General features: G+C 44.4%; 2 protein-coding genes and 1 long non-coding RNA gene across 3 annotated transcripts; 1 reads left to right on the forward strand and 2 right to left on the reverse strand.

The window, feature by feature from the left end:
• Positions 1 to 247: 247 nt before the first annotated feature.
• Positions 248 to 65,429, reverse strand: BPIFB2 (BPI fold containing family B member 2). The gene is made up of 16 exons (XM_063960401.1): positions 65,323 to 65,429; positions 55,780 to 55,906; positions 50,151 to 50,301; positions 48,046 to 48,150; positions 35,685 to 35,834; positions 33,171 to 33,231; positions 27,778 to 27,838; positions 26,028 to 26,119; positions 25,576 to 25,761; positions 24,445 to 24,498; positions 23,183 to 23,353; positions 15,894 to 15,961; positions 15,767 to 15,818; positions 12,659 to 12,722; positions 10,291 to 10,367; positions 248 to 415 (listed from the first exon to the last, which is right to left on the reverse strand). Exons 2-16 carry the CDS (start codon positions 55,883 to 55,885, stop codon positions 374 to 376), a joined length of 1,440 nt encoding a protein of 479 aa, XP_063816471.1. The 5' UTR covers positions 55,886 to 55,906; positions 65,323 to 65,429; the 3' UTR covers positions 248 to 373.
• Positions 65,430 to 111,230: 45,801 nt separating this feature from the next.
• Positions 111,231 to 112,609, forward strand: LOC135055855 (uncharacterized). Its single transcript, XR_010243827.1, has 4 exons — positions 111,231 to 111,383; positions 111,660 to 111,786; positions 112,063 to 112,189; positions 112,466 to 112,609. It is a non-coding gene; the product is annotated as an uncharacterized LOC135055855 (long non-coding RNA).
• On the reverse strand, positions 112,589 to 118,365 carry LOC135055854 (uncharacterized). The gene is made up of 7 exons (XM_063960402.1): positions 118,057 to 118,365; positions 115,747 to 115,925; positions 115,059 to 115,578; positions 114,478 to 114,984; positions 114,264 to 114,389; positions 113,107 to 114,188; positions 112,589 to 112,702 (listed from the first exon to the last, which is right to left on the reverse strand). The coding sequence occupies exons 2-6, from the start codon at positions 115,921 to 115,923 to the stop codon at positions 113,503 to 113,505; spliced, it is 2,016 nt and encodes a 671-aa protein (XP_063816472.1). The 5' UTR covers positions 115,924 to 115,925; positions 118,057 to 118,365; the 3' UTR covers positions 112,589 to 112,702; positions 113,107 to 113,502.
• Between the last annotated feature and the right edge of the window lie 25,814 nt (positions 118,366 to 144,179).

The following is a 144,179-nucleotide window of genomic DNA, read 5'->3' on the forward strand; positions in this document are numbered from 1 at the left end:
CTAAGTAGTTTGTAATCGCAATATTGCGAATACATCGGTCGCAATTTTAAGAAGCTAAGATACACTCCCAGTAGGCGTAGGCTTAGCGTGAGCAACTCTGCTAAATTCGCCTTGCGAGCGATCAACTCGGAATGAGGGCCATGGTTTTGCCCAACTGCTAAAAAAATTCCTACTGCGATCAACTTGGAATTACCCCCACTGTACGCTCCTTGTATGTTATGCTGAGTAGGCAAATAATAACGAATGCTGTATTGCACGGTTTTATTGTTTGTAAAGCATGAATTATATTCCATCTATTTAAAAAAAAATTCCACTTGATGTAAGATATTCATAGGTATTGTGCTGCTTGTCCATAATTGAATGTTGACGCTGCTTACTTGACATATTGAAGATCGCATGACATTACTGCATAATCCTGTGGACAGAAAAAATGATACAGGCATTTAACGAAGTATATACAGTACCAGTCATGGTTGTGAGCATAATGAGGTGTTGCCCCCTGGAGGACACACACTTGAATGTCTTCCTGCAGTGTCATAGTGATTCCCAGCAGGTCATGACATTACTTTTCAGTGGCTTCTTTACAGGAAGCCATCAGTAATGCAGGGCATTATTCACAGTCAGTATTTTAAACATGATCGCAGTTTGTGGTTTTCAAAGTCTTCAACCTATTCATAATAAGTCGCATCGCCAAACTCAAGCTGTGAATCCCTCCCCTTGCCTGTGGCTCCCTCCTCTTGTTTTCCTGGCTGACATGCACCTGAATTTCAATAGCAGGTACTGTATGGCTTCACAGACAAACATACAGCGCACAATAGAACTATACTGAAGGCAAAGATTGGACTGTGCAGCTAAAGTATCCAAGTGGCTTGGAGTTGGATAATCTGAATTGCTGCACGAATCAAAAACAACTATTGAATATATTATTATTTGTGAAATTATAATGATAAATAAAGACTTTTATACAGTGCTCCTGCTGTTTTGTTTGTAGTACATTTGAATAAATGCATATTGCAACAATTTAGACACATTCCTCAGTAGTAGCTTTGCAGTATCACTATCAACTTTTACACCTACACCAGGGTATGAGCCGACACAGCTTAGACCACTTTAGAATGCTGAGTTGGAGACTCTTCGGTGGCCATGTTTGTTGCAATTTGTGATTACACACCCACATCATGCCCCTTACTGCATGCCAGGGGCACATCTAGGGAGGAGGAGGCTCGTGTGCAGGCTCTGTCTAAGCCCCCTCCTCTCTAGCCAGCAGCACCATATCTCTGGACATTAGGTTTACTAGGCAACTCTAGCGCTGTCCCAGAGTCTAGTGCACATGCGCAGCGGCCATTTTCCCAGTGATTTCCTTGCTGCGCATGCGCAAACTGCCGGGAAAATGGCATTTTTCATAATTTTGCTGGTGATTTCTTCAGCATTACTGATCTCCCAGCGCTGCCTCCGACCCCGCTGCCGGCTCCACCTCCCACTGATATGGCAACCCGTCCAGCTTATTGCCGGGTCGGGGAAGCCAGCAGCAGCGTCCAATGCCAGATCCCACCCGGAAAGGACCCGTTTCCAATTCCCGGGTGGGATCCTGCATTGGCAATGTGAAAGGGGTATTATACATATGCCTGTGCTGCATGCCCAGTACGGACACACACTTTCTGTGAGTTAACGTCTATTCCAGCCCTGGTCTCATCCCTTATATCCTTTTTACATTCCAAAAATAACCTGGGTTATTGAAGGATTGTTGCCAAGTCGACCCGGGTCGAGGTGCAGTGTGAAAGCGCCAAAGTGAATATCCCGGGTCAAGCAACCCTGCATTTCAACCCAGGTTAAAAGAAGGGTTAAACACAGGTTGGACCCGGCTCATTGTACAGTGTGAAAGCCTCTGACCCGGGATATTCAACCCGGGTCTCAGAAAAAGGTGCTGATTGGCTGTTTATGTATCTGGTCAGAGCAGTTCCCAGCGCCTCCTTTTATTTCCTTTGAAACCTCATCAATATGACCCAGAACAGTTCATTTTAAATCACATCACAGGGTTTAACATGGGTGACCCGAGTTCAGTGTGAAAAGCACCAACCCCGGGAATAACCTGAGTCGAAACTACAATGTGAAAAGGTCTGAACCTGGTTGGACCTGGGTTCAAAAGCCGGGTCCGACCTGGGTTTGCGATCTGGAAGCAATATTAGTTGCAGCCAGTCTCAAGTCAGACAAGAAAAAGATTCCAGAGCGTTGTCCATGCAAACAGCAAATAATTGCATTTGTGACTGACTGAATAAAGGCTTGCATTGATAATATAGAGCAGTTGTCATGTCTTTTGTACTTATAGGTACTTTCCATGTCTCATAGCATAATTGTGAGAAACATCATGTAACTAATTACAATAAACATGCAGTAAGTATTTAATACAACAATCTAATTGGGTCTGATGCAAAACCTGTGCATGCAAAAACTATTCAATACCCAGGATATTATACCCAGCTAGATATAACTAGAAACTGTGACCAGTATATTGGTGAGGGAGGCAGTCACTTTAACACCTGTCGGGATCCCTGCGGTCTGGATACCGATGCTGGAATCCTGACACAAGCTGAAATACCGGCGGTTGGAGTCCCGACCGCCAGCTGGTTACCCCTCTTGGGTGGTGGTCCACTCCACCACCCGAAGGGGAATAGAACCCAAACGCAGCAAGCCCACAAGGGGACACGCTGTGCTCGCCACCAGGATCCCGGCTGTCGGGCTCCCGTCGTCGGTCTCCTGACTGTCGGGATCTCATACTGATCCCATTGGTGATGCTACATTTCAGTCAAGCTGCAATTATTAGTTCCTAAAAATGTAATGCCGAATAAAAAGGAGTCTCAGAGCCGGCCATAAGCATAGGCAAACTAGGCAATTGCCTAGGGCATTTGATATGCCTAGGGGCATCAGCAGCTTCTGCTGATTAAATTTATATGCGGCATGCCTATATTCTGTGTGTAGCATTTCATATGCAGATACAGCCACAGTCTCACACGGTATATAGGCATGCTGCATATAATTATAATCAGCAGGAGCTGCTTGTGCATCCTAGCCATATAACAATGCAAATAAGATGCATTTTCATAAAAAAAGGTGCCCAACGTTAGCATTGAGGCAAGATTTATGAGGACACATCTGTATCCAAGCAGAGACAGAGGTCACAGTGTTAGTGGCAGTGTGAGTGCTGTGTGCATGTGAGTGGGTTGGTTGTGCAGTAGTGTTCAGAATATGTGTAAGGAGCATTATGTGTGTCATGTAAAAATGCATTAATAATGTGCAACATATGTGTAAGGGGCACTATGTGTGTCATTATGTGTATAAGGGCATTAATAATGTGCGGCATATGTGTAACAGGGTACTACTGTATGTGTGTCATTATGTGTATAGGGGCACTAATAATGTGCAGCAAATGTGTAGGGAGCACTATGTGTGTCATTATGTGTATAAGGGCATTAATAATGTGCGGCATGTGTAAGGGACATTATTTGTAAAAGGGCATTAATAAAGATTGTCATAATGTGTATGGCGCATTATGTTTATAAGGACATTAATGTGTCTCATATGTGTAAGGGGCATTACTGCGTGGAATTATGTGTATAAATGCATTACTAATTTGTGGCATTATGTGTATAAGGTGCTCTACTATGTGGCGTTGCGTATGGAAAGGGCACAACTGTGTCGTCTAATGTGAATAAAGAGCAATAAGGTGTGGTGTAATGTGATTAAGGAGCAATTCAGTGTGATGTAATGTGAATAAGGGGCTCTACTGTGAGGAGTAATGTTTAAGGTAAAGTGATACTACTGTGGGATGTAATATGAATTATGGACACTATCGCATGATCAAATGTGAATAAAGTTGCAGTACTGTATGGCGTAATTGGAATTGGGGTTACAATTGTGTGGCCATACCCCTTGCCAGCAAAAACACACCCCTTTTTGGTCTGTGCGCCAAATGTGCGATCTGTTCCTAATTAAAATATAGGGGGTACAAACACCAAAATAAGGACTGCTGTGGGTGAGGGGTGATGGTGCTGGGAAAGAGGCGGAACCAGCGGTGGTGCTAGGGGGCACCAGCCAAAATCTTGCCTAGGGCATCATATTGGCTAGGGCCGGCTCTGAGGAGTCTCCTGTCTTTAAAATGATATTGGGTTAATGCTTCTGTACCTGTAAGGAAATATACATTAAACAGCCTGAAAATAGTCATTAAACCAATAATCCAACTGTATTACTGCTCCAAAAATAAAGGTGTCACGGTCCGGCGGATCGGGTTCCGGGACCAGCGGTACTTACCTGTCCGGATGCTCTGGCGCGGTCCCTCCGGTGGGGGTGCGGGCTGCTGGCGAGGGGCACAACTTGCAGGCATGTCTGGGAGGAGAGGGCTCAGAGGCAGCAGCAAACATTTGTGCAGCTTCCAGCTGCAGAGGTCCGGGATGGGCGTCGCCGCCTTGGAAGGGTCAGCTAATCTAAAACACTCAGTCACCTGCAAGGTTTGCAAAACCAATGGGAAACAGTCTGCAGGTATAAATCTAGGGATTTCTGGGTAAGCAAATTGCCAGTGCAACGTCTCTCACACAGCCTTGTGTGTGCTAGTTCCCTGTGCTCCACAGCATTGCTTCTAAAGCATCCTGTTCCCTGAGTTCTCACCTGGATTGCTGGATCTACACCCGGTTATTTCTCCTCGTATGCTGACCTCTCCGAGTCACCATCCCTCTCAGCGAGTCTCAGTTACCACAGTCTACAGTCTTCCTATCCGGGTTTCCGCCAGACGTTCGTCCACAGACGTACAGGTCCTGCCGACGCATCCGCTTCAAACAAGTAAACAGCTAGGGCACCTGTGGAACCTCCTTTAAAGCTCTATGAAAAGACTTTCATTCAACCTGCTCGGCTAATCCTGCCTAAAGTCACCGATACCAAACCGCACGCCACAATTCCGGATTCACAAAACCCAGTCGCCGTGACAGTTTGCACTGGCCCTATGGATCCGGAGGGTCCTCATGGTTCCGGTACGGATCTTCTGCAGGGCATAGCAGCTCGTCTGGAGAGTCTAGAGGAATCCCAGCGCCAATTAGCTCAATTTATTCAAGGGATGGCTACCCGCCAGGATTCCATGCAAGCCGACATTGCTCATGTCGCCACTGGTCGACGCCCGGAGACTCAGCAAGTGCCAACCGCCCCAGTTCCTATGGTAGCTTCCCCTTCATCCCCGCGACTACCGACGCCCACCAAATTCGACGGGAACCCGAAGATGTGCCGCGGGTTCTTAAACCAGTGTGAGATTAATTTCTCTTTACAGCCCTTTAACTTTCCATCACAGAAGGCAAAGGTAGCATATATCGTCTCCCTCCTGGCCGGTCCAGCCCTGGATTGGGTGTCACCCCTGTGGGAGAGAGCTGATTCTCTACTTGACAAATATGATGAATTCATCGCTACCTTCCGAAAAATTTTCGATGAGCCCGGAAGAACCACGTCGGCATCAATCGAGATAATGCGCCTCCGGCAGGGAGACCGGTCTGTGGGACAGTATGTAGTACAATTCCAGACCTATGCTTCAGAATTACGGTGGAATGAGGAGGCACTAGTATCGGCCTTCTGGAAAGGTCTGTCTGACAAAATCAAGGACGAGTTGGCTACCCGGGACCTTCCGCCCAAATTAGACGACTTGATTTCCCTTTGTGCCAAGATTGACCTTTGTTTTAGAGAGCGCCAGTTAGAGAAGAATCGTGGGGAGCGCCCAAGGTTCCGTCCTCCTCCGCCTTCTTCCTCGAGTGTGTCAGCTGAAGCGTCCCAGGATGAGTCTATGCAGATCAATAGGTCTCGTCTCTCGCCAGAGGAGCGTCAGAGAAGACGCAGGGAGAACTTGTGCCTATACTGCGGAGGTTCAGGACATTTGGTAGCCTCTTGCACCCAGCGTCCGGAAAACTAGCGCTCCTAACCAGAAGAGGAGACATTAGGTTAGGAGTGGTGACATCGTCTCCATCTCGTTCTGAGCCTGTCCTAGAGGTTTCTTTGGGCCTGCCACAGGGTTCTAAAGGGTTTTTCTCTCTCCTAGATTCGGGAGCTGCTGAAAACTTTATCACGGCAGATGTGGTACAGCGACTACGGATTCCTACAGTTGAGCTTTCCCGACCAGTTGCCCTTTCCGCTGTAGATGGAAGTCGAATCTGCAGTGGAGTAGTTACCCACTAGACTCTTCCCCTTCAGCTATGTGTAGGAGCTCTCCATAAGGAGTTACTTAATTTCTTAGTCATTCCAATAGCTACTCATGAAATTGTTTTGGGACTTCCTTGGCTCCAGAAGCACAACCCAAGAATCAATTGGGTGAATATGCAAATTTTGGCATGGGGAGAGTCGTGTGCTCAAACTTGTCTTACCAGTGTTAAACATGTGAATAAGAGCCAACTGGAGATCCTACCACAAATTCCGTCTCAGTATTCCTCCTTTTCTGATGTCTTCAGCAAACAGGCAGCAGAAGTCTTACCACCCCACAGACCCTGGGACTGCCCTATTGACCTGATTCCGGGAAAGATTCCTCCTAGAGGGCGAATATATCCTCTATCGGCCCCTGAGACCGACTCCATGTCGCAATACATCAAGGAAAATCTAGCTAGAGGATTTATTCGGCATTCTACCTCTCCAGCCAGTGCGGGGTTCTTTTTCGTCCAAAAAAAGGATGGTGGTCTTCGTCCCTGCATCGACTACCGGTGTCTGAACGACATAACAATAAAAAATCGTTACCCGTTGCCCTTGATCTCAGAGCTATTTGACCGGGTTAAGGGTGCCTCTGTCTTCACCAAGTTGGACCTCAGGGGAGCATACAACCTGATCCGGATCAGAGCGGGTGATGAATGGAAAACGGCGTTCAACACTCGTGATGGGCACTTCGAGTATTTAGTCATGCCCTTCGGGCTTAGCAACGCACCAGCAGTTTTCCAAAATTTTGTAAATTAAATTTTCAGAGATTTACTCTATAGTTCTGTAGTAGTCTATTTAGTTGACATACTAATTTTCTCGACCAACCTGAAAGATCACCGTTCTCAAGTCCAAGAGGTGCTGCGGAGGCTTCGCCAACATCATTTGTACTGCAAATTGGAAAAATGTATTTTCGAACAATCCTCCATGCCCTTCCTGGGCTACATAATATCTGGTTCAGGATTAGAGATGGATCCAGCCAAGGTACAAGCGGTTCTAAATTGGTCCAAACCCACCACCCTTAAAACAATCCAACGCTTTTTGGGTTTTGCAAATTTCTACCGGAGATTTATCAAAGGATTCTCCTCTATAGTGGCACCTATCACTGCTCTCACTCGAAAGGAGGCTAATCCCAGAGAATGGTCAACATCTGCAGACGAAGCTTTGCAACGATTAAAACAGGCTTTTACTACAGCTCCAGTGTTGAGGCAACCCGATGTCAATAAAGCCTTTGTTTTAGAAGTAGATGCTTCGGCCGATGCTGTGGGAGCAGTTCTCTCCCAACGTCTGAATGACAACAAACTTCATCCTTGCGGGTTCTTTTCCAAGAAGTTCTTACCAGCAGAAAGGAACTATACGATAGGAGAGCAAGAACTACTGGCTGTTAAGTTAGCATTGGAAGAGTATCTCTTGGAGGGGGCTAAGTTTCCTATCACTATTTTCACTGATCATAAGAATTTAATCTTTCTCAGGAATATTCAGTGTTTGAATCCTCGTCTAGCCCGATGGGCAATGTTCTTCTCAAGATTTAATTTCTCACTAACCTTTCGACCTGGTACTCAAAACCAGAAGGCAGATGCTCTCTCCCGATCCTACTCCTCTGAGGATTCCAATGACTCTCCTTCTCCTCAGCCTGTATTGGAGTCTCGGAACTTGGCCTCCACTAAACTACAGCCTCCATTGGGAAAAGTGTTTGTACCTCCTCACCTTCGGAAGAAATTACTGACCTGGGCCCATACCTCCCGGTTTTCAGGTCATGCTTGAGTCCATAAGACAACCGACCTTATCCAACGCTCGTTTTGGTGGCCTGCACTGAAGTCTGATGTTTCCTCTTTTATCGCCTCCTGCACCAAGTGTGCACAGCATAAGATCCCTCGTCTTCGGCCAGCGGGAGAGCTAATACCCCTAACTATTCCTAAGATGTCATGGACCCACCTTTCTATGGACTTCATCACGGATTTACCCTCTTGTAAAGGATTTACTACTATTTGGGTAATCATAGACTGCTTCTCTAAGATGGCTCATTTCATACCTCTTAAGGGTCTTCCCACCGCACCCGAGTTAGCTCAGCTTTTCATTGCAGAGATCTTCAAGTCCCACGGTCTTCCGACCGAAATTGTTTCTGACTGGGGAGTCCAGTTCGTGGCTAGATTCTGGAGGGCTCTCTGTGCCGCCCTAGTTAAGATTCTCAACGGCATATCATCCTCAAACCAATGGAAGTACAGAGAGAGTCAATCAAGACTTGGAGATGTTCCTCAGAATTCATGTCTCTTCTTGTCAAGACGACTGGCTAGAACTACTACCATGGGCAGAGTTTGCTCACAACAACTCCTACCACTCTTCTACAGGTCATACCCCTTTCTATACCGTATATGGCTTCCATCCTCGAGTTCCTCAATTCCTGGCTTTACCAGCTCAAGATCTTCCTGCGGTTCAGGAATCTCTCAAGAGACTTTCCGGAGTTTGGCGAAAAGTTCACCAAAATCGACAAAAAGCCTCCGCTCGCTATAAGTTCTGGGCTGATAAGAGAAGGGTGGTACCTAAATTGGCCGTTGGAGATCAGGTCTGGCTCTCTACGCGCAATTTAAGGTTACGTGTTTCATCTATGAAGTTCGCTCCTCGCTACATTGGGCCTTTCCCAGTTGAACAAATCATCAATTCCGTAACTTATAGGCTTAAGTTACCCCCGTACCTGAAAGTCTTCCCAGCCTTTCATGTTTCTCTTTTGAAGCCTTTAGTGTTAAACAAGTTTTGTAAGATCCTTCCTCGCTCTCCAAAGGTTGTCACGGATCGTGGTATTGAATTCGAGATCAAGAAGATCCTAGACTCCCGAGTAAGACATGGACGTCTACAATATCTTCTGGATTGGAAGGGCTACGGTCCTGAGGAGCGTTCCTGGGAGGATTCTTTGGATGTTCATGCTCCCGCTTTACTTCACAAGTTCCATGAAGAAAATCCCAGCAAACCTGGTGGCTGTCCAGTGGCCATCCCTAAAAGGGGGGGTAATGTCACAGTCCGGCGGATCGGGTTCCGGGACCAGCGGTACTTACCTGTCCGGATGCTCTGGCGCGGTCCCTCCGGTGGGGGTGTGGGCTGCTGGCGAGGGGCACAACTTGCAGGCATGTCTGGGAGGAGAGGGCTCAGAGGCAGCAGCAAACATTTGTGCAGCTTCCAGCTGCAGAGGTCCGGGATGGGCGTCGCCGCGTTGGAAGGGTCAGCTAATCTAAAACACTCAGTCAAAAAACAGAATTTAGAAAACTGCAATACATCACAAGCGCTAAAAGACTTTAGTGCAACATCACCAGAACGTTCCTTTTGGGTTGGATGAAATCTGTTGCATCTAAGCTGCTTGGCGCCAGTGAGGACTACTCCCTAAACACATTTATTCTGCTAAAACACTCAGTCACCTGCAAGGTTTGCTAAACCAATGGGAAACAGTCTGCAGGTATAAATCTAGGGATTTTTGGGTAAGCAAATTGCCACTGCAACGTCTCTCACACAGCCTTGTGTGTGCTAGTTCCCTGTGCTCCACAGCATTGCTTCTAAAGCATCCTATTCCCTGAGTTCTCACCTGGATTGCTGGATCTACACCCGGTTATTTCTCCTCGTATGCTGACCTCTCCGAGTCACCATCCCTCTCAGCGAGTCTCAGTTACCCCAGTCTACAGTCTTCCTATCCGGGTTTCCGCCAGACGTTCATCCACAGATGTACAGGTCCTGCCGACGCAACCGCTCCAAACAAGTAAACAGCTAGGGCACCTGTGGAACCTCCTTTAAAGCTCTATGAAAAGACTTTCATTCAACCTGCTCGGCTAATCCTGCCTAAAGTCACCGATACCAAACCGCACGCCACAATTCCGGATTCACAAAACCCAGTCCCCGTGACAAAAGGAAGGAGCTGGAAAGGAGTAGTTTTAGAAATGGGATACTGTTCTTGCATTTTCAAAACAGCACAGAATAGAATTTAGAAAATGTTCATTAATTAGTTAATTTGTTCATTAATTAGTACATTTGAAAATATATATGTATTTATACTGTATGTAATTAAGTGCACTTCTCAAAACTACTATAACAATACTTGCTTACCTCCTTTATCTCCACAGCTTCGTGAACAAGTTGTACATTTGGTAATGATGGTAGAGATATTCCCATATTCAGCTCAGCTGAAAAATAACATATATAACATCAGTTTAACATAAAAAAAAGTTACACTTGTGCTTATACCAGTGGTTCTCAAACTTTTTTGAATCACTGCTCCCTAGAGTATCAGAATTTTTTTCTACGGATCCCCTAGGCCAAAAGTTTCTTATTGAGAAATGTAGAAAGAAATATTAAATTAAGTAAATTGTGTTTATATTATTCATCCTTAGGTTCAGATGTGTGGTGAGGGACAAGATTAGCTTGTGTTTATCCACATATATGATTGTCAGCCACCAGTACTGGTTTTGCCTAGTACATTGACCATCAATAATTTTAATTTGTCCTGGACCTCCAATCCAAGGCACCCCTGCAAGTGTTCTCAGCCACCCCAGGGCTCCATGGTACACAGTTTGAGAACCACTGGCACATACATTAAATGCACACGTATTCCTAAACTTTTGTCTTTTACCAGTAATTCAAAAAAAGAAAATTAAAAGAAACAATTACTTGAATATTAATTTCTACATAAACTTGTTATTCTAAGATCTATATTTTAATGAAAATTAATACACATACTGTAACTGCCATCCAATAATAGAGTAATTAAACAAAACTACATGAAAATGCTAAATCAATACTAAAAGAAGGGTCATGACTTTAATACCCCTTTCAGACCAGCAGCAATATTCCGGGTTATCGCACGTGAACACGCAGCAACACAGGACTTTGCTCAGTCTGATTGGGTCCCACCCCCAAAAAAAACCTGGGTTGAGTGACACGACATGTCAACTCGGGAAGCAACCATAGTTATTCCTGGACCAACGCAGGTTGAGGTGAAGTGTAAATTGGTAACCCATGTCCATACGACCTGGGACCCATTTACAGCATAGGAGCTGATCTCCAAATGCCGACACTCAGTGACGTGGTTGACCCAGGAATGAAGCCACCAGTCTGCAAGGGGTCTCAGTCGAGTCGCATCTGTGTTGGACCGGTGTTCAAAATCCTGGGAGCAACCCGGTATTTCAATCTGGAATACTAAGGGTTATTTCCAAAACAAATGTGAAACAAATACACTTGTTTGGATATTGTGGACTCCTTTATTACAGTTCTTGTGTCTCCATGCAGATATCTGAAGGGTTGCGGCCATGATAGGTCAAAAATGCACCTTAATGCTTCTATATTTATGTTGTAATGAAATGAAAAAATCATAAAAACTCATGTTGACTTTTTGACCTGTCAACATTTTAAATGTCGGTATTTTGACCTTGTCGGTATTTTAAATGTCGGTATTTTGACCATGTCGGGATTTTGATCTTGTCGGGATTGTGACCGTCGGTCAATGGTTGTTGTTATTTTGACCGTCAGGATTTTGATTGCAGGTAAATTGACCGCATCCCCCTATTTTTATCAATTAACACATTTCAATATACTGCCATACCCAGGATTCAAACCAATAACCTATTGAATTCTAATTAAACACTGTGCTCATTGAGCTATTTGATCCTACATAAAAACTAAGAACTATATACTACTGGTACTTTGTAAAAAAAATAATCAGCATTGCAATTGAGCAGAGCTATGTAGTGTGCAACCACACATCTAATCTCTTGCAGCCACACACTACATAGATCTACTCAGCAGCTGCAATGCTGATAATTTTTTCACAAAGTACAAGGTAAGCTTTAAATAGTTAGCATTCTCTAGCCTAGAATTATCTACCTTTCTATGCAAGGGCAGATAGCTCAATGAATAGATTGTCTGACTGCAATGCCACAGGCATAGGGTTCGAATCCCAGGTATGTCAGCATCTTGAAATGTAATAAAGGACAGCATGACTGAATAACAAAGAAATCTCAAGTTGAGTTAACGAATGTTGTATAGGTATTAGCGACAGAATGGGTCATGGTGGGAGGCAGCGGTGGTTAGGAGATGCTGGACTACTAAAAGGGAAGAAAGCTGCAAGTGAAACAGATAATTGACAAGTGCCGCCAACAGCGACCCCTACCTTGCAGCGCTATGTGCAGTGCCTTCTCCGCACACATCTACTTACGGCCCTGCTGAAGGCCCTTCCATTAGAAATTTGGCAGCCATGTATGTGCCACCATCTTGACATTTTTAAAGGTACATAATGTTACATGATACCACAAAAGAAGAAACTGCATTTTAGCTACATGTATAACTTATTTTATTTTGCTTAATATGGAGTATAGGTTAAAAACAGTTTTTTAGAAGTTGCAATTCAGTTTAATCTGTTTACAGTATTTGTTTTTGTTTTTTTTGTTAATTGATTGTTATAGATAGACAAAAATCTTACCATTTATCTGAAGCAAGTATGCCTTCTCTAACACTGCTCGCATGTATCCATTCAGTAATGATGGCTATGACAAAAACAGAAATATACATTATACATGAAAGCAATAAGTGCAAAAATCTGTTTCTTTTGTACTGCTTATCTGGTAGATGGTGGGTAATTAGTGAATTGTCATAAAAAAAATAATACAGCCACTACCTATGACATCCTTTCTGTATTGTATGGTAGTTACTAGGCTGATCACTGTATTGTGTGAAAGTTACTAGGCTGATCACTGTATTGTATGGTAGTTACTAGGCTGATCACTGTATTGTGTGGAAGCCATTTGGATGCTTTCTGTATTGTATAGTAGCCACTGGTGTGCTCTGTTTTATATGGCATCCACTGCTTTGCATTGTACTGTATATTGATCACTGAGATGCTCTTTGTAATAAATATAGGTCTCTAAGGGGGTAATTCCAAGTTGATCGCAGCAGGAATTTTGTTAGCAGTTGGGCAAAACCATGTGCACTGCAGGGGAGGCAGATATAACATGTGCAGAAAGAGTTAGATTTGGGTGGGTTATTTTATTTCTGTGCAGGGTAAATACTGGCTGCTTTATTTTTACACTGCAAATTAGATTGCAGATTGAACACACCACACCTAAATCTAACTCTCTCTGCACATGTTAATTGTGACTCCCCTGCAGTGCACATGGTTTTGCCCAACTGCTAACAAAATTCCTGCTGCAATCAACTTGGAATTACCCCCAAAAATGCTCTATTTATTGTATGGTGATCATTATGATGTTGGTGCAAATTGGCATTTTTGTATGGGCCCTACACACTTGTAGATCCGCCACCGAGCTGCCCGACAGCAGATACGGCCGACGGGCGACCCTGCAGCGGGGAAGCAATGAAGGGGGAGTGATGTTTCTTCACTCCCCCCGTCACCCGGCTCCATAGCAGTGCAAGCAAATATGGAAGAGATCGTCCATATTGGCCTGCATGCACAGACAATGGGGCACCAGTAATGAACGAGCGCGGGGCCGCGCATCGTTCATCGCTGGTACCTCCACACTGAAAGATATGAATGGTATCTCGTTCATTAATGAACGAGATCTTTCATATCTTTCAGTAACATCACCCAGTGTGTAGGGCTCTTTAGGTATTTTAAGAATATAATGGAGGGCGCTGTCAAAGGCCGCTGGTGCGGGGGGGGTGGTAGATCCCCAATACGTGGAGATACAAAAAACAAAAAGCACCTGCGCTCTGTTGCTGTATGAGGGGTATATCCCTCAAATAAATAAATAAATTAAAAATTGATAATTAATATAAAGGACGGTAGGTTAAGTTGAATTAATATATACTCAATTTAATCAAAAATATGTCTAAAAACACAAGATGTCTTTCACATAAAAAACACTTCAATAGATGAATTCATAGGTCAAGGAATATTCACAAAACCCCTTAGGAGAAATATGCATCATACCCCAGGCTAGGATTCCCTCCAGAATAAAGTCCACACTGCCGAATAGAAGTATAGGTGAGTGGTAGAGTTCAATCGGTCCCTTTCACTCCTGAGGAAGCTGGCTGTCAACACCAGCGAAACGCGTTGAGACGATATTGCTGGACATTTCACAATTATACCCTTTATGAAATTGGAGAACTCTCTATTTAACTTTACCCGGACGGCACCAATTGGACTCTCTCCTTTGGACATTACCAACTGCGGTGAGATTGGAGATATCCCTACCTGCATGGAAAAGCTTGCACTTTGTGCTTAAAAGGGACCGATTGAACTCTACCACTCACCTATACTTCTATTCGTCAGTGTGGACTTTATTCTGGAGGGAATCCTAGCCTGGGGTATGATGCATATTTCTACTAAGGGGTTTTGTGAATATTCCTTGACCTATGAATTCATCTATTGAAGTGTTTTTTTATGTGAAAGACATCTTGTGTTTTTAGACATATTTTTGATTAAATTGAGTATATATTAATTCAACTTAACCTACCGTCCTTTATGTTAATTATCAATTTTTAATTTATTTATTTATTTGAGGGATATACCCCTCATACAGCAACAGAGCGCAGGTGCTCTTTGTTTTTTGTTTTTCTCTTTAGGTATTTTACCTATTTATCCAGCAACATAGTATGTAATTACAAATGCTGTGTATCACCTGTGGTGGCCTTTGTAGGAGCTCTCCTGCAATAGCTTCCCCATGCAAAACATGAGAAAACTACTTACATTAACTTTATCTAATGTAGGTCAGTGGAGGTATAGATGAGTGCTCATCTTTGCCACTAGCCACGGCAAACACAACTAATTTGCTGCAACTAGAGTGCTTGCGTGCAGGATCGCATGGGTGCGTACTCTCCCTGAACCAGTGACGTGTGGTGAGGTGAGGCAGGTGAAGCAGGTCCTTTCCTGTTATACTAACGTATATACCTTAGTTTTGACTTTATAAAATATATGATAAATACAAAGAATATGTTAGATATACCTTCTGTATTATTCTAATCATTTGTATAGTCAAAACTCTGGAGTAAAAAGTCTATGACAAGTGAGGCAGTGCCCATAACACCCTTTCCCCCCCTCCCCCACCACCGCCTTCACGCCTATCTTTTCCGCACATCTCTGATCAAAACTCACCAAATTTCCAGCGGTTTATACTACTTCACCTGTGTATAATGTCCACATGCACCCATTGGCTCTTATATTGTATGTAAATCTGGCTATCGTACTAGCCAGTGCCTCCTGAGCTATTTGCCTCACCGCACATCCCTGCCCCGAACAGGTTGCAGGTTGCTGCAGCTAGTCACAATCACAAGGCAGTCGCTTGTGCGACCCATTCGTGGGTGCGATCAGGGTGAACACATTTTGTACCTTTGCAGGATGGTGATAGCAAATGTGATAAAGAAAGAAAGTGAATTATTCACATATCCCCAACAAATGTTTTGTGTGGCCACAGTGAGCAGCAATGAAAATTGTGTGCCAATCCTCATCAATTGTGTGTTGCAGTTACAGCTGTTTTGACCCAACATACAGTATGTGAGGCTACTTCCAGAAATTTTCCTAGAGCCACTATAAGTTCTCAGGTTGCCCCTCCTCTGCTGGTGTAGAACTTACATCACAGCTGCATTTTCCAAAAGAAGTAGATGTAATTGCAATGTTGAGGTCTCTGTAACAGACAAAATATGTACATTAATATTTGAGCAGAACATATAAAAAGCAGAGATTATAAACAATAGCATACCCTTGCAGAGCCACTGAAGTCTTCAGCTTTCCTCCTTCTACGTCCAACTTGGCAACTAAGTTAGCACCCTGTACAGGAAATGGAGGCATTTGGTGAAAAATAATCCACGTATTAATTCTCATCAACAAAGGTTTCATTTTCACTAAAAAAGGCTTTAGAACATAACCTTCCTTAATGCTAACTGCAGTAGTTCTTTAGATGAGAATGGTAATTATACCCCTTGTAATACTTGCCAACTTAGGAACTTTTGTGACTAAGGACACAGAATTATGTTTAGTTTGAAGAATAATATGGAAGTCTGATAAATCAGCATGACGCAAATGTTAGTATATGGGGCCTCATTCAGACCCATTCACACGCTGCACGGGTCGCAATGTGCAGGCGCGTCGCTGGCCGGCGACGGCCGGCGATGGGCATCAATGAAACGAATGAAGAAATCGATCGCACCAGCGATCGCAAAAAGATTGACAGGCAGAAGGCGTTCGTGGGCGGCAACTCACCATTTTCTAGGAGTGTCTGGAGAAACGCAGGCGTGCCAGGCCGTTTTCAGGGAGGGTTCCTGATGTCATCAACATCCCAGATCGTCACAGCAGGTGAGTAAGTCCTGAGCTGTGCAGAGACTGCACAAACTTTTGTTTGTGCAGCTCTCTGCACAAGCGTTTGCAGCCCTGCACAGCGAATCCCCCCTCCCAAGCCGTGCAGTCCTCCGTCTCTTATCACTGGAGCCATCCCCACAGTCATACCGCAGCCACATCAGGACACTGATAAGTACCGCCAATACCTGTGTTACCCTGTTTGTTAGAACAGACCAGTTGCATACTATTGCTGCATACTCAAGTCACCTGTGTGTATTATGAATAAACCCAATTGCTATTTACTCATTAGTGTGTGGACTAACGGCACTGCACCAAGTACCGCAATACTCTGCCAACAGGTTATGGGTCCAGACCCGCGTGCTTGAAGATTAACCCCTTACGTGTTTTGAGTAATAGGAGAATAAAAGAACACACAGATAAAGTTCAAAGTGACATTTTATACAAGTGCACAGAAGATGTATAACAGGGAACAGTATGAACTTTGCTAAACTGAAAGGTTCAGAAACCTATGCTACATTGAAGTTTGCCATGGAGATACAGCTTAAGTGGGAAAAGTTGTGGACGGTCACAAAAAACCCAGGAGCAGTCCAAACCCAGATGACATAGACAGAGCCATGGGGACGATAGGTTTAGCTATGGAGCAGTATGTCTATTCAATAGTCAGTGGGAAAGTGTCAGCTAAGGACATGTGGATAGCCCTACAAAATATGAAGACAAAGGTCTGATGAGAAGGATAAGTTTGAGATGCATGCTATATGGAACGAAACTGAGTGCCTGCAAGGACATGAAGGATTATATTGATAAGTTATTGTCAATAGCTCAGCAGTTGCCATCTGTGGGGGCACAGGTGGATGAGGAAGATGTCAATGGCTATGTTGCAGAATCTGATGCCAGAATTAGATTTTTGGGTTGTTGCCTTAGAGTCAAATGACACTAAGCTGACAACAGAGATTGTAAGGGCCAAGCTACCACAGTTCTAAGAACGTATTCCTGTTGAGACCATAGCTGAGGGATCTGCCTTGATCACAAAGGCCACAAAGTCTAAAAAGCACAAGTTCAAATGTTTTGTGTGTCACAAGATAGGACATAAAGCTTCAGATTGCAGGATGAGAAATTCCAGTGGTGTGCAGAAGCAGTGTGACAAGACAAATGAGTCAACACTAAATGTAGCAGACAGGAAGGATTGCTGGTACATGGACTCGGGGGCCACTAGGCATTTGAGTTGCAATAAGCATTGGTTCAATTCTTTAACACTGTGTGTACCCACTACAGTTACAGAGATTGGAAATAAAGTCCTTACTGCATCACAAGCTGGGACAATCAAAGTGCATTTAAGAATTGGAGGAGAAACCGTTGTTACTGATATCCAAGATGTGTTGTACGTGCCAGATTTGGGAAGTAATCTCATTGCTATCAGCATCCTAGAGAAAAAAGGCTGCAGAGTCAAATTTCAGAAGGGCAAGTGTACGGGGCAAAACAAAAGAGGGACTGTTATTGCTTCAGCAACCCGGTGCAACCAACTACATGTCCTGGACACTGAGAAGTGTACTGCAATGATGGCTACTGATGCAAACCAGTCAATAGAGCTGTGGCACAAATGGTTGGGTCACCTAGGATATGACAACGTCCAAAAACTGCTAGATGGAATGGTAACAGGGATCACCGTGAGCAACGCTGAAAGACCCATGTATGAGAGTTGCATATAAGGCAAGCAAACTCGCAACCCCTTTCCAAAATCAGTTAGTAGAACAGAGACACCGCTAGCTCTAGTGCACACCAATGTGTGTGGTCCAGTGGAAGTAGAATCAATCATTGGCTACAGGTATTTCATGACTCTCATTGATGACGCCGCAAGAATGACACATGTGTGTTTCATTAAAGAAAAGAGTGAAGTTGTCATAAAAATTGTGGAGTACAAAAACGGGTCTGAAACTAAAGATTCTGAGATCAGACAACGGTGGAAAGTATTATAACAAAGTCTTAGGCGCATTTCTTAGGAAATATGGCATAAAGCATCAGCTAACAATTGCCTACACACCTGAACAGAATGGAGTGAGTGGGCAGGTAAACCACACAATTGTTGAAAGAACACAGAGTATGCTAAGTGATGCTGGCCTGGAAAAGAAATTTTGGCAGAAGCAGTATCTACTGCAGTATACCTAAAGAATTGTGCACCTACAGTGGCCGTCAAAGGAAAAAACGCCACTGGAGGTGTGGTCCAGAGAAAAGCCAAGTGTCAGTCATCTTCTTGTCTTCGGGAGCAAAGCTTTTGCACATATACCAATGGAGAAAAGGAGAAAGTTAGATCCAAAATTCATAGACTGTATAATGTTCGGGTACTGCGAAGAAAGCAAAGGATACAGACTTTGGGATGCTACTGTCAAACGTCTTCTTAAATCCAGAGATGTGGTATTCCATGAGACATCACCACAGTCTGAAGCAGTGGAGCAATAAAATAATGTATTATTGGATGAACAGGCAGCAGAAAGCGTGCCTGAATCTGAGAGCGTCTAAGTAGACAACAAATCAGGGAACAGAAGTTCCATGAGGAGCAACAAATGTGTTCCAGCCAAGAAATACAGTGAAGAGTATGCAAACATAGCTTACTGTGAACCTCAAAACATACAAGAAGAAAAGTCAAGCAGTGATTGGACAGAGTGGAAGTCAGCAATTGATACAGAACTGTCAGCACTGGATGATAATAGTACATGGACTATGGTTGATAGACCAACTAACCGTAAAACGATCAAGAACAAATGGGTCTTCTGCAAGAAGTTGAATGCAGATGGGTCAATAGCTCATTATAAAGCCTGACTTGTTGCCAAGGGATATACCCAGAAATCCGGAATTGATTACGGAGAGATCTACTCACCTGTCGCAAGGTATAGTACCTTAAGATTAGTGATTGCTACTGCCGCACTACATGATCTACTGTTATACTAGCTAGAATTTGATTCTGCATTCCTAAATGGAGAGTTAATTGAGAAAATTTGCATGGAACCACCTGAACACTATGATGTGAATATATTCCAAACAGGAAAAGTTTGTCTCTTAAAGAAGTCACTATACAACCTCAAGCAAAGAGGTCATTGCTGGTATGTGAAATTGGATGCAGTGCTACTAGAAATAAACTTTGTTAGGTCAAAGACTGATCACTGCCTATACCATAATATTATGGAAGAAAAGATTTTGATATTAGCTGTATAAGTGGATGATTTACTTGTGGCAGGTCCAGAAAATCACATCACTGACGTGAAGCACCAGCTTAAACAAAGATTCAAGTTGAAAGATCTAGGCCCTGCAAATCACTTAATAGGTATGAAAATTGTACAAAGCCTAAAAGAAGGGACTGCCACAACTGACCAACAAACATACATTGAGGCAATAATTTCCAAATATGGAAAGACAGATGCAAAACCAGTAAGCACTACCATTGATAAAAGTGTAAAGATGGTCAGGGCCATGTCACCAAGCAGCCAGGGGGAGATAGACGAAATGCAAGAAATCCCTTATTAAAATGCTGTTGGTAGTTTGATGTACGCAAGTATTGGGACAGGTTCTGACATCACACATGCAGTGAGTCGGCAAGCCAGTTTGCAAACAATCCTGGGAGACAATAATGGATTGCAGTAAAAAGAATTCTAAGGTACCTGAAAGGTACAAGTTCACTAAAGCTGAGGTTTACAAAATCAAAAGACACCAGCTTGAAAGTATTCTGTGATGCCGACAGGGGGTCAGATGATGGGTGTAGTATGAGTGGCTGGTAGCCAAGATCCTGGGGGCCAGCATACTGGCGCCGGGATCCCGACCACCGGCATACTGACAGCTAGGCGTGCGCTAATGAGCTTCTTGCGGGCTCGCTGCAGGCATGATGGTCGCACTACGCATGCCACGCTATTTATTCTCCCTTCATTTATTCTGGACCCCAAGAAGGAGAATATGTGTCAGCAATGCTGGCTGTCGGGATCCCAGCGCCGGTATGCTGGTCACCGGGATCCCGGACGGCGGCATACTGCAGACCACACCAGCTGAGGACGACAGACATTGGTCAGCTGGGCAAATAGGAAACAACCCATAGTTGCTCTTTCTACAATAGAGGCAGAGTACATGGCTCTCACAGAAACTCCAAAAGAAGCACTTTGGATAAAAGAGACTTTATGTGAGTTAGGTCTTCTTTACCACAGTGAGAAGAGTGTGATAACAAGAGAGCAATAGTTCTTTCTTGTAGCATAAAACATCATGGATGGTCTAAGCACATTGCTATAAGACATCACTTCATTCGTAAACTAGTGGAAAACAAGTCCATCAGTGTGGAATATGTTGCAAGTGATTAAAATCTCGCCGACATGTTGACAAAAGGACTGTCATCACACTTGCTACATGCATTCTTGAAGGAATGTGGACTGGAATATGTTTAATTTTGATTTATTCTTACTGTTTTTGCTTCACATTTATGTTTTCGGTTACAGGTATGACTTTATTGAAATGTTGATAAAATGTCATGTTCTTTTATATGTGACTGGAGTCTTGAGTGAAGGGGAGTGTTAGTATATGGTGCGATCCGTACCTGTCTCTTTATACATGGGATTACATGGGCGCATCCTCTAGTGTTCATCCACCTAGTGTCCAGTGTCCCTGGGAGGTGGAGTTAGTATAGAGAGCTCCTCCATCTTAAAGAGTGTGAGAACAATGCTGGATCTGAGCACATGTGAGAGCTGAGAGAGACATGCAGCGTTCCTCCGCATACTGCATGTACCGCAACTCCGAAGCTAATACAGAGCCGGGCGGTGCATCGCTTCTTCTTCACAGCGGGAGTCAGACTGCACTGACGTGCAGTCCTCCGTCCCTCATCACCGGAGCCATCCCTGCAGTCATACCGCAGCCACATCAGGACACTGATAAGTACCGCTTATCTGTGTTGCCCTGTATGTTATAACAGACCAATTGAATACTATTGCTGCATACTCAAGTCACCTGTGTGTATTACGAATTAAACCAATTGCTATTAACTCATTAGTGTGTGGACTAACATCACTGCACCAAGTACCGCAATACTCTGCCAACAGTAAATATAGATAAAAGCGGGTCCTCATGGTCTATCATTCAGTGGGGCAAACTCAGAAGCGGACACTGGTGGTCATTCCGAGTTGTTCGCTCGCAAGCTGCTTTTAGCAGCTTTGCACACGCTAAGCCGCCGCCTACTGGGAGTGAATCTTAGCTTATCAAAATTGCGAACGAAAGATTCGCAAAATAGCGAATAGACACCTCTTAGCAGTTTCTGAGTAGCTCCAGACTTACTCGGCATCTGCGATCAGTTCAGTGCTTGTCGTTCCTGGTTTGACGTCACAAACACACCCAGCGTTTGCCCAGACACTCCTCCGTTTCTCCAGCCACTCCCGCGTTTTTCCCAGAAACTGTAGCGTTTTTTCGCACAGACCCATAAAACGGCCTGTTTCCGCCCAGAAACACCCACTTCCTGTCAATCACATTACGATCACCAGAACGAACAAAAAACCTTGTAAAACCATGAGTAAAATACCTAACTGCATAGCAAATTTACTTGGCGCAGTCGCACTGCGGACATTGCGCATGTGCATTAGCGACTAATCGCTCCGTTGCGAGAAAAAAATAACGAGCGAACAACTCGGAATGAGGGCCTCTATTTGGATTATTTCACAGAAGGACAATGTTTTTGGATCTGCTCTTGCGCAGGAGCCACATGCACATGAGAAGATCTGATGATGCAATGTCGCTCATAATGCTTTTTGAGGGCAGTCACAAGAAGCGTTTTAGAAAACAGGGCATGATGGCTACATTTTCTGGGCCTGCCAATACCAGTGGCTGTGTCTTCAGATGCAGCTTTACTGACCTCGGCAGCGAGATTTGGCTAGACATCCTGAGTGACCTGAGCATTACTCAGATATCTGATAGTCATGCAGTTGATCTGACGCTGCGTCCTCTGATCAACTGGGAGTATGAACAAAAAACTACAATTTCTCTTTTCCCTGGATGATTTGTACATAATTCCTATTGTATTCAGCGCAACCCAGTGACCTTAACAAGTATTACTTATAAGTGTTTCAACAAATAATCCAATGAACTTCTTATAACAGAAATAAAAAATTTTAGACTCTGAAGAAAACACTCTTATTTTGACTTAGCTAGATCTGCTTGTATATAGGCTTAATGAGTCACAGGGCAACACTATTCAAATGTCATTAAATGGACATCAGCGTTCGGGAAGTTATTGCTTTGCCCAGTCTAGTACATCTATATTGTGTGTCTCTGCTGGAGAGCTGTGTAATAACACCCCACCAGCAATTACAAACCATTGGGGAAGTATATCATGTATACAAGCAGGGTTCGGCTGTCATTTTAGTCATTGCATTGAATTCCTTCTATTTTGATTCTCTTGCAGACTCTGGCAGCGTTATCAGATGTCTGGAAATCCAAGAGCAGAACCAGAACTAATGAAAGAGCCTGAGGGAATGGCAGTAATGTGTAATCACTCACACAAATGCAAAGACGCCTTATAGAACAAAAATTATTATTTTTTTTTATTATTTTTCTATTGTTTCTGCTGGTTGTTATGTGTCAGTTACTCATTAATTCAATACAATATGAAAGTGTTAGTGTCTGATGTTACCATAACCATTTAGAGAGTACCATTAGCGGCAATTAGCCAATACTCACCACACTGACTGTCATAAGGGGCTGAATTTGCCTGTTGGGTAAAACCACGAACATCTCTACGTATGGAGATATCTGTACTGATAACCGGTTGGACTGTAAGTCGACAATTGGTGATTGACTGAGCACAATTTTTAAATCCACAGGTAGACACTTTTGATATCTCAAACTGATCTAAAATCAAAGGAAATATAAAATGATTTTACTTGATCTTTATCTACATATGTGACATATTCTGCACCAAAATCACTGCATAACAGATTGTTATCTTATACATTTGCATTTTTCATGAGTAGTAGTATAATGAGAGTACATTTGTTATTGAATACAAACAGTGTGTAAAGAATCCCAAATACCCTAGGAAATAAACTATTTTGATATTGTGTACTGATTGGGCGGGGAGCATTTTTTTCTGAGTGATTGCAGTGAGAGGGTATATTTCAGAAACGTTATGGACATACCAATCTCCTCATACTGCTATCCATGGTGACTTCATTTAAAGAGGTTCTCCAATAATTCAAGACAAGTCTTTAGTTCAACTATTGAGATTTATTTTACCAATATACATATGGACATTTTCATATTTAGTAGCGCACGCTTGGTGTCCTTTAGTATTTGTATTTGCTCGATTTTATGTAAGATGGGACCTACTGAGAGGAGTGGCTTCTATTAGAGCAAGTTAGGAGTATTTTTGTGTATGTACAGATGTATCCACCGTTATCTTGAGTAGTTTTCTGTGCCTAGTCACAACATGATTTATTAGCATAAACCCTTCAGCTATTGTTCTCAACGGCAATACAATACAGAGAACAATACAGCAGGGGATTAAGTCATTACAGCAGGGGATTAAGTCTGACTGGCCAGTCACAGTTAATCCTATTAACCGTCAAGATAAATGTGGATACATATATATATATATTATATATATATATATATATATATATATATATATATTTATGCAACTCCCTAAAACAGTGTGTAGCACTATAATGAGCAGGGCTTTCTCTCTCCCTGTCTTCCCCACTGTCTAGCATGTCTAGTCGACCTTACCAATTAATAATGATAATAAATAAAACCTTGGTATAAATTTTGGGAAACATTTTCTTATGCTATAATGCAGTATGTACAATTTTTCACTTTATTTGTCATTTGGAAGTAGGAAAACTTATGAGTGTATAGGCTATTGAAAATTAAATGTTACATTCATGGTAACCATACAATAATTATATTTTTTATTCTCCACATTAACGCTTAGATAAAAATACCTCAGGGATGTGGGATCCTAGAACAGATGTCCTCAGGTAGCTGCCAATAGAAGCCTACAAGGAAACAATACATGAGATAGATGGCCTGACTGTTTGGGATTGATGTAATAATAGGTACTTGTCTGAAGGTTGATGTGAGCTGTTCATTATCATGTGTACAGTAATGCATTATTTACTTTATCTTATGAATCTTGTGTAAATTCACTCTTCAAGCAAGACTAAAGCTGGGCATACACTATACAATTATCTGACAGATCTGGCTGGTTGGAATGAAAATCTGGTAATGGATGAGAGCAAAATGACAATCGACCATTTGCTCCCAAACACTGGAAAATGGACAAAACCTGTTGTTCATACAAATTGGTTAAATCACGGATTTAATCAACTTGCATGAACAACAGTTTTTTTGCTGTTTTTCAGTGTTTAGGAGCAAATAGTTGATTGCCATTTGCTCTCATCCATTACCAGATTTTCAGTCCAACCAGCCAGATCTGGCAGATAATCTGCCAGATAATTGTATAGTGTATACCCATCTTAAGCAAATGTAGTTATACTGAGTTGTACGTAATGTGGGTGTATTGATCCTTATGACCACAGAGGCAGGACAGAAGTGGGAAGAGATGTTCTCATACAGCGCAATATTCCATGAGGGTGTGTTCATGCATATGCAGACCATGAAGGTTCACAATATTCAAAAATGCACCTGCTGGGAGGCTTATTTTTGGACCTGCTATAGGGAGAGTTAAGTACATAATGATGATGATGAAGATAATGATGATGATGATGATGATGATGATGAAAATATCTGATAGAGTATGCTGCCCATGCAGAGGCATAAGAATCTTGGGAGTATCTTATGTGCAGAATGCGCTATTTACACAAGCATTTCTTTTCAGTAACTTACTCCCAACTCTGCATCAACCCTACTAGTGCTGTACTATTTAGCAGTGTTTTATAAATAATAATGATGTACCGTAGTCGACAAATTAGTTGCAGATCAAGTTCACTTCAGTTTAGCTTGTCTCTATGTGTACACAAATTAAACAGATATCTGCAGCTGAAAGTCCTTTGTTTCTAGTTCTACTGTATGAGACTCTCTATAAATCTCTATATCCTTGGATTTGTACTTACAGAAGTTGATGGGATTTCCAGGTCAAATGCTCCTGAACTTTGAAAAGCTGTAAAAAGGGATATGAAGAAGTCCTCTGAAAAGCCCATGTTGACCATTGAGTCCTTATTGCCTGCATCTGGTGGGAGTGTGAATTCCTTGGCACCAGTTGGTACCTCAATAACCTTCTCATGCACCATGTATTCCGCCTACACAAAGAAAACCACAAAGTTATTTACACCCATGCCATTTCCGTGTTGACTAAAATCGATAAACAAGATCATTGTCCTTATCGTCTGGGGCTTTCTAATTTAAAGCAGGATAATGGTGATGGGAAGGTGGTGGTAGTGGTGGTGGGGAAGGGGGGGGGGGGGGGCTTGGGAGACCTTGGAATCTTAATACTAATATGTATAGATACAAACTAAAAAAATATATTTTTTGCTCTCTCCAGGAAATATGTAGCACAGCAACTTACATTCATATTCATGTCCATGTAGTCACCATTCACCACTGGAGAGCTGGGCAAAGTGTATTGTAAGCCAAGGTCACCACCAATGGGATTAATGCCTATAAAAGTAGAATAACCTTTTTGTGGTTATGTGTTTATTTTAATTTAGACAGAATACATTTTCCTTTAAACCATTAATCATGATTGTCAGCAGTCCTGATTGCTATGGTATAGTTCTGTTTTGTGGAAGCAGAAAAGGGTGAGGCTTACCATTAAAGAACCATAACCTAGACTGAAACAGCTAAGGGTGTGGGCAGATCTGTTTGTGGTTTATGTAGAGCAAAATGTGGCTGTTTCTGTGGAGACATAGAAGAGAGCAAGGATACCGTAGTATGTCACACCCTGCTCTGGTGCACATGACATTGTAATGTCATAGAACAGGCAGCATCGGGGAAGCAGGAAGATTGGCGCAGAGTGTATTCATAGGTAGAAGGGGGCATCTCCAGGTACCTCTCAAGTTGCAAATGCCAACCATTAGGGCAGTGACCTGCCAAACCACTGGCCTTGACCCCACGATACATACTCCTCACTACAGCCCTACAATTGTCAATAATGAATGTTAACAGGTATGCATTATAGTATGTTCTATGTTTACAAAAAATCTTTTTCAAGTAGTTAAAACAAAATACATTAAAAACAGTTTTGTTGTGATGATGAACTACAAAGACACGGAAACTAATTTTGATTCATTTTTGCTACAGCTAAATGATCATATCAGTTGTAAGGGAAATAATGTAATTTGGGACAATTTTGGCAAGAAACAGAAAGTACAAATAGTCAGTGGCGGAACTACCACTGGTGCAGCAGGTGCATTGCATCTGTGCCCCTGAGGACTAAGGGGCCCACTGCTGCCCAGACCAGCAATGCATTATCCCCTGGCCCCGCTGCAGGCCATTCTGAGCAATGTCGGATTCATGGCCCAGTGCAATGAGCAGGGTGGGCCCCACTGCCTGGGGGATCTGCATCTTACCTTAGGGAGGCAGGTCTGAGCTTGTGTCTGCTGGACTGATAGAGGAGTCCTGCCACCTATAAGGACTGAGGATCACAGCCACTTACTACCTCTAATTAACAAACAGCTGTACAATTTTTCTAATTCACTGCTGTCTGTGAATTAAAGGCAGCTCACAACCAGTGTAACTGGCACTGTCAGAATCTACCTGACCAAGTGCAAAGCTAGGGGAAACCACAAGGGGTGGGAGCCCTTGTCAGGGACAGAGCAGAGGCTGCTGTGTTCCTGCCACCACCAGGGTACATGCCCCCTGTTCTCCGCACCAAGCAGTACATTGTGCTTGTACCCCTGTCACCCACTGTCTCTCCCTGTCACCCTCTGCCTCCCCCTGCATACCGCTGTAACCCACTGCTTGCCCTTGACTTCTGTTTTCACCCTCTGCCAACCCATGCTTTCCATTGTTCTGCCTCCCCCTGCCTTACTCTGTCACCCTCTGTGTCTCCCTGTCACCCACTGCTGTGTGGCATATTGTGAATTTATGTTGGGTGGAGGGGGGGGATTGTATTTTTGCCCCTGGGCCCACCACTCATAAGGTCCACCACTGCAGATATTGTAAATGGAGTGGTGACCGATGATATCTAAACAATTAAAACTGATTGACTACCATTATATGAAGTTTTCTTCTCTCTTTTTGTTATTTGAAATCTTGACAGATCCATTTTAAAAATAACTTATTTTGTAATTGTGTTTCCATGCTCCATAACTTACCAACCAGCAGGCCGAGGTTTGCATTGAAGCCCAGGAAAACATTTGAAACTGACACGCAGAGCTGGGTAGAAAAGAGAGAAGTAATGTACGTGTTATTACATGCAGAAAAAAATGGTAGGAGCAAGTGCGCATAATGGCCATAGCTATTATAATTGTTAAAAACTGTAGTAAAGAATAAATAAAAATCAACATGTGTATTGGTTAACTATATAAACCAGAGATGCTAGGCATAATGATTATGAAAGCACTAAGACAGGGGCGTTTTAACAGAGGAGAAGGCCCATGTGCAATCTCCTCCTTCTGGGATCCCTCCTCTGCAGCCAGCGCCCGGTAACCACAATAGAGTCTGAGGGCGGGATGTACTAAAGGGAAAATGCGGTAAAACCCCGTTTTGGGGGGTTTTACCACATTTTTATATGTACTAACCCCCAGTCGCCGGGTTTTCATCACTAAGGGTATCTCCATCTTTTGATGGTGATACCCTATAGAAGCCTATGGGCTTCTTACCCGCTCAAGACAACCTCCCCACCCCAGTATACCTCCGTCCTGTAAGCCCCCCTCCTCCTTCTCCCCTGCAGCCAGAGTCGGCCCTAGGCATAGGCAAACTAGGCAATTGCCTAGGGCATTTGGCATGCCATGGGGCACAAGCAGGTTCTTCTGATTAAAATTATATGCGGCATGCCTATATTCTGTGTGTGACTGCGGCAGTATGTACATACAAAATGCTACGTTACAGTGTATTCCTGGAAATCTCTGTAACGTAGCACTTCGTATGTAGATACAGCCGCAGTCACAACAGAATATAGACATGCTGCATATCATTTTAATAAAAAAAAAGTGCCCGACGTTAGCAGAGCTGCAAGCTAACTCACGCCAGGCATCTCCTGCTGCATGGCATATTGAGGAAAGATGTATAAGGACACATCTGTATCCAAGCAGAGTGTTAGCCGCTGTGTGAGTGCTATGTGTGTGTGGGTGGGTTGGTTGTGCAGTAATGTGCAGCATACAGTATGTGTCATGTGTATAAATGCATTAATAATGTGCAGCATATATGAAAGGGACATTATGTGTGTCATTATGTGTATAAATGCATTAATAATGTGCGGCATATTTGTAAGGGACATTATGTGCATAAGGGCATTAATAAAGGTTGGCATAATGTGTAAGGCATATTATGTTTATAAGGACATTAATAAAGTTTGGCATAATGTGTAAGGCATATTATGTTTATAAGGACATTAATAATGTTTGTCATATGTGTAAGGGGCATTACTGTGTGGTATTATGTGTATAAATGCATTACTAATGTGTGGCATTATGTGTATAAGGTGCTGTACAGTGTGGCATAATGTATAGAAAGGGCACTACTGTGTGGGCTAATGTGAATAAAGAGCAATATGGTGTGGTGTAATGTGAATAAGGGGCACTACAGTAGGAAGTAACGTATAAAAGGTAAAGTGGTACTACTGTATGATGTAACGTGAATAAGGGACACTGTCACATAATTTAATGTGAATAGAGTTGCACTACTGTGTGGTATAATTGGAATTGGGGGTACTATTGTGTGGCCATGCCCCTTCCCAGCAAGAATACAACCCTTTTTGGGCTGTGCACCAAATATGCGCACTCTTCCTATTTAAAAGATAGGGGATAGGAACACCAAAATGAGGACTGCTATGGGTGAGGGGTGATGGTGCTGGAAAAGGGGTGCAGGGTCAGAGCTGAAACTAGTGGCAGTGCTAGGGGGCACCACCCAAAATCTTGCCTAGGGAATCATATTGGTTATGGCCGGCTCTGCCCGCAGCACAGCCATTTGTCCTTCCGGCTGCAGGGGGAAGGAGGAGGAGCCCAGGGACTCCCTGCTGACATCACCTCCCTGGTTTGGGAGGTGACAGACTCCCCCTCCGACCACTGCAGACAATATCGCGGGGGCCTCGAATACCGCATTGCGATGTTAATCGCATATGTTTATGTTAGTACATATGCGATTAGCATCGCTGCGGAAGGCGGCGAGGGGAGGCAATGTATTTAATACATCCCGTCCTGAGTACTAGAGGGGCACAGACTCTATTGCGCATGTGCAAATCTCTAGGTAATTGATGCGGCAGCCATTTTCCTAGAGATTTCCTTACTGCGCATGCTCAAAACTACTGGAAACTGTCCGCAGCGCCATTTACCCGGAGATTTGTAATAGATGCTGCCACCAGTATTGAAAAAATGGGTGCAGGGTGTGGGCCCCCTTACCCCCGAGGGTGTGTATGCCGCACATACTGGCAATTAATTTAAAATTCTTACAACATGTTTGGATTTAATGTACAGTACTAATGTTATTATCTGAAAGTATTTATTTCTGTCACATTTGGCCTGTACAGATTAGAGGCAGATTCAGAGATACCCAAAAGTCAATCTTGCGGGCAGATCCTGTGATTATTAGCTCTATGCATGCTCCAGAACCGAGGGTGTGTATATATTATAATTATAGTCATTTTATTTATATAGTGCTTTTCTCCAGCAGGACTCAAAGACGTTTTAGAGATATTAAAAACAATACATTGTACTGTAGAAATGGGTTGGGGTCGGGTGACCGGCGTTTGGGATCCCGTCGGTCACCATACCAATTCCAGGATCCCAATGTTTAGATTGCCGGCGAGGAGGGGGGATGAGCGCATCGTAGCCCCTTGCAGGCTCAACAGGCTTGGTGGCTTGCTGCGCCTGACACAGGTTCTATTCCCACTCTATGGGTGTTGTGGTCACCCACAAGTGGGAATAGACCCTGTTAGATGGCATGCCGACTGTCTGGCTTTTAATCTGCCGGGATCCTGGCATCGGTATAGTGACCGGCGGGATCCCAAACCATAGAAAGGCATTAGACATTCAGCAAGTAGAAAACCACACAGAACTAATTGCAGGATCATGGCCGCAACTAGGGGGAGGCTAGGAGGGCATGCGACCTGGGCGCTGGATTTGAGGGGGTGCCGTCACAGTCAGTTTAATCCCCCTAACACCCCCCTCCCTATGGGCATCGATCCCTTGCTGTGATGAAACTGAAAATAAACCTTGCCGCAGGAGCTGTAGTTTACTTTCAATTTCTTCTATGCAGTCGCGTGTTGTGCCCGCCCCGGCAGAGCCAGATAAAGAGGGGGCACAGGGAACAAGTTGACTCCCCAGCCTCCCCCCTCCTGCCTTTAATCATCGCAGCAGTGCTGAGCTGGAAAAGAAGAGTTAGCTAGAAGGGGACAGGGCTACACGGCACTGTACACAGTGCCAGTCCAGCCAGCAGCATGAGAGAGCTCACTATACAGCAGCAGAAGACCCTAAATAGTGAGTGTGACACAGGGATGGGGCACTGTATGTGTGTGTGAACACTATATACATGTGTGACTGTATGAATGTGTGCATGTGTATGACTGTACATGAATAGGTGTGTGACTACTTATATGTGTGCTTGTGTGTCACTGTATGTATACATGTGTGACTCTATATACTGTATGTATGTATGTATGTATGTATGTATACAGGTGTGTGACTATAGGGGTGATTCCGAGTTGTTCGCTCGTTATTTTTGTTCGCTACGGAGCGATTAGTCGCAAACTGCGCATGCGCATTGTACGCAGGGAGCCTGCGCCAAGTAAATTAGCACAAAAGTTTGGTATTTTACTCAACGGCGTAATTAAGTTTTTTCATCGCTCTGCTGATCGTAGTGTGATTGACAGGAAGTGGGTGTTTCTGGGCGGAAACTGGCCGTTTTATGGGAGTGTGCGGAAAAACACAAGCGTGCTAGTTGAAAACGCAGGAGTGTCTGCAGAAACGGGGGAGTGGCTGGGCGAACGCTGGGTGTGTTTGTGACGTCAAACCAGGAACGAAAAGGACTGAGCTCGTCGCACTTGTAGAGTAAGTTTGTAGCTACTCAGAAACTGCGGGGTAATCGTTACGAGAAAATTAGCGAACCCTTCATTAGCAAATCTGCTATGCTAAGATACACTCCCAGTAGGCATAGGCTTAGCGTGTGCAATGCTCCTAAAAGCAGCTAACGAGCGAACAACTCGGAATCACCCCCTATATGTGAGTGAATGTATGCGTGCGTGTATGTGTTTAGGTGTGGGACAGTATGTATGTGTATAGGTTTGTGATTTTACGTATATGTATCAATGTATGGGTTATTTCCTCTTTTTTTCTTCATCCATAGCCAAAATAAATGTCTAGATATCCTCCCCCCATAAGAAGCTGTACCAGTCCTTTGCCCTTATGGAGGTTATATATATATATATATATATATATATATATATTTTTTTTTTTTTTTAATAATATAAATATATATACAGTCACAGGCTGGGGGGATTGCTGCCTTGCCCCGGGTGCCGAAGATCCTAGTTTCCGCCCCGGCAGGGTGTATGGGCTGCACTCGGGTGTCACCCGCCAAGAGGTGACACCAAAATGCCGGCTCCTGCTCAGTGACAGGACCAGGGTGCTGCACTGTAACATTACATGCCCAGGGGCAGCCCATAGCTTCCGAAACCCCGGAGTGACAAAAACGGGGGTTCAGGTCACACAGCCAATGCCCCCTCTCTCCCCTCATATGAAGTCACAACCCTATTCACGGACAGCCCGCACTGGGTATCATCAAGGGAAGTGAGCAATAACATATATAAGATGAAATGCATACCTGTAATGCTGTTGTCAAATTCAGAGAACAGTATTAACTAGTAATTTTATTTTAAACTGTCACCTAGTGTGTATAATTTTGTACTGATATGTTTCTATAACAAGTAAAATAAAAAAAATATACTGTATATATTAAAATGTTATTAGTGGCATTGTGTGTTATTACATATATGCAAGCTTAATACCGTCAGATGCTGCATGTTCGGGCCAGCTGCGGCATGACATCACTGTACAATATATCGTTAGCAAAATCGAACAGTGTGTTTACACACTGACGGCGGGGAACACTAGGCGATATCGCTGTCAGACCAAATTGCCTAGTGTGTACGGGACTTAGAGCAACAGGCTGGTTTATGTTTTGTCTAGTTTAGTAGTATGTCATTAGGATGTCATAATTTAGTGATCACTGGAAATGGAAATATATATATATGTTGTCATTGCAAAATCTTTTACTTTATCTGTCAGTAAATTCACTGGTGATTGTCAATCAAGTTGGTGTTCAACTGCAATGTGGATTGGGGAATGTTTATTTTATATCATTTGAAAGTCGTATTAATTTATGAAAGTGTTTGTTGATTTCTAAATCATATTATGTTAAAGCTTTTTATTATTGATATTATATATTATAAATTATTTATAATACATAACGTTCTTTTAACATTATTACATGTCTATAGCACGTTTGGCAAATAGATTTAAATGATAAGCATCGCGTTTCAGCTTACACTCACCCTGTCACTGAGGACGGCATGTATGTGTCCTTTAATTGCTTCAACAACTGTAGAAAGTAAACTGGTGAGCAGTAAATAAAAATGTATTATTAAAAGTTTATTTAATAACAGTTACTGTACTTATATCATATGGCACATACGTATAATGCAGTGAATACAGAGAGCATTTCATTCACATCTGTCCCTGCCCCAGAGGAACTTGCCATAACCTGTGCACCCGGAGGAAACCAATGCAAACACAGGGAGAACATATAAACTCCACACATATAGAGACCTGGTCAGGAATTTAACTTATAACCTCAAGGCTGTGAGGCAGTAATGCTAACCACTACACAAACTGTGCTTCCCACAAGACAGTATTACAGAATAAAGGGGTCTATTTACTAAGCCTTGGATGGAGATAAAGTAGCTGGAGATAAAGTACCAGCCAATCGGCTCCTACTGTAACTGTCATATTTCAAACACAGGCTGTGACATGGCAGTTAGGAGCCGATTGGTTGGTACTTTATCTCCATCGACTTCATCTCCATCCAAGGCTTAGTAAATAGACCCCTTAATCTGTTTAACATACATTTTTTTTATATAGTAATTATTTAATTTTAGACATAATTAAGTCAGCATAGTAATCTTTCAGCGTGTACACTAATACCTGAAATGACTTGTTAATCCCTTTTACTTTAGAATGTAATTGTTCTCCTTATAATAATGACACTATGATAGGACTGTTTAAAGTGTTTAATATATTAAAGGAGGATTAGCCTATCCATTGTCATATATCCCGTCCATTGTTAAGTGTCTGCTACTGCTATCATTTCATATTCATACATAATCTTATTTGACAAAATGTACTCATGGCAAATTTGGTACAAAAATAGCTTCAAGGATTTCCATTTTTGATTCTTAACATTGTCCTCAGGTGACAACAAAAGAGTTTATTTTGTAGAGCTCTTCCCAGGATTACAGGTGGATTAATCACTCATTAAACTAATGTGAGATATTAACCTGTGTACCTGGGAGGAGATCCAGACAACACCCACAGATGGAGACCTGAATTACCGGAATTAGAATTTAGAACCATTGATTTTATAAACCATAAATGTATTACTAAATATGGTGTGTACTATGCTAAGCTGTATCAGTGAAGTATAAGATGTGTAGTATATGTGTAGCATCAGTGGCGGAACTAGCGAGCGGTGGGCCCAGGTGCAACAAAATGCTTTGGGCCCACCCTTATCCCGTCCAAGTCCACCCCCTCACCCCTGGAGAGGATCTGGTGAGGGGGACCTGCTCAGGGCCAGGGAAATGGATTCCTAGCAACAGTGCCGTAACTAGACATTTTAGCTCTGTGTGCAAGAAACGGCATCAGAGCCCCCCTCTATGTAAAACAGGGGCAGTGCGCGCCGTAGACGCGAGCTAAAAATATAGGGGAGCGGTTTCATGGGGAAGGGGTGTGGCCACAAAATAATACTAATTCATATAACGGTGCACAGTAGTCTCCATTATTTAAATTACGCCGCACTGTAGCACCACTACACCAGGTAGAGCCCCTTTTACACATTACGGCAGATAGATTCCCCTTTTTACACATTACGGCAGACAGAGTCCTCCTTATACACATTACGGCAGACAGCGTCCCCTTTTTATACATTACGGCAGACAGTGTCCCCTTTTTACACATTACGGCAGACAGAGTCCCCTTTTTACACATTATGGCAGACAGTGTCCCCTTTTTACACATAACGGCAGACAGAGTCCCCTTTTTACACATTACGGCAGACAGAGTCCCCTTTTTACACATTACGGCAGACAGTCATCCTTTTTACACATTACAGCAGACAGTCCCCCTTTTTACACATTAAGGCAGACAGACAAAATAGATGGATAGATAGACAGATAGACAGACAGACAGAAAGAATAGATTATACTTACTGTCTCCGCTGGCAGTCAGGCTCCTCGTTGCAGCAGCTCCTGGCAGATCCTGGGAAGGGGAGAAGGAGGAGGAGGGAGGGGGGCTCGGGAGCCGCAGCAGCGCAATGTAATTGGTGGCGGCGCTACTGCAGCTGTCCCTCTCCTTCCACATAGGCTGGCCGCCACTGCTGTGATGAGGGAAGCGCATCCCAGCATTCACAGCGGCTGACAGCCTATGTGGAAGGAGAGGGACAGCTGCAGCAGTGCCTCCACCAATAACACTGCACTGCTGTGGCTCCCGAGTCCCCCTCCCTCCTACTTCTCCCCGTGGCTGCATCCCTGCTGCTCCTCTCTTCTGGCCCGCAGCACACAGCGGCAGGCGGCATGTAATGAATCAATTTGACTCATTACATGCCGCGCTGGCTTTGAGCCTCTTGACAGTAGCGGACCCCAGTGCAAGGCAGCGCTTGCACTGGTGGTAGTTCCGCCACTGTGTAGCATATGAACACTAACAATTCTTACCCCTTCACCCAAGGCTACAACCTTATCTCATATATGATCAAGTCCAATAAGTGAGAGCATAAATGAATAACATTTGTCTTGTACCCAAATCCTCCTGCAGACACTTTTATCTCTCCCAGTATAGACTTGCAGGCGGAAACACCGAGTATCGGAAAACCATTGGCTGTCCTGGAGACCGTGACATCTGCAATAACGCCAGCTCCGACTTTGATATCAATGTTTCCTACAATGACTCTGGAAAAAGGAGAAAATATTAGCACTCAGAATCAGTACAGCAGAATGATATAAGAGAATACAGAAAATAGCTGGAGACAATTGAGGGAGAGAGCTGTTCCCAAGCCACAAATCAAATATTATTATTCATGATTATTAACTTTTAATTACCAAGTGATAACATTATGTGGGGTATCCAATTATCCGTGATAGCGCAATCCACGATTGCAGCTAATGTTATCACACCTATCTTCCAAAAAATCGGGTTATTATCGCAGCCTGCGCGCTCTTGTTTATCACACCTCTCCTACTCCAAATGGCGATAACAGGAATCGCGCGATAATTCTAGCCATCAACAGCTGAGATAAGTATAGGAGAAATTGTGGAAATCTGGTTGTATCCCCCCAAAAAGCCAAACTCACATAGGAAAACATTAAAGAAGTCTATTAGTGGCCATAATATAACTAATCTTTAAATTCGGTCAATTGGCTGTTATATGCATTTTTTTTTTTAAATGTGGAAAAATTACCTGAAAGCATTTTTTTTACTAGCAAAATAAGTGCTCTCGTTAAATTTGGGGTACATAAAAATGGGTATAAGTATATATTTGGGTCATTTTAGGGAACTTTTTAAAAAAAAGTTTCAACAGACCGATTACGTCTACCTGCAAGTCTAAAAACACTTGTCCCACTCATAAAGCACCTCAATATACCTGTCCCATACCTTGTACCCCAATTTCCATCACTTTGCATTTTTTGTCCTCAAAAATGACATGTCATTATTGGCTAATTAAAATTAATAAAAAAACTTCTAAGTACCTAATTATTCATTCAGGGGGGTGTCCCAGGGGTTCAGAACCAAATCCCGACATTTTTATCTAAAAATAGGGATTTTTTTGCTTAGAGATAGTGAAGAGAAACCCACAATAAACCTTATGCACTGGCAAATTTCCCACTAGGCACATGAGGCACTTGTCTAGGGGCGGCACTTGTTCGGGGGCAGCACTTGGATGCTTGTGTGGTAACGTCACCACAAAATGTACAAGTATCTGCTAATTATTTCCACTGTACTGTACCATATGCCATCTTGAATGGAGTATAAATGGGTAAGACATGCACATACTGCCCCTGTAAGCTGTCCTATTTAGTAAATATGTATACAAATAAAAAAAAAGCCATACTGGCTATTTTTATTATTTTATTAACTTGGCTATCATCAAATGAGGACTTCAACCAATCAATAAAAATAGGTAGGCGGGGGGCGGCTGTTACTGTTGTGTCTAGGGGCACCCTCACCCATAACTTATTGTCGCTAATAGGATACTGAATTATGGCTTTCGCAATAATTTATAGCGTAACCACAATATCATGGCTAGTTGGATACCCCCCTTTGTATAGGCAAATGTTTTTTTCTGAAATGCCTACAGTGCATACCTCCCAACATGACCCTCTTCAGAAGTAACAGAATGTTCTGCTCCTGGACTTCCCGTTTAAGTTATGATTGCCAGCACCTGTGCTGAAACACCTTTCTTATACATTACCTGTTCAAAACAGATGCCAGCAATTATACATTAAGAGAAAAGTCCAGGCGCAGAGCATTTTGTTCCTCCTGGAGAGGGTAATGTTGGGAGGCATGCAGTTGAACCCAGTTTAATATATTGTTTATTGTCAATCTATTTTTCAATCTTTCAATATCCCTTTGAGAGAGAAAGAGTTGCCATAGTATCCCTTTAATCAGGGACACATACAGTACTTTAGAATGTAAGCTCTCACGAGCAGGGCCCTCTTCCCTCATGTGCTTACCCTTTTCTTACTTTAATAATCTTCAGCTGCACCAAATCCAGCAGTCTTCTGCCACCTGATACTTATTCCAGTGTCATCTGCTGATGTAGCTATGTTTATTTACCCTGTACTTGTCCTATATTGTAGCCAACTGTAAGTTGCTGTTTTCCTAGTTGATTATTTGTTTATGTACTCTGTAATTGGGCGCTGCGGAACCCTTGTGGCACCATATAAATAAAGGATAATAATAATAATAATAATACTATATGAATTAAACAGGTTCTGTGGCTGGCTGAGTTGAAACCTGCATTTCACCTTGTGTTAATCAGCCTCAGAACCTGTGTAAATAATAGGCATCCCTGATCAAAAGGATAGTATAACAACCCTATATACAGATGTAGCCATGCTCATCGTTGCCGCAATGTGTACGCATGTACATATGCATCGCGGCAAAGACTAGTTGTGCCTGGCAGCACATATTCGTACCCATGACCTGTCGTGCGCACGCATCGCAGCAACCTAGTCGCACCCACGACTAGGTGCGGCCACAATGAGTGTGGCTACATCTGTATATTTAAAATATAAAAATACACTTATTGCACTCATGATGAAGTCCAGGAAACATTATATGGACAGAATGTATTGAGGCAATTCTCCTGTTTGCGATCCATCATTTCTTCTGGCTATGTTGTTACAGTTGTTCAGATAAGCTCTGTTTGCACTAAACGGTTGTGCACTATTTTAAATGTACGCTTATCTTTTTTTTTTGGCATAATAAATGTATTTTTTTTTTCAATGTATTATACAATATTATTTTTTTCTACTTCTATATGCTTTGGAGCTCCTAAGATGTTTGAAGTCTGAGATTTGCTACACCTGCTGAAAGATCACAGGTAACAAATGCGTTAACAAAGGCTTTGGGTTAATCCACAGGTTTACAAACTTGGTCCTCAGGACCCCAAACAGTTCACTTTTTTCAGGTCTTCTCACAGAATTGCAAGTTAAATAATTAGCTCCTCCTGTATCAGTGAGTAATGAATACACCTGTGCACCTGATAGGTGGTCTGGAAAACGTGAACTGTGTGGGGTCCTGAGGATGGAGTTTGAGAGCCACTGGGTTGCTCACATGGTACGGTATGTTTGCATTTGGTATCACTTTAACTTCAGAACTATCTACAATGGTAGAAGTTCTCAAACGCAGTCCTTATGGCACACCAATGGTTCAGGTTTTAGGTATATCCATAGCTCAGCACAGATGGTTAAATCGAATTGACTGAAGTACTAATTAAGTCATCTGCCACAAAGCATGGATATACTTAAAAATCTGGACTGTTTAGGTGCCTTGAGGACCAAGTTTGAGAATGTCTGTCCTATGTGAAACATAGGATTCTGCTAAGAGGCCACCTGAAGTTCGGGGGTGCTTTTTCTTTGACATTGGAGGCACACATATGCTTAATACAGTGCAACAGCTGTTATTGTTTTAAGATAGATATATTCTATATAAACTATATCTACATATGCATCATATCCATACACTAAATTGTCTCAGTTGTCTACAAACATATACAAATAAGGAGATTAAAGGGGACAAAATCTAAATCAAAATGGTTGGTGTTGGCAATCGCAACTAACTACTAGAGATGAGCGGGTTCGATTTCTCTGAATCCGAACCCGCACGAACTTCATGTTTTTTTCACGGGTCCGAGCAGACTCGGATCCTCCCGCCTTGCTCGGTTAACCCGAGCGCGCCCGAACGTCATCATGACGCTGTCGGATTCTCGCGAGACTCGGATTCTATATAAGGAGCCGCGCGTCGCCGCCATTTTCACACGTGCATTGAGATTGATAGGGAGAGGACGTGGCTGGCGTCCTCTCCATTTAGATTAGGGTTGAGAGAGAGAGAGAGAGATTGACCTGAGGCTGTGATACTGTAGAAGAGAGTGCAGAGTTTAGTGACTGACGACCACAGTGACCACCAGACAGTGCAGTTGTTTGTTTTATTTAATATATCCGTTCTCTTCCTGAAAAAAACGATACACACAGTGACTCAGTCACATACCATATCTGTGTGCACTGCTCAGCCCAGTGTGCTGCATCAATGTATATATATATCTGACTGTGCTCAGCTCACACAGCTTATAATTGTGGGGGAGACTGGGGAGCACTGCAGTGCCAGTTATAGGTTATAGCAGGAGCCAGGAGTACATAATATTATATTAAAATTAAACAGTGCACACTTTTGCTGCAGGAGTGCCACTGCCAGTGTGACTAGTGACCAGTGACCTGACCACCAGTATATATAATATTAGTAGTATACTATCTCTTTATCAACCAGTCTATATTAGCAGCAGACACAGTACAGTGCGGTAGTTCACGGCTGTGGCTACCTCTGTGTCGGCACTCGGCAGCCCGTCCATAATTGTATATACCACCTAACCGTGGTTTTTTTTTCTTTCTTTATAGTCATACTAGTTACGAGTATACTATCTCTTTATCAACCAGTCTATATTAGCAGCAGACACAGTACAGTGCGGTAGTTCACGGCTGTGGCTACCTCTGTGTCGGCACTCGGCAGCCCGTCCATAATTGTATATACCACCTAACCGTGGTTTTTTTTTCTTTCTTTATACATACATACTAGTTACGAGTATACTATCTCTTTATCAACCAGTCTATATTAGCAGCAGACACAGTACAGTGCGGTAGTTCACGGCTGTGGCTACCTCTGTGTCGGCACTCGGCAGCCCGTCCATAATTGTATATACCACCTAACCGTGGTTTTTTTTCTTTCTTTATACATACATACTAGTTACGAGTATACTATCTCTTTATCAACCAGTCTATATATTAGCAGCAGACACAGTACAGTGCGGTAGTTCACGGCTGTGGCTACCTCTGTGTCGGCACTCGGCAGCCCGTCCATAATTGTATATACCACCTAACCGTGGTTTTTTTTTCTTTCTTTATACATACATACTAGTTACGAGTATACTATCTCTTTATCAACCAGTCTATATATTAGCAGCAGACACAGTACAGTGCGGTAGTTCACGGCTGTGGCTACCTCTGTGTCGGCACTCGGCAGCCCGTCCATAATTGTATATACCACCTAACCGTGGTTTTTTTTTCTTTCTTTATACATACATACTAGTTACGAGTATACTATCTCTTTATCAACCAGTCTATATTAGCAGCAGACACAGTACAGTGCGGTAGTTCACGGCTGTGGCTACCTCTGTGTCGGCACTCGGCAGCCCGTCCATAATTGTATATACCACCTAACCGTGGTTTTTTTTTCTTTCTTTATACATACATACTAGTTACGAGTATACTATCTCTTTATCAAGCAGTCTATATTAGCAGCAGACACAGTACAGTGCGGTAGTTCACGGCTGTGGCTACCTCTGTGTCGGCACTCGGCAGCCCGTCCATAATTGTATATACCACCTAACCGTGGTTTTTTTTTCTTTCTTTATACATACATACTAGTTACGAGTATACTATCTCTTTATCAACCAGTCTATATTAGCAGCAGACACAGTACAGTGCGGTAGTTCACGGCTGTGGCTACCTCTGTGTCGGCACTCGGCAGCCCGTCCATAATTGTATATACCACCTAACCGTGGTTTTTTTTTCTTTCTTTATACATACATACTAGTTACGAGTATACTATCTCTTTATCAACCAGTCTATATTAGCAGCAGACACAGTACAGTGCGGTAGTTCACGGCTGTGGCTACCTCTGTGTCGGCACTCGGCAGCCCGTCCATAATTGTATATACCACCTAACCGTGGTTTTTTTTTCTTTCTTTATACATACATACTAGTTACGAGTATACTATCTCTTTATCAACCAGTCTATATATTAGCAGCAGACACAGTACAGTGCGGTAGTTCACGGCTGTGGCTACCTCTGTGTCGGCACTCGGCAGCCCGTCCATAATTGTATATACCACCTAACCGTGGTTTTTTTTTCTTTCTTTATAGTCATACTAGTTACGAGTATACTATCTCTTTATCAACCAGTCTATATTAGCAGCAGACACAGTACAGTGCGGTAGTTCACGGCTGTGGCTACCTCTGTGTCGGCACTCGGCAGCCCGTCCATAATTGTGTATACCACCTAACCGTGGTTTTTTTTTCTTTCTTTATAGTCATACTAGTTACGAGTATACTATCTCTTTATCAACCAGTCTATATTAGCAGCAGACACAGTACAGTGCGGTAGTTCACGGCTGTGGCTACCTCTGTGTCGGCACTCGGCAGCCCGTCCATAATTGTATATACCACCTAACCGTGGTTTTTTTTTCTTTCTTTATACATACATACTAGTTACGAGTATACTATCTCTTTATCAACCAGTCTATATTAGCAGCAGACACAGTACAGTGCGGTAGTTCACGGCTGTGGCTACCTCTGTGTCGGCACTCGGCAGCCCGTCCATAATTGTATATACCACCTAACCGTGGTTTTTTTTTCTTTCTTTATACATACATACTAGTTACGAGTATACTATCTCTTTATCAACCAGTCTATATTAGCAGCAGACACAGTACAGTGCGGTAGTTCACGGCTGTGGCTACCTCTGTGTCGGCACTCGGTAGCCCGTCCATAATTGTATATACCACCTAACCGTGGTTTTTTTTTCTTTCTTTATACATACATACTAGTTACGAGTATACTATCTCTTTATCAAGCAGTCTATATTAGCAGCAGACACAGTACAGTGCGGTAGTTCACGGCTGTGGCTACCTCTGTGTCGGCACTCGGCAGCCCGTCCATAATTGTATATACCACCTAACCGTGGTTTTTTTTTCTTTCTTTATACATACATACTAGTTACGAGTATACTATCTCTTTATCAACCAGTCTATATTAGCAGCAGACACAGTACAGTGCGGTAGTTCACGGCTGTGGCTACCTCTGTGTCGGCACTCGGCAGCCCGTCCATAATTGTATATACCACCTAACCGTGGTTTTTTTTTTCTTTCTTTATACATACATACTAGTTACGAGTATACTATCTCTTTATCAACCAGTCTATATTAGCAGCAGACACAGTACAGTGCGGTAGTTCACGGCTGTGTCTACCTCTGTGTCGGCACTCGGCAGCCCGTCCATAATTGTATATACCACCTAACCGTGGTTTTTTTTTCTTTCTTTATACATACATACTAGTTACGAGTATACTATCTCTTTATCAACCAGTCTATATATTAGCAGCAGACACAGTACAGTGCGGTAGTTCACGGCTGTGGCTACCTCTGTGTCGGCACTCGGCAGCCCGTCCATAATTGTATACTAGTATCCAATCCATCCATCTCCATTGTTTACCTGAGGTGCCTTTTAGTTGTGCCTATTAAAATATGGAGAACAAAAATGTTGAGGTTCCAAAATTAGGGAAAGATCAAGATCCACTTCCACCTCGTGCTGAAGCTGCTGCCACTAGTCATGGCCGAGACGATGAAATGCCAGCAACGTCGTCTGCCAAGGCCGATGCCCAATGTCATAGTACAGAGCATGTCAAATCCAAAACACCAAATATCAGTAAAAAAAGGACTCCAAAACCTAAAATAAAATTGTCGGAGGAGAAGCGTAAACTTGCCAATATGCCATTTACCACACGGAGTGGCAAGGAACGGCTGAGGCCCTGGCCTATGTTCATGGCTAGTGGTTCAGCTTCACATGAGGATGGAAGCACTCAGCCTCTCGCTAGAAAAATGAAAAGACTAAAGCTGGCAAAAGCAGTAGCACCGCAAAGAACTGTGCGTTCTTCGAAATCCCAAATCCACAAGGAGAGTCCGACTCCAATTGTGTCGGTTGCGATGCCTGACCTTCCCAACACTGGACGTGAAGAGCATGCGCCTTCCACCATTTGCACGCCCCCTGCAAGTGATGGAAGGAGCACCCGCAGTCCAGTTCCTGATAGTCAGATTGAAGATGTCAGTGTTGAAGTACACCAGGATGAGGAGGATATGGGTGTTGCTGGCGCTGGGGAGGAAATTGACCAGGAGGATTCTGATGGTGAGGTGGTTTGTTTAAGTCAGGCACCCGGGGAGACACCTGTTGTCCGTGGTAGGAATATGGCCGTTGACATGCCTGGTGAAAATACCAAAAAAATCAGCTCTTCGGTGTGGAAGTATTTCACCAGAAATGCGGACAACAGGTGTCAAGCCGTGTGTTCCCTTTGTCAAGCTGTAATAAGTAGGGGTAAGGACGTTAACCACCTCGGAACATCCTCCCTTATACGTCACCTGCAGCGCATTCATAATAAGTCAGTGACAAGTTCAAAAACTTGGGCCGACAGCGGAAGCAGTCCACTGACCAGTAAATCCCTTCCTCTTGTAACCAAGCTCACGCAAACCACCCCACCAACTCCCTCAGTGTCAATTTCCTCCTTCCCCAGGAATGCCAATAGTCCTGCAGGCCATGTCACTGGCAATTCTGACGATTCCTCTCCTGCCTGGGATTCCTCCGATGCATCCTTGCGTGTAACGCCTACTGCTGCTGGCGCTGCTGTTGTTGCTGCTGGGAGTCGATGGTCATCCCAGAGGGGAAGTCGTAAGACCACTTTTACTACTTCCACCAAGCAATTGACTGTCCAACAGTCCTTTGCGAGGAAGATGAAATATCACAGCAGTCATCCTACTGCAAAGCGGATAACTGAGGCCTTGACATCCTGGGTGGTGAGAAACGTGGTTCCGGTATCCATCATTACTGCAGAGCCAACTAGAGACTTGTTGGAGGTACTGTGTCCCCGGTACCAAATACCATCTAGGTTCCATTTCTCTAGGCAGGCGATACCGAAAATGTACACAGACCTCAGAAAAAGAGTCACCAGTGTCCTAAAAAATGCAGCTGTACCCAATGTCCACTTAACCACGGACATGTGGACAAGTGGAGCAGGGCAGGGTCAGGACTATATGACTGTGACAGCCCACTGGGTAGATGTATGGACTCCCGCCGCAAGAACAGCAGCGGCGGCACCAGTAGCAGCATCTCGCAAACGCCAACTCTTTCCTAGGCAGGCTACGCTTTGTATCACCGGTTTCCAGAATACGCACACAGCTGAAAACCTCTTACGGCAACTGAGGAAGATCATCGCGGAATGGCTTACCCCAATTGGACTCTCCTGTGGATTTGTGGCATCGGACAACGCCAGCAATATTGTGTGTGCATTAAATCTGGGCCAATTCCAGCACGTCCCATGTTTTGCACATACCTTGAATTTGGTGGTGCAGAATTTTTTTAAAAACGACAGGGGCGTGCAAGAGATGCTGTCGGTGGCCAGAAGAATTGCGGGACACTTTCGGCGTACAGGCACCACGTACAGAAAACTGGAGCACCACCAAAAACTACTGAACCTGCCCTGCCATCATCTGAAGCAAGAAGTGGTAACGAGGTGGAATTCAACCCTGTATATGCTTCAGAGGTTGGAGGAGCAGCAAAAGGCCATTCAAGCCTATACAATTGAGCACGATATAGGAGGTGGGATGCACCTGTCTCAAGCGCAGTGGAGAATGATTTCAACGTTGTGCAAGGTTCTGATGCCCTTTGAACTTGCCACACGTGAAGTCAGTTCAGACACTGCCAGCCTGAGTCAGGTCATTCCCCTCATCAGGCTTTTGCAGAAGAAGCTGGAGACATTGAAGGAGGAGCTAACACGGAGCGATTCCGCTAGGCATGTGGGACTTGTGGATGGAGCCCTTAATTCGCTTAGCAAGGATTCACGGGTGGTCAATCTGTTGAAATCAGAGCACTACATTTTGGCCACCGTGCTCGATCCTAGATTTAAAGCCTACCTTGGATCTCTCTTTCCGGCAGACACAAGTCTACTGGGGTTCAAACACCTGCTGGTGAGTAAATTGTCAAGTCAAGCGGAACGCGACCTGTCAACAACATCTCCTCCTTCACATTCTCCCGCAACTGGGGGTGCGAGGAAAAGGCTCAGAATTCCGAGCCCACCCGCTGGCGGTGATGCAGGGCAGTCTGGAGCGACTGCTGATGCTGACATCTGGTCCGGACTGAAGGACCTGACAACGATTACGGACATGTCGTCTACTGTCACTGCATATGATTCTCTCCCCATTGAAAGAATGGTGGAGGATTATATGAGTGACCGCATCCAAGTAGGCACGTCACACAGTCCGTACTTATACTGGCAGGAAAAAGAGGCAATTTGGAGGCCCTTGCACAAACTGGCTTTATTCTACCTAAGTTGCCCTCCCACAAGTGTGTACTCCGAAAGAGTGTTTAGTGCCGCCGCTCACCTTGTCAGCAATCGGCGTACGAGGTTACATCCAGAAAATGTGGAGAAGATGATGTTCATTAAAATGAATTATAATCAATTCCTCCGTGGAGACATTGACCAGCAGCAATTGCCTCCACAAAGTACACAGGGAGCTGAGATGGTGGATTCCAGTGGGGACGAATTGATAATCTGTGAGGAGGGGGATGTACACGGTGATATATCGGAGGATGATGATGAGGTGGACATCTTGCCTCTGTAGAGCCAGTTTGTGCAAGGAGAGATTAATTGCTTCTTTTTTGGTGGGGGTCCAAACCAACCCGTCATATCAGTCACAGTCGTGTGGCAGACCCTGTCACTGAAATGATGGGTTGGTTAAAGTGTGCATGTCCTGTTTATACAACATAAGGGTGGGTGGGAGGGCCCAAGGACAATTCCATCTTGCACCTCTTTTTTCTTTTCTTTTTCTTTGCGTCATGTGCTGTTTGGGGAGGGTTTTTTGGAAGGGACATCCTGCGTGACACTGCAGTGCCACTCCTAGATGGGCCCGGTGTTTGTGTCGGCCACTAGGGTCGCTTATCTTACTCACACAGCTACCTCATTGCGCCTCTTTTTTTCTTTGCGTCATGTGCTGTTTGGGGAGGGTTTTTTGGAAGGGACATCCTGCGTGACACTGCAGTGCCACTCCTAGATGGGCCCGGTGTTTGTGTCGGCCACTAGGGTCGCTTATCTTACTCACACAGCGACCTCGGTGCAAATTTTAGGACTAAAAATAATATTGTGAGGTGTGAGGTATTCAGAATAGACTGAAAATGAGTGGAAATTATGGTTTTTGAGGTTAATAATACTTTGGGATCAAAATGACCGCCAAATTCTATGATTTAAGCTGTTTTTTAGGTTTTTTGGAAAAAAACACCCGAATCCAAAACACACCCGAATCCGACAAAAAAAATTCGGTGAGGTTTTGCCAAAACGCGGTCGAACCCAAAACACGGCCGCGGAACCGAACCCAAAATCAAAACACAAAACCCGAAAAATTTCCGGCGCTCATCTCTACTAACTACATTCAGTCACCATTATACATTTGTTAATACAAATCCAGTGTTAACCATTTTCTGTGTGCATTTGTTTTCCCATCACTAAATAATGTCACCATGAGTTGATAATCCAGATGTAGCGATGCTCAGCTTTGCTACCGAGTGTCTTATTCGCGGCATAGCTGGCATGGCTAGTGTGCCTGCGACTATGACATGCACGTGCGTATGCATACGCACAGCCATAGGAATGAATTGGTGGCATACCAAGTTGCAGCTCAGTGTACTAAGGTGCACCTGTGGCTCTGCGCAGCACGTGCGCCTCTGCCATGGGTAAAATGAGTGTGGCTACATCTGTAGTCAGTGACTATGCTGAACCAACAGTCTATCATATCACACTATTTTTATTTTAGCCATGCTCACTTATGCAGGGCATACACTATACAACTATCTGCCGGATAATCTGCCAGATCTGGCTGGTTGGAAAGAAAATCTGGTAATGGATGAGAGCAAATGACAATTGACCACTTGCTTTCAAACACTGAAAATGGACAAAAACTGTCGTTCATATAAATTGGTTAAATCTGTGATTTAACCAATTTATCTGATCAACCGATTTTGTCCATTTTCCACTGTTTGGAAGCAAGTGGTCAATTGTCATTTGCTCGCATCCATTACCAGATTTTCCTTCCAACCAGCCAGATCTTGCAGATTATCCGGCAGATAATTGTATAGTGTATGCCCAGTATTAGGGTATTATTCTTATTCTTGGCTGCATGCCGCTGTTTATGTGGCCATGCCTTGCAAGAGTCAGCAGGGCACACGCTGTAGCAAAACACGCATCTCCAGGACAGTCTGATTCTGCTCATTTTGGACTCCTCTCTCAGTACGTGAAATGGGAGGATGACGCACTAAAGAGAACTGTCTGTGTGGGCAGGTTGCCAGATTTGTGTCCTATTATCAGTCATGCGCATACCTAGTGGGCGACTATTTCAGACGAGTCTCTTGCACCTATCATGGAGGCGGTCTAAGTGCCGAAACTACCGATTACAGCAGTGCTAATAGAAGAACAGTAGGCAACTTTATGCGCACACTGTATATAAAGACATGCATATATTTATAGTACATCAAAATGAATAATATACAGTGAGTTTTTTATATTTACTTACATATTCCCACTGATTTGAAGTTTAGTATCTACAGAAACTTGGACACCAACATTCGGTACAAGCTTCACATTCAGTTCAGGGAGTTGGACATCCAGAATTTTGATCCTGTGTTGACAAAATAAACAGCATATTTTTACATTTATGTGCTTCAAAGACACCTCATCTCCTCCTCAGGCTTTGGCTCCTTCAAATGTGAGCAATCATTCATTAAATTAAAAAAGATAGCAACCAATCAGTTTCTGTCATTTAATTGACTGTGCTAGATAAATGATAGCTTGAAGCTGATTGGTTGCTTCATGCAACTTCTTTACTTTATCGCTCTCCAATGTTTGATACGTCTCACCCTGTCAAATAGGGGAGAGAGATAAAGTACCAGCCAATCAGCTCCTTACTGCCATGTTACAGGCTGGATTTGAAAAATGACAGTTAGGAGCTTATTGGCTGGTACTTTATCTCTTTCCAAGGCTTAGTACATTTACATCTGCCCCGCAGAGAGATAAAGTGAAAAAGATGAACAAAGTAACCAATGCTTCTGTCATTTATATAACACAGCCTATGAAGTGACAGAAGCTGATTAGTTGCTGTGTCAACTTCTCCACTTTTTCTCTCTCAAAGGTTTACTACATCACCCCGATGTGGTTCCATTGCATTGCAGTTGTACTCTGACACAGTAAAACTAAAGCTCCTGCCAGTTACAGTATGTCTATCTCTGGCCAACACACTACCTATTGTTTAGAGCCAGAAGGCCTGATGCTGTGTGAGTACTATGCCATTTGGCATTGCATATTTTGCATACATTTGCTTTGCACATGCTCCAAATAGTGAGCTCACACATATGTGTCCATACATGTAATGCGTGATTCAGCGGATTACGCCTGCTTGCACCAGAGCATTTTGTGAAAATGCAAATACACACAGACCGGGAATAAAATCCTGCATTATTTGGGGCAGGTGACAATAGTGCATGATGATGACTGTGGCCCTCAGAGCAGTATCAAACAGCTTGTGACTGGCTATACTGGCATTGAATTAGGCCTTGGCCTGAATTTGTGAAGGCTGCATTCTAAGGATGTCTTTCCAAGGATATAGAGTTATAGGCCCTACACACTGGCCGATTTTTTGAAAGATATGAACGATCTCGTTCATAAATGAACGAGAACTCGTTCATATCTTTCAGTGTGGAGGATCCAGCGATGAACGATGCGCGGCCCCGTGCTCGTTTATCGCTGGCCCCCCGTCGGCTGTGCATGCAGGCCAATATGGACGATCTCGTCCATATTTGCCTGCACTTCAATGCAGCCGCGTGACGGGGGGAGTGAAGAAACTTCACTGCCCCCGTCACTGCCCCCCCGTCGCCGGGTCGCTCGTCGGCCGTATCCGCCGTCGGGCAGCTCAGCGGCGGATCGGCTAGTGTGTAGGGCCCCTTAGAACTGGAATTGAAATCTCATCTCTCCTTTCTTCACAGCTAAAAACTACAGTATATATGAATTCAATATGCCTGTCCATGTCTGATCAGCTTGCAGGCTATGGGGAAGGGGGGATTACGGGCAATTTATGTCTGCATATGCTGTTAAGCCTTTAGGCCTCAATCACTAGAGATGCACATTGATATCTTACATAGCCTTCCCCTCTCCAAAGAAGTTGCCTGTCATGTATATAAATGGTGGGAGTTACATAGAAACATATAAAATGATTGCAGATAAGAACCACTTGGTTCATCTAGGCTATCCTAAACACATTTACACTAGGGTTAATTTTTGTTGGGAGCCAAGTAACCTACCAGTATATTTTTGGATTGTGGAAGGAAACCAGAGTACCCAGAGGAAACCCATGCAAGCACTGGGAGAATATACAAACTCCACACAGTATGGGCTGTGGTGGGAATTGAACCCATGACCTCAGTGCTGTAAGGAAGTACTGTTAACCATTACACCATCTGCACTGCCCAAGTTGATATTGTTAAGTGATATGATTGTTTAATGCCCACAATTTAAGTATAATACAATGACAAATAATGATTATATTAATAATTGACTGAGTATACCCCATGTTGCATTTATTCAATATACAAATATAAGATGAAACTAAAATCTTGAGATACGTACCCTACAAGATTAATTGCATTGCCCACAACAGAACTTCCGAAGCCCAAAATGCCGCTATTTCCAAATATTCCTGCCTCTTTTTTTTGAATAACAGAAGGGATTGGAATGATTCCAAATGCATTTTGGAAAGATCTTCGCTGAGTCTGGCAAGCTGTACACAATGCAAAAAATAAGACTTGTTTGTTAATGTATTACCTGAAATAGTGTTATTATTGGTGTTTCCTATTTACAGTATACTAATGCTTATTTATACTATTTATACCAGGCCCAGCACTACCCGCTCAGCAAGGTCCTGCAAAGTAGTGAGGCGCCGAATCGGAGAGGCGCTCTCCCCGCTCTGCGACCTTACTGATACAGTATGTGCTCTGTTGCTGCCGGCGCCTGTCACTCAGACAGGCAGCAGCGGCGGCAGCAGAATGAAGAGTGGCTCCCCCTCCCTGCCTCTTTACTAACAGCGCCGCACTGCAATGCCTGTTGCTGCCGGCTGCCGCTGCTGCCAGAGCCTGTCACACTTACCGCAGGCAGCAGCGGCGCAAGCAGCATGAAGAGCTGATGCCCGCAGTGCAGACATGTAAATAACATACGCCGCAGCGCCAAGTCCTCCTCTCCTGAGCTCCACCTCTCCAGTGGGCTGCTTTCAATAGAATGGATAGTCGCAGCAGCGCATTCTCAGCAATACAGGCCAACTGTGACAGGCTGCTGCCTCTTCCTGAAGAAAAGAGGAGGCACTGCTTATAATGCAGATAACTGGTAAGTGACAGTCATGGAGGGTTGGGGGCTCTCCATAGCTTATAGTCTGCATGAGGGTTTAAACTAGTGATGTGCACCGGAAATTTTTCGGGTTTTGTGTTTTGGTTTTGGATTTGGTTCCGCGGCCTTGTTTTGGATTCGGTCGCGTTTTGGCAAAACCTCCCTGAAAATTTTTTGGCGGATTCGGGTGTGTTTAGGATTCGGGTGTTTTTTTACAAAAACCCCTCAAAAACAGCTTCAATCATATAATTTGGGGGTCATTTTGATCCCATAGTAGTATTAACCTCAATAACCATAATTTCCTCTCATTTCCAGTCTATTCTGAACACCTCACACCTCACAATATTAATTTTAGTCCTAAAATTTGCACCGAGGTCGCTGGATGGCAAAGCTAAGTGACCCAAGTGGCGGACACAAACACCTGGCCTATCTAGGAGTGGCACTGCAGTGTCAGACAGGATGGCAGATTTAAAAAATAGTCCCCAAACAGCACATGATGCAAAGAAAAAAAGAGGTGCACCAAGGTCGCTGGATGGCTAAGCTAAGCGACCCAATTGTCCGAAACGAAAACCTGGCCCATCTAGGAGTGGCACTGCAGTGTCAAACAGGATGGCAGATTTAAAAAATAATCCCCAAATAGCACACACATGATGCAAAGAAAAAAGAGGTGCACCAAGGTCGCTGGATGGCTAAGCTAAGCGACCCAAGTGGCCGACACAAACACCTGGCCCATCTATAAGTGGCACCGCAGTGTCAGACAGGATGGCAGATTTAAAAAATAGTCCCCAAACAGCACATGATGCAAAGAAAAAAAGAGGTGCACCAAGGTCGCTGGATGGCTAAGCTAAGTGACCCAAGTGGCTGACACAAACACCTGGCCCATCTAGGAGTGGCACTGCAGTGTCAGACAGGATGGCAGATTTAAAAAATAGTCCCCAAACAGCATATGATGCAAAGAAAAAAAGAGGTGCAATGAGGTAGCAGTGTGACTAAGCTAAGCTTGGGTGGCCGACACAAACACCTGGCCCATCTAGGAGTGGCACTGCAGTTTTCTAGCGAGAGGATGAGTGCTTCCATTCTCATGTGAATCTGAACCACTAGCCATGAACATAGGCCAGGGCCTCAGCCGTTCCTAGCCACTCCGTGTCGTAAATGGCATATTGGCAAGTTTAGACTTTTCATCAGACGCTTTTAATTTTGATTTTTTTAGGTCATTTTACTGAACATTTGTAGTATACTTGGCGCCACAGAGGTAGAGCAGTGGACTACTGTACCGTACTGCTATATATATACTGGTGGTCAGCAAAATTCTGCACTGTCCTCCTACTATATACTGCGCACAACTAAAATGCAGCACAGGTATGGATGGATAGTATACTTGACGACATGGAGGTAGAGCAGTGGACTACTGTACCGTACTGTTATATATATACTGGTGGTCAGCAAAATTCTGCACTGTCCTCCTACTATATATTGCGCACAACTAAAATGCAGCACAGGTATGGATGGATAGTATACTCAATGACACAGAGGTAGAGCAATGAACTACTGTACCGTACTTCTATATATATACTGGTGGTTAGCAAAATTCTGCACTGTCTTCCTACTATATACTGCGCACAACTAAAATGCAGCACAGGTATGGATGCATAGTATACTTGACGACACAGAGGTAGAGCAATGGACTACTGTACTGTACTGCTATATATATACTGGTGGTCACAGCAAAATTCTGCACTGTCCTCCTACTATATACTACAATGCAGCACAGATATGGAGTGTTTTTCAGGCAGAGAACGTAGATATTTTCAGCACACTGAGCACAGATATTTGCAGCACACTAAACACAGAAACTGAGAGAACGCAGCCACGTCCTCTCGCTATCATCTCCAAACCACGAGTGAAAATAGCGGCGACGCGCGGCTCCTTATATAGAATACGAATCACGCGAGAATCTGACAGCGGGATGAAGACGATCTTGCGCGCTCGGGTTAACCGAGCAAGGCGGGAAGATCCGAGGATGCCTCGGAACCGTGTAAAATGGGTAAAGTTCGGGGGGGTTCGGATCCCGAGGAACCGAACCCGCTCATCACTAGTTTAAACCACACTTAGATTTAGAGCATTTGTTCTAATAAAGCTATTTTTTAGGCCCCTGTACTCATTGTAACTCCCCCCTCAGTACCCCTACCATCCCTGTAGTACCCCCCAAGGTGCCTCCTCCTTCCCTCTAACTCCCCCCTCAGCATCCCTACCCTCACCCTCACTATATCTCCCCCCTCAGCGTCCATGACCTCACCATCCCTGTAACTCCCCCCTCAGTGCCCCTAACCTTACCGTCCCTGTAGCTCCGCCCTCAAGGTACCCTCACCCTCCCTCTTACTCCCCTCTCAGTGCCCCTACCCTTACCATTCCTGTAGTATCCCCCCCAAGGTACCCTTACCCTCCCTCTAACTCCCACCTCAGCGTCCCTACCCTCACTGTCCCTGTAACTCCCCCCTCAGTGCCCCTACCCTTACCATCCCTGTAGCTCCCCTCTCAGGGTGCCCTCACCCTCCCTCTAACTCCCCCCTTAGCGTCCCTACCCTCACTCTCACTGTACCTACCTGTCAGTACCCCTACCCTTACCGTCCCTGTAGCTCTCCCCTCAGTGTGCCCTCACTCCCCATTAGTGTCCCTACCTTCACTGCAAGTCTGCAACTCCCTGTCAGTACCCCTTCCCTCACCTTCCCTGTAGCTCGACCCTCAGGGTGCCGTCACCCTCCCTTTAACTCCCCTCTCAGCGTCCCTACCCTCACCCTCCCTGTAACTCCCTTCTCAGCACCCCTGCCCTCACCCTCCCTGTAACTCCCCCCTCAGTGCCCCTGCCCTCACCCTCCCTGTAGCTCCCCTCTCAGGGTGCCCTCACCCCTCCTTTAACTCCCCACTCAGTGACCCTGCCTACAACCTCCCTTTAACACCCCTCTGCGCCCCATGCCCTCACTCTCTCTCTAACACCCTGTCAGCGTCCATGCACGCACCCTCCCTGTAACTTCCTGTCAGCGCTCCTGTCCTCACCTTCCCTCTAACTCCCCGTCAGCGTAATCTTTGAGCTGTTGAAGTTGCCCTCTGCCTATTCAATTGCGGCCCGTTTTCACCCATGTTTAAGGCATTTTCGCATATGCCTTTTCACCTTTTTTTGTGTGAAAAGGCATTGGCGAAACATGCCTCAAAATCGTCAAAAACAGCCCGCATTTTCACCGGCACATGTGAGAAGATCCATGTTATTTGCTCCTGCTGAATTTTTCGCCTAGGCGAGAAAACGTCCCTGATATTGAATAGGGTGAATTCCTATTCGCTTTAAAAATAGCGAAAAGTCTTGTTTTTTCGCCTAGGCGAAAAAAAACAGACCTACTTGAATATCCCTCTATGTCGTGTAATGTGAATCAAGTGGACTAAGTGCAGTGTAATGTGAATAAGATTGTGCTACAGTGTGGCGTAATTTGAATTGGAGGTACTATGGTGAGGTGCCTTGTGAGACCACAACCCTCTTTTGTGACGCAAGCTGCCCCTTCCTTGTGAGACCACAACCCTCTTTTGTGACGCACGCTGTCCCTTTCTAAGTTAACAGAGGGAGGGCGCAATTTTATAGTTTGCAGGAGAGCGCCAAACACCCTAGCACCGGCCCTGATTTATACTCTTTCACTTTCCAGGCCTTAGAGATGCCTCCATAGGAAATATGAACCCTTCAAAAATCTGCTCAGGAGTATCATGCATTTGGTAATCCATCCATACAGAATTAATAGTAGCAGGAATAGAAGGGGGCAAGCTTATTTTTCAGTGAAATGCTAAAGGCTATTTGGCTGCATTTGGAATATGTTTGAACGGGATGCAGTAAGGATGCTAGTGGTCGGAATCCCGACAGCAGCCAAACTGGCAACGCCGGAATCCCGACACCCAGCATCCCGATCGTAAGTATGCGCCCCCTGTAGTGTTAGCCTGCGGGGAAGAGGTGTTAGGTTTAGGCACCCCCGGGGATGACTAGAGTTAGGCTGCAGGGAAGGGAGGGTTAGGCTGCCGCTAGGGGGTCAGGTTTAGACACCACCGGGGAGGGTTAGGAATAGGCTGAAGGGTAAGTGGATGATTAGCCTTAGGCTGTGGGAAGGTAGGGATTCTCTCCATCAGGATACAGCAATCGGTCTTCTGACCGCAGGCACCTCGAATACTGGTAAAGTATATAAACCCTGCTGTGAACAGTTCTATTTTGGAATTGGAGACCATGAACCTGAACATTGGTAATAACTTTAATGATGTTGTGAATTTCCTTCCAATAACTTTTAATGGGAGTGCATGGTCACCATGTATGCAGCGTATGATAAGTGAAGTAAATATAGCTGCACCCCTTGCAGTGCAACATGTTTTTTTTTAGATACTAAGTTAATTGCTTTTTTTTTTGGTTCTGCTTCCAACTCTGAATCAGCCAAGGAAGCATTAGCATTATAGCACATCATTTGCCTTCTACATTTACAGAACACAACCTTCTACTGTGAGAAATGGCTTTATACATAGAGCAAGGGCAAAGATTGTTGATCTCTTTCTCTCTGTCTGGAAAACTACCCTTGATATCAGAAAATAGTAATAGTGCAGGCAGTGGAATAAAATGGGCTGTTTTTCTATAAAGTCACCATCTTTTCTTTCAATAGTATATGTATTTAGATATACTAAAAAACAATAATAATAATAATAATTATTATTATTATTATTATTATTATTATTATTATTATTATTATTATTATATTAAAAAAACATATGTCCAAGTATGATTTTAGTTCAAATGTTAAATAAAATCTCTGTGGTGAAAATTAGGGAAGAACCATCCCGTGTGATGAATAGCATTACTTACCATACTCCATCGCTTCTTGCTTGACACGTACAACAGTTTTACATGCAGTACTTATCAGCGGTGGAATCCATACTGCCAACAGCGCAGCCAGAAACAGCAGCTTCATAATGTCTTCAGTGATGTTAATCTTTCAAAGAACAGAAAAATTTGCAAATAAATAAGCAAAGGGTAGTGCCCACTCCGTGTTATAAACTAAGTAACTAAATTAAGTAGGAAATATAATTCAAATCAAGTTTGTTAATTGAGTAATATCTAAAGTTACAGAAAAGAAAAGCTAATTTCATTCAATTCTGAAATTCATAATTTTCAGTGTGTCCTCATACACGTTTGCGCAAGTCGCGGACTGTCTTTTTTTTGCTCAAAATGTGCACCTTGGCCCTCATTCCGAGTTGATCGGTCGCAAGGCGATTTTAGCAGAGTTACACACGCTAAGCCGCCGCCTACTGGGAGTGAATCTTAGCTTCTTAAAATTGCGAATGAAGTATTCGCAATATTGCGATAACAAACTACTTAGCAGTTTCAGAGTAGCTTCAGACTTACTCGGCATCTGCGATCAGTTCAGTGCTTGTCGTTCCAGGTTTGACGTCACAAACACACCCAGCGTTCGCTCAGACACTCCCCCGTTTCTCCGGCCACTCCTGCGTTGTTTCCGGGAACGGTAGCGTTTTCATCCACACGCCCCTAAAACGCCGTGTTTCCGCCCAGTAACACCCATTTCCTGTCAATCACACTACGATCGCCGGAGCGAAGAAAAAGCCGTGAGTAAAAATACTATCTTCATTGTAAAATTACTTGGCGCAGTCGCAGTGCGAATATTGCGCATGCGTACTAAGCGGATTTTCACTGCGATGCGATGATAAATACCGAGCGAACGACTCGGAATGAGGGCCCTTATTCATATACAGATGTAGCCTAGCCCCTTGCTTGCCATGGTGCACTGCACACGCATGTTCGAGGGCATGTGTGTATACAGTGATTTACAGACTTTACATTATGTGATGACAGGTGCAAATAGTCGCAGCCGGACGCAGCTACTCCCACCCATGATACATGTGCCCGTGCATACGCATCACGGGTAAGTTAGCCCTGCTACACCTGTAAATAAAACAACTTGGAGCGATAAATCTGCTTTGCTAGATTACAATGATCAGTTTGATATGCCTCATTTGTATATCAGTGTGCAAATGAGTCTGAAACTCTGAATCCATACCCTACAGTTTTGATGTGTATGGAAAAATGACCCTGCACATGGCCAAAAAGAGGTGGAGCCTCAGAACAGCTGATCATGTCACTATGAGTCAGGGCCAGACTAGCCATCTGGCACTTTTGGCAAATGCCTTCTGGCTCTCTATTTGACCTACCCCCCACACCCAAAATGTGCCTATGCCAAAGAAAGATGGTGGCATGCTGCAAGGCCAGCCCCCCCCCCCCCTAATTGGTGGCACAACCCCATGAGCAAAGCCTGCACCCCCTGTAATGTGTGCATGAGCGATTGTGGCGTGCACACACGATGAAATGCCAGGGTTGAAAAGCAGCCCGAGTCCATGCCTGCTATTGGGGTGGTCTTCAGGTTGCCGGCAGCCAGGCTCCCAGCGACCACCATGCCGGCACCGGAATCCCGACCGTCGGCATACCGACATCTTTCCTCCCTCTTGGGGGTTCATGACCCCCCTGGAGGGAGAATATATAGCGTGGCACGCGTAGCGAGCACTCAAGGGGCTCATTTGCGGTCGTCCAGCTGTCGGTATGCCGGCAGTTGGGATTCCGGCGCCGGTATGCTGGTCGCCAGGACCCCGACCGCCGACAAACCATACTACACCCCTGCTGTTGCGGCATGCTCAGCACTCTCCAAGATGATGGACTGCACACAGGCTGTCTTCAGTGATGTAGGGATACTATACTGTGAATAGCACGGCATCTGTTGTCCTGCTGCTTACCCCAACTTCTTACTCCCCTGTGGGACACTGCGGCACGTGAGTGGGACAGCAGGACAGTCTCAGAAAATTGGGATTGTTCCATTGAATGCGGGAAAGTTGGGAGGTATACTGAATCTGTGTACTAACTGATGCCGTGCAGTGGGCTTGGCTGTTTCTCACACCTAGTTACAATGTGCTACATCTGGGAATCTTTATGTGTTCAAAACTAATACCTGTGCGGTTAAGATCGCAGCCCATTGCCTCTAGTGCTCCTTGTGTGGTGTTTCACTGCCTATACACTGCAGACAAGATGCAACTACAGTACACTATTCCTCTCGGAGCAGCTCAGTCGCTCTGCACATCTCAGGCCATATGACATATAGACGCTAGGTGTATAAGGACACATCTGTACATTGGGGGTAATTCCAAGTTGATCGCTGCAGGAAATTTTTTAGCAGTTGGGCAAAACCATGTGCACTGCGGGGGGGGGGGCAGATAATAAGAATTTACTTACCGATAATTCTATTTCTCGTAGTCCATAGTGGATGCTGGGAACTCCGTAAGGACCATGGGGAATAGCGGCTCCGCAGGAGACTGGGCACAAAAGTAAAAGCTTTATGACTAGCTGGTGTGCACTGGCTCCTCCCCCTATGACCCTCCTCCAAGCCTCAGTTAGGATACTGTGCCCGGACGAGCGTACATAATAAGGAAGGATCTTGAATCCCGGGTAAGACTCATACCAGCCACACCAATCACACCGTACAACTTGTGATCTGAACCCAGTTAACAGTATGATAAACGTAGGAGCCTCTGAAAAGATGGCTCACAACAATAAACAACCCGATTTTTGTAACAATAACTATATACAAGTATTGCAGACAATCCGCACTTGGGATGGGCGCCCAGCATCCACTACGGACTACGAGAAATAGAATTATCGGTAAGTAAATTCTTATTTTCTCTGACGTCCTAGTGGATGCTGGGAACTCCGTAAGGACCATGGGGATTATACCAAAGCTCCCAAACGGGCGGGAGAGTGCGGATGACTCTGCAGCACCGAATGAGAGAACTCCAGGTCCTCCTCAGCCAGGGTATCGAATTTGTAAAATTTTAGCAAACGTGTTTGCCCCTGACCAAGTAGCTGCTCGGCAAAGTTGTAACGCCGAGACCCCTCGGGCAGCCGCCCCAGATGAGCCCACTTTCCTTGTGGAATGGGCTTTTACAGATTTTGGCTGTGGCAGGCCTGCCACAGAATGTGCAAGCTGAATTGTACTACAAATCCAACGAGCAATCGTCTGCTTAGAAGCAGGAGCACCCAGCTTGTTGGGTGCATACAGGATAAACAGCGAGTCAGATTTTCTGACTCCAGCCGTCCTGGAAACATATATTTTCAGGGTTCTGACTACGTCCAGCAACTTGGAGTCCTCCAAGTCCCTAGTAGCCGCAGGTACCACAATAGGCTGGTTCATGTGAAACGCTGAAACCACCTTAGGGAGAAATTGAGGACGAGTCCTCAATTCTGCCCTGTCTGAATGAAAAATTAGGTAAGGGCTTTTATATGATAAAGCTGCCAATTCTGAGACACGCCTGGCTGAAGCCAGGGCTAACAGCATGACCACCTTCCATGTGAGATATCTTAATTTCACAGTGGTGAGTGGTTCAAACCAATGTGATTTTAGGAACCCCAAAACTACATTGAGATCCCAAGGTGCCACTGGAGGCACAAAAGGAGGCTGTATATGCAGTACCCCTTTGACAAACGTCTGAACTTCAGGCACTGAAGCCAGTTCTTTCTGGAAGAAGATCGACAGGGCCGAAATTTGAACCTTAATGGACCCTAATTTTAGGCCCATAGACAGTACTGTTTGCAGGAAATGCAGGAAACGACCCAGTTGAAATTCCTCTGTAGGGGCCTTCTTGGCCTCACACCACGCAACATATTTCCGCCAAATGCGGTGATAATGTTTTGCGGTTACATCCTTCCTGGCCTTGATCAGGGTAGGGATGACTTCATCTGGAATGCCTTTTTCCTTCAGGATCCGGTGTTCAACCGCCATGCCGTCAAACGCAGCCGCGGTAAGTCTTGGAACAGACAAGGTCCCTGCTGGAGCAGGTCCTTTCTTAGAGGTAGAGGCCACGGGTCCTCCGTGAGCATCTCTTGAAGTTCCGGGTACCAAGTCCTTCTTGGCCAATCCGGAGCCACGAGTATAGTTCTTACTCCTCTCCTTCTTATGATTCTCAGTACTTTGGGTATGAGAGGCAGAGGAGGGAACACATACACTGACTGGTACACCCACGGTGTTACCAGAGCGTCCACCGCTATTGCCTGAGGGTCCCTTGGCCTGGCGCAATATCTGTCTAGTTTTTTGTTGAGACGGGACGCCATCATGTCCACCTTTGGTTTTTCCCAACGGTTTACAATCACGTGGAAGACTTCTGGGTGAAGTCCCCACTCCCCCGGGTGGAGGTCGTGTCTGCTGAGGAAGTCTGCTTCCCAGTTGTCCACTCCCGGAATGAACACTGCTGACAGTGCTATCACATGATTTTCCGCCCAGCGAAGAATTCTTGCAGCTTCTGCCTTTGCCCTCCTGCTTCTTGTGCCGCCCTGTCTGTTTACATGGGCGACTGCCGTGATGTTGTCCGATTTGATCAATACCGACTGACCCTGAAGCAGAGGCCTTGCTTGACTTAGGGCATTGTAAATTGCCCTTAGTTCCAGGATATTTATGTGAAGAGACGTTTCCATGCTTGACCACAAGCCCTGGAAATTTCTTCCCTGTGTGACTGCTCCCCAGCCTCTCAGGCTGGCATCCGTGGTCACCAGAATCCAGTCCTGAATGCCGAATGTGCGGCCCTCTAGAAGATGAGCACTCTGCAACCACCACAGGACACCCTTGTCCTTGGAGATAGGGTTATCCGCTGATGCATCTGAAGATGCGATCCGGACCACTTGTCCAGCAGATCCCACTGAAAAGTTCTTGCATGGAATCTTCCGAATGGAATCGCTTCGTAAGAAGCCATTATCTTTCCCAGGACCCTTGTGCATTGATGCACTGACACTTGTCCTGGTTTTAGGAGGTTCCTGACTAGCTCGGATAACTCCCTGGCCTTCTCCTCCGGGAGAAACACCTTTTTCTGGACTGTGTCCAGAATCATCCCTAGGAACAGTAGACGTGTTGTTGGAATCAGCTGCGATTTTGGAATATTTAGAATCCACCCGTGCTGACGTAGCACTACCTGAGATAGTGCTACTCCGACCTCTAACTGTTCCCTGGACCTTGCCCTTATCAGGAGATCGTCCAAGTAAGGGATAATTAAGACGCCTTTTCTTCGAAGAAGAATCATCATTTCGGCCATTACCTTGGTAAAGACCCGTGGTGCCGTGGACAATCCAAACGGCAGCGTCTGAAACTGATAATGACAGTTTTGTACCACAAACCTGAGGTACCCTTGGTGAGAAGGGTAGATTGGGACATGGAGATAAGCATCTTTGATGTCCAGAGACACCATATAGTCCCCTTCTTCCAGGTTCGCTATCACTGCTCTGAGTGACTCCATCTTGAATTTGAACCTTTTTATGTAAGTGTTCAAGGATTTCAGATTTAAAATCGGTCTCACCGAGCCGTCCGGCTTCGGTACCACAAACAGCGTGGAATAATACCCCTTTCCCTGTTGTTGGAGGGGTACCTTGATTATCACCTGCTGGGAATACAGCTTGTGAATAGCTTCCAATACTGCCTCCCTGTCGGAGGGAGACGTTGGTAGAGCAGATTTCAGGAACCGGCGAGGGGGAGACGTCTCGAACTCCAATTTGTACCCCTGTGATACTACCTGCAGGGCCCACTGCGCGTTGAAATTTTTGAGACGGGCCCCCACCGTGCCTGAGTCTGCTTGTAAAGCCCCAGCGTCATGCTGAAGACTTGGCAGAAGCGGGGGAGGGCTTCTGCTCCTGGGAAGAGGCTGCCTGCTGCAGTCTTTTTCCCCTTCCTCTGCCCCGGGGCAGAAATGAGTGGCCTTTTGCCCGCTTGCCCTTATGGGGACGAAAGGACTGAGTCTGAAAAGACGGTGACTTTTTCTGCTGAGAGGTGACCTGGGGTAAAAAGGTGGATTTCCCAGCCGTTGCCGTGGCCACCAGGTCCGATAGACCGACCCCAAATAACTCCTCCCCTTTATACGGCAAAACTTCCATATGCCGTTTGGAATCCGCATCACCTGACCACTGTCGTGTCCATAAACTTCTTCTGGCAGAAATGGACAGCGCACTTACTCTTGATGCCAGGGTGCAAATATCCCTCTGTGCATCTCGCATATATAGTAATGCATCCTTTAAATGCTCTATAGTCAATAATATACTGTCCCTATCCAGGGTATCAATATTTTCAGTCAGGGAATCCGACCAAGCCACTCCAGCGCTGCACATCCAGGCTGAGGCGATTGCTGGTCGTAGTATAACACCAGTATGTGTGTATATACCTTTTAGGATATTTTCCAGCTTTCTATCAGCTGGTTCCTTGAGGGCGGCCGTATCAGGAGACGGTAACGCCACTTGTTTTGATAATCGTGTGAGCGCCTTATCTACCCTAGGGGGTGTTTCCCAACGCGCCCTAACCTCTGGCGGGAAAGGGTATAATGCCAATAATTTATTAGAAATTAGCAGTTTTTTATCGGGGGAAACCCACGCTTTGTCACACACCTCATTTAATTCATCTGATTCAGGAAAAACTACGGGTAGTTTTTTCACACCCCACATAATACCCTTTTTTGTGGTACTTGTAGTATCAGAAATGTTCAAAGCCTCCTTCATTGCCGTGATCATGTAACGCGTGGCCCTACTGGACATTACGTTTGTCTCCTCACCGTCGACACTGGAGTCAGTATCCGTGTCTGGGTCTGTGTCGACCATCTGAGGTAACGGGCACTTTAGAGCCCCTGACGGTGTTTGAGACGCCTGGACAGGCACTAACTGATTTGCCGGCTGTCTCATGTCGTCAACAGTTTTTTGCAAAGTGCTGACACTGTCACGTAATTCCTTCCATACGACCATCCAGTCAGGTGTCGACTCCCTAGGGGGTGACATCACTATTACAGGCAATTGCTCCGCCTCCACATCATTTTCCTCCTCATACATGTCGACACAATCGTACCGACACACAGCACACACACAGGGAATGCTCTGATAGAGGACAGGACCCCACGAGCCCTTTGGGGAGACAGAGGGAGAGTTTGCCAGCACACACCAGAGCGCTATATATATACAGGGATAACCTTATATAAGTGTTTCTCCCTTCTATAGCTGCTGTATTTGTATTATCTGCCAAATAGTGCCCCCCCCCTCTCATGTTTTACCCTGTTTCTGTAGTGCAGGACTGCAGGGGAGAGTCAGGGAGCCGTCCTTCCAGCGGAGCTGTGAGGGAAAATGGCGCTTGTGTGCTGAGGAGATAGGCTCCGCCCCCTTCACGGCGGCCATTTCTCCCGCTTTTTTTAGGAAAACTCGCAGGGGTTAAATGCATCCATATAGCCCAGGAGCTATATGTGATGCATTTCTTTTGCCATATAAGGTTTAAAACGTGTTTTATTGCGTCTCAGGGCGCTCCCCCCCAGCGCCCTGCACCCTCAGTGACCGGAGTGTGAAGTGTGCTGAGAGCAATGGCGCACAGCTGCGGTGCTGTGCGCTACCTTATTGAAGACAGGAACGTTTTCTGCCGCCGATTTTTCCGGACCTCTTCGCTCTTCTGGCTCTGTAAGGGGGCCGGCGGCGCGGCTCCGGGACCCATCCAAGCTGGGCCTGTGATCGTCCCTCTGGAGCTAATGTCCAGTAGCCAAGAAGCCCAATCCACTCTGCACGCAGGTGAGTTCGCTTCTTCTCCCCTTAGTCCCACGATGCAGTGAGCCTGTTGCCAGCAGTACTCACTGAAAATAAAAAAACCTATTTAAACTTTTACTCTAAGCAGCTCAGAAGAGCTACCTAGCATGCACCCTTCTCATTCGGGCACAAAAATCTAACTGAGGCTTGGAGGAGGGTCATAGGGGGAGGAGCCAGTGCACACCAGCTAGTCATAAAGCTTTTACTTTTGTGCCCAGTCTCCTGCGGAGCCGCTATTCCCCATGGTCCTTACGGAGTTCCCAGCATCCACTAGGACGTCAGAGAAATAACATTTGCAGAGAGAGAGTTAGATTTGGGTGGGTTATTTTGTTATTTTGTACCTGTGCAGGGTAAATGCTGGCTGCTTTATTTTTACACTGCAATTTAGATTGCAGATTGAACTCACCACACCCAAATCTATCTCTCTCTGCACATGTTATATCTGCCTCCCCTGCAGTGCACATGGGCCCTCATTCCGAGTCGTTCGCTCTGTATTTTTCATCGCATCGCAGTGAAAATCCGCTTAGTACGCATGCGCAATATTCGCACTGCGACTGCGCCAAGTAATTTTACAATGAAGATAGTATTTTTACTCACGGCTTTTTCATCGCTCCGGCGATCGTAGTGTGATTGACAGGAAAAGGGTGTTACTGGGCGGAAACACGGCGTTTTAGGGGCGTGTGGATGAAAACGCTACCGTTTCCGGAAAAAACGCAGGAGTGGCTGGAGAAACGGGGGAGTGTCTGGGCGAACGCTGGGTGTGTTTGTGACGTCAAACCAGGAACGACAAGCACTGAACTGATCGCAGATGCCGAGTAAGTGTGGAGCTACTCTGAAACTGCTAAGTAGTTTGTTATCGCAATATTGCGAATACATCGTTCGCAATTTTAAAAAGCTAAGATTCACTCCCAGTAGGCGGCGGCTTAGCGTGTGTAACTCTGCTAAAAACGCCTTGCGACCGATCAACTCGGAATGAGGGCCCTGGGTTTTGCCCAACTGCTAACAAAGTTCCTGCTGAGATCAACTCAGAATTACCCCATTGTATCACAGTAATGAGACTGATTCTTAATAGGCAATATTTTAGTTTGATTTTTTTAATTTTTTTATTATAAAACCATTGGTTATTCAGTGTTGGATGTATTATTCTGTTCTGGATTTACTCCTCTGAATTCTGTGACATTAAAACATAAGCATACAGTACATATATGACACATACAAGTAGGCGGTCTACAAGCATGTACTGTATGTGTAATACTGGTGAAGAGAAATGGGGAAAAGAGGGTAGAAGGAGGAAACCAGTACTAATTTCCACTTAGTGGCACCAGATACCAGGGTCTGGCTGGCAACTTTCAGCCTGGTGGGGCAGACTCAAGCAAGTGGCCCAGCTTTTCACAATGCATGGAAAAAATGGCCCTGGAACACTGAAATTGCACTTGCCCAGGGGGCAGATGCCCCCCTGCCCAGCCAGCCCCTGATAGATACCCTTGTACAGGTGAGACTTATCTAAATAGGACATGAAAGATACTCTATATCAGTGTACTAATCAGATGTTACTAGTTATGCAGAAAACCAAACTTCTAAACTGGATCTAATAAACTGTATTCACTTTATTTCAATATTGCAACCATTTCTATAATGTATTAGTATTGTAATGTGATTGTGAAACTAAATTGAGACTCTAAAATCTTCTTATTTTGCTTCCTCTCCTCCATTCAAGACCATCAATAATAATATAATTTCAAGATGGAAATATGTGTGTCTTACCTGGGACTTTCTGTGTGATTGTTCGGTTCCTTACCGGGGCTAGTGGCAAGTGTGAGTTATTGGCAGAATGAGATTTTATATGTTATATTCCTAATGTTGACAAATGTATAAATCACTGGTTAGAAAATATTTAAGGATTATGTGTGGGTGTAACCTTTAAATATTTAGTCAATCTGAGCACATAGAATAGCTAGCCAATATATTTTTCTCATAATGGCTTAAATCTGTGGTGATAATTCTTTCCAAATCCAATGGTGTTTTTTTAGACTACTTGTTAAACACTGTGTTCATGTAACCCCTTCCCAATCTGTGCCTCTTCTTTCTTCTCCCTGTGTGCCTCTTCTTTCTTTTCCATGTGTGCCTCTTCTTTCTTCTCCATGTGTGCCTCTTCTTTCTTCTCCATGTGTGTCTCCTCTTCCTTTAACAGTTGTGTTTATATTCCTTTCTTATCTGTTCCTCTGCCCCCAGAGCACATCTGTGCCTTTTGCCCTCCATTCACGTGACTTATAGAGCCCAACTGGTGTTTCTTGGTTTCTATACCTCCTATGTTTGATGATTTTCCCAACTAATTGTTCAGGTATTGGGGGAACGTTCCCCCCAACTGAACGATAAGTAGGCGGACACTGACCAGCAGTGTCTGCCTACTTTTGGAGGTATTTCCGAGTTGATCGCAGCAGGAACTTTGTTAGCAGTTGGGCAAAACCATGTGCACTGCAGGGGAGGCAGATATAACATGTGCAGAGAGAGTTAGAATTGGGTGTGGTGTGGTGTGTTCAATCTGCAATCTAAATTGCAGTGTAAAAATAAAGCAGCCAGTATTTACCCTGCACAGAAGCAAAATAACCCACCCAAATCTAACTCTCTCTGCACATGTTATATCTGCCTCCCCTGCAGTGCACATGGGCCCTCATTCCGAGTCGTTCGCTCGGTATTTTTCATCGCATCGCAGTGAAATTCCGCTTAGTACGCATGCGCAATATTTGCACTGCGATTGCGCCAAGTAATTTTACAATGAAGATAGTATTTTTACTCACGGCTTTTTCTTCGCTCCGGCGATCGTAGTGTGATTGACAGGAAATGGGTGTTACTGGGCGGAAACACGGCGTTTTATGGGCGTGTGGTTGAAAACGCTACCATTTCCGGAAAAAACGCAGGAGTGGCTGGAGAAACGGGGGAGTGTCTGGGCGAACGCTGGGTGTGTTTATGACGTCAAACCAGGAACGACAAGCACTGAACTGATCGCACAGGCAGAGTAAGGTTGAAGTTACTCAGAAACTGCTAAGTAGTTTGTAATCGCAATATTGCGAATACATCGGTCGCAATTTTAAGAAGCTAAGATACACTCCCAGTAGGCGTAGGCTTAGCGTGTGTAACTCTGCTAAATTCGCCTTGCGACCGATCAACTCGGAATGAGGGCCATGGTTTTGCCCAACTGCTAACAAAGTTCCTGCTGAGATCAACTCTGAATTACCCCCTTAGTCCGCATCCACTTTACCATCATTGACGGGCTGCCCCTGACAGCCTGGGATAAGCGACAGCAGTGGTGCGGGAGCCGCACCAGGGGCAGCTGCTGCAAAAGATATCTGCTGTCAAGTTGACTAAACCGAAACCCGGCAAGGTTACTCTTTGTCAGGGAGAGCAGAATTTCCAAACTTGGGTGAACCCAAATATCTCAGAGGACCCTGGGCTGTTTCTCAAGCAGACAACTGCATTGGAAAGAGGGGACCCTCACCTATCAGATTTTGAAAATCTGACTTGAAATTAGAGATGAGCGCCTGAAATTTTTCGGGTTTTGTGTTTTGGTTTTGGGTTCGGTTCCGCGGCCGTGTTTTGGGTTCGACCGCGTTTTGGCAAAACCTCACCGAATTTTTTTTGTCGGATTCGGGTGTGTTTTGGATTCGGGTGTTTTTTAAAAAAAACACTAAAAAACAGCTTAAATCATAGAATTTGGGGGTCATTTTGATCCCATATTATTATTAACCTCAAAAACCATAATTTCCACTCATTTTCAGTCTATTCTGAATACCTCACACCTCACAATATTATTTTTAGTCCTAAAATTTGCACCAAGGTCGCTGGATGACTAAGCTAAGCGACACTAGTGGCCGACACAAACACCTGGCCCATCTAGGAGTGGCACTGCAGTGTCACGCAGGATGTCCCTTCCAAAAAACCCTCCCCAATCAGCACATGACGCAAAGAAAAAAAGAGGCGCAATGAGGTAGCTGACTGTGTGAGTAAGATAAGCGACCCTAGTGGCCGACACAAACACCGGGCCCATTTAGGAGTGGCACTGCAGTGTCACGCAGGATGTCCCTTCCAAAAAACCCTCCCCAATCAGCACATGACGCAAAGAAAAAAAGAGGCGCAATGAGGTAGCTGACTGTGTGAGTAAGATTAGCGACCCTAGTGGCCGACACAAACACCGGGCCTATTTAGGAGTGGCACTGCAGTGTCACGCAGGATGTCCCTTCCAAAAAACCCTCCCCAATCAGCACATGACGCAAAGAAAAAAAGAGGCGCAATGAGGTAGCTGACTGTGTGAGTAAGATTAGCGACCCTAGTGGCCGACACAAACACCGGGCCCATTTAGGAGTGGCACTGCAGTGTCACGCAGGATGTCCCTTCCAAAAAACCCTCCCCAATCAGCACATGACGCAAAGAAAAAAAGAGGCGCAATGAGGTAGCTGACTGTGTGAGTAAGATTAGCGACCCTAGTGGCCGACACAAACACCGGGCCCATTTAGGAGTGGCACTACAGTGTCACGCAGGATGTCCCTTCCAAAAAACCCTCCCCAATTAGCACATGACGCAAAGAAAAAAAGAGGCGCAATGAGGTAGCTGACTGTGTGAGTAAGATTAGAGACCCTAGTGGCCGACACAAACACCGGGCCCATTTAGGAGTGGCACTGCAGTGTCACGCAGGATGTCCCTTCCAAAAAACCCTCCCCAAACAGCACATGACGCAAAGAAAAATAAAAGAAAAAAGAGGTGCAAGATGGAATTGTCCTTGGGCCCTCCCACCCACCCTTATGTTGTATAAACAAAACAGGACATGCACACTTTAACCAACCCATCATTTCAGTGACAGGGTCTGCCACACGACTGTGACTGATATGACGGGTTGGTTTGGACCCCCCCCAAAAAAGAAGCAATTAATCTCTCCTTGCACAAACTGGCTCTACAGAGGCAAGATGTCCACCTCATCATCACCCTCCGATATATCACCGTGTACATCCCCCTCCTCACAGATTATCAATTCGTCCCCACTGGAATCCACCATCTCAGCTCCCTGTGTACTTTGTGGAGGCAATTGCTGCTGGTCAATGTCTCCGCGGAGGAATTGATTATAATTCATTTTAATGAACATCATCTTCTCCACATTTTCTGGATGTAACCTCGTACGCCGATTGCTGACAAGGTGAGCGGCGGCACTAAACACTCTTTCGGAGTACACACTTGTGGGAGGGCAACTTAGGTAGAATAAAGCCAGTTTGTGCAATGGCCTCCAAATTGCCTCTTTTTCCTGCCAGTATAAGTATGGACTGTGTGACGTGCCTACTTGGATGCGGTCACTCATATAATCCTCCACCATTCTTTCAATGGTGAGAGAATCATATGCAGTGACAGTAGACGACATGTCCGTAATCGTTGTCAGGTCCTTCAGTCCGGACCAGATGTCAGCATCAGCAGTCGCTCCAGACTGCCCTGCATCACCGCCAGCGGGTGGGCTCGGAATTCTGAGCCTTTTCCTCGCACCCCCAGTTGCGGGAGAATGTGAAGGAGGAGATGTTGACAGGTCGCGTTCCGCTTGACTTGACAATTTTCTCAACAGCAGGTCTTTCAACCCCAGCAGACTTGTGTCTGCCGGAAAGAGAGATCCAAGGTAGGCTTTAAATCTAGGATCGAGCACGGTGGCCAAAATGTAGTGCTCTGATTTCAACAGATTGACCACCCGTGAATCCTTGTTAAGCAAATTAAGGGCTCCATCCACAAGTCCCACATGCCTAGCGGAATCGCTCCGTGTTAGCTCCTCCTTCAATGTCTCCAGCTTCTTCTGCAAAAGCCTGATGAGGGGAATGACCTGACTCAGGCTGGCAGTGTCTGAACTGACTTCACGTGTGGCAAGTTCAAAGGGCATCAGAACCTTGAACAACGTTGAAATCATTCTCCACTGCGCTTGAGACAGGTGCATTCCACCTCCTATATCGTGCTCAAATGTATAGGCTTGAATGGCCTTTTGCTGCTCCTCCAACCTCTGAAGCATATAGAGGGTTGAATTCCACCTCGTTACCACTTCTTGCTTCAGATTCTTGATTCAGATTGCTGCAGGGCAGGTTCAGTAGTTTTTGGTGGTGCTCCAGTCTTCTGTACGTGGTGCCTGTACGCCGAAAGTGTCCCGCAATTTTTCTGGCCACCGACAGCATCTCTTGCACGCCCCTGTCGTTTTTTAAATAATTCTGCACCACCAAATTCAAGGTATGTGCAAAACATGGGACGTGCTGGAATTTGCCCATATTTAATGCACACACAATATTGCTGGCGTTGTCCGATGCCACAAATCCACAGGAGAGTCCAATTGGGGTAAGCCATTCCGCGATGATCTTCCTCAGTTGCCGTAAGAGGTTTTCAGCTGTGTGCGTATTCTGGAAACCGGTGATACAAAGCGTAGCCTGCCTAGGAAAGAGTTGGCGTTTGCGAGATGCTGCTACTGGTGCCGCCGCTGCTGTTCTTGCGGCGGGAGTCCATACATCTACCCAGTGGGCTGTCACAGTCATATAGTCCTGACCCTGCCCTGCTCCACTTGTCCACATGTCCGTGGTTAAGTGGACATTGGGTACAGCTGCATTTTTTAGGACACTGGTGACTCTTTTTCTGAGGTCTGTGTAAATTTTCGGTATCGCCTGCCTAGAGAAATGGAACCTAGATGGTATTTGGTACCGGGGACACAGTACCTCCAACAAGTCTCTAGTTGGCTCTGCAGTAATGATGGATACCGGAACCACGGTTCTCACCACCCAGGATGCCAAGGCCTCAGTTATCCGCTTTGCAGTAGGATGACTGCTGTGATATTTCATCTTCCTCGCAAAGGACTGTTGGACAGTCAATTGCTTGGTGGAAGTAGTAAAAGTGGTCTTACGACTTCCCCTCTGGGATGACCATCGACTCCCAGCAGCAACAACAGCAGCGCCAGCAGCAGTAGGCGTTACACGCAAGGATGCATCGGAGGAATCCCAGGCAGGAGAGGACTCGTCAGAATTGCCAGTGACATTGCCTGCAGGACTATTGGCATTCCTGGGGAAGGAGGAAATTGACACTGAGGGAGTTGGTGGGGTGGTTTGCGTGAGCTTGGTTACAAGAGGAAGGGATTTACTGGTCAGTGGACTGCTTCCGCTGTCACCCAAAGTTTTTGAACTTGTCACTGACTTATTATGAATGCGCTGCAGGTGACGTATAAGGGAGGATGTTCCGAGGTGGTTAACGTCCTTACCCCTACTTATTACAGCTTGACAAAGGGAACACACGGCTTGACACCTGTTGTCCGCATTTCTGTTGAAATAGTTCCACACCGAAGAGCTGATTTTTTTGGTATTTTCACCAGGCATGTCAACGGCCATATTCCTCCCACGGACAACAGGTGTCTCCCCGGGTGCCTGACTTAAACAAACCACCTCACCATCAGAATCCTCCTTGTCAATTTCCTCCCCAGCGCCAGCAACACCCATATCCTCCTCATCCTGGTGTACTTCAACACTGACATCTTCAATCTGACTATCAGGAACTGGACTGCGGGTGCTCCTTCCAGCACTTGCAGGGGGCGTGCAAATGGTGGAAGGCGCATGCTCTTCACGTCCAGTGTTGGGAAGGTCAGGCATCGCAACCGACACAATTGGACTCTCCTTGTGGATTTGGGATTTCGAAGAACGCACAGTTCTTTGCGGTGCTACTGCTTTTGCCAGCTTGAGTCTTTTCATTTTTCTAGCGAGAGGCTGAGTGCCTCCATCCTCATGTGAAGCTGAACCACTAGCCATGAACATAGGCCAGGGCCTCAGCCGTTCCTTGTCACTCCGTGTGGTAAATGGCATATTGGCAAGTTTACGCTTCTCCTCCGACAATTTTATTTTAGGTTTTGGAGTCCTTTTTTTACTGATATTTGGTGTTTTGGATTTGACATGCTCTGTACTATGACATTGGGCATCGGCCTTGGCAGACGACGTTGCTGGCATTTCATCATCTCGGCCATGACTAGTGGCAGCAGCTTCAGCACGAGGTGGAAGTGGATCTTGATCTTTCCCTAATTTTGGAACCTCAACATTTTTGTTCTCCATATTTTAATAGGCACAACTAAAAGGCACCTCAGGTAAACAATGGAGATGGATGGATACTAGTATACAATTATGGACGGACTGCCGAGTGCCGACACAGAGGTAGCTACAGCCGTGAACTACCGTACTGTGTCTGCTGCTAATATAGACTGGTTGATAAAGAGATGTCGTAGTATGTATGTATGAAGAAGAAAGAAAAAAAAACCACGGTTAGGTGGTATACAATTATGGACGGACTGCCGAGTGCCGACACAGAGGTAGCCACAGCCGTGAACTACCGTACTGTACTGTGTCTGCTGCTAATATAGACTGGTTGATAAAGAGATGTAGTAGTATGTATGTATAAAGAAGAAAGAAAAAAAAACCACGGGTAGGTGGTATACAATTATGGACGGACTGCCGAGTGCCGACACAGAGGTAGCCACAGCCGTGAACTACCGTACTGTACTGTGTCTGCTGCTAATATAGACTGGTTGATAAAGAGATGTCGTAGTATGTATGTATGAAGAAGAAAGAAAAAAAAACCACGGTTAGGTGGTATACAATTATGGACGGACTGCCGAGTGCCGACACAGAGGTAGCCACAGCCATGAACTACCGTACTGTACTGTTTCTGCTGCTAATATAGACTGGTTGATAAAGAGATGTCGTAGTATGTATGTATAAAGAAGAGAGAAAAAAAAACCACGGTTAGGTGGTATACAATTATGGACGGACTGCCGAGTGCCGACACAGAGGTAGCCACAGCCGTGAACTACCGTACTGTACTGTGTCTGCTGCTAATATAGACTGGTTGATAAAGAGATGTCGTAGTATGTATGTATGAAGAAGAAAGAAAAAAAACCCACGGTTAGGTGGTATACAATTATGGACGGACTGCCGAGTGCCGACACAGAGGTAGCCACAGCCGTGAACTACCGTACTGTACTATGTCTGCTGCTAATATAGACTGGTTGATAAAGAGATGTCGTAGTATGTATGTATAAAGAAGAAAGAAAAAAAAACCACGGTTAGGTGGTATACAATTATGGACGGACTGCCGAGTGCCGACACAGAGGTAGCCACAGCCGTGAACTACCGTACTGTACTGTGTCTGCTGCTAATATAGACTGGTTGATAAAGAGATGTAGTAGTATGTATGTATAAAGAAGAAAGAAAAAAAAACCACGGGTAGGTGGTATACAATTATGGATGGACTGCCGAGTGCCGACACAGAGGTAGGTACAGCCGTGAACTACCGTACTGTGTCTGCTGCGACTGGATGATAAATAATGATTTAAAAAATATATATATATCACTACTGCAGCCGGACAGGTATATATATTATATAATGACGGACCTGCTGGACACTGTCTGTCAGCAGAATGAGTTTTTTATAGAATAAAAAAAAAAACACCACACAAGTGAAGTCACACGACGAGTGTTTAACTTTTTCAGGCAATCACAATATAGTATACTACTAACTATACTGGTGGTCAGTGTGGTCAGGTCACTGGTCAGTCACACTGGCAGTGGCACTCCTGCAGCAAAAGTGTGCACTGTTTAATTTTAATATAATATGTACTCCTGGCTCCTGCTATAACCTATAACTGGCACTGCAGTGCTCCCCAGTCTCCCCCACAATTATAAGCTGTGTGAGCTGAGCACAGTCAGATATGTAATATATACATAGATGATGCAGCACACTGGGCTGAGCAGTGCACACAGATATGGTATGTGACTGTCTTGTACTCCTGGCTCCTGCTATAACCTATAACTGGCACTGCAGTGCTCCCCAGTCTCCCCCACAATTATAAGCTGTGTGAGCTGAGCACAGTCAGATATATAATATATACATAGATGATGCAGGCATGCAGCACACTGGGCTGAGCAGTGCACACAGATATGGTATGTGACTGAGTCACTGTGTGTACCGTTTTTTTCAGGCAGAGAACGGATATATTAAATAAAACAACTGCACTGCTGGTGGTCACTGTGGTCAGTCACTAAACTCTGCACTCTCTTCTACAGTATCAGCCTCAGGTCAATCTCTCTCTCTCTCTCCTAATCTAAATGGAGAGGACGCCAGCCACGTCCTCTCCCTATCAATCTCAATGCACGTGTGAAAATGGCGGCGACGCGCGGCTCCTTATATAGAATCCGAGTCTCGCGAGAATCCGACAGCGTCATGATGACGTTCGGGCGCGCTCGGGTTAACCGAGCAAGGCGGGAAGATCCGAGTCGCTCGGACCCGTGAAAAAAAACATGAAGTTCGTGCGGGTTCGGATTCAGAGAAACCGAACCCGCTCATCTCTACTTGAAATGCCAGAACAGTCTGAATCTGCCACTCACCATCACTTGTTAATGAGACCCTTGTTTATTATAAACATTCAGAAGTAAGCGGACACTGTCTGCCTATTTCTGTGACATCACAGGTTGGAGAGAAGTTGGAGGGTCTGCTAAAAAAAGTTGGTTAGATGTGTGGGGCAGCGTTTTAGTTGGACAGACAAGTTGGACGGTTGGTCAGCTGGATGGTTGGAGGAAAGTTTGTCTGCTGTAGGCTAGCATTAGTTGTGATGTCAGACACATACAGGGATAAGTATATTGATAATGCAGTGGGCATTCCTGGGCGGTGACAGGGAGGTGGCTTAGAGCACGCACCGAGATGTCCATCTTCTGGGCGAGTTATGGAAATGTCACGGTTGTGACAGTGAAAGTGGTTGTGTAGAAAGACCAGTTCACATATGAGACCGTGCTTGTACGGAGACACTGCTCCTGCCATAGGGTTGCATCTGCAGATATATGAATCAAAATGACAGCGTGTATGGATGCTGGCAGTGGGTGACTCAGTCCTTGCACATTCATACGCACTGATGTACACCAGGGAAGACTTTTGTATAAAGACAGGCGACCGCCAATAGATGCAGCCGTGGCCACTTCTGCACCATAGTGTCTAGCATAGGTGTGTCTAACATACTGAGGGGGAGCTCTATCAACAGGGGAATTCAAATCAATCAAATAGAACATTTTTCCACAATAGGGCATCCACAAAACAGTGCCAAATTAGTCCACACAAGTCCAAAAGATGTAAAAAAAAATATTCTTACTCTTTTAATAAATTCTCCACTTGGTGGATCGGTTTTTGTTCTTTTATCAACACTCCTTAGGCTTTAATGCAATCCCTGTTCTTTATGTACAGGATCACACTTTTCAAAAAATTCCCAATAAAACGTATTGTGCTTCTTAATCTCAAAAACAAGGAAAAAATTAAATATTGCCAGATAAAGGATTAGGATTTATTAATAAATCATAATCAGATAACAGACAGACATAGATAAAAGAATATATAACTCCATATAGTGGGCATAGTCTTGGGGGCCGATCACACTTTGTGCTATACGATTACCTTCCCAGATGGTATAGGGCTGAAGCTCTCAAGTCCTGGACACTTGTGCTCCCCATGCTTCTGAAGAAGGACAAATTGGCTGAAATGCATTAAGCACAGGGTCGGGCTGGCTCCATGTTCTCAGCATGCACAGTACAATGCATACAGCAGCTCAGCAGAGACGTCCACTTTGCTTGAGATGTACCCAGGGTTGGACTGGCCCACAGGGGTACAAAGTAAACCACCGGTGGGCCCTACTGCCTGGGGCCCCACCCCCTCCTCTAGGGATCAGGTTCCAGACTGTGCTGTTACTAATCTAGTACATTATCTTGCATGCACTACAGTATTTACTGCATATATTTATCTAGGGGACCATCACAACCAAAATGGTTAGGTAAACCAATGTGGTGGCTGGGCACACCCCTTCTAGAGACTGGCCACCCCCTTAAACATGGGCCCCTACCACTGATTTCCCCCAGTGGGCCCTACATGCCCCAGTCCAACACTGGATGTACCTCACATCCACATCCTGTAGTGGCTGCACTGCCTGTACTTCCACCTGCCTTCCAGATTAAGGCCCCCCTTTGTCAAGCCTAGGAGAGTGATTAATAGCACAGTGATAAAGTACCAACCAATCAGTTCCTCACTTCAATGTCACAAGCTGTGTTTGAAAAATTACAGTTAAGAGCTGGTTGGCTGGTACTTTATCACTGTGCTATTTATCACTCTCCAAGGCTTGATAAATATGAGCCTTTATGTTTTGCTACACAATTACTATAGCTACTGCTGCTTTGCCACCTATACATGACTTATTACCAATGCAATGTGATTTTTGCACAGCAATATGCAGTACAAAAGTTTATTGTTCTCTTGACTTCGTACAAACTGAAACAGAGATGTATCAAGCCTTGGAGAGAAATAAATTGGAGAAGTTGCCCAAAGCAACAAACCAGTCATTTGGAAGACTGTGGTAGATAACTGACAGTAAGAAGCTGAATGGTTACTTTGGGCAACAACTCTACTCTTTAGCTCTTGCCAAGGCTTGATAGTAGAGATGTGCGCCTGGCCATTTTTAAGGTTTTGTTTTTTATTTTGTTTTTCATGATTTTGTTTTGGATTGGTTTTGCAAAAACCGCCCTTGTGTGTTTTGATTTTGGTTTTGGTTCTATTTTTTTTTTTTTAAATAAAAAAAAAACAGCTAAAATCACAGAATGTGGGTGTGTTTTTTGTTCCTACAGTATTATTAACCTCAATAACATTCATTTCCACTCATTTCCATTCTATTTTGGACACCGCACAGCTCACAATATTGTTTTTATCCAGTTGAGGCAAAAAGGTTGCACCGAGGTAGCTGGATGACTAAGCTAAGCAACAGAAGTGGGTGGCACAAACACCTGGCACGTCTAGGAGTGCAGTGGCAGACAGGATGGCAGTATTAAAGACTTTTCCCCAAAAATGCTCCAAAGAGCACATAACGCAATGTGACGCAAAGAAACAAGGTGCTAGATGGAACTGTCTTTGGGCCCTCCCTTATGTTGTATATATTAAACAGGACATGCACAGTTTAACAAACCAATAATTTTAATTGTCGCGACCGTCACTTATGGCTAAAATAAATTGGTTTGTTTGGGCCCCCACAAAACTTATTTTTAGAAGGACTTCCTCTGTTAAGTAATTACTTTGAGGATGTTGATGATGAGATGTTAATTACATTATAATCTTATACAATAACTATCATGTCTTTGGTGGCTGCCTTACACAAACAACATCATCATTAACACCCTCACTGTCAAATAGTACACACATATCCCTCTCATCCTGTCCCACTTTCACACATGAATCCTCAATTTGTATTATGTCCTCCTCATCAGATTCATCCTCCTCCTCATCATATTCATCACCATCTTTACTTGTACTGCTCCACATATGTGCAGATGGTTCAGAAATGGTGGAAGAAGGTAAAAGAGGCTTCTTTATGAGGACAGTGTGAGAAATGTCAGCTGACGTGGACACCCCTAAACGTTCCTCAAGAATGTCTGATGGTTTTTATTCTGAATGCGCAGTTTGTCTTACTGCCTCTGCGGCTAACTTTCCTTTTGATTTCTATTCTTTACCACTCTAAAATGAAATGATTTTACATACCCTGACTGACTTAAGCCCTCTATGCCCCTGGGCATCTGCCTTAGCAGATGATGTTGACGGACTTGCATTGTCAATGTCATGACTTGTGGCAGCAGCTTCAGTACTAGTAGTAGCCTCTATTTCTATCAACACAAGGTGGGGTTGACCTTCACCGACAGCGTTGCACAAATGAGTCAGAAATGTATATAATAATTACACACTGTGGCTGACTTCACCGACAGCGTTGCACAAATGAGTCAGAATTGTATTTAATAATTATACACTGCGGTTGACTTCACCGACAGCGTACACAAATGAGTCAGAAATGTATATAATAATTGCACACTGCTGTTGACTTCACCAACAGCATCCCACAAATGAGTCAGAAATGTATATAATAATTACACACTGCAGTTGACTTCACCGACAGCGTCGCACAATACGTGTATCAGTAGGAAATAATATACTGCGGTCTCACCAGTAGTGTCACAGTACGTATGAAAATTACATAAAAATTGTATAGTACACTAGGGTACAACATAAACAAATATTTATATATATATTCTAATTTTAGGCTTTTTGTTTTTAGCTTTTATTATTTTAATTTTACACTGGGGCAGAGACTGAGAGAGCACCCCTTTTTCAGATACAGCAGACAGAGAAAGCACCTCTTTTTCAGATACAGCAGAGAGCACCCTTTTTCAGCTACAGCAGACAAGGCACCCCATTTTCAGATACAACAGACAGCGAGAGAGCACCACTTTTTCAGATGCAGCTAAAAGAAAGAGCACCCATTTTTTCAGATACAGCTGACAGAGAGAGAGCACCCATTCTTCAGATATAGCTGACAGAAAGAGCACCCATTTTTCAAATACAGCACATAGGGCACCCACAGCACACCACGCCACACCACCCAGTACTGAGATGAACACGTTGGTCCAGTACACTCTCCAATGCCGTAGTGAAGATGGCATGGATGCACGTTGATTTATATAGAATCCAAAACCTGTGAGAATCCGACATCGGGATGATGACGTTTTGCCCTGATGAAGTAATCTAGGCAGACGGGTAAACCTGAGCCGGTGTCGGATCCCAGCTCAGAGCGCAAAGTTCGGGGGTGTTCAGTTCCCAGAGAACCAAACCCGCTTATCTCTACTTGATACATCTCCCCTTGAAAGAGATACTGTATGTTATTTAATTTCTATTGTTTGATATTGCTTCAATCTGCAAGTACAACTGCTGATGCACCACTGACACCACATGTTAAATACTGCATTTGCAGTCAGGGATCATTATAGCACACATTGGGGGGAATTCAATTATTTTAAAAGTCGGGTGGGTGTCTGTTTTTTCCTATCTATTATATAGGAAAAAACAGACACCCACCCATCTATTATATAGGAAAAAATAGACACCCAACTGACTTTCAAACAATTGAATATCCCCCACTGACTCCCTTACGTTCCTTTCAGTAACAGCTAGAAAATGGCCCATGCAGCGAAGTCACTGCTCCAGACTCCAGGCACCAGCACAAGTAGGTATGAGATCATTGCTACCAATACAGCCCCATACCACATTTTTTATCCCGGTGACCTGAACACAAATCTGAGTTTGTAGTGCATTAACTGTAGTGTTACATAAGTGCACTGAAATCACAGGCACCACCCTTTTAATATTGGTCTGGAATCAATTAAAGAACAATATACTATACTGTATCTCTTCTCAAAACCAAATATAAATTGGATCTATTTACTGATTAAACAGTTTTGTGGTGCACTATAGGGAGTGTAGCGTTTACTCAGATAAGCTGCTATTTTAGCCACCTGAAGAACTAACAGGAGATATGTACTTAAACTTTGCTAGGAGACACAACATGACATGTCTATTATTTGTGGCTGCTGTAATCCTAATGTTATACATATGGATACAAAAACAATACTTAACTGTTCACCTTAGTTATAATAACTTATTGACATCAAGCCTACTTGTTTCTGTCATATGGGACATTATTCACCTGGTTCAGTAGTACTATAGGTTCTGGGCCTGATTCGCACACAATCTGCACGCAATGCCGATTGTCACGTTGGTGAGTTATGTTTAGCAACTGCACATGCATGAATATTTCTGTAAACCGATATGTTGCATGAACAAAACAGAGTTGATAGATCTGGACCTGACTTTGCCCATACGGACATAAATAAAACACAAAAGTCATATATTCTCAAGAAACTGAGTAGATAGTTAGCCTCATAACAGTGGAATGTTTTCAGATAACATGTAACCTTCACTTACAGAAATAATGAGATGAGGTAAACTAGCAGCTGCAATGGTACTATCGGGGTCATTTTGAGTTGATCGCTCGCTAGCTACTTTTAGCAGCATTGTAAACGCATAGTCGCCGTCCACTGGGGAGTGTATTTGCGCTTTGCAAGTGTGCAAACTGCCTTTGCAGCCGAGCGCACCAAAAACATTTTGTGCAGTTTCAGAGTAACTCTGGACTTATTCAGCCCTTGCAATCACTTCAGTCTTTTTGGTGCCGGAATTGATGTCAGACACCCGCCCTGCAAACACCTGGACACGCCTCCATTTTCCCTACCACACCCAGAAAACGGTCAGTTGACACCCATAACCACCCTCTTTCTATCAATCACCTTGCGTTCAGCTGTGCGAATGGAATCTTTGCTAAATCCATCGCCCAGCGCCAATCCTTTTTGTACCCATACGACATGCCTGCACATTGTGGTGCATACGCATGCGCAGTTTTGCAATTTTTTTACCTGATCGCTGCGCTACAAAAATCGTCAGCTAGTGATCAACTCGGAATGACCCCCAATACTCCAATGCTTTGCTCTCATATATTCTAGACAAAGTTATAAGATAAGGAGTTTTCTGTTTAATGATTATTTGTATCCAATTAAAATTAATTGTATGACTGCACTATTATGCTATGAACACACCTGCTTGTTAGAAGGTATAATAACTAGATACTGGAAAAATAAACTTAGAGATTGCTTTGACATGACACGGAGTGAACGCGTACTTTCTCTCTCAGCACTGATACTTATGGGAATTCTGACACACACATATTACTCTGGTCGTCAATGATACAAGAGAGTTATTAATTCTGGATTCATCAGAGTGCACAGAGAGCTGCTGGTTCAATTGGGATAGATGGTATCAGAAATAATGGGGTGGAAATGGGCATGTAATGGGAGTGTCATGGGCGTGTCAGTGAATCCAGCTGCATTTGCCAGATGCACAGCCACAGCCAAAAGAGGCCAGAGTCAGACGGTAAAACTGCACCTACAATATTGCAAGTGCAAGTGGCGATGGTACGAGCGATGATGCACTGATGGTAGCGTCTAAAGATTCACCAGCGGTACTATAGAGTGCAGAGACGCAGAAAGTGGGAGTCTCAGTCATAGCACATTCAGATGCATACTTGTACACCAGAGGAAGACTGATACTAGTACATTATTTGCATATTATCGCAGTTACAACTCTGGCAACAGACACATGAGTGGATGCAGCAGCGCCCACCCGTGACTCAGACCCCCTGTGTGCAGAATACATTAAACTTATTATACCAAACATTAAGAAAATATAGAATATTTGAAAGACAGGACACTGTGGTGTCACTTTTTTCTTTCGTCTTTCATTTTCACCACTTTATGTGCAGTATGTGCAGAACAGGTAAGCGAGAAAGTGGAAGTGAGCGAGAATCTTGACCAGGGAAAAGCAGTGGATGTGGTCTATTCAGTAAGCGGAATACCGCAAGGGTCTGTATTTAGGGGGTCATTCCGAGTTGTTCGCTCGCTAGCAGATTTTAGCAGCATTGCACGCGCTAGGCCGCCGCCCTCTGGGAGTGTATCTTAGCTTAGCAGAATAGCGAAAAGAAATTTCTTAGCGGTTTATGAGTAGCTCCAGACCTACTCACTGATTGCGATCAGTTCAGACCGTTTCGTTCCTGGTTTGACGTCCCAAACACACTGTGCGTCTCCGGACACTCCCGTGTTTTATCCTTGCACGCCTGCATTTTTCCGCACACTCCCAGAAAACGGTCAGTTTCCGCCCAGAAACACCCACTTCCTGTCAATCACACTCCGATCACTTCAACGATGAAAATTCTTTATTCGGACGTGAGTAAATCTACTAAGTTTTGTGCTAAAATACTAACCGCATGCGCACTGCGTACCATGCGCATTTTTGCCTTAATCGCTCCGTTGCGAAAATCGGCAATGAGCGAACAACTCGGAATGACCCCCTTAGCCCGCTACTGTTCCAGTGGCGGAACTACCACCAGTGCAAGCAGTGCCTTGCACTGGGGCCCGCCACTGTGAAGGGGCCCTAAGTCAGCGGCATGTAATGAGTCAAACTGACTCATTACATGCCGCTGTGTGCTGGGGGCAGTCCGCCGAAGAGGAGACAGAAGAGCGCAGGGACACAGCCACGGGGAGAAGGAGGAAGAGGGAGGTGGAGGAGGGAGCCACAGCAGCGCAATGTAATTGGTGGAGGCACCGCTGCAGCTGTCCCTCTCCTTCCACATAGGCTAGCAGCCGCTGTGAATGCTGGGATGAACTTCCCTCATCACAGCAGTGGCGGCCAGCCTATGTGGAAGGAGAGGGAGAGCTGCAGCAGCGCCTTCACCAATTACAGTGTGCTGCTGCGGCTCCCTCCTCCCCCTCCCTCCTCCTCCTTCTCCCCTGCCCGGGATCTACCAGAAGCTGCACCGAGGAGCTTGAGCAAGCGGTGACAGTAAGTATCATCTGTTCTTTCTGTCTGTCTGTCTGTCTGTCTATCTATCTATCTATCTATCTATCTATCTATCTATCTATCTATCTATCTACCTGTCCTGTCTTCCGTAATATGTAAAAAGGGGATGCTGTCTGCCATAATGTGTGAAAAGGGGACTCTGTCTTCCGTAATGTGTAAAAAAGGGGACGCTGTCTGCCGCAATGTGTTAAAAGGGGATGCTGTCTGCCGTAATGTTAAAAAGGGGATGCTGTCTGCCGTAATGTGTAAAAAGGGGACTCTGTCTGCCGTAATGTGTAAAAAGGGGACTCTGTCTGCCGGAATGTGTAAAAAGGGGATGCTGTCTGCCGTAATGTGTAAAAAGGGGATGCTGTCTACCGTATGTGTGAAAAAGGGGACGCTGTCTGCCGTAATGTGTAAAAAGGGGACTCTGTCTGCCGGAATGTGTTAAAAGGGGATGCTGTCTGCCGGAATGTGTTAAAAGGGCTCTACCTGCTGTAGTGGTGCTACTGTGCACTGCAATTTGAATAATGGAGACTACTGTGTACCATAAAATGAATTGGTATTATTTTGTGGCCACACCCCTTCCCCATGAAGCCATGCCCCTATATTTGGTTGCACTTGGGCACACCGCTCGCTAGTTCCACCACTGTACTGTTCAATATAGTTATCAATGATCTAGGAATAGCCCTGGAAAGCACAGTGTTAATCTTTGCAGATGACACTAAACTGTGTAAGGTAATTAATTCCGAAAGCGATGTGGAGTCTCTACAGAATAACTTATTTAAACTTGAAACCTGGGTGTCTAAATGGAGAATGAAGTTCAGTATAGAAAAATACAAAGTTATGCATTTTGGGACAAAAAACACATTTGCATCCTACACTCTAAATGGGGAAAATATAGGGGTAACTGTGGTGGAAATCATTTGGGGGTGCTCATAGATAGTAGGCTTAATAACAGTACACAATGTCAAAATGCAGCAAAGAAGGCAACTAAAGTGCTTGCGTGCATAAAACGGAGCATTGAGACGAGGGACAAGGATGTAATCCTGCCGCTGTACAAATCATTGGTGCGTTCCCACCTGGAATATTGTGTTCAGTTTTGGGCACCATATTATAAAAAAGATATCGAGGAACTAGAAAGAGCTCAAAGGCAAGCTACTTAACTATGTAAAGGGTTAGAGACTCTGGAGTACAAGGAAAGGCTTACTAGGTTAAATATGTATACACTAGAAAAGAGGCGTCTAAGAGGCGACATTATTAATATCTTCAAATATGTAAAGGATTATTACAAAGAGTTAGCAGGGGATTTGTTTATTAAAAGAACTCTGAATAGGACACGTGGGCACTCGCTGAGGCTAGAGGAGATCAAATTCTGTACACAATGTAGGAAAGGGTTCTTCACGGTAAGGGCAATAAAGATTTGGAACTCCCTGCCGGAGCAGGTAATAATGGCGGACTGTGTAAATGCATTTAAAAACGGATTGGACAAATTTCTAACTTGGAAAAGTATCCAGGGCTATAGCATTTAACATATTGACATTAATATCTGGAAGTGGTACGAACCATAGTTGTCAATTGGTACTAAACCATTACTTCAGAAGGTGTATTATAATATGCACAGCTTAACACAGAATACAGGCTGAACCTGATGGACATTTTGCTTCTTTACAACCTCACTAACAATGTAACTATGTAAGGTCCTGCAATTCCACGCGCAGATCCCCCAAGCCTCAGTCTTATTGACAGGCAGAGGCAGTGTCGGACTGGGGCATGTAGGGCACACCGGGGGAATGCATTGGTAGGGGCCCATGTTAGGGGTGTGGCCAGTCTGCCGAGGGGGTGTGGCCTGCTACCTCATTGGTTTGACTAACCATTAGCGAGTGCAACGTCTGGGCCCCTTCATAAATATATACAGTAAATTCAGCTGCTGCATGCATGATAATGTACCAGATTAATAACAGCAATGCACTGTGGAAAATACACCATAGTTCAGTATAAGATAACATATGTGTAATGTATAATTCAAGTGCACAGTCTGGAACCTGATCTTTGGAGCAGAAGGTGGGCCCCCAGGCAGTAGGGCCCACCGGTGGTTTCCCCTGTACCCCTGTGGGCCAGTCCAAGCCTGGGCAGAGGCATATGGAAGGCAGTGTAGGGGTATTCCTGGCAAGCGTTCCCAGAAATGGGGGCATGTCACCCCCATTTACTGGGAGGAAAGAGATAGGGGTCTACATGTAACCACGCAGGCTTCCTGGCCTCCCAGCCCTCACTTCCATCAGTCAGCTGAGTAACATGGAACATCGTGACTAATGGTCAAATGATTTATCCCAGATTGCAATGTGGGTCGCAGTGCTGGGATCACAATTACTGCACATGCAGGAGGCGTCTCTTCTACTGAAACTTCTCCTGCATGCCCCTTCTGGAGATCGGACAAAAATACAATGCTTGCATACAGCATTGCATTTTTGTCCATCTCTGAATCAAGCCCTATGTTCCTTATTCAGAGTCAGAGACAAGTGTAAGTCGTGTATGTTTTTATTTTCAGTCTCAGCTTGAGATTTTTGTGATTGTGTGTCTTTCACTTTTATTCCAAGCCTTAATTAAGGTTGTATTAAATCTGACCTGTAATTGTGTATGTCTAAGGTACTTGAATTAGCATGCTATTACAGGAAGGTGGCTTGTATATGTCAACCCCCCCATCAAATAGGAATTACCTATTCTCAGGTTCACTTTATTTTGGTTGGGATCAAAATGTTTACTCCTGTTTGCTCTGTGGCTTACGATTTCTCTTCCCCATCCTCTCACCACGTCAGAGAGGCAAGCATTTCTCACACCTCACAGACACAAAAAACTATTTATTTTACTGAGCTTCATTTATTTTAATCCAAGGTAATGCAGTTGTCTATAGGGTGCAACAGATAAATTAAGAACTATAACACAAGCAATAATAATTTAATATAATAATTAATATAGGGCCTTTTTCAAACCCTGACACCACCATGCGTATGTACACAGTGGCTGAATCCAAAATGTCTGCACACACGCACTGGCCACACTGCGCATGTTGTCATAATTCAGTCGCATCCCAGAATATGCAATCGCATCATGATTGACTTCTGCGGGCATCAAGGGGTGGCATTGTGGCATTTAGTGGGCATGGTTTGGACAACGCAGGCATATTCAGTCCATTTTCAGGGTGGCTGCGTGATGTCACAAGCAGCCGCCGCAAGGCAAAAAATGGCACCGGACCACCTGCCAGCACAGCCAGGTGTCGTCCTCTAATCGATGCATTCGTAATTAAATTGCGAGTGCATAGTGGGGGGAGTAACAGCATGTGAGTATATGGATGCAGATTTTGCTATGGAAGCAAGATCTGCGTCCATCTCTGAATATCTCCCATAATCTGTTATCTGTTAAATTGTACTCGCCTTCCCTTCTGGAAGTTGCAGGAGACTCATGATTTTTCAGGCAGTACCCTACACGCTCAGGTAAGTATGGTTTAACTATGTTTATTTACCCTGTACTTGTCCTATATTGTCGTCAACTGTAAAGTTGCTGTTTTCCTGTTTTGATTATGTGCATATGTACTCTGTAATTGGGCGCTGCGGAACTCGTGGCACCATATAAATAAAGGATAATAATAATAATAATAATAACTTACATATAGAGAAACTTTTGACAGTACTGTATTTACTGGAATATTTTGGCATCTTACTCCTCTACCAGTCTGCTATCTGGCTATAAATTAATTCTTCCTTAGTTTAACATAGCATTAACTCTTCAATCACCACAATATAGGGCTTGCTATTATAACTTTTTTACAGAAAATCCTAACTTTGGGTCTGATTCTGACTGAGGTGGATGCTATGCCAATGTTTGCACAGTAGGACAATGTCTTTTATACTGTTCATGTATCTAAGGTGCACTGCGATTGTTTACCAATGGCGGTCACAGTGAGAATTTGTACACGGAAATTGACAGTCAGTGTGCATTTATGGGATGTGATAGGGGGGTGGAAATATGGGTGGGTTGCAGGCAGAGACTGTGTCTTTGTATAGTTCCACTGATCCCAGCAACTTTGTTGTGATGGACAGTCTCAATAGCCATAGGTTTGCTCAGTTGTTCGATGGTGCATCTTTGTATGCAAAAAGCTGACTAGAGACACAATCGTTGGACACCTGTACAAATTACAGTATATAGCATTCACCACTGAACCAGGCCCTTTATATCATATCATTTTAGTAGGTTGCAAGTATGTTAAGTACTGTTGTGTTGCTGCCTTAACTTATTTTTATTTAAATGTAGTAACATTCTTTGAGAGCTCCCAGTGTTGCTGCTGTCACTTTACACTTATATTATTAGTAGAGATGTGCACCGGAAATTTTTCGGGTTTTGTGTTTTGGTTTTGGATTCGGTTCTGCGGCCGTGTTTTGGATTCGGATGCGTTTTGGCAAAACCTCCCTGAAATTTTTTTGTCGGATTCGGGTGTGTTTTGGATTCGGGTGTTTTAAAAAAAAAAACCTCAAAAACTGCTTAAATCATAGAATGTGGCGGTCATTTTGATCCTATAGTATTATTAACTTCAATAACCACAATTTCCACTCATTTCCAGTCTATTCTGAGCACCTCACAAGGGCCCTCATTCCGAGTTGATCGGTCGCAAGGCGAATTTAGCAGAGTTACACACGCTAAGCCGCCGCCTACTGGGAGTGAATCTTAGCTTCTTAAAATTGCGACCGATGTATTCGCAATATTGCGATTACTAACTACTTAGCAGTTTCAGAGTAGCTCCAGACTTACTCTGCCTGTGCGATCAGTTCAGTGCTTGTCGTTCCTGGTTGACGTCACAAACACACCCAGCGTTCGCCCAGGCACTCCCACCGTTTCTCCGGCCACTCCTGCGTTTTTTCCGGAAACGGTAGCGTTTTCAGCCACACGCCCCTGAAACGCCGTGTTTCCGCCCAGTAACACCCATTTCCTGTCAATCACATTACGATCGCCGGAGCGAAGAAAAAGCCGTGAGTAAAAATACTTTCTTCATAGTAAAGTTACTTGGCGCAGTCGCAGTGCGAACATTGCGCATGCGTACTAAGCGGATTTTCACTGCGATGCGATGAAAAATACCGAGCGAACAACTCGGAATGAGGGCCAATACTATTTTTAGTCCTAAAATTTGCACCGAAGGTGCTGGATGACTAAGCAAAGCGTCCCAAGAGGGCGGCACAAACACCTGGCCCATCTAGGACTGGCACTGCAGTGTCAGACAGGATGGCACTTCAAAAAATTGGCCCCAAACAGCACATGATGCAAAGAAAAGAGAAAAAGAGGTGCACTGTGGTCGCTGGATGGCTAAGCTAAGCGACACAAACACCTCAATATCACAGGAATTATTTGTTCTAATCAATGGTATTATTGGTCCAAATCACTGGAAGAAAATGGAATGGATGGATACTTGCAGTGACACAGAGCTGCAAGATACAGCAATGGCCTACTGTACACAACTATATACTGTTGGGTCACCAAAATGCTGCACTGTAATACTATATATACTGCTCATAAAAATGCTGCACAGATATGGAATGGATACTTGCAGTGACACAGAGCTGCAAGATACAGCAATGGCCTACTGTACTGTACTACTATAAGTATAATTATATACTGGTGGTCCCCAGTTCCCACAATAAAGCACACTGAGCACAGATATGAAGCGTTTTCAGGCAGAGAACGTAGATATTTTCAGCACACTGAGCACAGATATTTGCAGCACACTGAGCACAGATTACTTAGCTTTTCAGGGAGAGAACGCAGCCACGTCCTCTCCGTTTAATCTTAAATGCACAAGTGAAAATGGCGGCGATGCGCGGCTCTTTAAATAGAATATGAATCTCGCGAGAATCCAACAGCGGGATGATGACGTTCGGGTTAACCGAGCAAGGCGGGAAGATCCGAGGCTGCCTCGGAACCTTGTAAAATGGGTGAAGTTCGGGGGTGTTCGGATCTCGGAGAACCGAACCCGCTCATCTCTAATTATTAGTAGTTTCGGCTAGTGATGAGCGGGTTCGGATCCTCGGGATCCGAACCCGCCCGAACTTCACTTTTTTTTTCACGGGTCCGAGCGACTCAGATCCTCCTGCCTTGCTCGGTTAACCCGAGCGCGCCCGAACGTCATCATCCTGCTGTCGGATTTCTCGCGAGATTCAGATACTATAAAAGGAGCCGCGCATCGCCGCCATTTTCACACGTGCATTGAGAATGATAGGGAGAGGACGTGGCTGGCATCCTCTCCGTTATAGTAGAAAAGACTGAGTGACTTAGTTATAATTTTGGGGAGGATTGGGGACGGGGAGCAGCTGTTAGGGAGTACAGTGCAGGGTTTTGATACCACCAGTGAGTTTAATCCGTTGTTTCTCTGTCTGAAAAAAACACTCCACCATATCTGTGCTCACTCAGTGTGCTGCACTGCTGCATATATCTGTGCTGAGTGCACTGCTCACACTGCCTAATTGTGGGGACTGGGGAGCAGTTATAGCAGGAGTACAGTGCACAGTTTTGCTGACAGTGACCACCAGTCCAGTATACGTTTGTCTGCCTGAAAAACACTCCTGTGGTGGCTTTTTTTTTCTTCATACTAGTTTAGCAGTCTGCTGACAGTGTCCACCAGGTCCGTTATTATTATACAGTATATTATATATATATATATATCAGTACGGTAGGCCACGGCTGTACCTACCTCTGTGTCGTCAGTGCACTCGTCGTCCATAAGTAATATTATACTATACTATAGTATCCATCCATCTACATTGTATACCTGTGGTGGCTTTTTTTTTCTTCATACTAGTTTAGCAGTCTGCTGACAGTGTCCACCAGGTCCGTTATTATTATTATACAGTATATTATATATATATATATATATATATATATATATAGCAGTACGGTAGGCCACGGCTGTACCTACCTCTGTGTCGTCAGTGCACTCGTCGTCCATAAGTAATATAATACTATACTATCCATCCATCTACATTGTATACCTGTGGTGGCTTTTTTTTTCTTCATACTAGTTTAGCAGTCTGCTGACAGTGTCCACCAGGTCCATTATTATTATACAGTATATTATATATATATAGCAGTACGGTAGGCCACGGCTGTACCTACCTCTGTGTCATCAGTGCACTCGTCGTCCATAAGTAATATAATACTATACTATCCATCCATCTACATTGTATACCTGTGGTGGTTTTTTTTCTTCATACTAGTTTAGTAGTCTGCTGACAGTGTCCACCAGGTCCGTTATTATTATACAGTATATTATATATATTAGAGATGAGCGCCTGAAATTTTTCGGGTTTTGTGTTTTGGTTTTGGGTTCGGTTCCGCGGCCGTGTTTTGGGTTCGAACGCGTTTTGGCAAAACCTCACCGAATTTTTTTTGTCGGATTCGGGTGTGTTTTGGATTCGGGTGTTTTTTTCCAAAAACACTAAAAAACAGCTTAAATCATAGAATTTGGGGGTCATTTTGATCCCAAAGTATTATTAACCTCAAAAACCATAATTTACACTCATTTTCAGTCTATTCTGAATACCTCACACCTCACAATATTATTTTTAGTCCTAAAATTTGCACCGAGGTCGCTGTGTGAGTAAGATAAGCGACCCTAGTGGCCGACACAAACACCGGGCCCATCTAGGAGTGGCACTGCAGTGTCACGCAGGATGTCCCTTCCAAAAAACCCTCCCCAAACAGCACATGACGCAAAGAAAAAAAGAGGCGCAATGAGGTAGCTGTGTGAGTAAGATTAGCGACCCTAGTGGCCGACACAAACACCGGGCCCATCTAGGAGTGGCACTGCAGTGTCACGCAGGATGGCCCTTCCAAAAAACCCTCCCCAAACAGCACATGACGCAAAGAAAAAAAGAGGCGCAATGAGGTAGCTGTGTGAGTAAGATTAGCGACCCTAGTGGCCGACACAAACACCGGGCCCATCTAGGAGTGGCACTGCAGTGTCACGCAGGATGGCCCTTCCAAAAAACCCTCCCCAAACAGCACATGACGCAAAGAAAAAAAGAGGCGCAATGAGGTAGCTGACTGTGTGAGTAAGATTAGCGACCCTAGTGGCCGACACAAACACCGGGCCCATCTAGGAGTGGCACTGCAGTGTCACGCAGGATGTCCCTTCCAAAAAACCCTCCCCAAACAGCACATGACGCAAAGAAAAAAAGAGGCGCAATGAGGTAGCTGTGTGAGTAAGATTAGCGACCCTAGTGGCCGACACAAACACCGGGCCCATCTAGGAGTGGCACTGCAGTGTCACGCAGGATGGCCCTTCCAAAAAACCCTCCCCAAACAGCACATGACGCAAAGAAAAAAAGAGGCGCAATGAGGTAGCTGTGTGAGTAAGATTAGCGACCCTAGTGGCCGACACAAACACCGGGCACATCTAGGAGTGGCACTGCAGTGTCACGCAGGATGTCCCTTCCAAAAAACCCTCCCCAAACAGCACATGACGCAAAGAAAAAAAGAGGCGCAATGAGGTAGCTGACTGTGTGAGTAAGATTAGCGACCCTAGTGGCCGACACAAACACCGGGCCCATCTAGGAGTGGCACTGCAGTGTCACGCAGGATGTCCCTTCCAAAAAACCCTCCCCAAACAGCACATGACGCAAAGAAAAAAAGAGGCGCAATGAGGTAGCTGACTGTGTGAGTAAGATTAGCGACCCTAGTGGCCGACACAAACACCGGGCCCATCTAGGAGTGGCACTGCAGTGTCACGCAGGATGTCCCTTCCAAAAAACCCTCCCCAATCAGCACATGATGCAAAGAAAAAGAAAAGAAAAAAGAGGTGCAAGATGGAATTGTCCTTGGGCCCGCCCACCCACCCTTATGTTGTATAAACAAAACAGGACATGCACACTTTAACCAACCCATCATTTCAGTGACAGGGTCTGCCACACGACTGTGACTGATATGACGGGTTGGTTTGGACCCCCCCCAAAAAAGAAGCAATTAATCTCTCCTTGCACAAACTGGCTCTACAGAGGCAAGATGTCCACCTCATCTTCACCCTCCGATATATCACCGTGTACATCCCCCTCCTCACAGATTATCAATTCGTCCCCACTGGAATCCACCATCTCAGCTCCCTGTGTACTTTGTGGAGGCAATTGCTGCTGGTCAATGTCTCCGCGGAGGAATTGATTATAATTCATTTTAATGAACATCATCTTCTCCACATTTTCTGGATGTAACCTCGTACGCCGATTGCTGACAAGGTGAGCGGCGGCACTAAACACTCTTTCGGAGTACACACTTGTGGGAGGGCAACTTAGGTAGAATAAAGCCAGTTTGTGCAAGGGCCTCCAAATTGCCTCTTTTTCCTGCCAGTATAAGTACGGACTGTGTGACGTGCCTACTTGGATGCGGTCACTCATATAATCCTCCACCATTCTATCAATGTTGAGAGAATCATATGCAGTGACAGTAGACGACATGTCCGTAATCGTTGTCAGGTCCTTCAGTCCGGACCAGATGTCAGCATCAGCAGTCGCTCCAGACTGCCCTGCATCACCGCCAGCGGGTGGGCTCGGAATTCTGAGCCTTTTCCTCGCACCCCCAGTTGCGGGAGAATGTGAAGGAGGAGATGTTGACAGGTCGCGTTCCGCTTGACTTGACAATTTTGTCACCAGCAGGTCTTTCAACCCCAGCAGACCTGTGTCTGCCGGAAAGAGAGATCCAAGGTAGGCTTTAAATCTAGGATCGAGCACGGTGGCCAAAATGTAGTGCTCTGATTTCAACAGATTGACCACCCGTGAATCCTTGTTAAGCGAATTAAGGGCTGCATCCACAAGTCCCACAAGCCTAGCGGAATCGCTCCCTTTTAGCTCCTTCTTCAATGCCTCCAGCTTCTTCTGCAAAAGCCTGATGAGGGGAATGACCTGACTCAGGCTGGCAGTGTCTGAACTGACTTCACGTGTGGCAAGTTCAAAGGGCATCAGAACCTTGCACAACGTTGAAATCATTCTCCACTGCACTTGAGACAGGTGCATTCCACCTACTATATCGTGCTCAATTGTATAGGCTTGAATGGCCTTTTGCTGCTCCTCCAACCTCTGAAGCATATAGAGGGTTGAATTCCACCTCGTTACCACTTCTTGCTTCAGATGATGGCAGGGCAGGTTCAGTAGTTTTTGGTGGTGCTCCAGTCTTCTGTACGTGGTGCCTGTACGCCGAAAGTGTCCCGCAATTTTTCTGGCCACCGACAGCATCTCTTGCACGCCCCTGTCGTTTTTTAAAAAATTCTGCACCACCAAATTCAAGGTATGTGCAAAACATGGGACGTGCTGGAATTTGCCCATATTTAATGCACACACAATATTGCTGGCGTTGTCCGATGCCACAAATCCACAGGAGAGTCCAATTGGGGTAAGCCATTCCGCGATGATCTTCCTCAGTTGCCGTAAGAGGTTTTCAGCTGTGTGCGTATTCTGGAAAGCGGTGATACAAAGCGTAGCCTGCCTAGGAAAGAGTTGGCGTTTGCGAGATGCTGCTACTGGTGCCGCCGCTGCTGTTCTTGCGGCGGGAGTCCATACATCTACCCAGTGGGCTGTCACAGTCATATAGTCCTGACCCTGCCCTGCTCCACTTGTCCACATGTCCGTGGTTAAGTGGACATTGGGTACAACTGCATTTTTTAGGACACTGGTGAGTCTTTTTCTGACGTCCGTGTACATTCTCGGTATCGCCTGCCTAGAGAAGTGGAACCTAGATGGTATTTGGTAACGGGGGCACACTGCCTCAATAAATTGTCTAGTTCCCTGTGAACTAACGGCGGATACCGGACGCACGTCTAACACCAACATAGTTGTCAAGGACTCAGTTATCCGCTTTGCAGTAGGATGACTGCTGTGATATTTCATCTTCCTCGCAAAGGACTGTTGAACAGTCAATTGCTTACTGGAAGTAGTACAAGTGGGCTTACGACTTCCCCTCTGGGATGACCATCGACTCCCAGCGGCAACAACAGCAGCGCCAGCAGCAGTAGGCGTTACACGCAAGGATGCATCGGAGGAATCCCAGGCAGGAGAGGACTCGTCAGAATTGCCAGTGACATGGCCTGCAGGACTATTGGCATTCCTGGGGAAGGAGGAAATTGACACTGAGGGAGTTGGTGGGGTGGTTTGCGTGAGCTTGGTTACAAGAGGAAGGGATTTACTGGTCAGTGGACTGCTTCCGCTGTCACCCAAAGTTTTTGAACTTGTCACTGACTTATTATGAATGCGCTGCAGGTGACGTATAAGGGAGGATGTTCCGAGGTGGTTAACGTCCTTACCCCTACTTATTACAGCTTGACAAAGGGAACACACGGCTTGACACCTGTTGTCCGCATTTCTGGTGAAATACCTCCACACCGAAGAGCTGATTTTTTGGGTATTTTCACCTGGCATGTCAACGGCCATATTCCTCCCACGGACAACAGGTGTCTCCCCGGGTGCCTGACTTAAACAAACCACCTCACCATCAGAATCCTCCTGGTCAATTTCCTCCCCAGCGCCAGCAACACCCATATCCTCCTCATCCTGGTGTACTTCAACACTGACATCTTCAATCTGACTATCAGGAACTGGACTGCGGGTGCTCCTTCCAGCACTTGCAGGGGGCGTGCAAATGGTGGAAGGCGCATGCTCTTCACGTCCAGTGTTGGGAAGGTCAGGCATCGCAACCGACACAATTGGACTCTCCTTGTGGATTTGGGATTTCAAAGAACGCACAGTTCTTTGCGGTGCTTTTGCCAGCTTGAGTCTTTTCAGTTTTCTAGCGAGAGGCTGAGTGCTTCCATCCTCATGTGAAGCTGAACCACTAGCCATGAACATAGGCCAGGGCCTCAGCCGTTCCTTGCCACTCCGTGTGGTAAATGGCATATTGGCAAGTTTACGCTTCTCCTCCGACAATTTTATTTTAGGTTTTGGAGTCCTTTTTTTACTGATATTTGGTGTTTTGGTTTTGACATGCTCTGTACTATGCCATTGGGCATCGGCCTTGGCAGACGACGTTGCTGGCATTTCATCGTCTCGGCCATGACTAGTGGCAGCAGCTTCAGCACGAGGTGGAAGTGGATCTTGATCTTTCCCTAATTTTGGAACCTCAACATTTTTGTTCTCCATATTTTAATAGGCACAACTAAAAGGCACCTCAGGTAAACAATGGAGATGGATGGATTGGATACTAGTATACAATTATGGACGGGCTGCCGAGTGCTGACACAGAGGTAGCCACAGCCGTGAACTACCGCACTGTACTGTGTCTGCTGCTAATATATAGACTGGTTGATAAAGAGATAGTATACTCGTAACTAGTATGTATGTATAAAGAAAGAAAAAAAACCACGGTTAGGTGGTATATACAATTATGGACGGGCTGCCGAGTGCCGGCACAGAGGTAGCCACAGCCGTGAACTACCGCACTGTACTGTGTCTGCTGCTAATATATAGACTGGTTGATAAAGAGATAGTATACTCGTAACTAGTATGTATGTATAAAGAAAGAAAAAAAAACCACGGTTAGGTGGTATATACAATTATGGACGGGCTGCCGAGTGCCGACACAGAGGTAGCCACAGCCGTGAACTACCGCACTGTACTGTGTCTGCTGCTAATATATAGACTGGTTGATAAAGAGATAGTATACTCGTAACTAGTATGTATGTATAAAGAAAGAAAAAAAAAACACGGTTAGGTGGTATATACAATTATGGACGGGCTGCCGAGTGCCGACACAGAGGTAGCCACAGCCGTGAACTACCGCACTGTACTGTGTCTGCTGCTAATATATAGACTGGTTGATAAAGAGATAGTATACTCGTAACTAGTATGTATGTATAAAGAAAGAAAAAAAAACCACGGTTAGGTGGTATATACAATTATGGACGGGCTGCCGAGTGCCGACACAGAGGTAGCCACAGCCGTGAACTACCGCACTGTACTGTGTCTGCTGCTAATATATAGACTGGTTGATAAAGAGATAGTATACTCGTAACTAGTATGTATGTATAAAGAAAGAAAAAAAACCACGGTTAGGTGGTATATACAATTATGGACGGGCTGCCGAGTGCCGACACAGAGGTAGCCACAGCCGTGAACTACCGCACTGTACTGTGTCTGCTGCTAATATATAGACTGGTTGATAAAGAGATAGTATACTCGTAACTAGTATGTATGTATAAAGAAAGAAAAAAAACCACGGTTAGGTGGTATATACAATTATGGACGGGCTGCCGAGTGCCGACACAGAGATAGCCACAGCCGTGAACTACCGCACTGTACTGTGTCTGCTGCTAATATATAGACTGGTTGATAAAGAGATAGTATACTCGTAACTAGTATGTATGTATAAAGAAAGAAAAAAAAACCACGGTTAGGTGGTATATACAATTATGGACGGGCTGCCGAGTGCCGACACAGAGGTAGCCACAGCCGTGAACTACCGCACTGTACTGTGTCTGCTGCTAATATATAGACTGGTTGATAAAGAGATAGTATACTCGTAACTAGTATGTATGTATAAAGAAAGAAAAAAAACCACGGTTAGGTGGTATATACAATTATGGACGGGCTGCCGAGTGCCGACACAGAGGTAGCCACAGCCGTGAACTACCGCACTGTACTGTGTCTGCTGCTAATATATAGACTGGTTGATAAAGAGATAGTATACTCGTAACTAGTATGTATGTATAAAGAAAGAAAAAAAAACCACGGTTAGGTGGTATATACAATTATGGACGGGCTGCCGAGTGCCGACACAGAGGTAGCCACAGCCGTGAACTACTGTACTGTGTCTGCTGCTAATATATAGACTGGTTGATAAAGAGATAGTATACTCGTAACTAGTATGTATGTATAAAGAAAGAAAAAAAAACCACGGTTAGGTGGTATATACAATTATGGACGGGCTGCCGAGTGCCGACACAGAGGTAGCCACAGCCGTGAACTACCGCACTGTACTGTGTCTGCTGCTAATATATAGACTGGTTGATAAAGAGATAGTATACTCGTAACTAGTATGTATGTATAAAGAAAGAAAAAAAAACCACGGTTAGGTGGTATATACAATTATGGACGGGCTGCCGAGTGCCGACACAGAGGTAGCCACAGCCGTGAACTACCGCACTGTACTGTGTCTGCTGCTAATATATAGACTGGTTGATAAAGAGATAGTATACTCGTAACTAGTATGTATGTATAAAGAAAGAAAAAAAAACCACGGTTAGGTGGTATATACAATTATGGACGGGCTGCCGAGTGCCGACACAGAGGTAGCCACAGCCGTGAACTACCGCACTGTACTGTGTCTGCTGCTAATATATAGACTGGTTGATAAAGAGATAGTATACTCGTAACTAGTATGTATGTATAAAGAAAGAAAAAAAAACCACGGTTAGGTCACTGGTATATACAATTATGGACGGGCTGCCGAGTGCCGACACAGAGGTAGCCACAGCCGTGAACTACCGCACTGTACTGTGTCTGCTGCTAATATAGACTGGTTGATAAAGAGATAGTATACTACTAATATTATATACTGGTGGTCAGGTCACTGGTCACTAGTCACACTGGCAGTGGCACTCCTGCAGCAAAAGTGTGCACTGTTTAATTTTAATATAATATTATGTACTCCTGGCTCCTGCTATAACCTATAACTGGCACTGCAGTAGTGCTCCCCAGTCTCCCCCACAATTATAAGCTGTGTGAGCTGAGCAGTCAGACAGATATATAATATATATAGATGATGCAGCACACTGGCCTGATTCTGAGCAGTGCACACAGATATGGTATGTGACTGACTGAGTCACTGTGTGTATCGCTTTTTTCAGGCAGAGAACGGATATATTAAATAAACTGCACTGTGTGTCTGGTGGTCACTCACTATATAATATATTATGTACTCCTGGCTCCTGCTATAACCTATAACTGGCACTGCAGTAGTGCTCCCCAGTCTCCCCCACAATTATAAGCTGTGTGAGCTGAGCAGTCAGACAGATATATATAATATTATATATATAGATAATAGATGATGCAGCACACTGGCCTGAGCCTGAGCAGTGCACACAGATATGGTATGTGACTGAGTCACTGTGTGCTGTGTATCGCTTTTTTCAGGCAGAGAACGGATTATATTATGTACTCCTGGCTCCTGCTATAACCTATAACTGGCACTGCAGTAGTGCTCCCCAGTCTCCCCCACAATTATAAGCTGTGTGAGCTGAGCAGTCAGACAGATATATATAATATTATATATAGATAATAGATGATGCAGCACACTGGCCTGAGCCTGAGCAGTGCACACAGATATGGTATGTGACTGAGTCACTGTGTGCTGTGTATCGCTTTTTTCAGGCAGAGAACGGATTATAAATAAAAGTGGTGGTCACTGGTCACTATCAGCAAAACTCTGCACTGTACACTACTGAGTACTCCTAATGCTCCCCAAAATTAGTAAATCAAGTGTCTCTCTAATCTATTCTAATTCTAAACGGAGAGGACGCCAGCCACGTCCTCTCCCTATCAATCTCAATGCACGTGTGAAAATGGCGGCGACGCGCGGCTCCTTATATAGAATCCGAGTCTCGCGATAGAATCCGAGCCTCGCGAGAATCCGACAGCGTCATGATGACGTTCGGGCGCGCTCGGGTTAACCGAGCAAGGCGGGAAGATCCGAGTCGCTCGGACCCGTGAAAAAAAACATGAAGTTCTGGCGGGTTCGGATTCAGAGAAACCGAACCCGCTCATCTCTAATATATATATAGCAGTACGGTAGGCCACGGCTGTACCTACCTCTGTGTCGTCAGTGCACTTGACGTCCATAAGTAATATAATACTATACTATCCATCCATCTACATTGTATACCTGTGGTGGCTTTTTTTTTCTTCATACTAGTTTAGCAGTCTGCTGACAGTGTCCACCAGGTCCGTTATTATTATACAGTATATTATATATATATATATATATATATATAGCAGTACGGTAGGCCACGGCTGTACCTACCTCTGTGCCGTCAGTGCACTCGTCGTCCATAAGTAATATAATACTATACTATCCATCCATCTACATTGTATACCTGTGGTGGCTTTTAGTTGTGCGCATTAAAATATGGAGAACAAAAATGTGGAGGTTAAAAAAATAGGGAAAGATCAAGATCCATTTCCACCTCGTGCTGAAGCTGCTGCTACTAGTCATGGCCGAGATGATGAAATGCCATCAACGTTGTCTGCCAAGGCCGATGCCCAATGTCATAGTACAGAGCATGTTAAATCCAAAACACAGTGCCACTCCTAGAAGGGCCAGGTGTTTGTGTCGGCCACTTGGGTCGCTGAGCTTAGTCACACAGCTACCTCATTGCGCCTCTTTTTTTCTTTGCGTCATGTGCTGTTTGGGGAGTATTTTTTTGAAGGGCCATCCTGCGTGACACTGCAGTGCCACTACTAGATGGGCCAGGTGTTTGTGTCGGCCACTAGGATCGCTTAGCTTAGTCACACAGTTACCTCATTGCGCCTCTTTTTTTCTTTGCGTCATGTGCTGTTTGGGGAGTATTTTTTTGAAGGGCCATCCTGTCTGACACAGCAGTGCCACTCCTAGATGGGCCAGGTGTTTGTGTCGGCCACTTGGGTCGCTGAGCTTAGTCACACAGCTACCTCATTACGCCTCTTTTTTTCTTTGCGTCATGTGCTGTTTGGGGAGTATTTTTTTGAAGGGCCATACTGCGTGACACTGCAGTGCCACTCCTAGATGGGCCAGGTGTTTGTGTCGGCCACTAGGGTCGCTTAGCTTAGTCACACAGCTACCTCATTGCGCCTCTTTTTTTCTTTGCGTCATGTGCTGTTTGGGGAGTATTTTTTTGAAGGGCCATCCTGCCTGACACTGCAGTGCCACTCCTAGATGGGCCAGGTGTTTGTGTCGGCCACTTGGGTCGCTTATCTTAGTCACACAGCTACCTCGGTGCAAATTTTAGGACTAAAAATAATATTGTGAGGTGTTCAGAATAGACTGAAAATTAGTGGAAATGATGGTTATTGAGGTTAATAATACTATGGGATCAAAATGACCCCCAAATTCTATGATTTTAGCTGTTTTTTAGGGTTTTTTGAAAAAAACACCCGAATCCAAAACACACCCAAATCCAACAAAAAAAATTTGGTGAGGTTTTGCCAAAACACGTTCGAACCCAAAACAAGGCCGCGGAACCGAACCCAAAACCAAAACACAAAACCCGAAAAATTTCCGGTGCACATCACTAGTTTCGGACAGTTTCTGACTGAAGAGCTCATGTGGTAGTAGGTGCCCATCCTTAAGAGGTATGGCCAGCCACACCCCTTAAGCATGAGGGGTAGCTCTGAGATAAACATCTTGGATGTCAAAATCTGGGAGTGAAAACTCCCCTCTCCAGCGATTCCTGCTCAAGCACCCCAGCGCATCAGCTTAATGCTGTGTCTCTCTTCCCAGCCGGCTCCCCTGGGCGTTTGAGAGATCTTGCAATTATTGAGAGATCTCCTATTCAGCGCTGTCCCTGCTGTGGTGAATGGGCAACGACAACTGCAGCAATTGAAACAATAGATGTAGGTATCAGACAGTCAGTGCTATTGACCGTTCAGACATTGCCTGGTATATAGGAGTATTATTTGTAGAGAGCAGCACCGATACCGATTTAGACAGGGGTGTGTAACGCCCTTGTCTTCCTGCACACATCCCCGCAGTCAAGCATAATGTGCGCCAATACCGCTTCTACCCCATAAAGGCACTTCATACATAGTCCCTCTTGAGCTTTTTAGATAACACTGATCAATTTGATGTGCAACATTAGTACATTTGTGTACGACAGTCTGAATCTGGGTACAAAGAGTTCTGATGCAAATTGCGGCAACTTTTTTTCACAAAAAGTTCCGTTGTACTCAGCCTGTGGCTTTGTATGTGTGTATATAGAAAAGAACCAAACACACATGTCCATCTGTGGTACTGGTCCACAGGGCCAGATTAAGGGTGGTGGGGGCCCAGGGCAACATAGGTTGTAGGGGCCCCCACTACTACTACGATTCCCCTGTCCCTCCCCAGCCTCCCCAGACTATTCTAGTGAAAAAAGTGTAAGTATCTGTAGGTAAGGTTTTAACTAGAGTATGCATCCCTCGTCTGAAGACCTTCAATGGAGCAAATCCGGGTTTATAATATGAAGCATAGTGGTACTAAAGGAGGACTCATGAAGACTTTTTCAATCCTGGAACTCTTTTGAGGATTTAAACACCTCTAAAGCATTACACTGAAGAGTTTCATTAGATACCCAGGCCCAGATTTATCAAGCCTTGGAGAGTGATAAATTGCATGGTGATAAAGTACCAACCAACCAGCTTCTAACTGCCATGTTACAGGATGTGTTTGAAAAATGACAGATAGGAGCTGATTGGTTGATACTTTATCACTGTGCAATTTATCACTCTCCAAGGTTTGATAAATCTGGGCCCAAGTTATAATGTAACTTTCTAGTCAGTTAGGAACCAGGGGATACTTTTCTCACTCTCACCTGTATACTTGTTACAAATTCATATACTGTAATTTTACCTTTACGTAAATAAATATATCCAAAAACTGTATACTGTATGTTAGTACCACTTTAGAATAAAACACTGTAAAATAATTATTGACTTGTATCCTTTTGGGACCCTTCAGAAATTTAACTGTGTGTTGCCAGGCCTGATTCAGTAACTCGGTACACCTGAGACGTTCCATGTCTTTGTCTGAGATTAGTTAATCCACAGTCATCTGAAGCTGTATCCTATTAATGTGCTGACTATCCAGTGAGAGGCATAATATATAGATGCCTCCCAACATGACCTATTCCAGGATGGGCAAAATGCTCTCTTCCTGAACTGGAGATCACATGAGCAGTGGCAGTTGCAGAGGTGGGGCTGCAGCACGGTCCAAAATTCAAATAGTGAAGCCGTACCAACTGCCGTCCCAAACACTGACAAACATTGCCAACTGCGACTCTCTGGCAGTTGGTGTGGCTCCCCTATTAAAATTTTGGACTGTGCTGCACTAGTTCTCCCTCATCTGCCTTTCAGCACTCACAGCCATGAACAGTTACCATAGCTCCACCTAGCCCTATGTCACTATGGAGTCTCTGGGACACCTCAGCTAGGCCCTAGCTCCATCTCGGCCCCCTCTGAGTACCGCTACTCTTCCCTTAGCTTTGGTTATTCTGTGTCACCAACCAGCCAGGAGCAGCTCCTCACGTTGCAGATCTCTATCTCCCCCATGTACCTATCAACTGCACCCCAACCGTCCTATATAAAGTCCCAGCTTGTGCCACCCGTCTTCGACCACCGCCGTGCTCTCTGACCATGTGATAGGTAAAGTCACAGTCATGCCGATGTTCTCCCAGGAGGTACAGTAGCAGCATTCTCATACTTGGGCATTGCTGCATGATATTGTTCCTCACATAGCACACAGATTCAGCTGCTGCAAACCACACAATGGAGTTTACATTAAACAAAGCTTTTTACAGTTGCTAATTAAGCCTAAGGGCCTGATTCATAGTTTGGTTTGCATACAACTATGACAAAAGCAGGGAGGAGGCATATATTTACACAAGACACTTCCTGCGGGATTAACATAATTTAGAAGTAGCGGCTTAGACAATGCTACTGCTTTGCATACAAGAATGAATCAGGCTCTAAATTACAACAGTTATAAATTGCAACTAACAGAAGCATTGGCTGGCAGTTATATATCTTCATGTGACTGAATTAAAATTATATGTGAACTCAATGACCCCTCACTAGAGTTACATCATTCAAAGGTGACACTTAACTTTGTGTGGGAGATATATGTAAAGGCCCCCATACATTACGGCGACTTGTCTGAGGCACAAATCGGATCCGATTTCCCTTGAACCCCCCTGGCAGCTCCCCGGGAGTGCGTCCATCCGATTTGGCACTTAATGTGCCATTTTTACATGCAATTTATTTCACGCAATATATTGCATGCTGCTGCCGCTGTGTGGGTGGGTCCAGAGAAAAGCCACTCAAGTGAAGACATCTGAGAAATCGTATGCAATATATCGCGGGTGCTTAAAAACTAGCCACGATGTGTACCTGATGGCTGCGATTCCGATTTATCATATGTGCAGCATGTCCGACCACCAACCCAGCCCCGATGTGCATGGGACCGTGCATCAGATAGGATGTCAAAAACATCCGATTTGGCCACTTTTCACCAGCTTTCTCGGCCCGATCAGTTTGAATCGGGTGAAATTTAGCCATAGTGTATCCCCCATAGCTTGAGAGAGATAAAGGGGCGATTTATCACCATCTAAGGATGCTGATGGGATGTGATAAAATCGACACAATCTGCACTGCAATAATTGACTACATCGCCATTACTGCCTCCACCAGCCCTACACCCCCCATGCACATCACGCCCTTCCCCAACGTAACTACCATTGGAGCAGGAGATGTGGCTGCTTCCGTGCCCTGGCTACCTCCAGGGCGGTGCTGCCTCCACTGCTGATATGTCCTTGGGAGGAAGCTTGCTGTAGATGTCCCAGCAGAGAGATGTAAGAGCAGGCGGAGGCTGAGCCCGGTTTGGAGTGCAAGGGGTGCATCTGGGTCCGAACTAGGGGCAGCTGAGCCTTGACTGAGAATGGGTGGGGGGGAATCGCAGGCAGGTATCGACCATTGTGTGGCATGTGGCATAAGCATTGTGGCAAAAGGCAAGTGGATGGGGACTTGGGGCCTAATTCAGACCTGATCGTAGATGTGCTAAATTTAGCACATCTACTATCAGTCACACAGACATACGGGGGGATGCCCAGCACAGGGATAGTCCACCCTGCATGTCAGGCCAGACTCCCCACACAAATACATGATGCTTTTGTACTTTAGGAGTAGCTCCTTGCTAGCACAGCTCCTGTGCGTTGCTGTGAAGGTCACAGTGGCTGCATGTGATGTCACGCAGACACCACGGCCCGCCCCCCCCCCCCAATGGTCCGGGCACGCCTGTGTTGCCCGGACCGCGCCCCCCTAAACGGCGGCCAAATGCCGCCGGCCCGCCCTCTCCCACCTAGTGACCACCTCTGCCTGTCACTGCGGCACCGGCACATGTGCAGTTCAGACCTGATCGGCTGCTGTGCAAAACACGCACAGCACCAATCAGGTCTGAATTAGGCCCTTGAACAGGCAGTGAATGTAAGGGCTTTAACAGTTACAGACAGACAGTTACTGTGTTGGTTGGAGGCAGAGATGGGAGTGGCACGCAGTTAACCACTTAACTGATGATGTTTCCCTTTAAAACCGTTCATATAATTGATTTAACTGTTTGTTTTTTTCATTTGATGTAGTTTCAAAACTCTTTTTTATATTTAAATATTAATATCTGCAGAACAGATCTCCTTGTCAAAAACTGGGGGACACAGAGGGGAGGTGCAGTCACATGTGCTCTGACCATGCCAGTTAAGTGGTTAAAGTAGGAACATAAGATGGGATTGGCTGGTAGTGAAAGTGAGGACAAGAGCTGTAAAAATGGGGGCAGTAGCTGGAAATGACAGGCAGTGAAAATGGGGACAGGAGCTGGAAATGGCAGGTACAGTAGTGAAAGTGGGGACAGGAGCTGGAAGCGACAGGCAGTGAAAGTGGGGATAGGAGCTGGGAATGGCAGGTAGTAAAAGTGGGGACAAGAGCTGGGAAGGCAGATAGTAAAAGTGGGAACAGGAGCTGGGAAGGCAGGTAGTAAAAGTGGGAACAGGAGCTGGGATTGGTAGACTGTGAAAGTGGGGACATGTCATGACTGTGGTTTTTGTGAATCTGGTGATGCTGAGTCGACTCCATACCCTCCAAGTGGACCTGGAGTATTGCTTCAGAGGTCCTGCGTCAGACAAACATTTTCAACCAGGTCCATGTGGCCAGTTCCTACTGTCATGACTGTGGTTTTTGTGAATCCAGTGTTAGTGAAGTTTGTGCAGGTGACTGGAGGACTATGTGAATATTAGGCTGGTCTGTAGGAATCAGTGAGAAGAAGGAGCAATCCCTGACTGGGGATCGAACCCGGGCCTCGGCAGAGGAAGCCGTATCCTGACCACTGGATCACCAGGGACTTTGATAGCAGGATGATGAATGTACAGGTGAGATTTAACTGGATATAGTGTCACAGGAGTAGGTGCTTATGTACTCGAGGTTACTGGCGAGATAGTAAGACAGACTGGTTACTGGTGATACTGAGAACCGGGCTGGTTACCGGTGAGACTGGGACGCAACTGTAATCCAGGCTGGTACCGGATATAACTGGAAACACAACTGAAAGTAAAACGATGACTGTGGCTGTGACTTTAGGACGAGGCTGAAGAACACGGCGGCTGTGACTTTATGATGAGACGGTAGAATACTACAGCTGGCTTTAAGATGAGAATGTGGAATACTGCAACTGTGACTTTAAGATGAAACTGTAGAATACTGCGACTGTGACTTTAAGATGAAACTGTAGAAATACTGGATATCAATGGTAACACAACTGTAATCCAGACTGGGTAGCAAAAGAGCAGAGTTATACATGAACCAAAGTACAAGTGTTACCTTTAGGTAGCTCAGCTTCTAAGCTCACACAGGTGGTCATTCCGAGTTGTTCGCTCGTTGCCGACATTCGCTATGCTGCGATTTGTTGCTAAATGCACATAGTACGCAGAGCACATGCGCTCAGTTATTTAACACAAAACTTAGTAGATTTGCTGATGTTCGTGCAACGCTTTTCAGACGCACTGCTGATCGGTAAGTGATTGACAGGAAAGGGGTGTTTCTGGGTGGTAACTGAGCGTTTTCCGGGAGTGTGCTAAAAAACGCAGGCGTGTCAGGGAAAAACGCGGGAGTGTCTGGAGAAACGGGGGAGTGGCTGGCCAAACGCAGGGCGTGTTTGTGACGTCAAACCAGGAACTAAACGGACTGAGCTGATCGCAATCTAAGAGTAGGTCTGGAGCTACTCAGAAACTGCAAAGAATTATTTAGTAGCAGTTCTGCTAATCTTTCGTTCACTGTTCTGCTATGCTAAGATACACTCCCAGAGGGCGGCGGCCTAGCATTTGCAATGCTGCTAAAAGCAGCTAGCGAGCAAACAACTCGGAATGAGGGCCACAAGCTGTGTGTGACACGAGGAACTGGCAGAGTTTCCAACTCAAGTCTCCTGGATTATACTTCCTGGTCCTTGGTGATTGGTGAGCAGTGTCAGGTGATTCAGAGAGTCTCAGGCTGGCACAGAATTGGACAGCTCTGGGTCAGGTGAACAGTCACTGTCATGTGAGTACTCTAGACTAGGCTGTGATTTGGAGTGAGGCCTAGCAGGCCGAAAGAACACTGAAGCCTGAATTTCTGCAAACAAACAAAGGATGCTGGCTTTTAGGCCTAAACTTCAGATTGCTTAATTCAGACTCACACAGAATATTAATCACCACAGGTGGAGCTCGTTAACTCTTACCTTCCAGGCAGAGAACTCAGGACTCAGGAAACTCATGGTAATGGCAAGCTGTTTATCCCAGTGAGCAGAAAAGACACAGGATCCAGGATAGATGGCCGGGGTCAGTCACCCAATATGAGAACTACAGTCAGGATCAGGACAGGAGTTGGGAATGGCAGGCAGTGAAGTGGCGACAGGAGTTGGGAATGGCAGCTGTACCCCTTTCAGGTGTGTATAGCGTGACCGGTGGTCAGGAGACCCGCCGGTCAGCATGTCGATGCCGGAATGCTGGCGGGGGGGGGCGAGCACAACAAGCCCCTTGCGGGCTAGGTAGCCACGGGTTTTATACCCACTCTATGGGTGTTGACAGTCTCCTACATCCCCCCCATCATTATCTCCCCCTCTTCAACCGATAGCTCTCTGTCTCCCTCTCTTATTATTCCATTTCTCTCTCTCTCTCTCTCTCTCTCTGCCCCCCCCCCCCCTCTGCTTTTCTGATCTCCCACAGGTGCTCTGTCCTGCCACCCTCCTCCCCTGTCACTCTGGTAGAGCATGACAGGGCCCATCCACAATTTTGCTATGGGACCAACAAAGGTCTGGTTAGGCCCTTGCAAAAAGCCTTCTTTAAATAAATATATTAAAAGCATACATCTAATAATTTTATGTGAATATATGCATAAACATCTAATTGGGCAAGGTGAAGGTCTAATGCAGTGGTTCCCAAACTGTGTGCCTTGGCACCCAAGGATGCCTCAGGACACTTGCAGGGAGTCCCTTGGATTGGTGGTCCAGCAGGGGCGGACCAGAAGAAAATGAAAGGGGGCGCACCATGATAGGGGAACGGTAATAGTTATATTTACATGCACTTAAGGCACGCGTGCTCCCAGATAAGTGGTGTAGTATCACGGTGGGCGTGGCCTCACAGAATACACCATCAGGTAATGATTGGCTGTAGGAGCGCATCCTGGTTTATTGCCAATGTTACACCCTGATGAAAAGGCTGATTGGGCATTGAAATGTTGGTCACCTGTTCCATTAGTTATGGGAGCCTGGAAGGCACCCCAGCACAACATAATTATTATAATTTTTAGTTGGATCCGGCAGATGCAGCATACCTTGTTTTGGGCACTGCACTGAGACTCAGACTGCAGGACACTAACTGCCCATCTTTGATTAGCAGAAGCAGACAGCTGAATCTCCAGCAAGCAGCATAAGACATCTGCAGGACAGCCCTGTCACAATCACACGGGCCGCCTTCTCAAAGCTGAGCTGAGTTTGACTGCACCTAGCATGGTAGTAAAGGAAGTGGAGGAGGAAGTGCTGGAATTATTGTGCGGTGCAGTGAGGGCTGCGGTGCAGTGAAGGCTGATGAAGCCTTCTGTGCCGTAATAAGTAACAGTCTTCCTCGATGCTGGCATTTGAACCCCGCGCCTGTGCTGGACTCTGGCTGGCTGGCAGTGGGTGAGGTAGGTTGCGGTGTGAGCAGGGGGAGGCTCCCCATTGGTTACCACACGGACTTGCTGTTAGAGCCGCGGCGGGTCCTAGTGCCTGCCGGCTCTTTTATCAAATCTGACTGACGGAAATAGTAGTAGTGCTGCTGCTGTTCTCCTTTTGGGGAAAAAAAAGTCAGAAATCACAAGGGGGAAGGGGGCAAGGGCCCGAGTGCCACCCCCCCCCCCCCCTCCCCCCTGGATCTGCCTATGTGGTCCAGGGCCAATTACATTTATTTATAGTCAATGTAATAGGCAAAACCAGTGTTGGTAGCTTCCAATCATGATATGTGGACAAACAGAAGCAAATCTTGTCCCTCACCACACAATTGAACCTAAGGATGACATATAAACACAATTTACTTTAGATTTATTTCTAAATTTCTCAATAACAAACTTTTGGCCTAGGGGTGCCATGAAAAAAAGTCTGATACTCTAGGGCAGGCTTTCCCAACCACGGTCCTCAAGGCACACCAACAGTGCAGGTTTTAGTGATATCCAGGCTGCAGCACAGATGGTTAAATCAAAATAACTGAGCTACTAATTAATTACCTGTGCTGAATCCTGGATATCACTAAAACATGCACTGTTAGTGTGCCTTGAGGACCGTGGTTGGGAAAGCCTGCTCTAGGGTGTCACAATTCAACAAAGTTTGGAAACCACTGCTCTAATGGTACGTTTTCTAAAACAGTAGGAAAGAAAAGGCATTTCTGAAGTCATGTCTATTTATTATAGTCAGTTTTTTAACTAAATATATAAACACTAGATGGAGCTATTACAGCATTATGCAAATAATTATGGTTGTAAAAAATACAATACCGTACAAGAGTAAAAATACATAAAATTAATAATTATTTTATATACCTGACTAGGACAAATAGCTATACATTAAATCTGTGAAAATAATTGTGTCATCTTCTACATAGCAAGTTTAAAATAGAAGTCTCACGTGATAACTAATCCTTTATACCCATTTATGAAGAAATTATGTTTGAAGGATATTTTTGATTGCATCTTAATGTACTGCTCCGTGTTCCTGTCTTATAGTTTTAATAGCCAATATTCTGTGATTTTTTTTAAAGCTTTTTCTATTACTGTTTTTATTTTTATTTTTTTAATACATTTCCTATAATACAGTATTTCAGAGCCAGCTTTTCACATTTAAAGGACTTAGGGCTCTATTTAGTAAAATATGTCTTTTCTCACATATTTTACTTCTCTATGGGGTATATGCAATAGCGGGCGAATTTCAAAAAAAGGCGAATTCCGGAACGTTTTCGCCTCAAAAAATCAATTCGCCTATGCAGTGCAGTACTTTTTCGCAAAAAAACGGACCGTCAAAATTCGCCTTTTCTCAATTCGCCTTTTTCCGCATTCGCCTTTTCTGCAATGGTACAGATGCTGCAATTCGCCTCCAGCATATTCAATTCAAGTTTGGAAATTCGCCTGCAGTGCTTTTAGACAGCAAATTCGCGATTTTCAATCCGCCACACTTTGGAGGGTGAAAACAAATAAAAAAATTTTAAACATGTTTTTTTTTGTGCTTTTTTTTTTGGGAATAGCAGATCTATTTATATTAGAAGGGATTAGGTACTTTTTTTTTGGGGGGGGGAGGCACAAATATTATTTATATATTTTTTAAAATATTTTTTTTTTTTTATTGCTGGAACGGTAAAATCAGGAAAAAAAATGGCGTGGGGTCCCCCCTCCAAAGCATAACCAGCCTCGGGCTCATTGAGCTGGTCCTGGTTCTAAAAATGCGGGGGAAAATTGACAGGGGATCCCCCGTATTTTTAAAACCAGCACCGGGCTCTGCGCCTGATGCTGGTGCCAAAAATACGGGGGACAAAACGAGTAGGGGTCCCCCGTATTTTTAACACCAGCATCGGGCTCCACTAGCTGGACAGATAATGCCACAGCCGGGGGTCACTTTTATGCCGTGCCCTGCGGCCGTGGCATCAAAAATCCAACTAGTCACCCCTGGCCGGGGTACCCTGGGGGAGTGGGGACCCCTTCAATCAAGGGGTCCCCCCCCCAGCCACCCAAGGGCCAGGGGTGAAGCCCGAGGCTGTCCCCCCCCATCCAATGGGCTGCGGATGGGAGGGCTGATAGCCTTTGTGAAAATTAAAAGATATTGTTTTTTCCATTAGTACTACAAGTCCCAGCAAGCCTCCCCCGCAAGCTGGTACTTGGAGAACCACAAGTACCAGCATGCGGGAGAAAAACGGGCCCGCTGGTACCTTTAGTACTACTGGGGAAAAAATACCCAAATAAAAACAGGACACACACACCTTGATAGTAAAACTTTATTTCATACACCGACACACACATACTTACCTATGTTCACACGCCGACTGCAACGATCACCGACGATCCGAGGGTACCTGTCAAAAAATTATACTCACCTTCCAGCGTCCAGAGGTCCAGGTCCAGAGGTAAATCCACGTACTTTGTAAAAAAAAAAAACGATCACCGAGCCATACCGGACTAGAAAGGGGTCCAATGTTTTCACATTACACTCCTTTCTCCCGAATGCCGGGACATCACGTGACTCCTGTCACTGATGTCCCTTCAGCCAATCAGGAAGCGCTACTGCCGTGGCGCTCACCTGATTGGTTGGACGCCGTCTGTACTCTGACAGCGCCTCGCAAAGCCGCTCCATTACTTTCAATGGTGGGAACTTAGCGGCTAGCGGTGAGGTCACCCGCCGGTCAGCGGCTGACCGGCGGGTGACCTCACCGCTAGCCGCTAAGTTCCCACCATTGAATATAATGGAGGGAGCTGTGCGATGCGCTGTCACAGCGATCAGCCAATCAGGTGAGCGCAACGAAGTTGCGCTTCCTGATTGGCTTAGAGACCTGTCAGTGACAGCTGTCACTGACAGGTCTTATTCGTGGAAAGGTGTCCCATGTGTCAGCATGGGACCCCTTTCAGTCCGTTTTTGGTGCGGGTAAATGCGTTTTATTTTTTTGCCAAGTACGTGGATTTATCTCTGGACCCTGGTTAAGGTGAGTATATTGAACTTTGCTTTTCAGGTATCCGTGGATTCTACAGGGAGAAGAGGACCGATGTCGGCGTGTGAACATAGGTAAGTATGTGTGTGTCGGTAGTGTGAAATAAAGTTTTACTGTCGACGGTGTGTGTGTCCTGTTTTTATTTGGGTATTTTTTTTCCAGTAGTACTACAGGTACCAGCGGGCCCGTTCTTCTCCCGCATGCTGGTACTTGTGGTTCTCCAAGTACCAGCTTGCGGGGGAGGCTTGCTGGGACTTGTAGTACTAATGGAAAAAACAATATCTTTTTTTTATCACAAAGGCTATCAGCCCCCCCATCCGCAGCCCATTGGATGGGGGGGGACAGCCTCGGGCTTCACCCCTGGCCCTTGGGTGGCTGGGGGGGGGGGGACCCCTTGATTGAAGGGGTCCCCACTCCCCCAGGGTACCCCGGCCAGGGGTGACTAGTTGGATATTTAATGCCACGGCCGCAGGGCACGGCATAAAAGTGACCCCCGACTGTGGCATTATCTGTCCAGCTAGTGGAGCCCGATGCTGGTGTTAAAAATACGGGGGACCCCTACTCGTTTTGTCCCCCGTATTTTGGGCACCAGCATCAGGCGCAGAGCCCGGTGCTGGTTTTAAAAATACGGGAGATCCCCTGTCAATTTTTCCCCCGCATTTTTAGAACCAGGACCAGCTCAATGAGCCCGAGGCTGGTTATGCTTTGGAGGGGGGACCCCACGTCATTTTTTTTCCTGATTTTACCGTTCCAGCAATAAAAAAAAAAAAAAAAATATTTTAAAAAATATATAAATAATATTTGTGCCTCCCCCCAAAAAAAAAAAAGTTCCTAATCCCTTCTAATATAAATAGATCTGCTATTCCAAAAAAAAAAAAACACCAATAAAAACATGTTTAAAATTTGTCCCGGCATTTGGGAGAAAGGGGTCTGATGTGAAAACATTGGACCCCTTTCATTAGTCCGCTGGATCGGTGTGCGTTTTTTTGTTTTGCCAAGTACGTGGATTATCTCTCTGGACCTGGATGTACCTCTGGACGCTGGAAGGTGAGTATGATTTTTTGACAGGTACCCTCGGTTCGTCGGAGATCGTTGCAGTCGGCGTGTCAACACAGGTGAGATGGATTGCCCAGAACTCCCTTTGTCCAAAATCACCCTGGCATGTCCAAAGTGCAGCCCTCCGGCACTTGCGTCACTACACATCCAAACATTCCATGAAACAGCAATGCTGGTCAGGGAATGTTTGGATGTGTAGTGACGCAAGTGCTGGAGGTTTGCATTTGGACCCACTGTTCCCCGCTTGTGTTGTGTGGACTGTATGTACCTCTTCTTTCCAGTCCCAGGGTGACACTATTACCCACATCTGGTAGCTCATACTGTTCTCTTCCACAGGTCCTGCGTTGTATCTTCCCAAGTGGCGTGGATGTGAGGAGACACGACATTTCACCTGATGTTCCATGGGAGACCCTACTGGTGATGTGGACCTGACCCTCCGCCATGTAGCAGACAACCCCCTCAGGTGAGATGTATTGCCCAAAACTCCCTTATCCAAAATCACCCTGGCATGCCCAAAGTGCAGCCCTCCGGCACTTGCGTCACTACACATCCAAACATTCCATGAAACAGCAATGCTGGTCAGGGAATGTTTGGATGTGTAGTGACGCAAGTGCTGGAGGTTTGCATTTGGACCCACTGTTCCCCGCTTGTGTTGTGTGGACTGTATGTACCTCTTCTTTCCAGTCCCAGGGTGACACTATTACCCACATCTGGTAGCTCATACTGTTCTCTTCCACAGGTCCTGCGTTGTATCTTCCCAAGTGGCGTGGATGTGAGGAGACACGACATTTCACCTGATGTTCCATGGGAGACCCTACTGGTGATGTGGACCTGACCCTCCGCCATGTAGCAGACAACCCCCTCAGGTGAGATGTATTGCCCAAAACTCCCTTATCCAAAATCACCCTGGCATGCCCAAAGTGCAGCCCTCCGGCACTTGCGTCACTACACATCCAAACATTCCATGAAACAGCAATGCTGGTCAGGGAATGTTTGGATGTGTAGTGACGCAAGTGCTGGAGGTTTGCATTTGGACCCACTGTTCCCCGCTTGTGTTGTGTGGACTGTATGTACCTCTTCTTTCCAGTCCCAGGGTGACACTATTACCCACATCTGGTAGCTCATACTGTTCTCTTCCACAGGTCCTGCGTTGTATCTTCCCAAGTGGCGTGGATGTGAGGAGACACGACATTTCACCTGATGTTCCATGGGAGACCCTACTGGTGATGTGGACCTGACCCTCCGCCATATAGCAGACAACCCCCTCAGGTGAGATGTATTGCCCAAAACTCCCTTATCCAAAATCACCCTGGCATGCCCAAAGTGCAGCCCTCCGGCACTTGCGTCACTACACATCCAAACATTCCACGAAACAGCAATGCTGGTCAGGGAATGTTTGGATGTGTAGTGACGCAAGTGCTGGAGGTTTGCATTTGGACCCACTGTTCCCCGCTTGTGTTGTGTGGACTGTATGTACCTCTTCTTTCCAGTCCCAGGGTGACACTATTACCCACATCTGGTAGCTCATACTGTTCTCTTCCACAGGTCCTGCGGTGTATCTTCCCAAGTGGCGTGGATGTGAAGAGACAGATCCCCTGATGTTCCCTGGGCAATCTACTTACATACAATTCAACTGCATTACAAATTTTAATAAAAACCACAGGAAACTTCTATTTTTAAAAGTTTATTGAAGAAAAAATTTTTTTAATAAAGTTTGAAAGTTAATTAAAACAAAAAAGTAGTTTGTTCTTCTTTACATTCTTTTCTTGTGTATATAGATATCTGTGGGGAAAAGAAAAAAAAGTATATTAAAGTAAAAACACACTAAATTCATGTTCATTTTTTTCCAATTAAAATTTGTGGAACAACACATCCCAGCATGAGTCATTGCTGGGCGGTGTTGTTCTACAAAGGCATGCGGTTCAAAGTGAAAGAATGTCGTCAGTGGTCTAGCACTTTGACATGCTAACATTTGTGGAACAACACAGCCCAGCATGAGCCATTGCTGGGCGGTGTTGTTCTACAAAGGCATGCGGTTCAAAGTGAAAGAGTGTCGTCAGTGGTCAGCACTTTGACATGCTAACATTTGTGGAACAACACAGCCCAGCATGAGCCATTGCTGGGCGGTGTTGTTCTACAAAGGCATGCGGTTCAAAGTTTCTTGAATTAAACATGGTTCTACTCACCTTGGTACGCTCAACACAATCTTATGCCGTCCACTTCATTTTTCCTCACAAATCCTATGAATAAGTCAAAAACACAGACTAGTGAATAGTAAATTCACACAATGAAAGTCTACTGTACATCATTACAAAAAGGATTTTTTGAAGAAAAAGGGGGTATCAGAATAGCTCTTTGGCCCATCATACATGTAGCCGCAAGGAGCTTTCATCCGTTACCACACGCGCCCGCATACATGCCCGCGCATGTATGCCTACACAAAGCTCCTTGGTAGTACCCGGTCACGGGTGGGGAAGCCCAACAAAGAAAAAACAATAGTAAGAAAAACAACAAACTAATGGGAGGGGAAGACAGGGATACATGAAAAACATTTAAAATAAAATAAAATAATACGACCGGGTTTATGGTGGAAGTCTGTCCGGATCCTCTTCTTCCCCCTGATAGGGCGTGGATGTCCTGGGAGGCTGGGGAGTATGTCGACTGGCCCTCGGTGCCCATGCTGCTGAAGAATGTGCGGCTGGTGGTGGAGGCATCTGGGGGGTGGGGTACATCCCTGTATATCCCTGGTACATCTGTGACTGACTGTACTGGGATGGGACTTGAGGAAGGGTACGATGCGTCCTTGTGGCTTGAGACGGCGGATATGGTGGATCACCAGCGTGTTGATGAGCTGGTACTGGGAGCTTATCATAGATCATCTGCAGTGTGGTTGCGATGAGCTGTTGGCTGGAAGAGGAGTGTCGATGACTATCCGACATGTTCTTATTGCTTTCTGCCAAACATGTGGTTTTTTCCACAAGCTTGACCAAGGAATCGGACATGATGTTAAGTATGTTCCTATTCTCCCTACGATCTTCAATTATGATCTGTAGTATTGTGGCCGTGCTGTCGGAAATAGTCTTCTGCAGTTCATGCAGATTGTTGGACATTTTCTCCATTGTCCTCTCAATGTTGTCCAGTCTGCTTCCCACAACATTTGTGTATGTATCCTGGCGTGTCCCAATCTCTGATGCCAGGGTGTGAACCCTCTGAACAGTTGAGGGATTCTGCCCTTCCTGGATGTCTGCCACCACATTCATTTGGGCAGCTGAAAAGAAAATTAGACAATATTATCCACATTCATCATACATTTTTTGGAAGGTTCACAATTCAATTTACTCACGCAGGGATGTAGCAACTGGAGCATCCTGCACTTCCACCTCGTCATCCTCTGACGACCCCTGTAGGAGATCCGGCCTGAAGTACGAACCAATCCCCGAAGCTAGTCCGCTGCTGGTTCGTGGCACCACTGTTTGCAAAATAAATTTTGGAAAAGTTGATAAACTTTACACAACTACTGCCCCCCCCCCCCCCCCCCACAAAAAAAACAAACAAACCTTCTCCATCCTGTGATCCCGCTGCTCCAGGAGCTCCACTTGTCCTCGTTTCGGAAGACTTTTCAAGGGTCTGGCTGGATACATCTGCACGGCTGTCCTCAAACCCAAGAAAAGTTTCGTCAGTTAACCCTGTAGACTCAAACAGATCGAGTGATGGGTCCACAAGGGTTGTGTCTTGAGGCTCTTCAGTCACAGTCCCAGAGCTCCTGGAGAGACGACGATCTGGTGATGGCCTGCGCGCAGGAGCTGTAGTTTGGCGCCCATCTTGTGGTGTGGTCGCCGACGGTGTCTGGTGCACAGGTGAGAGTCTGTGCACTGATGTCGTCTGGTGCACAGGTGACCAACTGCGCGATGACGAACTGTGGCGCACAGGTGACGATCTGTGTGCTCGCGATGCTTGCGGCGCAGTTGATGGTCCGCGCGCTGCTGCCGATGCCTGCTGCACAGTTAACGGTCCGTGCGCTGGCGATGTCCTGTGCGCAGGTGATGTCCTCTGGGCAGGTCTGTCTGAAAAAAAAAAAACACATTAGCACATACAAAAATTTTAAAGGGAAGTACAGCTCATGTGAATGTATTCTTACCATCAGACCTCCTTTTGGACGGCTGGTCTCCCGCCTTCCTCCGTCTTCTGGGCGGTTCTTCCTCCTCGAGAAAGCCAGCAGGACGGCTGGAGTCCACACCTCCGCGAACTCCTTCGACCATGGCAGGGTTCAAGCGCCTTCTAATAACGTTCTCCCAGGATAGCCACTTCAAATTGAGAGCCGGGCCACCTCCCGTAGCTGTCTCATGTCGGCGCTGAATCCCCATCTTCTTCTTGGTCTGTCTGCGGCAATCACTGTACCGCTTCAAGCAATTTTGGGTGCTCCGACGGTTTCCAGAAATTGCAGTTACTTGACTGGCGATGGATTCCCAGATGTTCCGCTTTACCTTAAATGCTGTTTTCTGTGCCCTTGATCCATACAAAACGTCGTAGGACCTGTCGACGCAATCCACTAGGACACAGTTTTCCGCCTCAGTGTATCTGGGTCCACGCGGCTTTTTCTGTCCTGCTTCTTCACCAGAGGCTTCCTCCTCCGACTGCTCCTCTGGCTGGCTTCTTGCCTTTAGGGATTAAAAAAAATATAAAAAATTTTTATTAAGATCGGTATGTACCTGTGAGTGTCAGTATCCCTGGCATTGCGCACCTATTACAGTAGGTGTGCATGGCATTGCACAAACTACAGTGGGTAAAGTTTGATGCTATTTGTGTCTGCAGGTGTGGTTAAGTACCTTTTTACTAGGCTTTTTCTTGGACTTCTCATGGGCCCTTGACGACCGCGGCTGGTCACTAGATGCCTGGTCGGTCGCATCCGCCTCCTGGGTTGGCTCCCACTCCTCATTGCTTTGCAGGGATAGATCCGAGGGGATGGGGGAAGGGGCGGATCGGGTTTGTTTGTCCCTTGACATCTCTGTTATAAAAAAAAAATACATACATGTATAAATGGCTGACCCTCACAAAATGGCTGCCCCTTACAAAATGGCTGCCCCTCACAAAATGTCGACCAGGCTGTCGACTAAACTTGCTCCAAATCACCCCAAAATGGCCAGAAAGCATCCCTGCACACTCAGGAGTCACCCCACAGCAAAATTAGGCGGGAAAACACATGTTTGCAAAACAGTCAGCAGCACATGTCGACCTGGCTGTCGACTAAACTTGCTCCAAATCACCCCAAAATGGCCAGAAAGCATCCCTGCACACTCAGGAGTCACCCCACAGCAAAATTAGGCGGGAAAACACATGTTTGCAAAACAGTCAGCAGCACATGTCGACCTGGCTGTCGACTAAACTTGCTCCAAATCACCCCAAAATGGCCAGAAAGCATCCCTGCACACTCAGGAGGCACCCCACAGCAAAATTAGGCGGGAAAACACATGTTTGCAAAACAGTCAGCAGCACATGTCGACCAGGCTGTCGACTAAACTTGCTCCAAATCACCCCAAAATGGCCAGAAAGCATCCCTGCACACTCAGGAGTCACCCCACAGCAAAATTAGGCGGGAAAACACATGTTTGCAAAACAGTCAGCAGCACATGTCGACCTGGCTGTCGACTAAACTTGCTCCAAATCACCCCAAAATGGCCAGAAAGCATCCCTGCACACTCAGGAGGCACCCCACAGCAAAATTAGGCGGGAAAACACATGTTTGCAAAACAGTCAGCAGCACATGTCGACCAGGCTGTCGACTAAACTTGCTCCAAATCACCCCAAAATGGCCAGAAAGCATCCCTGCACACTCAGGAGTCACCCCACAGCAAAATTAGGCGGGAAAACACATGTTTGCAAAACAGTCAGCAGCACATGTCGACCTGGCTGTCGACTAAACTTGCTCCAAATCACCCCAAAATGGCCAGAAAGCATCCCTGCACACTCAGGAGGCACCCCACAGCAAAATTAGGCGGGAAAACACATGTTTGCAAAACAGTCAGCAGCACATGTCGACCAGGCTGTCGACTAAACTTGCTCCAAATCACCCCAAAATGGCCAGAAAGCATCCCTGCACACTCAGGAGTCACCCCACAGCAAAATTAGGCGGGAAAACACATGTTTGCAAAACAGTCAGCAGCACATGTCGACCAGGCTGTCGACTAAACTTGCTCCAAATCACCCCAAAATGGCCAGAAAGCATCCCTGCACACTCAGGAGGCACCCCACAGCAAAATTAGGTGGGAAAACACATGTTTGCAAAACAGTCAGCAGCACATGTCGACCAGGCTGTCGACTAAACTTGCTCCAAATCACCCCAAAATGGCCAGAAAGCATCCCTGCACACTCAGGAGTCACCCCACAGCAAAATTAGGCGGGAAAACACATGTTTGCAAAACAGTCAGCAGCACATGTCGACCTGGCTGTCGACTAAACTTGCTCCAAATCACCCCAAAATGGCCAGAAAGCATCCCTGCACACTCAGGAGGCACCCCACAGCAAAATTAGGTGGGAAAACACATGTTTGCAAAACAGTCAGCAGCACATGTCGACCTGGCTGTCGACTAAACTTGCTCCAAATCACCCCAAAATGGCCAGAAAGCATCCCTGCACACTCAGGAGGCACCCCACAGCAAAATTAGGCGGGAAAACACATGTTTGCAAAACAGTCAGCAGCACATGTCGACCTGGCTGTCGACTAAACTTGCTCCAAATCACCCCAAAATGGCCAGAAAGCATCCCTGCACACTCAGGAGGCACCCCACAGCAAAATTAGGCAGGAAAACACATGTTTGCAAAACAGTCAGCAGCACATGTCGACCAGGCTGTCGACTAAACTTGCTCCAAATCACCCCAAAATGGCCAGAAAGCATCCCAACACACTCAGGGGGTACACCAATGCTAATAGAAGACCCAAAAAAGTCAATTAAAGAAAAAAAAAAACACGTGAAAAACTACCCCAAAACACAAGTCTCCCCCTAAAAATGCAGCAACACAAGCAAGGGGCTATACACATACCTGCACACATACACAAACACCCCATGTACACCTCATGGCAACCCCCACTACACAAACACATACATACATGCAACACCAGACACACATGTGGTACTTACCTACAACTGTAGTAAAAGCTCCTAAAATGGCTCTGCTCCGGGGTAACAGGAATCCTCCTGACTGTCCTGGAATAAAGCCTGCTGGGGTGTCCAAAGATATCCACAGCAAACAACCAAATTGCTAGCTCTGCACCTCCTCACACCTCTCTGCAGGTTCACAAAATGGCTGCAGAGCACATGCAACAAACAAGCCCTAATATAGTGCTGCTTTGGAAGGGAAGGCGAATTCAGTACGCCCACTGCTCGCCGATTGGCCGGAATCCGCCTGCGGGAGGGGCGAATCAGTTTTTCATTGAATATTGCGAATTCAGGGTCCCGGCGACAGGGCTGCGGCTGGCGATAGCGGGCGAATCATACAGAGGCGGATCTAATGACGCGATTCGCCCGCTATTGCATATACTCCTATATTGGGTGGATATTTATTATTCAATATTTTCAGGATATGCCCTGAAAACAGACATTTTGGGGGGTACCCACAAATATTAACCCTTGAGTGGTACCGCTACTCTTTGACCCATGTTGTTTTTTAATACACTATCATGATTAGTGACCTCGCCTTTCACTTATTTTTTCGTAAAGCCTTCCTAACAATTTGGTACACGTTCGCTAGTTTTCGTGTATTTATGTTTATTTTTTATTTATGTTTAGTTCCATTTGGCATCAAGTGGACCCCATAGTACCTTCCATGTCATATAAATATTTTCTCTTTTTTCGAGGTTCTGTGATGTAAAAAGTGTAACACAATGGCAAAACAACAGGGATTGTCAAGTGAAGACATTCTGGAGATTTTAGGCCAGCGCAAGAGATGCTACATTTGTCAAAGATCAAAGGACAAGAAAACTAAATTCATCTGAAATGAGTGCAATAAGAGCACAGCAAATGGTTGTGCAACCAATGCCAGCAGTAAAAGTCAGGTCTACAATGATGTGAAATCATCAGAAACTCACACGTGAAGTGTTGTGCAATATTATTTGGATTTTATAATACATTTTCTGTATCTGCTTCTATATAGGCTATTTGAAAGTCCCTAAAGGTGCATACACACTTAACGATATAATAAACAATATCGCTAATTTTCTTCCTCCTGAGCGATTTCATTAACTATATCGCCAAGTGTGTATGCAACTGACAACGGCCGATGCACGGCCCCGCGGGTTGTTAACGATGGTCGTGTCCATCCTACAGGCAGCTCAATTCGGACTCATCGTCCAAAGATGCATGTACAGCCTGGCCGCGGCATTACGGCACTGTGCGATATTGCTAGCGATATCACATAGTGTGTATGCCCACCGTCAGGCTGCCCAGGCCGGGAGGAAACACACTAGGCGATGTTGCTCACAGAGCACATCGCCTATTGTGTACCCACCTTAAGACAAATCCGCCTCTGTTTGTCGAGATTTGAGTACAAACATTTGTTGTATAATATTATTTAGAGAAAAACAAAATATTGTAATGTTTTTTTAACATGGGGTCCTGTCAATGTAACTTTTTTCATGGTACCAGAGCAGGGTTAAATATCCCCCACATGTACCATGGAGAGATCACAACAGATATCTCCAATATCTGCCATACTCCCTCCATTTCTGATCGCAAATGGATGCTATTATGCAGTTGGATTTACCAAGCTCCGGAAATGCAAAGTTTTCCCGAGCTTGGTCTGATAGCTAATGCCATCTCTATATTGCTTTAGCCGGGTGTAGTATGGTTGACCGGCGGTCTCCTGACCGCCGGTCAGCTTACCGACGCCGGAATCCCGGCAGCATACCGACGCCGGGATCCCGGCGGGGAGGGGCGAGTGCAACAAGGCCCTTGCGGGCTCGGTGGCAACCTGTGGTCGCCACGGGTTCTATTCCCACTCTATGGGTGTCGTGGACACCCACAAGTGGAAATAGCATGCCGACCATCGGGAAAGTGAGCCGTCGGGCTCGTGGAGGAGGTCATGTGACTGTCGGTCAGCTGACTGCCGGTCACATGAATACCACCCCTTTAGCCTATAGTAGTTTATGGGATACTTTTTCACAAATTCTTCCAGAGAGGGATCTTGCAGATCCCTCTCTGTCTGTCCCTGGTGACGCATGCACTGGCTGATGATTGTGCATGCATTGACTGCAGGGGACCCGAACCAGGAAGTATTGTGATAGTGCTACACAGCTCTTCACCAGGATAGGCTCTTATTGGGGGTGTACTATGATTGGCCGGCGCTCGGGATCCCGGCGCCCAGCATACTGGCGCTGGGATCCCAATCGCCGGAATGCCGGCAGTGGGGGAAGCACAAAAGAGCTCCACGCTGCAGGCACGGTGGAGCGCTATGTGTGCCATGTGCGCCATGCTATTTATTCTCCCTCCAGGGGTGTCGTGGACACCAGTAATGCTGAGCGCCGGGATCCCGACAGCCGGTATATTGAGTGCCTCCCCTTATTGGAGCCCATCTCCTGTCAAAATGCAATTAGTAAATGCATGAAAATATACATTTTCACATACTGTAAATGCGTATTGTAACAAATATTGCCACTTACTGTACATGAAAACTCCTGCCTGGACAGACCATGCAATAAAGGCATGTCCCGACGAAGAGATAACTGGGCTGCTGTAACTTAGTTTTTGTCAACTTTCACAGCAGCGAAAGACGGTAATGGTTTGTACCCAGCTCATAAGCAGAGCGAGTTCTGACTGAGATAGCAGGAACAGAAATGTCTCTTCCCTGCTTTCCTCCTGTGACATAATACCATCCAGAGATGTGATAATTTTTCCCACAATTCTGGCAACTGAAGCCTCATACATACTCCTAAAAAATATTCTTTATTACCAAATATGCATCATAAGGAATGTTAGTGCCGCTGGGCATAATGCTATGAAGGGTAAGAAAACATTCTTGCAGTTAAAAATCTACTTGTGTCCTGCTTTGATAAGTATGAACCTGACAAACTTTGTTTTCATTTTCAACCTAATAGCTAAGAACATACAGTACTGTATAATAAATTACCCAGAATAACCCACAGAAATACAGTAAGCGCAATTAGGATGGATGTTCAGCCACGTTATTAAATAGTAATTCTTTAATATCTTTAATGGGTCACATGTAGGGGCAGATTGGCCAAAAAGCTCACTGGGAACATTCCTGGTGGGCCAATGGCACGATGGGGTGAGTGAATGTTTTTATTGTTGTTGGTATTTTTTCTTAACTGGTGGTGTGTGGGGGAGAGTGGTTGTGGTGCAATACTGGCCCCAGCAGTGATGATACACGTGTGAGAGAGACAAGCTTCACTGCAGAGTGTCTAGCAGACCAGCAACAGCCTGTTGTAAACTTTTTTCTTCATGTAATGCTGAACCCTACTCAGCTACTGTACCTGAGATCACAGAAAGGACCCCAGAGCCGACAGTAATTCCTGCACTGTGAGGAGCTCTGCCAGGAATTTATAGCACTTGTAATTGTCTATATCAGACTTTTTCAACCAGTGTGCCGTGGCACACTAGTGTGCCGCAACCAGTTGCAAGGTGTGCCGCGGAGCAAGAGCAACTTCCTGCACCTTCAGAGTGAACTGTTGGCCCAGGCTCTTCTTAGAGGATCAGTCGTGCTCCGACCGTGACCTATGCCTTGAAAATGGTGTGATATCGTAGGTCAGGGCCGCCGCGTCTCACCACCCAGCCAGCCCACCCGCCTGTATACACATCTTCCAGTTCCCGCCCGCATACACAGCTTTCCTTGCCCTCCCACATCCACACCTGCCCGACCTCCCGCTGCTCAGTATTCGCAGAACTCCACTATGAACAACCCGCCACTGAGTGACAGGGAGGAGGACAGCTGATAATATTTGTTATTTTATTTCTCCTGTGGGGAACAATAGGATTTCAATCGATTTGTTTGGGGAGAATAAGAATTTATGGATTTATGGGGGAACAATGTGAATAATTCATGTGGGGAGCAATCGGATTTATGTGGGGAGAAATGTGATTGATTTATGTGTGGAGCAATAGGATTTATGTAGGAAGCAACATGATTTATGTGGGGAGCAATGTCATTGTTTTTTCTGTGTAGGCCAATATGTGTGGATTTTTTTTTTTTTTACAGTGAGGGCCAATGTGTCTGTTTTGTTTTTTTTCTGTGGGGAACTGATGGTGTGCCTTGGCAATTTTAAAATATTATTTGGTGTGCCGCGAGTAAAAAAAGGTTGAAAGTCACTGGTCTATATGCGTTTCAAACTGGCACTCTGGAGGAGATGTATCAAACTTTCAAGGAAGAGAAATTGGAGAAGATGCCCATAGCAACTAATGATGTGCACCGGAAATGTGTTTTGGTTTTTGGATTCGGTTCAGCGGCCGTGTTTTGGATTCGGACGCGTTTTGGCAAAACCACCCTGAAATTTTTGTTATCGGATTTGGGAGTTTTTTTACAAAAAACCCTCAAAAACAGCTTAAATCATAGAACTTGGGGGTCATTTTAATCCCATGGTATTATTAACCTCAATAACCATAATTTCCACTAATTTCCAGTCTATTCTGAACACCTCACACCTCACAATATTATTTTTAGTCTTAAAATTTCCACCGAGGTCGCTGGATGACTAAGCTAAGCGACCCAAGTGGCCGACACAAACACCTGGCCCATCTAGGAGTGGAGTGGGATTGTATCTGCACACACACAATTGTATTATATCAGATTTGGAACTATATACAGCTCCAAAATAACCCCTATTGCATTCAAGTATTCACAATTATTTGTGGGGGTGCTATCGACTACAGCTAAGGTTAGTCAGCAAAAAGAAAAAGAGAAAAGGACTGTATTTGTCGATGCACAGGAAGAAGGGTGACCTGATTATCACAATCTTCTGGAGAATTATTAAAATTTAACTTTTATTAGTGTCAAATTAAAATAGTGTGATGATAACTGACACACAAACTACGAGTATAGACGAAACATAAAGGTTAAAATCAAGACGTATACAACATATACCACAAGTGCAATGAAATAATAAGTGTGATTAAAGATTAAAATATGTGTCCGCGTGTCTGTTCTTATATCCAATTATATAATATTGCTCACAATATTTACTCAGTCTGATAATAGTTGTCAGCAATTGGTCTTCATATGTTCACATGACCATTTGTCAGTATTTATAATATCTGGAGTATCCCACTCCTATGTGTATAATTGTAGCTGACAATATGATTCCAATGGTGTCTATAATATTCACACTGTGTATATCTTATATTCTAGGCTTGGTGGTCTGTCTTATTCCCCACTTCAATATAGTGTTTTAATCACACTTAAATGGATCACACTCAGTCTGTACACTTATATATACTAATATGCAACTTTGTCAAGATGGAGTATCATTCATTACATATATATAGTTTGTTCAGTAGTGGATGCATCTTTCCTGAGCCTTCTAAAGAGCATTCATTGGGAATACAGATTGGGTTTTTCTGCCTAAAAATTAACACATTCAATATCCTGGTTGGTACTTATGTGTAGATTATTGTTGTAAACAGTATAAATAGGTTACAGTGTACCAATATCTCTATGTGGTTGTATTACGTGCGCTCTTGATTTTAATGAGACTCTCTGTAGTCATGTAAGATAATTAGATCAGGAGACATGCCATTCCTATAGTGAGAGTGAGTACTTTCCTCACACTTCAATATAGGTATTATAAATGTGCAGCAGTATACTGTGTTGCAGTACCCCTCTTAAAGGTGACACCTCCTATATTGACAGACTAAATGTATCTGAATTAGATAGGGATAGTTATGTCCCCCGTCAATTATAGAGGGCCAGCTGGTTATTAATAATAAATTAGGTAATGGTGGTTTATATTCCTACCACTCAAGGTGTATATATGTTGAATTAGCTAAGCTAATTGGTAATCAAAAAGTACGGGTTCTGAGATGTTTATTATAGTATCAATATACCTGCTGCATAAGTTAATACTGCAGCACTTTATCCATTGGCATTCATTGAGTTGTATCATAAGTGTTTCCACATGCCTATTGAATTATAAATGACCACACACTTATAATTAGAACCTTGCTAGCTTAATTGCTACCTCTGGAGACAAAGATGTACTTTATTATCTGTGCTGATAATTCTCAAACAGCATAGATTATAGGGTATGTTTCTTATAGTATTTATGTATCTGCCGGGTTCTGAGGTGTTTATTATAGTATCAATATACCTGCTGCTTAAGTTAATACTGCAGCACTTTATCCATTGGCATTCATTGAGTTGTATCATAAGTGTTTCCACATGCCTTTTAAATTATAAATGACCACACACTTATAATTAGAACCTTGCTAGCTTAATTGCTACCTCTGGAGACAAAGATGTGCTTTATTATCTGTGCTGATAATTCTCAAACAGCATAGATTATAGGGTATGTTTCTTATAGTATTTCTGTATCTGCTGCACAGATTGAAACTGTAACGTTTATTCTATTGGCATTAGTTAAATTGTATCATGCATATCTCCTCCTGACTAACAGGTGGCTTGGAGAATCAACTGTGAAACATTGTTGCGTTTCTATCTGTATAAGCCACAACACTGTCAATTACTGCTTTCTCACTGACATAGTTAGACTGACTGTGTCTGCTAGCCTAACGCAATTTATCCGTCTACCTGCTATTTAGTGCTGTGGATACCATCGGAATCTAACTAATCACATAATCAGAACTAGTTATACATTAAATTGGTTTATGAGCAAGGACATAGACTGACACGCGGACACACGCTGCCCACACGCGTGTTCCGCCGTTACTCTGACAGCTTCGTCAGGGCTGAACCAGAATGCCTCTCCTGGCATGATATTTGAGCTATTGCCGTCTGCCAATCAGTGTGATCTGACTGGTCACGTGTGGTAACTGGCCAATCACTGTGACCCGTTTGTGGTCACATGCTCCATGTAGCCAATCACAGTATACTTTGGTCTCCATGGTGACGGCTGATAGCTGCATCGCGTTCCCGAACACTACTGATTACTCCTGCCCCTTCCTCTGTATAATGATAATTCGGCTGGGGTGTACATATGCTGTATTTTAGTAGAACTGTCCATCTTTTGGTATCATTAATTCTATTTATTAAGTCTAGTTTGGGACACTCAGAATAGATTCGTTTCACATGATGTATATATGCTTTTGCTTAAGGTACTATTACTGCTATCCATGTCCGGCGTCAGTATTACCCTGTACTCTGTATAATAAACGCATTCTCTGGATTCTTACTGCATACTGTATATACTGAATATGGATCATTCCCTATATCAGGTAAGTGAATGTGGGGGAAGTCTATCACATAATTTCATACTGGTCATTTGCTGAATACAGTATATCAAATCAGTATATTGAATAAAGAGTCATCAAGTTAATTGGATGTCCTGTTATATGTATTCATCACATATGTCCCATTAATTTTAGAGAATAGAGGCTATTACCTTCTACTTTATATTTTTGGTTATATACATAGGAACCACGTTAATATTATTTATGATGAGGAGATATATAGTTTTAGAGTGCTTCTAAGTGAGATTTTTATAATATGCATTTATTATTAATTATGAATATTCAGTCCAAGAGAATCAGATCAGTGTCTCAATTGTAGTGTCATATAATCTGCAAATATTATAATTAGATTCTGCAAACCTTATAAGTAAAGGTGAAATTATTATGGTGTCAAAAAAAGCTTGGAGTGAAAAGAATAAAGGTGATGGGGATACGGAGGGGTGTGAAGTGAATTAGGACCCCCTAATGGTAGATTCTGAAAGAAAGAGGAGGGGGAGAAAGCAAACAACAAATAGTGTAAGTGTGAGTGAACGTAACTATAACAAAAGGTGTAAGTGCATACGTGTTAGGGACTAATAAGGAAGAGAGGTGGCGGAAAAAGCATTTTTAATAATTCAATCTACACTTTGGGTATCCACTGGGGGTGAAGATGTATTTATTATTTATTATGTTGTGATAAATATTTCTTTGTCTGGCTTTGGACCTACTAAAAGTAGTCATACATGGAGCCAGACATTATAGTGTTGAAATACGTCAAAAGATGAAATTTGGTGTATTATGTATCCAAGATGTGGGGATCATGTTGCTATTTCACTCTTTCAAGTGATCATGATATCCTATTAGAGCTTAACAAGGTAACGTGGATGATCAGAATCAAATATTAGGATAATAATGAGGGAAATAGAAGCATACTCACTCATAAATGCCTATCACTGGTGTGGTATATACCAGAAATTGAGAATCATATGCAGTAAATATTTCCAGGGGCAGAGGGTGATACTAATAACAGATAATGAATTGGCTTTAGCATCAATATATGTGTCCTGGTTGGATGCTGTAGACTTGTTATAGAGATAGATCTACTGTAAGGCAGATTAACTACTGTCGGAGAAGTTCTTCAAGCTATAAAGGGTATATAGCTGTTGGATTCATTGAGTCCATTAGGATATAGACTATCCAGCAGGAAAATCATTTTGGTCTCAAAGCGGAGTAATTCTTGATCCAAGTCTCCACCGCGTATCCCCAGCTGTATATGTCTCAGACCAAAGGCTTTGAGATCATTTGGGTCACTATTGTGGTAACTGAGGAAGTGTCTCGCTACGGGTTGTAGGGTTCTAAAGTTGGAGGTATCTCTTTTGGCGTTACGTATACTTCCAATGTGCTCTAAAATCCTGACCTTTAGAGGTCTAATGGTCTTCCCTATGTACTTTTTGTGACATGGGCATTCTAACTGATAGACGGTTCCTACAGTTGTGCACGTGATCTTTGGGGAGATTGGCCATTTTTTGCCAAATTTGTCGAAAAAGTAATCTGTGGGAACCATATGCACACAGGCTTTGCAGTTACCGCAGGGCATCGAACCCATTGATTTAGATTTTTTATCTGTGGCTTTGGCCAGATGACTATGGACAAGTCGATCTTTTATATTCCTGGACCTTCTCCAACTTGCTTGAGGTTTTGTAGGTAAAGCTAGAGATAAATCTCTATCTGTCTGGAGTATGGGCCAGTGCTTTTGCAGGCTATTCATGATCCCTTTCCACTGAGCATTAAAGGTGCCCACAAATCTTATGGGTTCTTCTCGGTGGGTTCTTTGTTTGGGTTTTAGTAAGGTATCTCGTTCATACGTACTTACTTCTCTGATCGTTCGATTTAGGAGTCTCTTACTGTAACCTCTTGTTTGGAGACGTTCACTAAGTTCATTCTGTCTGACATGAAAAGCCTCATCACTGGAGCAGTTCCTTTTTATCCTCAGTAGTTCTCCCTTGGGTATTGCTCGAATAGTAGCTGGAAGATGGGAGCTCTCTGAGTGTAGGACACTGTTTGTCGCTGTCGGTTTCCTATACAGATCAGTTGAGATATTTCCCTCATCATTGATGTGTATAGAGATATCGAGGAAATTGATGGAAGTCTGACTAGCCTCTAGGGTTAATTTGAGGTTGAGGTCATTGATATTCAAGATTTCAATGAATTCTTTCAATGTTCTCAATGGTCCTTCCCACAGTATCAATATATCATCGATATATCTAAGATATATCAATATATTGTCTGTGTATTTTTCAAAGACTTCCTGAAATACTACCTCCCTTTCCCACCACCCCAGGTAGAGGTTGGCATACGTAGGGGCACAAGCTGTCCCCATAGCGGTGCCCCTCACCTGGAGGTAGTGGTACTCGTTACAGGTGAAATAGTTTTTGAGGAGGATAAACTCCAATAGTTCAATGATGAAGTCACCTAGTTCATTATGGGTCTCCATACTCAGAAAATATTTGGTAGCTGCGATCCCCTTATCATGGATAATGCTGGTGTAGAGGCTTTCTACGTCGCATGTGGCAAGCCACACTCCTGGATTGACACTGAGATTATTTAGTCGATTTAAAACGTCCATTGTGTCACGGATATAAGAAGGTAATGCAATAACATGTTTGCGGAGATGGTAATCTGCGAAGGTACTCGCTTTTTCGGTTAGGCTACCAACTCCTGATAGGATGGGTCTGCCGGGTGGTTTCTTTTCATCTTTGTGTACCTTAGGTAATAGGTACATAGTGGGAGTTTTGGGTTTGGTCACTGTCAGAAAATCCAAGTCCTTTTTATTAATGACTCCATTGTCAAAGGCACTCTGAATCATGCTATTGTATTGACCCAAAAATTTGATTGTAGGGTTAAAGCTGAGTCGTTTATAACAATTAGCATCGTTCAGTTGTCTATTCAACTCATCCAAGTACATGTCCCTAGGCCACAAGACTACGTTCCCCCCCTTGTCAGAGGGTTTGATTATAATATCTTGCCATTTAGATATTTCGTCTAGGGCAGATCGCTCTGAAGGACTTAGGTTGTCGTCATGACATTTATGATGACTGAATAATACATCCAAGTCCTTGGAGACTAATTTATGGAACACTTCTACTTGGGGACAAAGACTAGTATCTGGAAAGAATTTGGACTTTGATCTTATTAATGATTTGTTTCTGACAGCATCTTGAGATGTAACTACCGCAGCTGATTCACTAGAGAGATCCTCCAGGATTTGTAAGGCCATTAATTCATCTGTATCGACAAAGTTTCGTCCAGATATCTCTTTTTGAAGTTCTTGATTAATGAAAAACTTCTTGAGAAGGATCTTTCTAATAAATAGCTGCAGATCTTTTTCACATTCAAACCTATCCATAGTCTGTGTCGGTGAGAAGGATAAACCTTTGCTTAAAACAGAGATCTGTTCGGTTGTCAAAAATTTTTCTGTCAAATTGATAATTCTAAGGTCATCCATTTTCTCCCTTCCAGATAATTTAGAGTGAGTTATTTGTATCTCCTCCTCTCCCTGGGTTCTTCTCTCCAATCTAAAGAGTCTCTTTTTCTTCTCCCTCCCCGAGCCCCGCCTGATCTTTCTCCTTCTGTATCTGTGTGTAGCCGTGAATGTTTCTGACCTCTTCCTAAAAAATCACGTCTAAAGGGCCTGCCACCATTGCTACCTGTGGGGTTCTCCCCTTCTGAGGATTCCGCCTCTGATGTTGAATAATTTGCTGAGTATGTCGATCTATTTCTCTGTATTGGAGTATTCCATTTGTAAACCCTATTTGAGGCATAATCTGTCTTGTCGCGTTGGAATTTGCGACGTTTCCTTTCTACAATCTCTTTCTCATGTTCCTCAATATCCTTCTTAAACCTGTCATACTTCTGTTGAAAAGCTTCCAGTGATTCAAAGTTCTTGAGTCTCTCACTCAATAATGTTGAGTATATACTGATTTGATATACTGTATTCAGCAAATGACCAGTATGAAATTATGTGATAGACTTCCCCCACATTCACTTACCTGATATAGGGAATGATCCATATTCAGTATATACAGTATGCAGTAAGAATCCAGAGAATGCGTTTATTATACAGAGTACAGGGTAATACTGACGCCGGACATGGATAGCAGTAATAGTACCTTAAGCAAAAGCATATATACATCATGTGAAACGAATCTATTCTGAGTGTCCCAAACTAGACTTAATAAATAGAATTAATGATACCAAAAGATGGACAGTTCTACTAAAATACAGCATATGTACACCCCAGCCGAATTATCATTATACAGAGGAAGGGGCAGGAGTAATCAGTAGTGTTCGGGAACGCGATGCAGCTATCAGCCGTCACCATGGAGACCAAAGTATACTGTGATTGGCTACATGGAGCATGTGACCACAAACGGGTCACAGTGATTGGCCAGTTACCACACGTGACCAGTCAGATCACACTGATTGGCAGACGGCAATAGCTCAAATATCATGCCAGGAGAGGCATTCTGGTTCAGCCCTGACGAAGCTGTCAGAGTAACGGCGGAACACGCGTGTGGGCAGCGTGTGTCCGCGTGTCAGTCTATGTCCTTGCTCATAAACCAATTTAATGTATAACTAGTTCTGATTATGTGATTAGTTAGATTCCGATGGTATCCACAGCACTAAATAGCAGGTAGACGGATAAATTGCGTTAGGCTAGCAGACACAGTCAGTCTAACTATGTCAGTGAGAAAGCAGTAATTGACAGTGTTGTGGCTTATACAGATAGAAACGCAACAATGTTTCACAGTTGATTCTCCAAGCCACCTGTTAGTCAGGAGGAGATATGCATGATACAATTTAACTAATGCCAATAGAATAAACGTTACAGTTTCAATCTGTGCAGCAGATACAGAAATACTATAAGAAACATACCCTATAATCTATGCTGTTTGAGAATTATCAGCACAGATAATAAAGCACATCTTTGTCTCCAGAGGTAGCAATTAAGCTAGCAAGGTTCTAATTATAAGTGTGTGGTCATTTATAATTTAAAAGGCATGTGGAAACACTTATGATACAACTCAATGAATGCCAATGGATAAAGTGCTGCAGTATTAACTTAAGCAGCAGGTATATTGATACTATAATAAACACCTCAGAACCCGGCAGATACATAAATACTATAAGAAACATACCCTATAATCTATGCTGTTTGAGAATTATCAGCACAGATAATAAAGTACATCTTTGTCTCCAGAGGTAGCAATTAAGCTAGCAAGGTTCTAATTATAAGTGTGTGGTCATTTATAATTCAATAGGCATGTGGAAACACTTATGATACAACTCAATGAATGCCAATGGATAAAGTGCTGCAGTATTAACTTATGCAGCAGGTATATTGATACTATAATAAACATCTCAGAACCCGTACTTTTTGATTACCAATTAGCTTAGCTAATTCAACATATATACACCTTGAGTGGTAGGAATATAAACCACCATTACCTAATTTATTATTAATAACCAGCTGGCCCTCTATAATTGACGGGGGACATAACTATCCCTATCTAATTCAGATACATTTAGTCTGTCAATATAGGAGGTGTCACCTTTAAGAGGGGTACTGCAACACAGTATACTGCTGCACATTTATAATACCTATATTGAAGTGTGAGGAAAGTACTCACTCTCACTATAGGAATGGCATGTCTCCTGATCTAATTATCTTACATGACTACAGAGAGTCTCATTAAAATCAAGAGCGCACGTAATACAACCACATAGAGATATTGGTACACTGTAACCTATTTATACTGTTTACAACAATAATCTACACATAAGTACCAACCAGGATATTGAATGTGTTAATTTTTAGGCAGAAAAACCCAATCTGTATTCCCAATGAATGCTCTTTAGAAGGCTCAGGAAAGATGCATCCACTACTGAACAAACTATATATATGTAATGAATGATACTCCATCTTGACAAAGTTGCATATTAGTATATATAAGTGTACAGACTGAGTGTGATCCATTTAAGTGTGATTAAAACACTATATTGAAGTGGGGAATAAGACAGACCACCAAGCCTAGAATATAAGATATACACAGTGTGAATATTATAGACACCATTGGAATCATATTGTCAGCTACAATTATACACATAGGAGTGGGATACTCCAGATATTATAAATACTGACAAATGGTCATGTGAACATATGAAGACCAATTGCTGACAACTATTATCAGACTGAGTAAATATTGTGAGCAATATTATATAATTGGATATAAGAACAGACACGCGGACACATATTTTAATCTTTAATCACACTTATTATTTCATTGCACTTGTGGTATATGTTGTATACGTCTTGATTTTAACCTTTATGTTTCGTCTATACTCGTAGTTTGTGTGTCAGTTATCATCACACTATTTTAATTTGACACTAATAAAAGTTAAATTTTAATAATTCTCCAGAAGATTGTGATAATCAGGTCACCCTTCTTCCTGTGCATCGACAAATACAGTCCTTTTCTCTTTTTCTTTTTGCCATCTAGGAGTGGCACTGCAGTGTCAGGCAGGATGGCCGATTTAAAAAATAGTCCCCAAACAGCACATGATACTAAGAAAAAAAGAGGTGCAATGAGGTAGCTGTGTGACTAAGCTAAGCGACCCAAGTGGCCGACACAAACACCTGGCCAATCTAGGAGTGGCACTGCAGTGTCAGACAGGATGGCCGATTTAAAAAATAGTCCCCAAACAGCACATGATGCAAAGAAAAAAGAGGTGCACCAAAGTCGCTGGATGGCTAAGCTAAGCGGCCCAAGTGGCCGACACAAACACCTGGCCCATCTAGGAGTGGCACTGCAGTTTTCTAGCGAGAGGATGAGTGCTTCCATCCTCATGTGAATCTGAACCACAAGCCATGAACATAGGCCAGGGTCTCAGCCGTTCCTTGCCACTCCGTGTTGTAAATGGCATATTGGCAAGTTCACGCTTCTCATCAGACGCTTTTAATTTTGATTTTTGGGTCATTTTACTGAACTTTTGTAGTATACTTGACGACACAGAGGTAGAGCAGTGGACTACTGTACCGTACTGCTATATATTATATACTGGTGGTCAGCAAAATTCTGCACTGTCCTCCTACTATATATACTGCGCACAACTAAAATGCACCACAGGTATGGATGGATAGTATACTTGACGACACAGAGGTAGGTAGAGCAGTGGCCTACTGTACCGTACTGCTATATATTATATACTGGTGGTCAGCAAAATTCTGCACTATCCTCCTACTATATATACTGCACACAACTAAAATGCACCACAGGTATGGATGGATAGTATACTTGATGACACAGAGGTAGGTAGAGCAGTGGCCTACTGTACCGTACTGCTATATATTATATACTGGTGGTCAGCAAAATTCTGCACTGTCCTCCTACTATATATACTGCACACAACTAAAATGCACCACAGGTATGGATGGATAGTATACTTGACGACACAGAGGTAGGTAGAGCAGTGGCCTACTGTATTGTACTGCTATATATTATATTCTGGTGGTCAGCAAAATTCTGCACAGTCCTACTATATATACTGCATAAAACTGAAATGCATCACAGGTATGGATGGATGGTATACTTGATGACACAGAGGTAGGTAGAGCAGTGGCCTACTGTACCATACTGCTTTATTATATACTGGTGGTCAGCAAAATTCTGCACAGTCCTCCTACTATATATGCTGTGCACAACTAAAATGCACCACAGGTATGGATGGATAGTATACTTGAAGACACAGAGGTAGGTAGAGCAGTGGCCTACTGTACTGTACTGCTATATATTATAATCTGGTGGTCAGCAAAATTCTGCACTGTCCTCCTACTATATATACTGCGCACAACTAAAATGCACCACAGGTATGGATGGATAGTATACTTGATGACACAGAGGTAGGTAGAGCAGTGGCCTACTGTACTGTACTGCTATATATTATATACTGGTGGTCAGCAAAATTCTGCACTGTCCTCTTACTATATATACTGCGCACAACTAAAATGCACCACAGGTATGGATGGATAGTATACTTGATGACACAGAGGTAGGTAGAGCAGTGGACTACTGTACCGTACTGCTATATACATATAATATACTGGTAGTCAGCAAAATTCTGCACTGTCCTCCTTCTATATATACTGCACACAACTAAAATGCACCACAGGTATAGATGGATAGTATACTTGACGACACCGAGGTAGGTAGAGTAGTGGCACACTGTACTGTACTGCTATATATTATATACTGGTGGTCAGCAAAATTCTGCTCTGTCCTCCTACTATATATACTGCGCACAACTAAAATGCACCACAGGCATGGATGGATAGTATACTTGATGACACCGAGGTAGGTAGAGCAGTGGACTACTGTACCGTACTGCTATATATTATATACTGGTGGTCAGCAAAATTCTGCACTATCCTCCTACTATATGTACTGCGCACAACTAAAATGCAACACAGGTATGGATGGTTAGTATACTTGACGACACAGAGGTAGGTAGAGTAGTGGACTACTGTACCGTACTGCTAAATATTACATTCTGGTGTTCAGCAAAATTCTGCACTGTACTCCTACTATATATACTGTGCACAACTAAAATGCACCACAGGTATGGATGGATAGTATACTTGATGACACAGAGGTAGGTAGAGCAGTGGCCTACTGTACCGTACTGCTATATACATATAATATACTGGTAGTCAGCAAAATTCTGCTCTGTCCTCCTACTATATGTTCTGCGCACAACTAAAATGCAACACAGGTATGGATGGATAGTATACTTGACGACACAGAGGTAGGTAGAGTAGTGGCCTACTGTACCGTACTGCTATATATTATATACTGGTGGTCAGCAAAATTCTGCACTGTCCTCCTACTATATGTACTGCGCACAACTAAAATGCACCACAGGTATGGATGGATAGTATACTTGACGACACAGAGGTAGGTAGAGTAGTGGCCTACTGTACCGTACTGCTATATATTACATTCTGGTGTTCAGCAAAATTCTGCACTGTACTCCTACTATATATACTGTGCACAACTAAAATGCACCACAGGTATGGATGGATAGTATACTTGATGACACAGAGGTAGGAAGAGCAGTGGCCTACTGTACTGTACTGCTATATACATATAATATACTGGTAGTCAGCAAAATTCTGCACTGTCCTCCTACTATATATACTGCGCACAACTAAAATGCACAACAGGTATGGATGGATGGTATACTTGAGGACACAGAGGTAGGTAGAGCAGTGGACTACTGTACCCTACTGCTATATATTATATACTGGTGGTCAGCAAAATTCTGCTCTGTCCTCCTACTATATATACTGCGCACAACTAAAATGCACCACAGGCATGGATGGATAGTATACTTGATGACACCGAGGTAGGTAGAGCAGTGGACTACTGTACCGTACTGCTATATATTATATACTGGTGGTCAGCAAAATTCTGCACTGTCCTCCTACTATATGTACTGCGCACAACTAAAATGCAACACAGGTATGGATGGTTAGTATACTTGACGACACAGAGGTAGGTAGAGTAGTGGACTACTGTACCGTACTGCTAAATATTACATTCTGGTGTTCAGCAAAATTCTGCACTGTACTCCTACTATATATACTGTGCACAACTAAAATGCACCACAGGTATGGATGGATAGTATACTTGATTACACAGAGGTAGGTAGAGCAGTGGCCTACTGTACCGTACTGCTATATACATATAATATACTGGTAGTCAGCAAAATTCTGCTCTGTCCTCCTACTATATGTTCTGCGCACAACTAAAATGCAACACAGGTATGGATGGATAGTATACTTGACGACACAGAGGTAGGTAGAGTAGTGGCCTACTGTACCGTACTGCTATATATTATATACTGGTGGTCAGCAAAATTCTGCACTGTCCTCCTACTATATGTACTGCGCACAACTAAAATGCACCACAGGTATGGATGGATAGTATACTTGACGACACAGAGGTAGGTAGAGTAGTGGCCTACTGTACCGTACTGCTATATATTACATTCTGGTGTTCAGCAAAATTCTGCACTGTACTCCTACTATATATACTGTGCACAACTAAAATGCACCACAGGTATGGATGGATAGTATACTTGATGACACAGAGGTAGGTAGAGCAGTGGCCTACTGTACTGTACTGCTATATACATATAATATACTGGTAGTCAGCAAAATTCTGCACTGTCCTCCTACTATATATACTGCGCACAACTAAAATGCACAACAGGTATGGATGGATGGTATACTTGAGGACACAGAGGTAGGTAGAGCAGTGGACTACTGTACCCTACTGCTATATATTATATACTGGTGGTCAGCAAATTTCTGCACTGTCCTCCTACTATATATACTGCGCACAACTAAAATGCACCACAGGTATGGATGGATAGTATACTTGATGACACAGAGGTAGGTAGAGCAGTGGCCTACTGTACCGTGCTGCTATATATTATATACTGGTGGTCAGCAAAATTCTGCACTGTCCTCCTACTATATATACTGCGCACAACTAAAATGCAACGCAGGTATGGATGGATAGTATACTTGATGACACAGAGGTAGGTAGAGCAGTGGCCTACTGTACCGTACTGCTATATATTATATACTGGTGGTCAGCAAAATTCTGCACTGTCCTCCTACTACATATACTGCGCACAACTAAAATGCACCACAGGTATAAATGGATAGTATACTTGATGACACAGAGGTAGGTAGAGCAGTGGACTACTGTACGGTACTGCTATATATTATATACTGGTGGTCAGCAAAATTCTGCACTGTCCTCCTACTATATATACTGCGCACAACTAAAATGCACCACAGGTATGGATGGATAGTATACTTGATGACACAGAGGTAGGTAGAGCAGTGGCCTACTGTACCGTACTGCTATATATTATATACTGGTGGTCAGCAAAATTCTGCACTGTCCTCCTACTATATATACTGCGCACAACTAAAATGTACCACAGGTATGGATGGATAGCATATTTGATGACACAGAGGTAGGTAGAGCAGTGGACTACTGTACCGTACTGCTATATATTATATACTGGAAGTCAGCAAAATTCTGCACTGTCCTCCGACTATATGTACTGAGCACAACTAAAATGCAACACAGGTATTGATGGATAGTATACTTGACGACACAGAGGTAGGTAGAGTTTTGGCCTACTGTACCGTACTGCTATATATTATAATCTGGTGGTCAGCAAAATTCTGCACTGTCTTCCTACGATATATACTGCGCACAACTAAAATGCACCACAGGTATGGATGAATAGTATACTTGATGACACAGAGGTAAGTAGAGCAGTGGACTACTGTACCGTACTGCTATATGTTATATACTGGTGGTCAGCAAAATTCTGCACTGTCCTCCTACTATATGTACTGCGCACAACTAAAATGCAACACAGGTATGGATGGATAGTATACTTGACGACACAGAGGTAGGTAGAGTAGTGGCCTACTGTACCGTACTGCTATATATTACATTCTGGTGTTCAGCAAAATTCTGCACTGTCCTCCTACTATATATACTGCGCACAACTAAAATGCAACACAGGTATGGATGGATAGTATACTTGATGACACAGAGGTAGGTAGAGTAGTGGCCTACTGTACCGTACTGCTATATATTATATTCTTGTGGTCTGCAAAATTCTGCACTGTCCTCCTACTATATTTACTGCACACAACTAAAATGCACAACAGGTATGGATGGATGGTATACTTGAGGACACAGAGGTAGGTAGAGCAGTGGACTACTGTACTGTACTGCTATATATTATATTCTGGTGGTCAGCAAAATTCTGCACAGTCCTACTATATATACTGCATACAACTAAAATGCACCACAGGTATGGATGGATGGTATACTTGATGACACAGAGGTAGGTAGAGCAGTGGCGTACTGTACCATACTGCTTTATAATATATACAGGTGGTCAGCAAAATTCTGCACAGTCCTCCTACTATATATGCTGCGCACAACTAAAATGCACCACCGGTATGGATGGATAGTATACTTGACAACACAGAGGTAGGTAGAGCAGTGGCCTACTGTAACGTACTGCTATATATTATATACTGGTGGTCAGCAAAATTCTGCACTGTCCTCCTAATATATATACTACGCACAACTAAAATGCACCACAGGTATGGATGGATAGTATACTTGATGACACAGAGGTAGGTAGAGTAGTGGACTACTGTGCTGTACTGCTATATATTATATACTGGTGGTCAGCAAAATTCTGCACTGTCCTCCTACTATATATACTGCGCACAACTAAAATGCACCACAGGTATGGATGGATAGTATACTTGATGACACAGAGGTAGGTAGAGCAGTGGCCTACTGTACCGTACTGCTATATATTATATACTGGTGGTCATCAAAATTCTGCACTGTCCTTCTACTATATATACTGCGCACAACTAAAATGTACCACAGGTATGTATGGATAGTATATTTGATGACACAGAGGTAGGTAGAGCAGTGGACTACTGTACCGTACTGCTATATATTATATACTGGTGGTCAGCAAATTTCTGCACTGTCCTCCTACTATATATACTGCGCACAACTAAAATGCACCACAGGTATGGATGGATAGTATACTTGATGACACAGAGGTAGGTAGAGCAGTGGCCTACTGTACCGTACTGCTATATATTATATACTGGTAGTCAGCAAAATTCTGCACTGTCCTCCTACTATATATACTGCGCACAACTAAAATGCACCACAGGTATGAATGGATAGTATACTTGATGACACAGAGGTAGGTAGAGCAGTGGCCTACTGTACCGTACTACTATATATTATATACTGGTGGTCAGCAAAATTCTGCACTGTACTCCTACTATATATACTGCGCACAACTAAAATGCACCACAGGTATGGATGGATAGTATACTTGATGACACAGAGGTAGGTAGAGCAGTGGCCTACTGTACCGTACTGCTATATATTATATACTGGTGGTCAGCAAAATTCTGCACTGTCCTCCTACTATATATACTGCGCACAACTAAAATGTACCACAGGTATGTATGGATAGTATATTTGATGACACAGAGGTAGGTAGAGCAGTGGACTACTGTACCGTACTGCTATATATTATATACTGGTGGTCAGCAAATTTCTGCACTGTCGTCCTACTATATATACTGCGCACAACTAAAATGCACCACAGGTATGGATGGATAGTATACTTGATGACACAGAGGTAGGTAGAGCAGTGGCCTACTGTACCGTACTGCTATATATTATATACTGGTGGTCAGCAAAATTCTGCACTGTCCTCGTACTATATATACTGCGCACAACTAAAATGCACCACAGGTATGGATGGATAGTATATTTGACGACACAGAGGTAGGTAGAGCAGTGGACTACTGTACCGTACTGCTATATATTATATACTGGTGGTCAGCAAAATTCTGCACTGTCCTCCTAATATATAAACTGCGCACAACTAAAATGTACCACAGGTATGGATGGATAGTATATTTGATGACACAGAGGTAGGTAGAGCAGTGGACTACTGTACCGTACTGCTATATATTATATACTGGTAGTCAGCAAAATTCTGCACTGTCCTCCGACTATATGTACTGAGCACAACTAAAATGCAACACAGGTATGGATGGATAGTATACTTGACGACACAGAGGTAGGTAGAGTTTTGGCCTACTGTACCGTACTGCTATATATTATAATCTGGTGGTCAGCAAAATTCTGCACTGTCCTCCTACTATATATACTGCGCACAACTAAAATGCACCACAGGTATGGATTTATAGTATACTTGATGACACAGAGGTAAGTAGAGCAGTGGACTACTGTACCGTACTGCTATATATTATATACTGGTGGTCAGCAAAATTCTGCACTGTCCTCCTACTATATGTACTGCGCACAACTAAAATGCAACACAGGTATGGATGGATAGTATACTTGACGACACAGAGGTAGGTAGAGTAGTGGCCTACTGTACCGTACTGCTATATATTACATTCTGGTGTTCAGCAAAATTCTGCACTGTCCTCCTACTATATGTACTGCGCACAACTAAAATGCAACACAGGTATGGATGGATAGTATACTTGATGACACAGAGGTAGGTAGAGTAGTGGCCTACTGTACCGTACTGCTATATATTATATTCTTGTGGTCAGCAAAATTCTGCACTGTCCTCCTACTATATTTACTGCGCACAACTAAAATGCACAACAGGTATGGATGGATGGTATACTTGAGGACACAGAGGTAGGTAGAGCAGTGGACTACTGTACTGTACTGCTATATATTATATTCTGGTGGTCAGCAAAATTCTGCACAATCCTACTATATATACTGCATACAACTAAAATGCACCACAGGTATGGATGGATGGTATACTTGATGACACAGAGGTAGGTAGAGCAGTGGCGTACTGTACCATACTGCTTTATAATATATACTGGTGGTCAGCAAAATTCTGCACAGTCCTCCTACTATATATGCTGCGCACAACTAAAATGGACCACCGGTATGGATGGATAGTATACTTGACAACACAGAGGTAGGTAGAGCAGTGGCCTACTGTAACGTACTGCTATATATTATATACTGGTGGTCAGCAAAATTCTGCACTGTCCTCCTAATATATATACTACGCACAACTAAAATGCACCACAGGTATGGATGGATAGTATACTTGATGACACAGAGGTAGGTAGAGTAGTGGACTACTGTGCTGTACTGCTATATATTATATACTGGTGGTCAGCAAAATTCTGCACTGTCCTCCTACTATATATACTGCGCACAACTAAAATGCACCACAGGTATAGATGGATGGTATACTTGATGACACAGAGGTAGGTAGAGCAGTGGCCTACTGTACCGTACTGCTATATATTATATACTGGTGGTCATCAAAATTCTGCACTGTCCTTCTACTATATATACTGCGCACAACTAAAATGTACCACAGGTATGTATGGATAGTATATTTGATGACACAGAGGTAGGTAGAGCAGTGGACTACTGTACCGTACTGCTATATATTATATACTGGTGGTCAGCAAATTTCTGCACTGTCCTCCTACTATATATACTGCGCACAACTAAAATGCACCACAGGTATGGATGGATAGTATACTTGATGACACAGAGGTAGGTAGAGCAGTGGCCTACTGTACCGTACTGCTATATATTATATACTGGTGGTCAGCAAAATTCTGCACTGTCCTCGTACTATATATACTGCGCAACACTAAAATGCACCACAGGTATGGATGGATAGTATATTTGATGACACAGAGGTAGGTAGAGCAGTGGACTACTGTACCGTACTGCTATATATTGTATACTGGTGGTCAGCAAAATTCTGTACTGTCCTCCGACTATATGTACTGCGCACAACTAAAATGCAACGCAGGTATGGATGGATAGTATACTTAACGACACAGAGGTAGGTAGAGCAGTGGCCTACTGTACCGTACTGTTATATATATTATATACTGGTGGTCAGCAAAATACTGCACTGTCCTCCTACTATATATACTGCACACAACTAAAATGCACCACAGGTATGAATGGATAGTATACTTGATGACACAGAGGTAGGTAGAGCAGTGGCCTACTGTACCGTACTGCTATATATTATATACTGGTGGTCAGCAAAATTCTGCACTGTCCTCCTACTATATATACTGCGCACAACTAAAATGCACCACAGGTATGGATGGATAGTATACTTGATGACACAGAGGTAGGTAGAGCAGTGGCCTACTGTACCGTACTGCTATATATTATATACTGGTAGTCAGCAAAATTCTGCACTGTCCTCCGACTATATGTACTGAGCACAACTAAAATGCAACACAGGTATGGATGGATAGTATACTTGACGACACAGATGTAGGTAGAGTTTTGGCCTACTGTACCGTACTGCTATATATTATAATCTGGTGGTCAGCAAAATTCTGCACTGTCCTCCTACTATATATACTGCGCACAACTAAAATGCACCACAGGTATGGATGAATAGTATACTTGATGACACAGAGGTAGGTAGAGCAGTGGACTACTGTACCGTACTGCTATATATTATATACTGGTGGTCAGCAAAATTCTGCACTGTCCTCCTACTATGTGTACTGCGCACAACCTTAATGCAACACAGGTATGGATGGATAGTATACTTGTCGACACAGAGGTAGGTAGAGTAGTGGCCTACTGTACCGTACTGCTATATATTACATTCTGGTGTTCAGCAAAATTCTGCACTGTCCTCCTACTATATGTACTGCGCACAACTAAAATGCAACACAGGTATGGATGGATAGTATACTTGTCGACACAGAGGTAGGTAGAGTAGTGGCCTACTGTACCGTACTGCTATATATTACATTCTGGTGTTCAGCAAAATTCTGCACTGTCCTCCTACTATATGTACTGCGCACAACTAAAATGCACAACAGGTATGGATGGATGGTATACTTGAGGACACAGAGGTAGGTAGAGCAGTGGACTACTGTACCGTACTGCTATATATTATATACTGGTTGTCAGCAAAAGTCTGCACTGTCCTACTATATATACTGCACACAACTAAAATGCACCACAGGTATGGATGGATAGTATATTTGATGACACAGAGGTAGGTAGAGCAGTGGCCTACTGTACTGTACTGCTATATATTATATTCTGGTGGTCAGCAAAATTCTGCACAGTCCTACTATATATACTGCATACAACTAAAATGCACCACAGGTATGGATGGATGGTATACTTGATGACACAGAGGTAGGTAGAGCAGTGGCCTACTGTACCATACTGCTTTATATTATATACTGGTGGTCAGCAAAATTCTGCACAGTCCTCCTACTATATATGCTGCGCACAACTAAAATGCACCACAGGTATGGATGGATAGTATACTTGACGACACATAGGTAGGTAGAGCAGTGGCCTACTGTACCGTACTGCTATATATTATATACTGGTGGTCAGCAAAATTCTGCACTGTCCTCCTAATATATATACTACGCACAACTAAAATGCACCACAGGTATGGATGGATAGTATACTTGATGAAACAGAGGTAGGTAGAGCAGTGGACTACTGTACTGTACTGCTATATATTATATACTGGTGGTCAGCAAAATTCTGCACTGTCCTCCTACAATATATACTGCGCACAACTAAAATGCACCACAGGTATGGATGGAAAGTATACTTGATGACACAGAGGTAGGTAGAGCAGTGGCCTACTGTACCGTACTGCTATATATTATATACTGGTGGTCAGCAAAATTCTGCACTGTCCTCCTACTATATATACTGCGCACAACTAAAATGTACCACAGGTATGGATGGATAGTATATTTGATGACACAGAGGTAGGTAGAGCAGTGGACTACTGTACCGTACTGCTATATATTATATACTGGTGGTCAGCAAAATTCTGCACTGTCCTCCGACTATATGTACTGAGCACAACTAAAATGCAACACAGGTATGGATGGATAGAATACTTGACGACACAGAGGTAGGTAGAGTTTTGGCCTACTGTACCGTACTGCTATATATTATAATCTGGTGGTCAGCAAAATTCTGCACTGTCCTCCTACTATATATACTGCGCACAACTAAAATGCACCACAGGTATGGATGAATAGTATACTTGATGACACAGAGGTAGGTAGAGCAGTGGACTACTGTACCGTACTGCTATATATTATATACTGGTGGTCAGCAAAATTCTGCACTGTCCTCCTACTATATGTACTGCGCACAACAAAAATGCAACACAGGTATGGATGGATAGTATACTTGACGACACAGAAGTAGGTAGAGTAGTGGCCTACTGTACCGTACTGCTATATATTACATTCTGGTGTTCAGCAAAATTCTGCACTGTCCTACTACTATATATACTGCGCACAACTAAAATGCACCACAGGTATGGATTGATAGTATACTTGATGACACAGAGGTAGGTAGAGCAGTGGCCTACTGTACCATACTGCTATATACATATAATATACTGGTAGTCAGCAAAATTCTGCACTGTACTCCTACTATATGTACTGCGCACAACTAAAATGCAACACATGTATGGATGGATAGTATACTTGATGACACAGAGGTAGGTAGAGTAGTGGCCTACTGTACCGTACTGCTATATATTATATTCTTGTGGTCAGCAAAATTCTGCACTGTCCTCCTACTATATTTACTGCGCACAACTAAAATGCACAACAGGTATGGATGGATGGTATACTTGAGGACACAGAGGTAGGTAGAGCAGTGGACTACTGTACCGTACTGCTATATATTATATACTGGTAGTCAGCAAAGTCTGCACTGTCCTCCTACTATATATACTGCACACAACTAAAATGCACCACATGTATGGATGGATAGTATATTTGACGACACAGAGGTAGGTAGAGCAGTGGCCTACTGTACTGTACTGCTATATATTATATTCTGGTGGTCAGCAAAATTCTGCACAGTCCTTCTATATATACTGCATAAAACTAAAATGCACCACAGGTATGGATGGATGGTATACTTGATGACACAGAGGTAGGTAGAGCAGTGGCCTACTGTACCATACTGCTTTATATTATATACTGGTGGTCAGCAAAATTCTGCACAGTCCTCCTACTATATATACTGCGCACAACTAAAATGCACCACAGGTATGGATGGATAGTATACTTGATGACACAGAGGTAGGTAGAGCAGTGGCCTACTGTA

This window comes from Pseudophryne corroboree, chromosome 3, assembly GCF_028390025.1.
Source record: "Pseudophryne corroboree isolate aPseCor3 chromosome 3, aPseCor3.hap2, whole genome shotgun sequence".
Taxonomy (NCBI): domain Eukaryota; kingdom Metazoa; phylum Chordata; class Amphibia; order Anura; family Myobatrachidae; genus Pseudophryne; species Pseudophryne corroboree.

What these genes read in the sequence shown, in the direction of transcription:
- BPIFB2 (XM_063960401.1), bottom strand. Translation starts at nt 55,885, where the DNA reads ATGAAGCTGCTGTTTCTGGCTGCGCTGTTGGCAGTATGGATTCCACCG. An exon ending in GTGTCTGCAGGAGGATTTGG is followed by an intron (nt 33,232 to 35,684) that starts GTACAAGACAAA and finishes ACTGCTCACCAG; the next exon opens with TTTACTTTCTACAGTTGTTG. An exon ending in TGGAAATCCCATCAACTTCT is followed by an intron (nt 24,499 to 25,575) that starts GTAAGTACAAAT and finishes GTTTCCTTGTAG; the next exon opens with GCTTCTATTGGCAGCTACCT.
- LOC135055854 (XM_063960402.1), bottom strand. Translation starts at nt 115,923, where the DNA reads ATGTCAAGGGACAAACAAACCCGATCCGCCCCTTCCCCCATCCCCTCG. An exon ending in AGAAAAAGCCTAGTAAAAAG is followed by an intron (nt 115,579 to 115,746) that starts GTACTTAACCAC and finishes TAATCCCTAAAG; the next exon opens with GCAAGAAGCCAGCCAGAGGA. An exon ending in GGGATCACAGGATGGAGAAG is followed by an intron (nt 114,390 to 114,477) that starts GTTTGTTTGTTT and finishes TTTTGCAAACAG; the next exon opens with TGGTGCCACGAACCAGCAGC.